The following is a 144,179-nucleotide window of genomic DNA, read 5'->3' on the forward strand; positions in this document are numbered from 1 at the left end:
CACTGTAAATTCAATGATAATCTATGATTAATCTAGGACAAAGGTTCGGCACAACATCGTGGGCCGAAGGGCCTGTTCTGTGCTGTATTTTCTATGTTCTATGTTCTAGTCCTTGATTACCCAGAAAGCTAAACTGTTGCTGCGCTGTCTGCTGTGGTATGCGAGAGTTGTGAAACTGTTAAGTTGTGGTTTTTATACAGATAAATCCTGTTTGTTTGTCTCAATTGAGTGATGGTTCCTCTCTATAGTTTCGCCCCTATCAAATTTCAGTTAACCAATTTGCTGTTGCAAATTTAGATACTCGTGAAAGTGGCAGTGGCAATTATACAATCTAATTTGTCTGAAGAATATACATAGATCTCCATATCTTTATGAAATGCCTGGAAGAGGACGTCTTACTCTGCTTCAGCCAATGTGTAGTCAAAATTACTTTGCACTTGCTGCGACGTGACAAGAGGGTGAGAGATGACATGGTCAGGGATGGAGAAAGGGGCCATCTGGGATGGGCTAGGTATAGGGTGGAATTAAGGGGGCGGGAGTTAAGGAGGGAGGATGACGGACAGAAGAGGGAATTGGAGGCGTAAGCTTCCGGTAAGGCTGGTAGCATGGAACGTCCGGAGATCGAAGGGCCGGTTAAAAGGTCACGGGTGTTCACGCACCTCAGGAGCCTGTCTTCCTGCAGGAGATGCGCCTCCGTGTGAAGGACCAGGTTAGGTTCTATGGTGACGGCAGCATTGCCAATGGCTCCGAGTAGATATTCAGGGAGCCCAGTGGTGCAGTCCACTGAATCAGCTGAGGAGGCATTTTAGAATGGAAGGGATGTCGGTGCTAATGCCGCTGTACGAGAATCATGGGTTTTTAGCCTTGTGGGGGATGGATAGTGTATACAGGAGATGGAGGAAAGTGGGGCTGGTCAAGGTGAGGGATTTGTATTTGGAGGAAGGGTTCGCCAGTCTGGAGGAGCTAAGGGCGAGGGTAGAGCTGCCATGGGGTAGTGAGTTCAGGTATCTGCAGGTTAGGGACTTTGTGCAAAAGGTCTGGAAGGGGTTCCCTAGATTGCCGGGATACACCCTGCTGGAGTGACTGCTGCTTCCGGATGTGGAAGGGGAGGGGAGAATTGGGGATATATACAAGTGGCTGGGGGAGTGAACGGGTGGTGAAGATCAAGGAGAAATGGGAAGCGGAGTTGGGAATGGAGATCAATTGGGGAGTATGGAGTGAGGCACTGCGTAGGGTAAACAGGACCTCTTGTGCAAGGATGAGCCTGATACAGTTTAAAGTGGTGCACAGGGTGCATATGATTCGGGCGAGAATGAGTGGGTTCTTTCAGATCGTGTGAGAGGTAGCAGATGAGTGTGAGAGGTGTGGGCGGGGGCCAGCGAATCATGCGCACATGCTTTGAGGTTGCAAAAAAATTGGGAGGATTCTGGGCGGGAGTGTTCACGGTCTCAGCCAGGGTAGTGGAGGAGGAGGTGAACCCAGACCCTTTGGTGGCGATATTTGGGGTTTCAGAGAAGCCGGAGCTCATGGAGAGGCGGAAGGCCGATGCCGTGGCCTTCGCCTCTCTCATTGCACGGCGGTGAATTTTGCTGGTGTGGCGGTCGGCATTGCCACCGGGGGTAGCAGCATGGTTGGGTGACCTGTGTGCCTTCCTGTGGTTGGAGAAGATAAAGTATGAGTTGAGGGGCTCAGCAGGGGAGTTTGAGAAAAGGTGGGGGATGTTTGTAACCGTGTTTGAGGAGCTGTTCGTCGCAGGGGATGGGTTGGGGGTTGTGAAAAAGGGGAAACATTTGTACAGACTGTAGTTGATTGTTGGGAAGTATGTTCCCAGGTGTTTATTGGCTTTAACCTGCTTTGATACATGTTTGTAATAAAATACATTTTTTTAAAAAATTACTTTGCATTGGCACTAAATTTGTATAAATGTTCTCAGAAACATTGGGGAGATCTCTATCCTTCTTAGAACAGAGAACATTACAGCGCAGTACAGGTCCTTCGGCCCTCGATGTTGCGCCGACCTGTGAAACCACTCTAAAGCCCATCTACACTATTCCCTTATCGTCCATATGTCAGTTTGTCAGTATATGTTAATTTATCCTTTAAAAGTAATTCCTCACGGCTTAACCATTGAAATGTTTCCTTTTTATAGTTTTATTCACAATTCTGAAAATTTTAGTCAAGTAACAAATTTCAAAGAACCATAACAAAATTAACAAAATTGATTCCTGGTATTCAAGGGCCAGTGGCTGGGTAGATGTAAAATTGGCTGAGACAGAAAGCGGAATGAAGTAGCCTGCGCTTGTTTTTCAGGCTGGTGGGAACTACATAGTAATGTCCACCAGGGATTGGTAATAATGACTGCTGCTTTGTTTGAAGTATGTGAATCATAGAATTTACTGTGCAGAAGGAGGTCATTTGGCCCGTCGAGTCTGCACCAGCCCGTGGGAACAACACCCTACTTAAGCCCGTGCCTCCACCCCATTCTTATAACCCAGTAAACCCACCTAATCTTTTGGACACTAAGGGGCAATTTAGCATAGCTAACCAACCAAACCTGCACATCTTTGGACTGTGGGAGGAAACCGGAGCACCCGGAGGAAACCCACGCAGACACGGGGAGAAAGTGCAAACTCCACACAGTCACCTGAGGCTGGAATTGAACCTGGGACCCTGAGGCTGTGAGGCAGCAGTCCTACCCACTGTGCCACCCTGAGTGCTAATGCCATTGGATTGGTAATCCAGAGGGCCAGGCTAATGCTCCCCAAGAGGCCCCTCTCCAATTTGCCGGAAAAAAAATAATGCAGCCAGTCTCGTGTCCACCCCACGATATGCTCTTCAATCCCTCAACACTTTCAGCCTTTAATGTGAGGCCTTTGGAAAGGTTTTTGAAAATCCCTGTCCACAAACGGGGCTACCTTTGTTCACCAGTCTAGGGACCTCCTTTAAAAATAAACGAGTTTGGTGTAATTTGACCTATTCTTCCAGAAGTTACGCTGAGGGTCTTTTTTTTCACCCTGGTGGTCATCAAGAGCATTTCAGGCTATCAAGCAGCTTTTCCTCTTGTGCTAGATAGGTTTATTGACTTATAAATTCCCAGTTCTGACTTGTTGACATTTTTGATCATTGCTGCATTCACATCTTATCAGTCGATGGAAACCAGCCCTGACTCCACTGAACTGTTAAATATTGAAGCAAGGAGCTCGCTTAGTGAGCTCACTTGACAAACCTATCTAATGTGGAACTGCCTTATTCTTTTGGCGATTAGATCCGTATCCACTTCGACATTGGGAAATATAGGGTCTACTCTCTTTTGACATCTAAGGAGAGTATCGGGGACGACTGGTGTAAAGTAGCTATTTAAAACCTGAAGGCAGCGTGGTTCTTATTGAGAGAGATGGGAAATAATAGTCACAAGATTAACTTCCTCATTGATGTGAAAAATGGAGGAAGTAGTTTGCCGTTGAGACCCACAGCACAGGGTTAGAGCAATAGCCTGGAGTAGTGAAAGATTCAATATATCAAATAACAGCATTTATTTTTGTTTAGCAGTACATTTTTCAGTTTAATAAAAATTCCAGTGGTTGAGTTGATACTGATGAGTAAGAACTACTGCTATTTATTTCTATGCCATGCAAACAGAAATCATGTTGGCACCAATCGTCTGTTCAAGATTAAGCCTTCTGAAAAATAATGCATTTGGCTCAGTATTGTGCTCACCATTGTGTATTATTGTTCGGAAAATAGAACATCTTTCTACTTCCGACATCCGATCTCCAAATTGAGCATTCCTCAATAGGTGTCCTTGGCGAGATGCAAAGCATAGCTTCCTTTGGTCTGCATTCATTACAGTGCTACTGTGAAGTTTCTTTGTTTTCCATACTGGCCTTTTATCAACCTTATTTAAATTTGAACAGGCTTGCTCTGGGGATGTATCTAGTAAGCCCTGCATTTAGACATTTCCATCAGGTTTTATGTAAAATTGTTATGATCGTAGAAGGTGTTTTGTGCCATTAATCTGGACTGGATTTAAAAGGACTGCCGCATTTTGCTAACATGCTGTGATTCAGCCACTTGTCTAAAAATTAAATGCCTTTCACTATCAAACTTTTGACAATGTTGATATTTGGCTCTAACTAGATAGTAACATATTCTCTGAAGGAGATACATCAAATATTTTCACAGTTTAGCAGTCTGACTCAAAAGCATTGTTGAAATAGTTACAATTTTTAAATTTGGTGCAGAAAGCTGCTTTTATAATCTTTGATTATTGTGTTGCCATAGTTGTTAATTGTGTACTTTTTTAGCATTGTTTTTAATCCTTTTAGGGCGGCACGGTGGGACAGTGGTTAGCACGACTGCCTCATGGCGCCGAGGATCCGGGTTCGATCCCGGCTCCGGGTCACTGTCCGTGTGGAGTTTGCACATTCTCTCCGTGTCTGCGTGGGTTCATAAGAACATAAGAACTAGGAGCAGGAGTAGGCCATCTGGCCCCTCGAACCTGCTCCACCATTCAGTGAGATCATGGCTGATCTTTTGTGGACTCCGCTCCACTTTCCGGCCCGAACACCATAACCCTTAATCCCTTTATTCTTCAAAAAGCTATCTAACTTTATCTTAAAAACATTTGATGAAGGAGCCTCTACTGCTTCACTGGGCAAGGAATTCCATAGATTCACAACCCTTTGGGTGAAGAAGTTCCTCCTAAACTCAGTCCTAAATCTACTTCCCCTTATTTTGAGGCTATGCCCCCTAGTTCTGCTTTCACCCGCCAGTGGAAACAACCTGCCCGCATCTATCCTATCTATTCCCTTCATAATTTTATATGTTTCTATAAGATCCCCCCCTCATCCTTCTAAATTCCAACGAGTACAGTCCCAGTCTGCTCAACCTCTCCTCGTAATCCAACCCCTTCAGCTCTGGGATTAGCCTAGTGAATCTCCTCTGCACACCCTCCAGTGCCAGTACGTCCTTTCTCAAGTAAGGAGACCAAAACTGAACACAATACTCCAGGTGTGGCCTCACTAACACCTTATACAATTGCAGCATAACCTCCCTAGTCTTAAACTCCATCCCTCTAGCAATGAAGGACAAAATTCCATTTGCCTTCTTAATCATCTGTTGCACCTGTAAACCATCTTTTTGCGACTCATGCACTAACACACCCAGGTCTCCCTGCACAGCAGCATGTTTTAATATACCACCCCCACAAACCAAAAAGATGTGCAGGGTAGGTGGATTGGCCACACAAAATTACCCCTTAATTGGAAAAAATAATTGGATACTCTAAATTTATATTTTAAAAAAGTTTTTGATCTTTTTTCACACCTGAGATTTTGCTTTCTGTTTCAAAATGTTGATTTTTCTTTTTAGGTACATACAGCAACCCGCCTAAGATACAGGAGGATAGAATTTGCACAGACTTCGTGACCCCTGCTGGACAGTGTGTCGATAATTGTGAAGTTGTGAACTTTCAAAACTGTGAAGTAAAGGCAATGTGGTCCTTATCTGTACCAAAATACAAGCACAATTTGCACTGCTCTAGGTATGAAGACAGTAATAGCCTTAATTCTGAAGACTCGGGCATTCCCACATTAGAAATTGGAAATCCAGAACCCATCCATTGTGGTGTGTTAAATGTCAGAACAAACAATGCTGATTCATCCCAAACAACTGGCTTGGCACAAGATAAACTTGGACAAGGTTCAGGTAGTCTCCCACCTGGCATGTGCTCACCAGCTATCCGCATTGAGACTGACAATGCATTGCGAAAATCTTCAACATTTCCTCGATCTGGTTATGATAATGTGAAGCTTTACAGTCCATCAAGCAGAGGAGTAAACAAGGCTGATGATATATCTGTTAGCAGTATTTCAAGCCTCAGCACAGAACTGTCCACAACCTTGTCTGTTAGCAATGAGGATATTCTGGATAGTTTGGTTACCAGTAACTCGAGTGCAATTGTAAATCTGGAGACGGATGAGGCACAGTTCACTGACATCAGTCTAAATTCTTCGAGAGACAGCTACAATCAAGCTGCGAGCCCCTCAGAACAGGAGACCAAATACAAAAAACTGGGCACACTTGCGAGCTTTTTTACCAGGTATGGTCCACTCCAATTAATTTTTTTTTTTTAAACCGTTACTGCTTTTCTGGAAGCAGAGAAGGAGGGGTGGGGCTGGTATGTTTGCTGTGGATATTAATGTGTGTTAACTTAGTTGACCTAAAGGTACTGACTGTTACAGTCTGCGTTGTGAGGGTGTGTCCACAAAGCTGTTTTTTATTCTTCAATAATATACGTAATATACTGACCCGCTTTTGTATTCGTGTTTTATTCTTTCATGGGAGATATGAGTGTCGCTGGCGAGGCCAGCATTTATTTCTCATCCCAAATTCCTCTTGAGAAAGTGCTGGTTAGCTACTACCTGAGCTTCTGCAGTCCGTGTGGGTTAGTCACACCCACAGTGCTGCTAGGAAGGGAGTTTTCAAAAATCTTTTTTATTCATTTACGTAATGTGGGCGTCGCTGGTTAGGCCAGCATTTATTGCCCATCCCTAGTTGACCTTCAGTAGGTGGTAGTGAGTTGCCTTCTTGAACCACTGCAGTCCCTGAGGTGTAGGTACACCCACTGTGCTGTCAGGGAGGGAGTTATCAGAATGTTACCCCAGTGACAGTGAAGGACTGGCGATATATTTCCAAGTCAGGGTGGTGAGTGACTTGGAGGAGAACCTTCAGGTGGTGGGGTTCCCAGGTATCCGCTGCTCGTGTCCTTCTATATGGTAATGGTCGAGGGTTTGGAAGGTGTTGTCAAAGGAACCTTGGCGGGTTACTGTGGTGCATCTTGTAGATGGTGCACACGGCTGCCACTGTTCGGAGGTGGTGGAGGGTTTGAATGTTTGTGAAAGGGGGAGCAATCAAGCGGGCTGCTTTGTCCTGGATGGCGTTGAGCTTCTTGAGTGTTGTTGGAGCTGCACTCATCCAGGCATGTGATGAGTATTCCATTACACTCATGCCTTGTACCTTGTAAATGGTGGACAGGCTTTGGGGGGCCAGGTGGTGAGTTACTCGCCGTAAGATTCCTAGCCTTTGTTCCAGGTTTTTGACCCAGTGACAGTGCAAGAATTGCCACATAGTTCCAAGTGAAGATGATGTGCGGTTTGGAAGGGGGCTCGCAGGTGATGGTGTTCCCATGCATCTGTTGTTCTTGTCCTTCTCTGTGGTAGAGGTTATAGGTTTGGAAGGTGCTGTCCGAGGAGGCTTGGCGAGGTATTGCGCTGCATCTTGAATATGATAGCCGGGGATGCCAGTCAAGTGGGGTTGCTTTGACCAGATGCTGTCAAGCTCCTTGAGTGCTGTTGGAGCTGCACTCATCCATGCAATGGAACATTTTCCAGCACACTCCTGACTTATGCCTGGTAGATGATGGTAAGGCTTTGGGTAATCAGTCACTTGCGGCCGTATTCCCAGCCTCTGGCCTGCTGGTCCAATTAAGTTTCTGGTCAATTGTAACCCATCAGGATTTTTTTTTTTAATGTATTTTTATTCCACAAATGTGAACAGTTTTTTACAAATCAAACCCCCCCCCCCCCCCCCCCCCCAACAGTCAACGGCACCCAACTCCCTGAAATGGATGATAAACAAACCCCAACAATTGTAGAACCCATCATTGTCTGCCCCCCCCCCCCAGGACAAATTTCACCTTTTCCAGAGTCTCAAACTCCACGTCCCCGCATCACGCCGAGGCACAGGGTGGCGATGCTGACCTCCACCCTCCCCAACTCTTCCTCCCACTTCGCTTTAACCCCCTCCATGGACATCCCAACCTCCTCCAAAATCCTCCCCGAAATTGCCGAGATGACCCCCCCCCCCCCTCCAACCCACCGCCTCCAACAACAAGGAGACGGGCACTATTGGGAAGGTCGGAAAGACCTTCCTCAAAGTCCCACACCTGCAGAAACCTGAAACTCCCGTCCTGCGCAAGCCCAGACTTCTCACCCAACTCCTCCAAACTTGCAAATTGTCCTCCCAGAAACCGATCCTTCATTTCCCTCTCTTCCCATCCCCAGAACCTGGTGTCCATCCTCCCCAGCTCAAACCCTCTGATCGGCATACCCCATGACCCAACTCCCAACCTAAAGTGCTGCTTAAACTGCCTTCAGATCTTCAATGTGGCCACCACCACTGGACTGACCGAATATTTCCCTGGGGCCATCAATAGCGGCCCCATTGCCAGCGTCCGGAAGAACCCAGATCCCCTGCAAACACTCGTCTCCATCCTCACCCACAAAGTCCCCTTCCCTCCTTGCACTATTCCTGAATTTTCTCAGCATTTGCCCCCCAGCAATAATATATCAAGTGTGGGAAGCCTAACTCTTCTCTCTCTCTCTCTCTCTCTCTCTCCCCCCCCCCCACCCACCCCGCCTGCAGTTCTCTCTGCAGTATCACCTTCCTAAACCTAGCCACCTTCCCCACCCAAACAAATGTGGAGATCAGCCTGTTCGCACACCTAATAAATGTCTTGGGCCGAAAGACCAGCAGGCATTGAAACAAGAATAAGAATCACGGCAAAACATTCATCTTTACTGCCTGTACCCGGCCCACCAACAACAGAGGGTGATTGTCCCACCTCAGATAATCAGCCTTCACCCTCCCCATCACGCCAGTGAAACTAAACTTCTGAAGCCCTGCACAATCCTGGGCCACCTGCACCCCCAAATTCCTAAAATGAGATGCCGCCAGACGAAATAGCAGCCCCCCACTCCTGAAATATACAGCAACAAGTATTCTGCCTAGAAGAACACACTATGTTCCACCAACGCCGCTCCCCCTCAGTATCCCCTTCCACAACCCCGAGCTCCTCAGCGCAGTGGCCAAGGGCTCTACAGCCAATGCAAACAGAAGAGGGGACATGGGGCATTCCTGCCTCGTAACCCGGTGCAATGCGAAAAACCCCAAGTTCATACTATTTGTGTGCCTGCTCGCCATCGGCTCCTTGTATAGTAGCTGCACCCATGCCACAAATTTAGGCCCAATCCCAAATTTCTTCAACACCGCCATCAAATAACTCCACCCGATCAAATGCCTCCTCTGCACCCAATGCCACCACCATCTCCGTCTCCCTTCCCTCTGCCAGTGAAACCACCATATTCAACAGCCTCCTCACATTCGAGGACAACTGTCTTCCCTTCCCCAATCACCTTTGGAAGGCACCCCTGCAACCATAATGCCAACACCTTTGCCAATATCTTGGTGTCTACATTCAGCAGAGATTTGGGCCTATACGACCCACACTTCCCCGGATCCTTGTCCTTCTTAAGCGACAATGAGATGGAGGCCTGCCCTATCATTTGCAGCAAGACACCACTGTCCATCTTGGCCTCAAACATTCCCACAATCAACAGCGTCATCCTATCCTTAAATCTTGTATAAAATATGACCGGGAGCCTGTCGGGGCCCCACCGCCTTGTCTGCCCGCATCCTCCCAATTGCCTCCTTCACCTCCTCCACCCCCACCGGCTGCTCCAACCCTGCCCTCGCCCCTAACCTTGGCTGCACTAGCCCACCCAAAAACTCCCGCTCCTCTGGCACAAGTCCCTATAGAACTCCTCGAACACCTTATTATTCTGTTCCGGAGCCCCTACCAATTCCCCTGTCTTGTCCCGCACCTGAAGTATCTACCTCGCCGCAGCCTCTCTACGGAACTGACCTGCCAACGTAAGCCCTGTCCTCTTCCCATACTCATAAACAGCTCCCTCGCCCTTCTCAACTGGCGCACCGCTGTCCCCATGGACAATAGGTTAAACCTCCCAGCAACTCCTTCCTCTTTGCCACAAGACTGGGGTCTGGGGCCCCCGCGTACCTCCCATCCACCTACAAAATCTCCTCTATCAGTCATTGGCGTTTCTCCCTCTCCTCCTTATCCACTTAGCCTTAAACAAGGTCGCTTCCCCCCTCAAACATCACCTTCAGAGCCTCCCTGACTACCGACCTTCTGACCTCCCCTGGACAACTAAACCTACACAGTCCCCAATCACCTTCCATATATTGTCACAGAAGCTCCGATCCGCTGATAGCCCCACATCCATTCTCCTGCCCGGCCTCTGGGCTTCCCTCTTCTCCAATACCATATCTATCCAATGTGGTGCGTGATCTGAGATCACAATTGGCGTGTACTCCGACCTCTTAACTCTGGCTAACAATGCCTTTCCCACCACAAAAAGTCGATCCAAGAAAACACCTTGTGCACCGGGGAGAAAAGCGAATACTCCCGATCCCTTGGGTGTAAATATCGCCACAGGTCTGCACCCCCCATCTCCCTCATAAGCCCTGCCATTCCCCCCCCCCTCCCTCCCTCCCTCGACTGGGTCAGCGAGCGTGGCCGGGACATGTCCACCCTCAGTTCCAGCACGATGTTCAAATCTCTACTATCAGCACATGGGTATCCAGATCTGGGATGGCACCCAACGCTCCCTTCACGAACCCCGCATCATCCCAATTGGGGCCAGATACACTTAACCAGCGCCACCGACCTCTCCTCCAATGCATCCGTCGCTATCACGTACCTGAACCCCCAGTCAGCCACCGCCTTCTCCACCTGAAACCTCACCCTCTTGCCTACCAAGATCGCAACTGCCCCGAGCCCTACTATCAAACCCCAAATGAAACACCTGACTCACCCACCTCTTCCTCAGCCTCACCTGGTTCCTCACCCTCAAAGGGGTCTCCTGCAAAATCACCACATCAGCTTTTAAACTCTTCAAGTGCACAAAAACTCTTGCTTTCTTCACCTGACGTTCCACGTCACCATTGTGACAGGGGGAGGGTGGGGTCTCACCCCCGCCCCACTCCAACTCCTCCTATCCGCATCACTATTACCCCAGGGCCTGCCCATCCGACCAGCCTGCCCCATCCTTTTGTTACCGTTGAACCCTTCTTTTCCCCCCATCCACACCTTCCCCCACCATTCACAACTCTCAGATCCATCGCAACCTGCTTGACCAGACTCCAATGACCGCTGCCCCTCCCCCATCACACTCCCATTCGCTAGCCAACCTACGTTTGCGAGTGCACTGACCTCCTCCTCAGTAACCTTGCCCCACGTGCCCAGAACCCATCTCCCTTAAACCAAGAAACCATACAGAACACCACCCATAAGGAAAGAAACCCAAAACCCAGAACACATAAGACCATAAGACATAGGAGTGGAAGTAAGGCCATTCGGCCCATCGAGTCCACTCCACCATTCAATCATGGCTGATTTCAACACCATTTACCCGCTCTCTCTCCATAGCCCTTAATTCCTCGAGAAATCAAGAATTTATCAACTTCTGTCTTAAAGACACTCAACGTCCCGGCCTCCACCCTCTGTGGCAATGAATTCCACAGACCCACCACTCTCTGGCTGAAGAAATTTCTCCTCATCTCTGTTCTAAAGTGACTCCCTTTTATTCTAAGGCTGTGCCCCCGGGTCCTAGTCTCCCCTGCTAATGGAAACAACTTCCCTACGTCCACCCTATCTAAGCCATTCATTATCTTGTAAGTTTCTATTAGATCTCCCCTCAACCTCCTAAACTCCAATGAATATAATCCCAGGATCCTCAGACGTTCATCGTATGTTAGGCCTACCATTCCTGAGATCATCCATGTGAATCTCCGCTGGACCCGCTCCAGTGCCAGTATGTCCTTCCTGAGGTGTGGGGCCCAAAATTGCTCACAGTATTCTAAATGGGGCCTAACTAATGCTTTATAAAGCTTCAGAAGTATATCCCTGCTTTTATATACCAAGCCTCTTGAGATAAATGACAACATTGCATTTGCTTTCTTAATTACGGACTCAACCTGCAAGTTTACCTTTAGAGAATCCTGGACTAGGACTCCCAAGTCCCTTTGCACATCAGCATTATGAATTTTGTCACCGTTTAGAAAATAGTCCATGCCTCTATTCTTTTTTCCAAAGTGCAAGACCTCGCACTTGCCCACGTTGAATTTCATCAGCCATTTCTTGGACCACTCTCCTAAACTGTCTAAATCTTTCTGCAGCCTCCCCACCTCCTCCATACTACCTGCCCCTCCACCTATCTTTGGATCATCGGCAAACTTAGCCAGAATGCCCCCAGTCCCGTCATCTAGATCGTTAATATATAAAGAGAACAGCTGTGGCCCCAACACTGAACCCTGCGGGACACCACTCGTCACCGGTTGCCATTCCGAAAAAGAACCTTTTATCCCAACTCTCTGCCTTCTGCCTGACAGCCAATCGTCAATCCATGTTAGTACCTTGCCTCGAATACCATGGGCCCTTATTTTACTCAGCAGTCTCCCGTGAGGCACCTTATCAAAAGCCTTTTGGAAGTCAAGATAGCTAACATCCATTGGCTCTCCTTGGTCTAACCTATTTGTTATCTCTTCAAAGAACACTAACAGGTTTGTCAGGCATGACCTCCCCTTACTAAATCCATGCTGACTTGTCCTAATCCGACCCTGCACTTCCAAGAATTTAGAAATCTCATCCTTAACAATGGATTCTAGAATCTTGCCAACAACCGAGGTTAGGCTAATTGGCCTATAATTTTCCATCTTTTTCCTTGTTCCCTTCTTGAACAGGGGGGTTACAACAGCAATTTTCCAATCCTCTGGGACTTTCCCTGACTTCAGTGACCTTTGAAAGATCATAACTAACGCCTCCACTATTTCTTCAGCTATCCCCTTTAGAACTCTAGGATGTAGCCCATCTGGGCCTGGAGATTTATCAATTTTTAGACCTCTTAGTTTCTCTAGCACTTTCTCCTTTGTGATGACTACCATATTCAACTCTGCCCCTTGACTCTCCTGAATTGTTGGGATATTACTCATGTCTTCTACTGTGAAGACTGACGCAAAGTACTTATTTAGTTCCTCAGCTATTTCCTTGTCTCCCATCACTAGATTACCAGCATCATTTTGGAGCGGCCCAATGTCTACTTTTGCCTCCCGTTTGTTTTTAATGTATTTAAAGAAACTTTTACTATCATTCCTAATGTTACTGGCTCGCCTACCTTCATATTTGATCCTCTCTTTCCTTATTTCTCTCTTTGTTATCCTCTGTTTGTTTTTGTAGCCTTCCCAATCTTCTGACTTCCCACTACTCTTTGCCACATTATAGGCTTTCTCTTTTGCTTTGATGCATTCCCTAATTTCCTTTGTCAGCCATGGCTGCCTAATCCCCCCTCTGATGACCTTTCTTTTATTTGTGATGAACCTCTGTACTGTGTCCTCAATTACTCCCAGAAACTCTTGCCATTGCTGTTCTACTGTCTTTCCCACTAGGCTCTGCACCCAGACGATTTTTGTCAGTTCCTCCCTCATGCCCCTGTAGTTACCTTTATTTAACTGTAACACCTATACATCTGATTCTACCTTCTTTCTTTCGAATTGGAGATTGAATTCTACCATATTATGATCACTGCCTCCTAAGTGTTCCCTTACTTTAAGATCTTTAATCAAGTCTGGCTCATTACATAACACTAAGTCCAGAATGGCCTGTTCCCTCGTGGGCTCCATCACAAGCTGTTCCAAAAAGCCCTCCTGTAAACATTCAATGAATTCCTTTTCCTTGGGTCCACTGGCAGCATTATTTACCCAGTCCACCTGCATATTGAAGTCCCCCATGATCACTGTGACCTTGCCTTTCTGACATGCACTTTCTATTTCGTGGTGCATTTTGTGCCCCCGGTCCTGACCACTGTTAGGAGGCCTGTACATAACTCCCATTATGGTTTTTTTGCCTTTGTGGTTCCTCAACTCTACCCACACAGACTCCACATCATCTGACCCTATGTCGTTTAGTGCTATTGATTTAATTTAATTCCTAATTAACAAGGCAATCCCGCCCCCTCTGCCCACCTCTCTGTCTTTTTGATAGGTTGTGAATCCCTGGATGTTTAAATGCCAGTCCTGAACCCCCTGCAACCACGTATCTGTGATGCCTACCACATCATACCTGCCAGTCACAATCTGGGCCACAAGCTCATCTACCTTGTTCCGTACACTGCGCGCATTTAAATATAGCACCTTTAATTCTCTATTAACCGTCCCTTTTTGTTTTCTTAGTGTGGTGGACCTTGGTTTACTGAGCCTTTCCATACACTGTGTCATATTTTGTGGGATTGGGACTATCGTAACCTCTCCTGAGTTTTGTCTTTTCGTGCTTTTTTGTATTCCTAAGCTGATTACTTCACCTCTTGGTTCCCTGACTTCCCCCCCCCCCCCCAATCTCTAGTTTAAAGTCCTATTGACCACCCTATTTACTCTTTTCGCCAGAACACTGATCCCAGCTCGGTTCAGGTGGAGACCATCCCAACGGTATAGGTCCCCCCTGTCCCAAAACTGATGCCAGTGTCCCATGAAAAGGAACCCCTCTTTCCCACACCACTCTTTCAGCCACGTGTTAACTTCCCTTATTCTTGCCTTCCTATGCCAATTTGCACGTGGCTCGGGCAGTAATCCGGAGATTATGACCCTTGAGGACCTGATTTTTAATTTGAATCCTAGCTCTTTATAATCTCTAAACAGGTCCTCTTTTCTAGACTTGCCTATGTTGTTGGTACCGACATGGACCACAACAACTGGATCCTCCCCCTCCCTCCAGTATCCTTTCAAGCCAGTCAGAGATGTCCCGCACCCTAGCACTGGGCAGGCAACATACCATGCGGGACTCTTTATCCTGCTCACAAAGGATACTATCTATCCCCCTGATAATAGAATCCCCTACAACTACAACTTGCCTATTTACTCCCTCCCCTTGAATGGCCTGCTGAACCATCATCCTTCCTGCAGCCCTGTTCGCCATCCACACAGGGAGCAAGTGCCTCATACCTGTTGGACAGGGTCAAGGGCTGAGGCTCCTGAGTTCCTGACTGCTGGTTCCCTTTACCTGCCTGACTTGCAGTCTCACCCTGCTGTTCCTGGCCACGGACAGGATTTAAACTACTTACTCTGACAGGTGTGACTGCCTCCTGAAACACAGTGTCCAGGTAAGTCTCCCCCTCCCGGGTGTGCCTCAGTGTTTGAAGCTCAGACTCCAGCTCATCAACTCTGAGCTGGAGCTCTTCGAGCAGCCAACACTTACTGCAGATGTGGTCGCTGCAGCTTGCAATGGGATCTGCCAGCTCCCACATCAAGCAGCTCAAGCACATCACCTGACCAGCCATCACTAATTAATTAATTAGTTTAATTTAAGTTTACGAGTTTAGCTGCGTTTTTTTAAAATTTGGGGCAGATTTGCTATCAACCAATCAGATCACAGCTTCCCTCTGACGTCATTTTTGGGGGGGAAAACTGGAAAACTAAGTTACCGTTAGGTTTTTATACTCACAGAGACTGCTCCTCCTCCTCCGAACGGCTCCCAAAATTAGGCCCGGAGAAAGAGAGAGAACAAAACAGTCGGGGAAAAAGCACCTTCTCCCACTCTTCACCGAATTACCTCACTGCACCAAATTACCAAATTCTCACTCTGTCTGTGTCTCACTCACTCAGGCTGTGTCTCCTTGACCAGCGCAATGCTTACATGTAAACAAGCTGCCCCCATTTAAGAAACAGAAAACAAAACCCCAATCAAGTAGAAAATCCTCCATAAGAAAAACACAATCCTGGTCCCCACAAACCAAGTCTAAATTCCAACTCACATCTCAGTACCAGTCCTTCAGCCTTAACAACACCCCTCCCGTCTCAAAAAGTCCCTCTAATTGTGGGTCACCCTCAACTTCGCAAGGTAGACCACTACAAATCTCTGAGGCCTTGACAGAAATCTTTGGATCCTCGCTGTCTTCAGGGGATGTCCCGGAGTACTGGAGAATAGCCAATGTTGTTCCTCTGTTTAAGAAGGGTAGCAAGGATAATCCCGGGAACTACAGGCCGGTGAGCCTTACGTCAGTGGTAGGGAAATTACTGGAGAGAATTCTTAGAGACAGGATCTACTCCCATTTGGAAGCAAATGGACGTATTAGTGAGAGGCAGCACGGTTTTGTGAAGGGGAGGTCGTGTCTCACTAACTTGATAGAGTTTTTCGAGGAGGTCACTAAGATGATTGATGCAGGTAGGGCAGTAGATGTTGTCTATATGGACTTCAGTAAGGCCTTTGACAAGGTCCCTCATGGTAGACTAGTACAAAAGGTGAAGTCACACGGGATCAGGGGTGAACTGGCAAGGTGGATACAGAACTAGCTAGGCCATAGAAGGCAGAGGGTAGCAATGGAGGGATGCTTTTCTAATTGGAGGGCTGTGACCAGTGGTGTTCCACAGGGATCAGTGCTGGGACCTTTGCTCTTTGTAGTATATATAAATGATTTGGAGGAAAATGTAACTGGTCTGATTAGTAAGTTTGCAGACGACACAAAGGTTGGTGGAATTGCGGATAGCGATGAGGACTGTCTGAGGATACAGCAGGATTTAGATTGTCTGGAGACTTGGGTGGAGAGATGGCAGATGGAGTTTAATCTGGACAAATGTGAGGTAATGCATTTTGGAAGGTCTAATGCAGGTAGGGAATATACAGTGAATGGTAAAACCCTCAAGAGCATTGAAAGTCAAAGAGATCTAGGAGTACAGGTCCACAGGTCATTGAAAGGGGCAACACAGGTGGAGAAGGTAGTCAAGAAGGCATACGGCATGCTTGCCTTCATTGGCCGGGGCATTGAGTATAAGAATTGGCAAGTCATGTTGCAGCTGTATAGAACCTTAGTTAGGCCACACTTGGAGTATAGTGTTCAATTCTGGTCGCCACACTACCAGAAGGATGTGGAGGCTTTAGAGAGGGTGCAGAAGAGATTTACCAGAATGTTGCCTGGTATGGAGGGCATAAGCTATGAGGAGCGGTTGAATAAACTCGGTTTGTTCTCACTGGAACGAAGGAGGTTGAGGGGCGACCTGATAGAGGTATACAAAATTATGAGGGGCATAGACAGAGTGGATAGTCAGAGGCTTTTCCCCGGGGTAGAGGGGTCAATTACTAGGGGGCATAGGTTTAAGGTGAGAGGGGCAAGGTTTAGAGTAGATGTACGAGGCAAGTTTTTTATGCAGAGGGTAGTGGGTACCTGGAACTCGCTACCGGAGGAGGTAGTGGAAGCAGGGACGATAGGGACATTTAAGGGGCATCTTGACAAATATATGAATAGGATGGGAATAGAAGGATACGGACCCAGGAAGTGTAGAAGATTGTAGTTTAGTCGGGCAGTATGGTCGGCACGGGCTTGGAGGGCCGAAGGGCCTGTTCCTGTGCTGTACATTTCTTTGTTCTTTGTTCTTTGCTGTCATACAATGCCACCTGCCGTGTCGCCAGCTCTGCCGTCAGGTCTTGGTATATTCGTATACCAATTCCTTCTCACTTCACATCTCGTCTCTGCTTCGCCCAGCTCAAAACCTTCTCCTTCACGGGGCAGCTGTGGAAGCAGACTATATCCACCCTTGGCGGCTCATTCGCTTTAGGCTTCGGCCTGAGTGACCGATGTGCCCTGCCCAACTCGTATCAAAAGGGTTCTTCCCCCTCCCCCGCCAACACCGCAGACATCTTCGCAAAGTACTCAGTCGGCCGCAGGCCCTCCACCTCCTTGGGCAGGTCCACGACTCTCGGGTTTTGCCTCCTCGAACTGTTCTCCAGGTCCTCCGACTTAGATCTGATCTCTTTGTTGACCTCTGACACCCACCGCAGCTCCTCACCCATAGAGGTAAACTGGTCGCTGTGTTGCATACATGTCACCACCAGATGTCCCAACCCCGGATGTTGAAGGTGGGATATTTGAATGATGGCAATGTTTTTCAATGTCAAAGAGAAATTCTCTCATTGGAGATGGCCATTGCCTGGCAATTGTGTGGCACAAATGTTATTGAGATAATGTGTTCCAATGTTTTGCCCCAGCAGTGATGAAGTGGCGATATATGTCCAAGTCAGTATGGATGGAGCTGGTAGTGTTTCTGTGCACCTGCGACACCTAGATGGGAGAAAGAGGTTTTGGAGCTACTGCTAAAGAAGCCTTGTTGAGTTTCTGTTGTGCACACTGCACTCACAATAAGATTAGTGGATGAGGTGCTGATCACAGACTATTATGATGTTGACCGTCAGTATTGTTGCAGTGTTAAGATCCCAGTTAATGTTATAACTGGGCGAGAAGATCTCAATGGAATCCTGGCTCAAAAGACGTTTTACGTTATTTTTAAAAAATAAAACATGGAGGAATGTTTACCAATAAAAATCTAACAAGAAAAATATATTTATTAAACATGTAAAGTTGATTATTATACAGTATTCTTTTACTCTCCCCTTATCTCAACAAATACACATAGATTTAAAGATTAATAGGGATTACCAAGTACATATTAAACTGCAATGGTTTTATTAACACAAAAAAATCCCTTTTAAGCACACAAGATGACTGTGGTCAGATACAGTTAGGGGCTGTGGATTTCTCCTCCGAATCTGCCCAGAAGAATGTCACATGAGATTTTCCAAACTCCACTCCCAAAAACATGCTTTAAATTCTTCTCTCGTAATGTTTACCCTTGGTTTGCATTCCAAAATCCAGTCCAGGTTTTACAAATGACACTTTCAAACAAAGCTTCTGCTCCACTTTTAACAGGGAATCCAGTCCAGGAATGTGCACTGACTGCTGTGCAAACTGTACAGCTTCTTTAACTCTTAACTCTTAACTCTCAAACTGTATTCAAATGACACCAAACATTTCATCTACCTTTGAAGTCTGCTGTTCCACTTTAAATCCAGTTACTGCGATTGTCTCTTTAACTCAGACGCATTGTTTACTCTTCCTAGAATTCTTCTGAATAATACATTGGTCTCTGTTCTCTTAACTTTAGTCATCTTCAGACATTCGTTCTGTCCCAGTTCCCTGGTAACCTGGACTGTTACTTGTACCGTCTGCCTCTTTGCAGTTCCCATCCTGTCCAGTGTTCCTGCTTCTGGAGTTGAGAGCTGTTCACTACCAAGATCCTGTCTCCAATTGCTCTCCGATTACCTGGTCTAAAATGTAAACATTTTTTTAAAAAAAAAACTTTTTTTTACCTTTTACCTACAAGCCTCTCCAGTTGCTTGGGCGCACCCAAGTGCTTATGCCTTTATTTAGTTTTCACGCCATAACCCTCTCTTAAGCACAATACAAACACAGTTGGAACTTAACCAACCCCCGCACATGCAAACATCTTTGTCCAGCCTGAATTTAACTATAGGTTTTATCCTTCCAGGCACAGAAACATTAAATTAAACACACTTAACTATACCTTTATTTCTAATGTTTACCAATACAAACCTAATTCACTTAAAGCTACCTTTGCTTTCCTAACAGCAGCTACTCCTTTCCAAGAGGAGAATATTCTGCTGCACTCCTGACTTATCGTCCATGTTCCCTCTACTTTTTCTTCATTGTGTGCAGCCCCTTTATGATGCTGTGCGGCCACGTTTGTGCACAGGTTAAAGAGAGTGTTGCTTCTGCATGGCCCTTTGGTTTCATTGTGGGGTACAATGTGAATTGCTGGATAAAAGCAAATTGCTGCGGATGCTGGAATCTGAAACGAAAGAGAAAATGCTGGAAAATCTCAGCAAGTCTGGCAGCATCTGTAGGGAGAGAAGAGCTAACGTTTCGAGTCCGGTGACTCTTTGACAAAGATGCTGCCAGACTTGCTGAGATTTTCCAGCATTTTCTCTTTCGATTGTGAATTGCTGAATGGTTGACCAGTTTAGAGAGAGCATTTCTTCTCTTTCGATTGTGAATTGCTGAATGGTTGACCAGTTTAGAGAGAGCATTTCATATGCCTTATAGAATACCCACATTCTAGCGCAGCTTTAACTTCTATAGCATTACTGTGGATAGTCCGGTAGAGTTTCTGGTTGGTGTTGCCCCCTCGCCCTGGTTGTTGGTGGTGGGAATAACTGTATCATTAAATATGAAGGCAAATGCTTGGGTTGCTTGTTGTTGAAGATTGCCATTGCCTTCCACTTGTGTGGTTCAAATGTGACTTGCCATTTGTCAGCCCAGGCCTGGATGTTGGCCAAGTCTTGCTGCATACAGGCATGGACGGTTTCAATATCTGAGGAATTATGATGTGTACAATGCGCAGCTCTAATCAGCAAATAGCTTCACTTCTGACCTTGAAGGGAATGTTATTGGTGAAGCAGTGGAAAATGGTTGGGCCCAGGGCACTGCTCTGATGAACTCCTGTGGCAGTGTCCTGGGTCTGAAATGAATGGCCTCCGACAATCAAAATCTATGCTGGGTATCGCTCCAAAATGCCAGAAGTTCACAGCTCTTTAAATTAATTTTTTTCTTGTCGCGGTCTTAAATGGCTGCCCCCTTATTCCGACAGCTCTAGTTCTAGACTCTGCTGTGACGGAAATCATCCTCCCATTATCTACTCCGTCACGTTCCTTAAGAATTTTCACTCTTCTGAATTCCAGAGAATATCAACCAAGAACATGCTGCTTTTGTTCTTTATCATGCATGTAATCCTTTGTTGCTTTCTTAGAGTTGGATTAGGTATGATGTTGTTTCAGTGTTAGGAGTTCGTAGCAACACCAGTATGCAGAGGAATAACGTAACCCAACGTGCTTCTTAGCAGTAGCTTTCAAGTTCCTAAATGTCTGTAAGGTTCAGTTTGCAACCATCTCGCCTCCTGATTCATGAGATCATGGGTTAAAATTTCACTTTACCATGTTGTTGCATTTTCAGAGGTTTTATATTTCAGTAACGCATTATACCGAAGCATAATTTGGATATTGTGGTTAAGATGGACGTTAACAGGTTTTTTTGTTGTTGTTTTTTCGTTTTTTGGGGTTTTTTCCTCTTCTATATATGTATATATATATTATTCTGTGTATATAACTGTAAATATACTTTGTTCAAAAACCCAATAAAAAAACATTTAAAAAAAGAAAAGATGGACATTAAAGATTGCACAGTAATATTTGAAGAAGATGTAGAAATGTTCCTGGTATCCTGGTCAGCATTGTCCCCTCAATGGAGTGCTGCTACTCCATTTGGGCCTTTGCACAAAATGGCTGCATGTCCCATCTCAAAGCAGTGATTGCTTGAGATACTTTGCAACACTAAAGGTAGTATAAAACTCTCTGATGGCAGATGTAATTGATGATTCCCTCTCTTCCCCACCCAATCGGGGTCAGGTCTGGCTGAAGTAATTTTTCATAAATGTGAAGTTTATACATTTTTCTCTCTACAGATTGGAGGATATTTTATTTATAATGCACCCAAATTCTCATGATATAACTAGTTACCTAAAAGCTGCTACATATTAAATGGTATATTAACCAGTGTATACATTATGTGAAGTAATATGCCAGCTGTGAACTTCGCTCTTGGGAGCAAAGATCTTGAGTGCAGCCACAGGACCTGTTCCAAAAAAAGTTGCATTGGAACTGCCATGTTTTGAGGCTATCCCAATTGGCAGCAGTGTGAGAGCAAACTGAAGCTTACAAGGAATCCTCTTGGACTACCATGGTGTTGCATTTGGGCTGCAAACTAGATTTATTTCAGGCTGAAATTCAAATGGTTCCATAAAGCAGCAACACTTTTAAGTGCATATATGGGACAACACGGTAACACAGTGGTTAGCACTGTGGTTTCACAGTGCCAGGGTCCCAGGTTCGATTCCCGGCTGGCTCACTGTCTGTGCGGAGTCTTCACGTTCTCCCCGTGTCTGCGTGGTGTCCCTCCGAGTGCTCCGTTTTCCTCCCACTATCCCGAAAGACGTGCTGTTAGGTCATTTGGACATTCTGAATGCTCCCTCTGTGCACCCGAACAGGCGCCGGAATGAGGCGACCAGTGGCTTTTCACTGTAACTTCAATGTAAGTCTACTTGTGACAATAAAGATTATTATTATATTCATACAACTGCTGTTTAAACTATATTGTCACATATCTATGCACTGCAAAATTTGGCATATTTGTTTAACTGCCTTGAACGTGTTATCTTTGTGCCACAGTTTCCTCTTTCAGAGCATGCGGCCAGCACATGTGCTTTATTTTGCAATGACATTCTCTATAGTGTTTGATTTACTGTCAAACATAATTGGATTTGCGCATTGACATCTGAGATTGTTGAGTTTGTTAGCAGACTGGGCTGTTTGTGGTAATTATTCCTGCGCGCAACCTCTCCTCCTGCCCCCTTTGTTTTTCTTCCTTTCCCATTGGTATCCTCCAAACACAACTAATATCGACAAACGTTTATTTTAATTTAAATTTGGCAGAATCTGTGTGTATGATTTTAGAAAGCTGCAGTCTTGGCACTAAATCTCCCTCTGCAAATAAACTCAGACTTTTGCCACCTCTTATTGAGATGTCAACTCAACTTTTCAGCTGGACAATTTTCTGCATTAATTTTTTAACGTCCCCTGTGAGGATGAGCTGAGTTCTTCGCATCGATCGTCATTCTTGATGCTGTCAGAATTCGATGATGTTGCTAATAAACTTTATTAACAAAGATAATTTTTTTTTGGTACAATTATTAACTTTATAATCAACAGAGTAGCTGCTCCAAATGATATCTACCTGAGGGATCTTTGAGATAGGAAATGTTGCTCTGTGCGCCCCTCGCCTTTGTCTTTAGCTCGCTGATTTCTTGGACGTTTCCCTTAACCTGGAAGGAGACAATGTACACTCTATCTTGGGGGGAGGGGGGGGGTGACTGATTTTTTAAAGCAAAAACATCGAAACCAGCCAGAAGAGGGAGCAGAGAAGGGCAGCACGGCGGTGCAGTGGTTAGCACTACTGCCTCACGGCGCCGAGGACCCAACCCGGCCCCGGGTCACACTCCATGTGGAGTTTGCACATCCTCCCCGTGTCTGTGTGTGGGTCTTACCCCATAACCCAAAAAGATAGGCAAGGTAGGTGAATTGGCCACGCTAAATTGTCCCTTAATTGGAAAAAAAGAATTGGGTACTCTAAATTTATTTATTTTTTAAAAAGAGGGAGCTGATGTACCTCGAGGAGAGCTTGCTGACTGTTTATACCCTCTTCACTAACTACAAGGTCTCTTTTTCAGCACTTTCCATTGACTGCACAAGCGTGTTCAGAAACTTGCGAAATAAATTATGGGTAATATCTACGCTTTACGTTTGAAAATTGAGCTGCACCAGCAATTTTCTTTGTTTTTGTTTGTTTTGTTTAAAGATCACTTTTGTTGTGTCCTCAATTTTCCACCTTCTCTGCGCCAAGTGGTTAAAATGGTGTCAGTAAAACCACTTTGAGGTTTGCAAAACCAATTTGTGCAAGGTTTGCAAAGCCTGTTCTAACAGTCTGCATACTGAAATGCTATTACATCAACTGTTGCTATAACTTTATTAGAATTTTTAAAATATATTCATGCAGTTTAATTTTATGAACTAACCAGACTTGCCAGCTTTGAATATGAAATATTAGAACATATAATAGGAGCAAGAGCAGATCATACAGCCCCTTGGCTGAATTTCTGCCCCAACTGTACTTTCCTGCCTGTTCCCATATCTCTGGATTCCCTGAGAGACCAAAATCTTTCTCTCACCACTTCAAATATACTCGACGGTGAAGTGTCCATAATCCTCAGTGAAGAAATTTCTCCACATCTTGGTCCAGAATGATCACCCTCTTATCCTGAAACTGTGCCCCGTGTTCTCGATTCTTCAGCCAGGGGAAACTGTCCTCTGGAGTCTTATCCTATCAAGGAATATCAGAATCTCATTTTGTTGTACTCCAGTCCCCATCCAATAAATGTTAACATTTCATTTATCTTCCTAATTGCTGTACCTGCACGCATTCTCTGCATGAGCACATCCAAGTCTCTTTGATCATCATCAAAATTTCTAAGTTTTGCGTCTTTTAGAAAATAATCTGCTTTTCTATTCCTTCTCCCAGAGTGAATAACATCTCACTTCCCCCACATTATGCTCCATCTGCCACATTGTTACCTGCTCACTTAACCTGTCTATATCTTTGTGCAGCCTTTGTGTCTTCCTCACAGCTTTTATTACTACCTACTATTGAATATCTGAATGTCATGCTTGATATTTTTAGGCACCAAAACAGTTGGTGGTTTGGTTTGTTCCAATATTAAGGCATAATTTAATGTTATAAAACAAGATGGAAGATGATACTGCATCTACAAATAGATATTTATTACGAGCTTTTGGGCAGCACGGTAGCACAAGTGGATAGCACTGTAGCTTCACAGCGCCAGGGTCCCAGGTTCGATTCCCCGCTGGGTCACTGACTGTGCGGAGTCTGCACGTTCTCCCCGTGTCTGCGTGGGTTTCCTCCGGGTGCTCCGAAATCCTCCCATGGTCCAAAGACGTGCTGGTTAGGTGGATTGGCCAAGCTAAATTGCCCCTAGTGTCCAAAAAAGGTTAGATGGCATTATTGGGTTATGGGGATAGGGTGGCAGTGAGGGCTTAAGTGGGTCGGTGCAGACACGATGGGCCGAATGGCCTCCTTCTGCACTGTATGTTCAATGTTCTTTAGTATTTCCTGCAAATCGTGGAACTGTTCTACTTGGTTTAGGATTAACAATGTAAAGGATGTTCATTAGCCTTGGAACATTGTGAGCACTGCTCCATTTAAATGGTTGAAGGGCAAAAAAAATTATTTTGGTCATGGCAATCTCACTTGCATTAGCCTGGGATAAAGGTCAATTTACATTCTTTATTAAGGTGAAAATACTTGATTATGACTTCCTTGCAATTAGACTGTAACTGAGTGGTTAAAAGTACCCATTTCCCTGTCTTAACCTACATTTGAAATTCTATAGCACCTGATCTTCTTTCCAGTGACTGCCAGAACGCATTCTCTGCGAGTCTTTTGAGTAGCCACCAAATCCATTGAATGTGCAGAGCCAGTTTGACACGAGAGATAATATCAGTATCAGGGTGACAAATGGATAAAGCTGAGATTAAAAGGGGTCATAATGTCATCACACTCAATCTGTATTCCTAAACTGGAATTTAGAGAGTTGAGAAAAGGAGTAACACTCAGATTTGTTTTGTATTGCACTACACTCCAAAACTAGATTTTATTAGCAACTCCAAATATAAGCCTTGCATTTCCATTACTTTTTTTCTCCAAACCGATGAGGAATCCATAGCCAATTGATTTCAGGATCAATGACAGTTGTCTGAACAATAGCCTGATCCCTGGTTGGATCATAAAATTCTTCGAGGAAACTGTCCCTAACATACTGAATTCTTCCTCTTGGCTATCTTTGCCAATTTGATTTTCTCAATCTACATGAGGATTAAAGTCACCCATGATTAAAGTACTGCTTTTTTTACATGCCTTTATTACCTCCTGATTTATTCTCCATCCTACAGTATACCTACTGTTTGGAGGCTATAAACTACTCCCACCCGTGTCGTCTTCCCCTTATTATTTCTTACCTCCACCCATTTGGATTCTACATCTTCCGATCCAAGATTACTTCTTGCTATCGTGCTTATTCCATCTCGTACTAACAAAGCTACCCCACCACCCTTTTCTTCCTGCCTGTCCTTAAAGTCACGTACCCCTGAATATTTAGTTCCCAGTTTTGATCTCCTTGTAACCACATCTCAGTAATGGCTATAAAATCATACCCATTCACCGCAATTTGTGCTGTTGATTAATTTATTTTGTGCTGAATGCTATGTGCAATTAAGTAAAGAGCCATTAATTTTGCCTTGTTACCATTTCTTACCTTTTTGACCCAATTGTTGCTGTCACATCCTGGGTATCATTACCTAAATAGCTGCCTTGTAATGCTGTCATATCCTTCTGGTTTGTAAGCCTACATAAATCCTCAGCAGAACCACTGCCACCACCACCCCTATTTAGCTTAAAGCCTTTTTACCTCCCTAGTTATGTGGTTTGCAAGAACCCTGGTCCCAGCATGGTTCAGATGTAGGGCGTGCCAATAGTACACTTTCCCCAGAACTGACTTGAGTGCACCACAAATGGAAACTCACTTCTCCCACAGTAGTGTTTGAGCTATGTATCCAGCTCTCCAATTTTATATACCCTATGCCAATTTGCACGTGTCTCAGATAACCAGAAATTATAACCTTGGAGGTTCTGTTGTTTAATGCCCAGCTCCTCAAACTCTCTATCCAGAACTGCTTTCCTCTTTCTACCTATGTCGTTGCTGTCTACATGGAGCACGACAACGTGATTCTCCACTGCAAGTTCCTCTCCAGCGCAGAGCAGATGTGTCGAACCTTGGCATTGGGCAGGCAACACAGCCTTTTGGGCTCTCTATTCTGGTGACAGAGAACAGTGTCTGTTCCCATAACTATACTATCGCAGACAAAGACTCCACTTCTCTTTGCTCCCCCACTTAAATGGCCCTCTCACCACGGTGTTATGGCTATTTTGCTCATCCTCCCTACAGTCCCCACTCTCTACACAGGGAGCAAAACATCCTGTTGTACAAGGTCAGCGGGCGAGCCTTCTGCATTGCTCTCTCTTGGATTGGATCCCTCTACCTACCTCACTTGTAGTCACGCTTTCCTGTCCCTGACCACTGACCAAATTCAAGGTAGTTAATCTAAGGGATGTGACTGCCTCCTGAAACAGTATCCAGGTAGCTCTTCCCCTCCCTGGTGATTTGTGAGGTCTGAAGCTTGGAGTCATTAACTCTGAGCCAAAGTTGAACAACCAACGTTTACTTCAGATGTGGTCACTATGAACCACAATGGGGGTCCACCAGCTCCCACATGCTGCAGCTACAACACATCGCCTGGCGCTGCTCTCTCTTTTTTTATTATTCCTTTATCAATTTGTTTTTATTTTGACTTCTGATCTGTAGCGTGCACGCTAACTTTTTTCAACCTAGCCTTCGATCTCAAAGCAAGTCCAAAAATGTAGGAGAAAGAAATACTCACCTACCAAAGACATGCCTGTGATATTACACCGCTGTGTTCACTCGCTGCTGTAGAATTGCTACAATTTATCTACCAGCTCTCCGACCTTGGTCTGCTCCTGCCCCCTTAGACTTGAGAATGTGGTACGGGAAACAAGACAACCCCCTTCACTAAACTCCCACACTTATCTTAACTCCAGAGCTTCGCCCTCTGCAGCTAGCATTGAACAGATTGGTAATTGGGTTACAAATTTACACTGTGCTCTACACTGTGCCTGGGTTAGAGGTATGCAAATGTATTTCATTTTTCGCTTTGATCACTTTGTGCCATGATATTCCCTCAATAGATGACCGCACCACAAACAATACCCACTTGAAACTTGTCCGCATTATAAACTCAATTAAAATGAAGCGGTTTGGCACCAGAATTAATTAAAAACGCACAGTAGGTCACTGACCATATATTCTTCTGACAGCGAGGAGTTTGCCCTCGCGCCTGACTTCAATTTCTGGAGTGCCTTTGTCCCGTATCAAATGGGAAGAGTTATTTACTGAGCTCAAGCTCCTGTATTCCCAGCTGTCCTGCCGCAAACCAGGGTCCAATGAAGATGCTGAGCCCTTTAAAATGCACCTAGCTGATCTAGCACGCATGTTGATGGACACCCAACGACTTTGCCAATTTTTGCATGCAGTGAAGAAGTCTGGTAACCCAGACATATGTATCTGTAAAACCCAACAGAGGAACTAAATTGTCATCATTAGTAAGTGTGATTACATCAACAAAATGCATGTGACTCCCACTGACGGGTCCAAATTCGTTCCATTGGACTTTCTGCTAAGCATGACCACAGTCCAGCTCGAAATAAAGTTACAAAAATGCTTGTTGCAATTGTGTTAGATTAATGAGCTGCCTGATGGGCTATAATGATTGGATTTGTCCTCCTGTCTCACTGTGTCTGCATGTATGGGGCTGCCTAGAACACGCACATAAGTGATGTCCCTTTATGTCCTATCCTATATATCATAGAATCATAGAATTTACAGTGCAGAAGAAGGCCATTCGGCCCATCGAGTCTGCACCAGCTCTTGGAATAGCACCCTACCCAAGGTCAACACCTCCACCCTATCCCCATAACCCAGTAACCCACCCAACACTAAGGGCAATTTTGGACACTAAAGGTAATTTATCATGGCCAATCCACCTAACCTGCACATCTTTGGACTGTGGGAGGAAACCGGAGCACCCGGAGGAAACCCAAGCGCACACTGTGAGGACGTGCAGACTCCGCACAGACAGTGACCCAAGCCGGAATCGAACCTGGGACCCTGGAGCTGTGAAGCAATTGTGCTATCCACAATGCTACCATGCTGCCGTGCATACGATTGGTTCTGCACAATATGAATTGTTCAAATGGTTGAGCAAGTTGCTACAACCAGTTATGAGAAAGTTTTCCACGTGCATGGTAAAGGTTTCCTTCAACTTTGCTAAGATGAAGGGCAGCACGGTGGCGCAGTCATTAGCACTGCTGCCTACGGTGCTGAGGACCCGGGTTCGCTCCCGGCCCCGGGTCATTGTTTGTGTGGAGTTTGGACATTCTCCCCATGTGTGGATCTCGCCGCCACAACCCAAAGATATGCAGGTTAGGTGGATTGGCCGCACTAAATTGTCCCTTGGAAGAAAAATAATTGGGAACTCTAAATTTAAAAACAAATCTTTGCTAAGGTCACCAATGCCGTGTTTATGGGGTCATGCAATATTGTTAGGCTATTCACTAATGTACTGCTTCAGGGGGCCACAGACATTTGCACCACATCACTGTATCATGACGATCTAAACGTGCCGCCATTGTCTGAACCTGCATTCATTGAACATATGAACTCAGCAACTTGCGCAGTTGTGTTCAGTTTTAATGACAATGTCCCCAAATAGATTGTGTTACTGTGGGACCCCGTAGGTCCAGTTCTTGCCGACATCTTTGTCGGTATCCAAGAGGAATGCATCTTCGACCTCCTATCGCTTGCTTATTTCCCATACATAAATGATATTTTTGCTGTATTTAAATCTACAGCTGGTAAGAATATCCTTGCACTCAATGGGCTCTGCCCTGCGCCTCAGTTCACTTTTCAATTGGAGCAGTTGAAAAAACTTCCTTTCCTTGATGCTCGTTGTGAAATCTATCAGTGGGTTCTCTACTACTGACTCCTGCAAGCCCACTTTCACTGGTCAATATACATCTTGAAAATCCTACAGTTCCACATGCTATAAGATTGACTTTATCGCTAATCTCGTAAATACGGAATGAGCCATTTGTTTGTCATGCAAGCTTGATGCTGAAACGGTGCATCAAAGACATCCTATGGGATAATGTTTACCCTGATCATATCATTGCTCGCTGCATATTGTGCAATTTTCTGAATGGTTCTAAAGGCCACCACTTTCAGTGCACAAAAATGCCACTGCTACCTCAGGTTACCTTGGAAGGGTAAGTTGTCTCAAAAATGTGAGAAACAGGTGAAGTTGACCGTTTACGCTGCGACTATACAGTAGCAACACCAGTGTTCTCCATTAGCAGGATGCTGCTGTCAAGCCAAAAAGACATTCTTCCCACTATATAAATGAGTAATGTTACATATGAATTTCAGTGCCATGTGATGTCATATATGTAGACCGTATGTCCCAATGGCTGGCTGATTGTATCAAACGGCGTGCCCCTTCACCTGTTCCCAATAGACAAAAGTACTGACCATGCTTCACCAACTCATGCTTGCAAAGCTCAGAACATAGTGCCCAACATTAAAGGTGATTTTGCAATTTGACAACACTGATTAAACAATCATGATTATGCTAAGAATTAGACTGACGGCCAATTTAAGATTCAGTCGGGATCGCAGTGTGGCCCATTCACACATGCAGTGAGTTACATATATTCACATGCTGGACCCTGCCCGTTGCAAACAGAGAATGTCCACGTTTTGCACCTTTTTCAACTAAACAAAAGCTTAAGTGATGGCCAATCCCTGGTTCATTCCCCTTGGCAGGGCCTTGGCCAAATAGAATTGACCTGCCTCGTTTGTATTTCAACAAACACTTGGCAGTTAACTGTTCCCTGGTATATTCTCCTAGGCAATATTTCTACCAATCCGAATCCACTTGCCAACCAATCAGTACCCTCTACTCGTACAGTAGAAATTGTTCTTCCCTTTGAGATTTGGCCCTGAGTGCAAGATGAAAAGCTTCAAGGGCATGTTTTATTTCCCTGAAATACACAAGTTGTGTACTACCAAGCGAGTTTAAATACATTGCAAGATTTTTTTCAAGCCTTCGCTGATGAACAAGTTGTGATAGGAAACTTATGTAGCAGAGCATTTGCATAAGTTCCTCCCAGAAAACTGCTGCCTCTTTCTGTTTCTACCCTCAATGTTCAGCTCAATGTTGCTTATGGTTACAGATTTCAAACTTTCATGATCCCAAGCTACTGCTGCTGATGAGCACAAGCAATTACAAAGCACAAAATATTAACTATAAAGTTAATTTATCTGCTGCAGCAATGATTTTTGAGAGCTTGCGGCTATGCCTGAAATGATCTGAGAGCAAAATCACTTTTTCCTTCCGTCATTAAAAGCCAGTAAAAACAAATGGCTGGACTGTCCGTCCTTGGCGACACAAATGATTTAATCACCCTAGAGGGGCAGGGAGTATTTCTGCTGTCCTAACCAACATACTTCATGCAACATAAGGATAAATGGACCGACTCCTTTGCTCCCTCCAGGTTCTTGCTGTGTAAAATTGTGAGTGGACGTCAGAAGTTATTCAGCCATGTGCAGCACCCTGAGAGCATGTATTACGTTGCTGTGTTCTTCATTCTGTTTTCAGTCAAGCTCTTTGGGGGAAGAAAGGTGTTCCCAGGCAAAGGCTTAGGGTCACTGAAGTCTTTTTGTGGTTGAAGATTATTACATTTGTTTTATACATAGAAATTACAATATGGAAGCAGGACATTCAGTTTGGTCAGCATTTTACCATCTACCTGAGCAAATTGTCTTATCTTATTTGCCTACTCCTGTTCCCATATCCTTTTACTTGCTTTCCTTCATCCATCTAGCCGATTTAACCATGACTCTTGGTGTAGTTTTTCTCCAGCAACTACCCTTGTAAATTAATTTCAAAACTTCGCCATTGGAATCCATTGCATTTAATGGTGTAGCCATGGCGTCTCATTCCTGATCCTGGAAGGAGTCCACCTAGCTACCTGTCACATCCTTTAATAATTTTAAATACTTCTGTCCTATTACCCGTTAAACTTGTGCATTGCTGGAAAAAGAGATATGCTGTTGAAGCTTTTCAACTTGCACTCATCAGGGTAAATGCAGGAATGCTAGATTTCAAAGGGGACAACAATTTATATTACATGAGAAAAAGGGTGCTGATTTGTTGACAAGTCAGCTCTGATTGGTCGAGACTTTGCCATGGCAAGTGCAACAGAGCGTTATTGATTCCCACACTTTTGTATTTCTATTTCCTCATGGTAGATAGTGTGAGATAGAAGCTGCCTTTTCAAAGCAGGGGAGAATGTACAAAAGGAGTTGAAAGTTTTAAAAAAAAAGAAACATTGCGAATGCTGGGATCTGAAACCAAAACAAAAAAGCTAGAATCATAATAGCTACATAGTGAACTCTGTTTTACAGCATGTTTTTTCAGAGCTGCTATCGAGAACTTGAAAACCTAGTGTTCGTAAATGGAACATTGTGCATGCGAGACGTTAAAAATGCTTTCTGCCTTGTTTCAATTAGCTGGTCTTTTCGGGACTTTTCACTCTTGCCACCTGTATGACTGCAGTGTTATGATTCAGAATTATCAGGAAGATAATTTACGACTAAACTTCCTCATTTGGCAGGCAGGCAGGATTTGTTTTGACAAATATGAGCTTGCCTCGCTTTCATAATCCATGTTTTTGGGAGCATTTAGTTTTTGGCCGACAGTGTATCTAAAACTTCCCTATATTCACACACAATGCCTTCCATTCTTACTGCAATTGAGGTCAGTGGGAAAGATTTTTAGATAGGATCACTGTGAACAGCTTTTATTTAAAAATGAGTTTGAGGGCAGACTTGCTATTGTAGTTGGTCCCTCCCTAGAGTATAGTGTAAAGTTTCAGGTCTGCCTCTTATGTTAATATTTTTCTGGACTGCTGTCGAGGCACTGCCCTGGATTTTCACAAAACTTAATATGTTTGTTTTGAAACTACATTTCATAAATTCATGTCTACCAAAATAACAATGGCCCAAGATTCTGTGACCTTCTACTCTAAAGCATTCAGTAGAATGACTGAAATATGTTCAGGGCCCAGTGCTTGAGGAATTATTGGCTTTGGTGATTGCTCAAAAGGGACACTGACTACCCTTTTTATAAAGATGACTGGGCCTGATAGACGGGTATGGAGCTTCTGTGGATGCATAATGCAATGCAAATGGTGGTGTCGGAGAGTGTGTGTGTTAATGCATAGCACAGGACAGGAGGTATGGTGTCAGTAAAGAATGTATAATTAGACTACAGTTTGCATATTCTGGAGTTCAGTTTCTCCAAACTAACTTTCTTGTATTTGAGGTGGCATCAGTGCGACGAACAGCTATAAGTATTTAGGTCAAGGTTGGTTTACTAGAAATTAAGATTACATAAAAACTTTTAAGTGCTATTGAATGGCATGAAAAGTTTGAAAAATTAAATTCTTGTCAGAAGGACAATTGCTATTGAAAGTTATCAATTCCACAGTGTACTGTACACCCTGACCAAATTTGATCTGATGTGTGTAATTGTAAAATCGTTTCTATTTTAAAGAGCAGAAATTTCTTATTTTTACATGACGGGTTGAGTATCCCTTTGTTCGAAATTCGAAAAGCTCTGAAATCTGCACTTTTCAGTGTTGGCTGTTCCTAGCACTGTGCCCCGTTCCTGGGGGCGAACACGCATGCATGTGTGTATCCTTCCAATCGACCGGCGACTCCGAGCAGTGTCCAAGGATCTTTACAGCTTGGTAGTCCAAAATTCCAGATTCTGAGACACTCGACCCCAAGCATTTCGAATCAGGCTTACGCGACCTGTAATGTGACATAACTGTGCAATCACAACCTTGAGCTGTAAATTGTTTCTGCATATAAGCTGTGGCTCAGCTGGATTGAGTAGCGGATGCATATAGGCTCGGAAGGTGTTTGATTCTCTTTCTGGTAAGTGCCGAGTTAATTGACCGATCAGTGATGCTTCTGCTCAGTATCCCATGATTATTAAGAGATGAAATTGCCAATAATTTGAACTTCCGATTGTTCTTGAACAATGCTAAGTGGAAGCATGTGTCTGTTGATCATGGGCGAGGGTAGGATTGGTTTGAATGAGATGCCAATGTAGCCACATAGTGAAGTTTGCTATTTAGCTTTGTAGACTAATAATGGTTATTTGTTCAAGTATAACATAGTATAACAAGGTGGTAACATCTGAAGAGGGGAGGTGAATACTGGGAAATTGAAGGATTTCTCTGCAGCCTTTTTCTCTTGCCTTGTTAAAATATTGAGGGGGATTTCCACCAGTTTAGCATCCAAACTTTTAAGGGCATATTTGCTCCTCACACTTGCAGTACCGGTTTTTAATCAAAGGGGATTTTTTTGGTTTTGGCAATTTGAATAAATAATCCAGCGTAATAGTCACAGCACTTGTGTCACGGATATGAAGAGAAACTATTTAAGGGCAAGTCGTCTTCTACCTACGTCCCATGTGCACGCAAAGTTCACATGTTTATCAGCATGTTGGGTTTGAAATCCTTTGTGATTATAAATGCAATTTATTGTAATTAACTAATGCACAGCTAGGAATTTTTTCGGGTTTAGGAACAAGTCATTGAACCCTTTGCGTCTGCTTTGCCATTCAATGAGATCATGGATGGTCTGGCTGTGGTCTCGGCTCTGCTCCCCTGTCTTCCCTCCATAACCCTTGACTCCCTTGTCTATCAAACATCTACCTTGAATAAATTCAATGACCCAGCCGCCACTTGTCTCTGGGAAAGTGAATTCCACATAATGCCCCTCTGAGTTAAAATTTTTCTCCTCATTTCAGTCTTAAAAGGAAGACCACTTATTCTTCAACATCCTAGTGGATGTTTTACCAGGAGTAAAACATCCACCAGGTATCTACCCCATTAATTCCCCTCAGGATCTTGTAGGTTTCCATAAGATCACCTTTCATTTTTCTAAACTCCAGTGGGCACAGGCCCAACCTGTTCAACCGTGCTTCTTCTTGGGAATGCGTTGAGTAAACCCCTGAATTGCTTCTAATGCAGTTATACCTTTTTTAAAGTAAGGAGACTTTGCACTTCTCCATACGCTCGATGGATGTTGTGAAAAAATTAATTTTAAGATTAAAATATTAAGATTAAAAGAATTCTCGAGCAGTGAATAAGTTTTTTAAAATAAATTTAGAGTGCCCAATTAATTTTTTCCAATTAAGGGGCAATTTAGCGTGTCCAATCCACCTACCTTGCACATCTTTGTGTTGTGGAGGCGAAACCCACGCAAACACAGGGAGAATGTGCAAATTCCACATGGACAGTGACCCAGAGCCGGGATCAAACCGGTGCTAATCACTGCGCCACCATGCTGCCCTGGGAACTTGAAGGTGGTGGTGTTCCCATGTATCTACTATCTTTGTCATTCTGGCTGGCAGAATGATGTGATCAACTGTGTCATTAATATTTGTAACGTGCAGCATAGTTAAATAAGTGGTCAGGAAGGGCATGGAAAAAAGAGAGGCAGACGAAATGGACAGTTGGCAGAAAAGAGAGGGAAGGAAAAACATGAGGCTTCCAATCCCAGTCAACGTTATTTGTCTGAGCCAGCTGTGGAAGGGACTGTCATACGTCGGCCTCAACAGATGATGTTTGTTACAGAAGTGCTGTACACCCTGGGTGCAGTCCATAGTCGTCTTCACGGACAGATGCCATCATGGTTTAAAAATATCATTATTTTCATGTGCAAAAATTGAAGTGTTTTGCTGTGATAAAATCGGAAGCATGAGAAGGGCAGCCATAAAATTACTCAAATCTTTTAAAGTTGCCATTTGATTTGTCTGAAACTAAGATGAAATGCTGAAAATGAATTTCTAAATTGCGAGTTATTGACAAAATAATTAAACTGCCACCTTCTGATTACATTGGGAAAGGAAGTGTTTATAAAGTTGTGATGGACTCTAGGAATAATTAATATTACTGTCATAGCGTTACCAATAACTCTTAGAAAAATACCCCAAGTCTTTGGCCCTCAGCTGTCCAATAGTTACAGTCATCAGATTTGTAAATGTAAACACAATTACTGTTTATTTATAACCAGAACTATAATGAAACATGCAGCAAATACAATTGGTTAACTATTATCTAATTCCTAATTCCCACTTTAATTTGCCCCTACCCTAATATACACACTCACAAGGGCAAGTTCAGAAATACAGCACTTCTAGCTTTTCAGGAGAGAGAGTAGCAGGACCTTGTCTCTGGACAGCCATGATCAAAACTGAAACTCCTTGGGACTCTGAAAATCATTCCACTGGGATATCCAATCACTACCTGTTACCAGGCAGAATACAGCTGCTTGGGCTAATTCATTGGTCACCAGCCAATCAATCAAACTGCGTCACATCCCATCTTCCACTCTAATGTTGACAAGGCTGCAGCTCGTGTTCAAACTAGCAGAGTGTTCCCATTGTAACTTCTGAATTCTGCTGCTTGCCTTAAAGACACATGTCCATTAATCATCCATGAATCAAAAATAACCGGCAAAATAAAAGAAAGGGGAAATAAGGGGATAAACAAGAAGGACCCTTCAGCTAATAAAGTACTGAATAAGGTAATTTCTTTAACTACTCCGTTATGAGGCTGCTTTAGAATACTTAGGGGAAAGCTAATAAATCTTTCTGTCAAAGTCAAATGATTTTAATAAAATTCTGTGTTAATTGTACTATTGTCTGTGATCCACTCCCTCCTAGCAATGGGAACATGCAACATGTTACTGCAATGTTCCACACTTCAGATTATTTGTTAACAATGCCACGTGAGACTTGTTTGTTATTTAAATTGCATATTTATTTTCCCTACTGTTGAAGGCATTCAACATGCAAAGTGTGTACCTTTTCTGATAGCCAAATTGTGCAGACTTGAAATATATGTCCTTATGATTCACTTCTGATGCTACCAAGAGTTGGAATCATTTCACTATGTGTATATTCTATCGGCTTAAAATCCTCTGATGCTTCATTGAAGTAACCATTCTCCTTGTGTAAACTGTGTTGTGGCAAGGTTAAGATTATTATGGGTTGGCAACGGGCAGCATTGGTGCCGCACAACGCTGAGGACCCAGGTTCAATCCCGGCCCCGGGTCACTGTCCATGTGTAGTTTGCACATTCTCCCTGTGTCTGCATGGATCTCACCACTCCCCCACCCTCCCTTCCTTCACCCAAAAAGATTTGCAGGGCAAGTGGATTGGCCACGCTAAATTTCCCCTTAAATGGAAAAAAAAAAGAATTGGGTAGGGTGGCACAGTGGTGCAGTGGATAGCACTACTGCCTCAGGGTGCTGAGGTCCCTTGTTCGATCCCGCCCCTGGGTCACTGTCCGTGTGGAATTTGCACATTCTCCCCGTGTTTGCATGGGTTTTGCCCCCACAACCCAAAAGATGTGCAGGCTAGGTGGATTGGCCACACTAAATTGCCCCTTAATTGGAAAAAATGAATTGGGTACTCTTAAATTTAAAAAATAATTCTGGCGTGGCGAGGGATATTGTCGATTTGCAAAGTCAATAGATAGTGAAATGAATTAGCCACTGCTATAGAAGCCACCACTTGTCTACTGCTTTCATTGGGCCTAAACCGTATAACTTAATTTAGTGTAGCATTGACAATTTTTATTAAGTACAGTTTTTTTCATTATCAATATTAAGCAGCTATGATCAAAAATATTTCTGAATGGCAAAAGGTAAAAAATTGTTGCCATCCTTTCAGCGATTAATTGAATTTTTTTTTATGGCAATCTGCACCTTGCCATTTAAGTATCTTTGTATTCACTAATAGTCATCAAATAGAGTTCACAAAGCTTTTCAATAAAAGACATGAAATTGCACTGAGCTGTGGAAAAATGGCTCTCCTCCCTGTTCTGTATTCAAATGTGAATTAAAGCTGGTGTAGGATGTGTCAACTTGTGTAAAGAGTGCATACATCCTCATCATGAAGCAGAAGGAGTTCTGCAATAAAAAAAAAACCCTGTTTTCAAATCCACTCCATTTAATTTGTGCTGAGGCCACTAGCAGTAGACAATTATGCCTGCGCGAGTTTATTTGTGGATTTTTATTTGACCATTGTGAACTCGCCTGTCACTTTTGACTCTTAACTTTATTGATGTCTGGATAAGGTCGATCAATTCTGGTCAAAAAAAATCCATGTTGCTGGTACAGGCAAACTGGACTGCTCTGCGTAGCCATAACCAGAACAAGTACTGTTAAACCACAGTCAAACAGCACATAGAATTTAAGCACATTCGCTTTTTTCTTGTGCTGTTTGATTCACTGCCATTTCTTTTCCATAAATGCCAAGTTTGGAGTTCTGTTTCTCTCTGCATTGTGATTTTAATCTGTCTCTTTTCCTGATGCTCAAGAATCCGTTATGCATTGCTGCATGTTCTGATTGTTGTTTTCAGATTTTCATTGTTTGCGATTTCTCTTTTTATTCATTTATATTTGCCAACAGACGAGGCATGGGCAACTGTGTTTTGAAGTGGTTTTCAACAACTCCAAAGGCAGCAGCACCATCTCATTTAACTTGCAACACTGCTGTTGAAGTTAACTGTAATGCAAAGTGCCATTTTTGTTTACCGTACAAAAGAAACACCAATGTTGGTCTTCATATGCTAGCCATCTAATTAGGTAGTTGAAAAATTCTAGCCAATTGATGTTTGCTCTCATCTTGCAGGAGTTTATTTGCTAAGAAGCTCAAAGATTCCGTACCATTAGAGCAGAATACTCAAGGATGGAAATTGTTTGGGAGGATACCTGCCAAGGAAAGCCCTCTTAAAGAGTTCAAGAACGCTCATCAGGTACATGGTGGCAATGTGCAGAACCAAGCAGCATGCCTTTTAAGATATTGTATGTCAATGTTCTCATAGTCACGGTTTAAAAATGGTCAGTTTCATGTTTCTCTATCTTTTAGAAAAACAGTTATGATCCAAGCAAATGCTGACCTTCGTTGCCTGTGATAATTGCACACATTGGCTTGCAAGGACAATGAGTAGTACTCTGCAATGTGCTCAGGTGAAAAGATTATCGTTTTATTCTGGAGGGAGGAATCCCTAAATCTAAACAAATCAATGGCAAAGTTTGCGTGCCTCCCAGAACTCAATTTTGTGTTGTGTAAATGTCAAAAAATTTCAAAGGTGGTTTGATATTATTATAACTGATTGCCACATGGGATTTCTCCTGTAGTATGAAACCCTAGTGAAGGATACCCAATAATTATTTTGCTGTGCTTTGTAAAGTTTCAAAAAAAATGTTAAGACACTTAAGTTCTTATACTTTGGGAGTAGAAACCACTTGTTTCAAAGTTATTTGCATTTACAATTTTTAAATTTCAAAACCGCCATTTTCAACCTTTTGTGTGTGGCTTAAAATAAGTGAAACTGTAACCTGCTATATAATATAGATTTGTGTATTGGATAAATCAACAACGCGGAAACTCTGCCAACTTGTACAGGATGTTTCCTGAAAGCTGCACCAGTGCAACTGCTGTGGATTTTTGAATCTGTTTTGTAAATCCAGAATGGGATTTGTAATCTGACACTTAAGATTGAATGAAGGGGAAAGCCCAGACTCTGAAGCTAAGACTTCGTGTTCTGCATTCGTAGTTGTTTGACACCTGAGGGTGAAGGAGGTTGCAAGTCTGTTGCTAAAGTGCATTAATGGAGAAAGCCTGCTGTAACTGATTCAAGCTTTGGAGATTTGGATGCAGGCATTATTACCCAGCTTGATGTCATTACAGTTCCATGACCATATCTTGTGTCTAATATTTGCTTTGTGGTCTCTTCCCAGATCTTGAGAAGCTAACCAACACCTCGGTAAATTATATGGCTATTAAAACATTACAATAAAGTCTGGTGACTTGAGAGTTTTGTTGCATACGGTCAATGGGCGGGATTTTCCACGCAAACTCCCAGGGAGGCGACCCACCATTGGCCAGTGGCAGGATCTTCTGGTCCCGCCACTGTCAATGGGGTTTCCCATTAAACGCACCCCTTGCCGCTGGGGTGCCCGTGCGTGGGGTAGTGGGGGGGGGGGGTGGTTGTCATCGGCGGGACCGATCCCGGTTTGCTCTTCCTTTAAGATTAAAAAGGAGGAACCCCAGCACGTAAATCCTAATCCTAGCTACTTTCTCAATGGGGGTTATTAAAATTCATTGGTACTTGTGTTCAAATAAAAAGACCAATTGTTTTGAGCCTCAAATATGTTCCACAAATGCTTGTTCTGCGGTGCATATTTTGGAAAAATGTGTATAATTTTTTAATGGGATTATATTTGCAAATATACTGGGACGCTGAGAAGGTCATTTGGATCTTTTTAATCAGTGAAAACAGCGTCTATGTTGAGCTCAGAAATTTTGTCTAATAGTAATAATTAATAATAATAATCGCTGTTGTGTTATGTAATTTGGAATAACACAAGCTGCAACTTGATGCAGTTTTGAGTAAAAGATGCTCCGGACTTTGAAGTGCGTTCAATGTGTTTTATTGAACTGTTAGCGCAATTCTCAATGAGTTCGACTCTCTGCTAATCTAAATGTAGTAACTCATTCTAACTGAACCAGCCTTGTTCTAAGCCACGTGCTGGGGTGTGATGCTGAGGATACACCCTGTCTCACTCTGTAGATGTTGGTCTGTGGAAAGAGGCGGGGTGTGAGTGTCCTGACCGCTCATTGGTCGTGTCTTATTCTATGTCTTCATTAGCTGCATGTTTGCATGTCATGACAATCGCTTATTGTCACAATTAGGCTTCAGTGAAGTTATTGTGAAAAGCCCTTACTGCCACATTCCGGCGCCTGTTCAGGGAGGCCGGTACGGTAATTGAACCCGTGCTCCTGGCCTTGTTCTGCATTAGAAGCCAGCTGTTTAGCCCACAGTGCTGAACCAGCTCCGCTTCACTGTGTCCAAGATATACAGGAATGAGGAAGAGAGGGTGGCATGTGGCGCAGTGGTTAGCACTGGGACTGCGGCGCTGAGGACCCGGGTTCGAATCCCGGCCCTGGGTCACTGTCCGTATGGAGTTTGCACATTCTCCCCATGTCTGCGTGGGTTTCACCCCCACAACCCAAAGATGTGCAGGTTAGGTGGATTGACCACGCTAAATTGCCCCTTAATTGGAGAAAAAATAATTGGGTATTCTTAAAAAAAAAAAAATTCAAAAGAAATGAGGACAAGGGCAAAGCAAGGCTGTGTTTTGTGTAACTGATGGTAGAGTTGATAGTTTATCATTGAGAACAAAATGACCTTTAAACATTGCAGTGTAATGTAGTGCTGCTTGGGGAAGCAAGAGATCAGACTTCTGATGCAAATTATTGCATTGTTTCAATAGAATTTTCTCTGGTGTTGTCAGCAGGTGTCCCTTGGTGAAATGTTTTGGGATTGATTTTTGGGATGGGTTACTCAGTAAATTACTGGTCAAAGACCAGCAGAAATTGAGGTTACCACCTACTAACCTGCCAGCTTTTGATTTTCGTGGAATGTTATTTCACTAGCAAAATGTAAATGACTGCACCCTGTGTGCAAAGACAAGTTAAATAATAATATTTGAGATGTGTGTGTGTGTGTGTAACTCTTTATGACAAAGCAAAGTAAATGGTGCGGTGATAGCGATCAAACTTCCATTCTCCAGCTCCACGGTACAGTACTGAAACTGTATACGTATATGTTGTAAAGCAGCATAGCTTTCATCCCATAATGGCGTCCCGATATCTCAAATCCCTGATATGATTCCCGAAACCCCAGCTCGCCTGTAAGGGGATCCGCCAGGGTGCCACCCTGCCCAGCGAGCATACCTGGGGTCTCCGATCCCCTGGGAGACCCCCACGACTGCTGTTCCGTCTGGTCCCCATTTCTGGAGACCAGCTCTGAACGATGCTTGCCCGATGTCTCCAAGGCGAAGGGGTTAGATCCCATGCCTTGGTTAGATCTTGGGAATGCATATTAGAGTGACACTAGCTGTCTCACTCTAATATGCAGATTTGCCTGTGGGCGGGATTCACATCACACCATCTTGTGTGCAATCCCGTTGGATCTCGGGAGGCATGGCAAGCAGGGTGTATCTGAAACGGGAATTCCCGGATCCACCGGCTGCACTGCTTTTCGGGCGCAATGTGGCCACTAGACCTCGCCCAATATTTAAGTGAGCAGTCTACCTATGGAATAAACTTGGGGAGATAATGAAAGCAGTTGGTATCAATCCATTTAAATACAAATTAAATAGAATTATTTCAGAAATATATTTTAATTTCAGACATGACATCTGGCAAGTGTAGCAACCTGAGGAGAAACATCACTTTGATTGATCCCATTGTGTCTGGATCCAGTGTAGATTAGGTGATATTGATTGCCAATATTAGTTAACACTCCGTTTTCATTGTATCATTTACTAGAAGGCGAACAGGACGGAACTTGGGCTTTTTCTCTGCTAATTTCTATGTTTGTACATACACCAACCATCCTCATGGATAGACAACTTGTGCTGAATTGCAGCATATTTTGAATGGACTTAAAATGATCCAAATGCTTAACAAGTGACCTTTATAGGTCAAAGAAGACAGCGCGTGCACACTTTCAGGAGTGACTCTATTTGAATGTGGCGTTTTAGAGGTGAAAATAAAATCCCACCATGCTAATATATTCTGCAACTGGTTGTCTCTTTAAAGGATTTTGACTGTGCACGATAACGTTATCAAAGAACCAAATGAGAATGTAGAGCAAAAACCATATATTTGTCCTGGAGTACGGTCTCGCTTTGCATTCTCAAATAATGGGAAATAAAGTGACTACTGGAAAATGTGGAAATGATGTGCCTTACAAAGCAAAAATGAAATTGCATAGCAGAGAACAGGATGAAATTGTCATCAGTGGATGCAATCGTTATTCTTCCTTTATTCTTCCTGTATTCTAACACAGCATCATTCCTTGATAAAATGCCAGCCTATAAGCCATAGTTGTAGGATCCATATCCGGCTGCATGGCATGACAGATTTTTCCTCCACTTATTTGGGACTGCACCTCACCTTTGCATCTAATCATGTGGAAGATTGTGAACTACAAACCTGCAGCCAAACTTGTAGAAATGGGTTTAAATGATTCTTCTAATACTCTGTTATTTTGTTGCATTTAGCGGGCTTCGATTTTAATCGTGTTTACAAACTTGCATGGGAATTGGGACTATGAAGTGGGAACATGCAGGTTTTTGTTGTTCTCTGCTATGTTCTCACCTTTCTCCGCTAAAGAGAAAAGGAAAATAGGCAGCATAATGCAGCCTTGATAACTTGTTGATCCTTGCATCCTGCTGGAGAGGAATTTGGGAAAGGCAATCCATCCATTCTCTTGACACAAGTTTAAAAACTCAACCAACCTGAACAACAAGGCTAGTTAAAGTAAAATCGAATGCTGCCATAACTCCTTAAAAGTCCGTAAAACTTTTCCTTCATGCAAAATAAATTAAGTGCTCCCATTTCTGAAAATGTACCAGTGAGCTCGTATGATGAGTGCCTGTTGACTTTCTCTTCATTTCCTGTAGTGGGGCTTGTATTTTTACGTGTTTTTTTTTAAAAAACAAAGTCTCTCAAAACGTTTGAAAGAACCTCCAGTTAAAATACTAGGATTTAATTTACACATGCAGCACCGCCAGATTATTTCAGCATACTCAAAGTTTTGCTGGCAGAAGAATTCCGCCTCTGCACCATTTTCCAATCATCTTGCAAACATCTGATCCTGCTGCTGTTTTGCCTCGAGGAATACATCTTTCAAAGGTTGTATCTGAGGCAGAGACACTAATGGAGGTTGCTTGGCCTCTCATTTGGAAGTAGCATTCTGCAGTTTGAATCCTTTGGTAGCGGATTCCAATTCCTCTGCAACAATCATGCCAAATGCTATCTCCCCTCCCTTTTCATACAATAAGGTGAAACTGGCTTTTCGGAGTACCCAAGTAGGATGTGGAAACATCACCAATGGCAAAATGCTAAGAAGTAATAAGCAGAGAGGGTATCCATCTCAGAATATTGAAGAAAATAGATGAGGCACTAGTCGTGATTTTCTGAAAGTCTTTAGAAGTTAGAACTGTACAAAGAACCAGAGGGTGCTGTTGTGATTCAGGTGTTTTGGTATGTAATTTTTAATTTAGAAATTAAAGTCTAACTGTACAATCATGGAGGTTGACAGCACAGAAAAGATCCTATGGCCCATCGCGTCTGCACCAGTCAAAGCAACCACCTAACTATTCTAATCCCATTTTCCAACACTTGGCCCATAGCCTTGTATGCTTTGGCATTGCAAGTGTACACTTAAATACTTAAATGTTTTGAGGGTCTCTGCCTCCATCACCCTCTCAGGCAGTGAGTTCCAGACTCCCACCACCCTGAAAACGATTTTCCTCACAGCCCCTCTAAACCTCCTGCCCCTTATCTTAAATCTATGCCCCCCTGGTCATTGATCCCTCCACCAAGGGGAAACATTTCTTCCTGTTTACTCTATAAATGCCCCTTATTTCTATGCATCATAATCATGTCTCCTCCCCCCCCCCCCCCCCCCCCCAGTCTCTTCTGTTCCAAGGAAAACTGCCCCATTCTATCCAATCTCTCTTCATAAATAAAACTCTCCATCCCAGACAACATCCTGGTAAATCTCCTTTGCACCCTTTCCAGTGTTTTCACATCCCTCCTATAGTGTTGTTTCCAGAACTGCACACTATGTTTTATACAGTTCCAGCATAACCTCCATGCTCTTAAACTCTATGCCTCGGCTAATGAAGGCACATTAACCATATCCCTTCTTATATGAAGTGAATAAAAAGGGATATGGTTAATGTGCTTTAAGGGACTGGTGAATATGGACACTATAATGTACCTTAAGGGACTGGTGTATATGGACACGAAGGTCTGTCTAATCCTCGGAGCTTCCCAGGGTCGTGCCATTCATGATGTATTCTCTTGCCTTGTTTGTCCTGCCAAAGTACATCACCTCACACTTATCCAGACTGAATTCCATTTGCTATTGACCAGCCCGTCTATACCCTCCTGTAATCAAAGGCTATCCCCCTCACTACCACCCCACCAATTTACGTATCATCTGCAAATTTACTGATCAACCCTCCTACACGAAAGTCTAAATCATTTATATTGACCGCAAACAGCAAGGGCTGAGTATTTGGGATAGACCATTTTGGACAGAGATGTGGAGACATTTCTTCACCCAAAGAGTGGTGAGCCTGTGGAATTCATTACCACAGGAAATAATTGAGGCTAAGACATTGAATACATTCAAGAGGCGGCTAGATTAGGCTATTGATTTGGACGATCAGCCATGATCGTGACGAATGGCAGAGCAGGCTCGAAGGGCCGAATGGCCTCCTCCTCCTTCTATGTTTCTGTTATCTTAAAAGTCTGATACCTTTGGTTAACCTATTATAACTTAATATTACTGTTTTCAAAAAGTAAATTCAAAGATAACCAAGTGTGTTCAGGAATGTGATGTGGGAAAATTCTTTTTTAATTTGTCCAATGGTTGTTATTGCCATTTACTGAATGGCATCAGTGGTAGAATGACATTTGGCAGGTCTATACCTGCACCCTATTATGTGCCCACTTTGACTAATACTTTCATAGAAATTCTATGACCCAGTCACAGACTATAAACTACCTTCATAACTTTATCTACATTCTCCAAACGTCTCGATCTGCTGTAAATATATTGTAAGATTTTGAGACAATTACTTGTTCCTGCCATCTATTCCCTACCCTAAAAAGACAAATCTTATGATCTTCTGGAAATATCAAAACACTTAAGAAAATAAATAAAAAACAGAGTAGACTATTTGGCCCTTTTGAGCCTTCTCCACCATTCCATGACATCATAGCTAATCTTCTACATCAACTCCACATTCCTGTGCCATCCACAGATCCCTTGATACTTCAAAATCTATTGATCTCTATGGTATGCCCAGTGAAGGCAGGTCCTACTCAACTGCTAACATGGATTTTGTTTGTGTGCAAGCTTCTCTGACTTTTTTCTAAATGAACACTAACAAGCTGGCTAAGATGGCTGCCAGGTGTACGGTGAATTCTGAAATTCACCAACGCTGCCCAAGCTTTCAGTAGGAAGATCCTAATTGAATCATCCTAGGTGAGGGCCTCCCCCTTCAATGGATATACCAGACAGAACACCTCTGTGGAATTCATGGTTCAAGGTTTACTCCATACTCAAAATCAATGGACTTCCAGACTTCATGTTTCCAAGTTTGCAATTTAACAAGGAGAATGCCAAAAACAAGTTAAAACACAAGTGTCTGTGAAGAGCCGTCCTTTATCTCCATTGAGTTGGTGCTTCAGTGCAGAGGGATCTGGGTGTCCTTGTGCGTGAGTCGCAGAAAACTAGCATGCAGATACAGCAGGTAATAAAGCAAATGGAATGTTGGCATTTATAGCTAAAGGAATAGAGTATAAAGGCAAGGAAGTGTTGTTACAATTATGCAAGGCATCGGTGAGACCACACCAGGAGTACTGTGCACAGTTTTGGTCCCTTTATTTGAGAAAGGATGGTGTGGCATTGGAGGCAGTTCAGAGAAGGTTCACTCGATTGATTCCAGAGATGAGGGGTTTGTCGTATGAAGAGAGATTGAGCAGTTTAGGCCTCTAATCTCTAGGGTTTAGAAGAATGAGGAAAGATCAAATGGAGGTATATAAGATGATTGACGGTATAGATAAAGTAGACATGGAACGGATGCTTCCTCTTGTGGGTCTCTAGAATGAGAGGTCATAGTCTCAGGATTAGGGGTAGCAAATTTAAAACCGAGATGAGGAGAAACTACTTCTCCCAAAGATTTGTGAATCTGTGGAATTCGCTACCAGAGAGTGTGGTGGATGCTGGGACAGTGTGTAAATTTAAGGGGGCGTTAGACAGATTTTTAACTGGTAAGACCGATTTCTAACTGGTATTGGGTTTAAGGGTTATGGAGAATGGGCAGGTCGGTGGCAATGAGGCCATGATGAAATCATCCATGATCGTATTGAACAGTGGAGCAGACTCCAGAGGCTAAATTGCCTACTCTTAGTTCTGATGTGCTAAGAAGGAACAACTCTGTCAGATTTCACCATTCGGCTCTTTGTCTGTAGCCCACAAATATGGTGTTCTTGATTAAAAATGGGGTTTCTTGATTAATATGGAGATCAGGGGTTATGGGAGAAGGCAGGGGAATGGGGATGAGGAACATATCAGCCGTGACCGAATGGCGGAGCAGACTTGATGGGTCAAATGGCCTAATTCTGCTCCTATATCTTATGGTCTTATGGCAATGGCTTTTGACTTTTAAGTCATTCCAGATGGATATTATCTGTTGATCATGTGACCAAAACTGGCTTCTGATATCAAAATGCCTTATTAACCAAAGACCCAGAGAGACCTAGGAGTCTGCGAAGAGCACCACTGTAGAATATCAGATGCAGATCAAGACAGTAATACTGAAATGTTTTTAAAATTGGAGGATGCAACGTCTTTAAAAATGTTTCCTCCCCCTGCAAAGCTTGATTGCTAATCCAACTCCACCTGTAAAGTAGTTTGACCTTCTGGTGTATAAAAAAAATGCAAGTGCCTAACTTTGTGAACCTGCTGAACATTTATCTCTTCAGGGAATGCTGCAATGATCCTAATAGTTGGCTCAGGACCCATTTCTTTAACACGCCCACAATGATTGTGACCTTCAAAGATTAACCTAGCATGCAAACTATTAACTACTCATGTTTACAACTTGCATAAATGCACTGTTCTCTTCAACTATAATTTCTCTTGAACATGTATTTGTGTACGTGTGAATTAATAACTCTTTATTTAAAAACCACAAAAGCTTGCTACTGCTATTCAAATTAACTGCACACTCAAGGGGGCTAATGGACACCCACCCATCTTTGTTTCCAAAACCACACTAACTATGCCCACGAGGGGAAAGGGAAGAAGGGTTTCAGTTCTCTTCTGACCCTGTCCCAACATTTGTCTTCAGTGAGCATTCCCAGCTCTGAGATGGAGAACTCCAAACGTTCACAAACCTTGAGTGAAGAAATTTATTTTCGGTTCAGTTCAGTTTGAGATGGCTGACACTATGTTCCGAAACTGTGAATCCCGGTTGTATGCACAGATGCATCCTTTTGCAATTATCCTGCCAAGACCCTTAAGAATGTTATGTTCCAATTAGATCACTTCTCAATCTCCAATATCCTATGAAACATAGACAGTATCTGCCCAATCTCTCTGCACAGCAGTCCTCTGATCCCAAGAAAAAGTCTAGTGATCCTTTATTGCATCCCAAGTAAGGCAGGTATATCCTTCCTTGGGATTGGAGACCAAAACTGTACACCGTGCTCCTGATGTCTCAGCGTGGCCCTACCTAATTGTAATAAGACTCCTTTATTCTTATACTCTAATTCCTTTGTATTAAAGCTAACCTGCCATTTGTCTTCCTGAGCTCTTGTTGTGTGTTAACTTTGATATCTGTTTACAAGGGCACTTTTGTGGCCTTGTGCAGCATTTCTCAGTCTCTCGCCATGGAAAAAATATTCTGCTGTTCTTTTTTTCCTTCCAAAATGGTGCTTCACATTTCTCCACATTATAACCCATTTGCCATGTTCCTGTCCACTTACACAACCTATCACTAACCCTTTGCGGCCTTTTTCCGCATTCGCTGCAGTTTCCTTTCCTACCTAATTCTCTTCGCTTGGGAAGATTGGATAAATTACTCTTGACCCCAAAATCTGAGTCACCGAAGCAGATTGTAAAATAGGTAAAACCTAGTATCCAGCTAATAGCGGCCTACCAACCCTAAAATGACATGTTTACTGTCTGTTAACCAATCCTTAATTTATGCTAATCTACTGTCCTCATCTCCTGCCCCATGGACCCTAGTTGCCCAGTGCCTCATCAATTATTGAACAAGAAATGTAATCTTATTTTCTGTCATTAATTAACTGCATGCCCCTTCAGGGGGCTTAATATTGAAGGAACATTTGTTTTCTTCTGTTTCTCTTTCACATTACACCTTTTTTTGTCAAAAGCAAATCCTGGTATAATATAAAGAGCAAGAAATTGCAAATGCTGGAAAACCAATCTTAATTTTATTGCTTGCTTTCTTGTTGAGGAGTATGTATGATAAATTAAAGAAATTCTTGGTCTGCCTGATGCACATTAGGATAGAGACAAAATTTTGGTATAGTTCAGGCAATCCTCAATGTAAAAATGTTCATTTGTCAATGAGGGAATGCCTCTCAGTTCAGTGAAAAGGTTTGAAATCCAGGGTTCAAATACAAGCATCTATTTGAATTACAGGTACATTTAAAAATTTTCTTCATTGCAGTTTATTTTCGACGTATGTCTCTTCAGAGATTCAAAGTAGTCACAACGGCAAAGGGACTTTGTAGATGGTGAACGGTAAAATCGTATGCAGATTTATAGCCAAGATCCTGTTCGGGGACCAGTTTGAATTTTAATGCAGAAGATTAACTACCCTTTTCCTACATATCTGGAGTATATATTTGTGCTCTGCCTGAAAACTGGTCCGTGGCTCATTGTCTGAGGTTTCATCGTGAACCATTTTTCTTGGGTAGTTTCAGCAAGTGGGGGTTTGCCTTCCACTCTCAGGGACAGGCCCAAGTCTATTTCAGCCAGAATGGGAAATATATTTGTATGTTGTTGTAAATTAGCTGTTCAACATTGGTGTTAACTTTTCTATTATTTTTTTCAGTTTTGTGCTCAGGCTTGTTACAGTCTAGGTGTAGTAGAGGGTGTGTAGAGGCAAGACGACAGTCCCTCCCCACCCCCTAACTTTGCCTTGTGCCTGTCTCTAAACAGTGGGATGAGATTTGGTCCTCAGCTGATGGTGTTCACTTATCTGCCTTTATCCTTTAATCAAGGGCAGCACAGTAGCATTGTGGATAGCACAATTGCTTCACAGCTCCAGGGTCCCAGGTTCGATTCCGGCTTGGGTCACTGTCTGTGCGGAGTCTGCACATCCTCCCCGTGTGTGCGTGGGTTTCCTCCGGGTGCTCCGGTTTCCTCCCACAGCCCAAAGATGTGCAGGTTAGGTGGATTGGCCATGATAAATTGCCCTTGGTGTCCAAAATTGCCCTTAGTGTTGGGTGGGGTTACTGGGTTATGGGGATAGGGTGGAGGTGTTGACCTTGGGTAGTGTGCTCTTTCCAACAGCCGGTGCAGACTCGATGGGCCGAATGGCATCCTCTGTAAATTCTATGATATCCTCATCATGCTAACATTCAGGAAGTCCAACCAGCTTTCTGTGATTTATGAAAAACAATACTCTACAAATTCTCTGTTAAATGCTTAAAATTGATCAGAAACTATACAGGCAATTGTTTCAAAGTTTTGCTTGATGCAGAGGTAGCTGGGAGTCCAAATTTTCTTTTGTTTTATCAACTATAAAAGTGCCACAAATTTTTCGAAGAGACACTTAAATCTGATTGCTTGATTAAATACTTTCTTTCTATAATAGGCTAATAATGCCTCTGCAACAGGGATTTCAGTTTAGTCCTCTGCTGTACTACCATGGTACACCAATAATTGTATACAAACCTAGGAGGCAGTGTTGAATTCATTTGAACCTGAATGCTTTCCTAGCCGTGATACGAGGCTAAGGCATTACAGGGGAAATCTGAGAGAACTGATTGGATGTTTCCTCTCTGCAGATGATTAATATGGCTGCAGGTTTTTTCCTCACTGTCGGCGGTTAACTGCAGACCTCCGTGATTTTATGCTTGCAGTGGTATGAACTTGGAGAGAAGGTCACAAGAGATGAGTTAGCTAGCCTTAAATGCTGTAGTGTGTTTTGCAGAAAAAGCAGTTTGAGCTTCTAAGGCACATAATGAAGGCATTTCCTTGTTGCTGTCCCCTGGATTGTTGTGAGGTCAGCTTTCATGGTAAGTACACACCTTAAAGCTGTGATGTTAGAGTGCTTGTTTATACAAGATGCCGGCCTTTAATTAAAGGTGTTAAAAAGATTAGAAATAAGTTTTTTTTGATACAGCTTTTCTTCCTGTTTTGCTCAGCACACACCAGTAACAATGGTGATGAATCATTTTGTAGATGACACTGCTTTCAGCTTCATTTCATAAAGATTTAATTCCAACTTCCATGGGGAATGTGTCCTTCTGAAGCTGATACAATGATATTGCTAGAATGTATAGGAAAAGTCATGAGCTCAAGATATACTTTATCTAATTTTGTTTTTATTGATCAAATTCATTTTCTGCAGAGTGCTGTTTTTTTGTGTTGAACTTGGTCACCAACAATCAAGTGTGTGTGCTAACGTTGCCATGTTGAATACTTATTTTATTCAAATTAAATTCATATTTTCCTTCTCCGTGTTTGTATGCTATGCGTATAGCCAACCTGCAAAATGGCAATCATTCAACAATTTAAGTTTGTATTTCCATGCTTCAGTAGGTGAAAGAAGGTTGCCATCTGTTTAAAGGGCAAGCCTAGTAAATCTAATAGTAGTGTTGACGTATTATTTACTTCAGCGGGGTGCAGTCATGCAAATATTTGGAAGGGTAAAGGGATACAATGGGATGCAGGCAATATGTGGAAATTAATACGCTGTAAATGCAGTTCAGATTCATGTTTGTAGATTAGATTAATTTACTACATGTCATTATAATTAGTGAAACACTTTTCTATCTGAAGTGTGGGAATGAATTTATTTTAATTGCATTTGCAGGTTTGATTGTATCGCAATAATACATCTTGTCTTGAGAAAAGTATTGAACATGATACATCTATTAAGAAAGTACAATAAACTCAACATTTGTGGAGAGAAAACCTTTTGGGAGTAAAGCAGAAAGCTAAGATTGTGTTGGAAGCCCAATGTATGACAGCATTGATCAATCCTGATTAAAATGCATTATTGTTTGATTAGTACAGACTTTCATTCCACTGTGGGGTATTTTAATTATGCCGAGTCAGTACCTTGGGGTTGATTTATTATTTTGCAACCTGTCGAGGATGATTTTGGCTGTGATCATTAGATTTTGTCCAAGTTACTTGGTCAGTCTCTTGGGAATAATTTTCTAAATGAAATGTGGGCTGTGCCCAAGCTGATGAGCCACGATGGATTAGGACAGGCAAATAAAAGTCGGCTATATCCACCGGTTTCTGGAAAAACTGTTTGGGTGGCATTGGTGAAATGTGCAATGCTGAAGGTTTCGAGGGAAATGTAGTCGCTGCAGGCATTTTTCATCAGGAGAGTGTCGAATGGAAGGTTGTCTCCCTGCTCTGTGCTCCATTCAATGAATTATGTTGGTTTCTGCTTGCTGGATTGCTGAAGTGATAGAGGCACAACTAATTCAGCCATTTAAGTTACACAGCCCAGTTTCCGAAATGGCTCAGTTATAAGCACCACTAGGTGCTGAGACATAAGGTGCAGAAGGTTCCAGATTCCTGTGATCACCTAACTCTGCTTGACCAGACAACAACGGCAGCATAATTGTCTTCACTATCTCTTGAGGTGAAGAAAATAACAATTCAGTTTAGGTTTCTTCTCCTGATTGATATTGTATGATCTGTACTGGAAAGTATGTTTGTGGATAGTTGAAGAATCTCACTGGATCTTGCTTTTCTGATTCTTAGTTGGAAGTCAGAAGCTGTATTCCCAAACCAAATATTTTCTTTGGACGATCTTTTGGGTTTTAGCATTACTCTCTCAATCAATATATGGAAATAATTGCCCGACATTCGGACCAGTTAGTACTGTTCTAGAAATCTGTGTAATTTGTAGTAATGTAAACCGCTTTGGTTGTTGCATCCATTTTTTCTTTTATAATTAACCATTTTCCATAGCCAGGTGGAATTATTATGTATAGCATGCAATGCCATTCCTTGCTGAAGTTTCCTGTTGCTGTTTCAGCTATTTAAACATTTATATGTAAGTTGTGGGCCATATATAATTTATTTATATATATATATATATATATATCTAAGTATTTAAATAGTCATTCTCATCTAAAATAATTGGCTCCGTCTTCTGATTGCAGTTTATCATGTATTTTGTGGGTGATCAGCATCTTTTGCTGTTTAGTTCTGACTTAAACATCACACATCTGTTATAGTTGTGTTCCAGACAGACTCCAAACACGTCTTGGTGTTCATCTCGAGCAATGTTATTTTGGTTTGTGCAGGTTACAATGAATTGTATCCTTTCTCAATTAATTAACCTCTGAAATAAATGAATGGACTTAATTGTGATGCCAGATCTGTGGGGACATGAATGGAATGGTCAATGAATGGTAGAGTTATTTGATACATTGGATTGGTCTTTACTGAAAGAAAAGAAATCAGATGGAAGACCCCTGCAGTAGTCTTTGATGAGAAAAGTGATATTGTGATAGATAAAGGAAACATTTTAGATACTTTAGTCTGTCTAAGCGATAGCAAGACACCAGGAGCTGATGGCATTGGATCCTGAAAAAATTGGAGAAAATTCAAGATATTAGAAATTGTATTTAAAGGGAAATAGAACTAATCTGGGAAATTACAAGCCAGTTTGTCTTACTATCAATGATTGTGAGAGATGTTTTTCTTTTTTAGAGACTTTAACAATGGAATTACCACATATATCAAAATAATTAGAAGCAACCACCACACACTTCAACATGGGCAATCTTGCTTGATGAATCTCTCATAGAATGTCATGGGGCAGTTAGACAATTGCACTGGATGTGGTGGAGATGGACCTGTAACCCAGTAAGAAATCTTGCAACACCAGGTTAAAAGTCCAGCAGGTTTGTTTTGAATCACTAGCTTTCGGAGCACAGCTCCTTCATCAGGTGAATGAAGAGGTGGTCTCGACAACCATATATATTTATATATATATATATATATATATATATAGACAAAGTCAATGATGCAAGATGATACTCGCATTCAAAGTATCATCTTGCATCATTGACTTTGTCTATCATATATATATGATTGTGAACCCACCTCTGCACTCATCTGATGAAGGAGTTGAGCTCCGAAAGCTCGTGATTCGAAGCAAACGTGTTGGACTTTAACCTGGTGTTGTAAGACTTCTTTCTGTCTCCATAAAGACAGTCATCCGAGACCAGGACCGTGAAGCTGTGAGGCAGCAGTGCTAACCATTGTGCCCACCAAATAAATCCTTGGGCAGGTATCATCATCAGTTACTTCTGCATTCCACTTCCTCATACGTGTGATCGTTTGCAATACCCAGACTGACCATGCAACATTTCTACTTCCCCTTTGCTGACACTGGTGAAGAGTAAGCGTCACTAATTTGCTCTAGAGAACCATATAAGTCAAGAATCTTGGCATTCTCAATCAATTTCTCACTTAACCCCCTGCACATCAAGGTAAACTTGCCAGATCATTTAAGATAATGTCTCCCAGAGGGTACTTAAAACAAATCAGGCTGGCACTGACAATTGCTGGTCTACTGGTGGGGGGGGGGGGCTACTCAATATGGGTGGAGTCATTGGGCGCATTGATTCTGGCACATATTGCATCCGGAAGAGTGTCATGTTTTTCCTCGTGTCGTCATGTTCGGGTCTGTTGTAGACAGTTGATAGTATTTACTTGAAGATGATATCTGGCTTATGGGCGATCTTCTTTATCATAGGAGATTCAAGTAAATTATTTATTTTATGCAGGAATATGAAGAAAGATCTAGGAGAGTCCAGAAACCCCTCTCTCCTAATCAGAGTGTGAGGAAAAACCTTGACTTTGAGCCCCTCTCCACAACAGCACTTATCCTTGAAGACAGGCCAGCGTAAGTACCTAACCTCTTTAATTTTAAAGTTCAGCTCAAAGAAGATTGTATGCCCTAAAGTACTTGTTGTTCTCCTGCGATGTATGAGAAAAAAACGGGTAGCCTTCAGACCAGTTTGAGTTTGTATTTTTCTAACTACATTGCTAAATTAGCTTGTGGTAGTAAGTTCCTTTTTGTAAACTTCCAATCTATCTTTTTATTGTGTGCAAAATGTTGGATCGTTTTTCTAAACCTCTTTTTTTCAAGGGGAGGGATGGTAAGTTTTTAAGTTTTAAGGTAAATTATTTGTCCATTATACTTGTAAGGATCCTCCTGTCAATCCCTGTCTGTCCCTTATTTTTTTCATTTAATTTCTGTTTTGCTATTTCAATTGTTCTAATTGGACAATTAATGGGGCCTATGCCTTTAAGATGAACTTCACCTTTCATTCAAGTGGCTGGTAAACTCAGGATTGACTTATGACCTCAAACAAGACAGGTTGCAAAGAACTTTATATTTTGGATCAGCAGATTCATGGGAGATCAGGGCTGACATTGTGATGGTCTTGGCTGTCAGCTAATGGACTGTTTTGAATTGCTGGACATTATCAAAGGCTTCTGCCAATTGGTCGGGTTTCTCTGCAGTGTTCCTTCCTCTGTGATTGTTTTTGCTTTTACTTACTTTTTGCTCGAAAGCTGATTTTATACAAATTTTATACAAATTATTGGTTAATTCACTTGTGTTGAAACTCCAGTATCTGTGGAGCTGCAATCGATCATACACTAGCCAGGGTGTTGTAACATACTATAGGGAATATTGAAGACCGATAAATACTAAACTTGGGCACTCACTATGTATTCTACATAGTGATTATTGAGAATTATTATCATAGAATTCACAGTGCAGAAGGAGGCCATTCGGCCCATCGAGTCTGCACCGGCTCTTGGAAAGAGCACCCTACCCCCAAGGTCAACACCTCCACCCTATCCCCATAACCCAGTAACCCCACCCAACACTAAGGGCAATTTTGGACACTAAGGGCAATTTATCATGGCCAATCCACCTAACCTGCACATCTTTGGACTGTGGGAGGAAACCCACGCACAGACGGGGAGAACGTGCAGACTCCGCACAGACAGTGACCCAAGCCGGGAATGGAACCTGGGACCCTGGAGCTGTGAAGCAGTTATGCTAACCACTATGCTACCGTGCTGCCAATTAATTGAAGATCCACTTTGCATAAAGCAAGTGATTATAATAGCCCAAAGCTTTTAGATTTTAATTACTCAGGGCGGGATTTAACGAAGTGGGAACAAGTCCCATAGCGAGCTCGTTTAGCCACATGTTTCCCGGTGCTTGTAGCAGGGAGAAACACAGCGCGATAAAACGGCATCCAGGTTCGATAGGATGCCTCAGCAGGGAACCCGCGATCGAGACTTGACACAGCCCCGTTTTGTGCACTGAGGATCTCCGCTCGCCAGAATCCTCAGTGTAGCAAGAGATCGGGATGCGTTCCGATCTCTGGAGCCCCTGAAGCGACCCCAGACCCCACCCCCCAAGTCTCACCGCAATATGGGAGGTCGCCCCCCCCCCCCCCAACCTGTGCAGAATACCCTTGGCCCGATCTCCACCACATAATAAAATGCCAGCTTGCCACTTTGGCAGTGCAAACCTGGCATGCTACACTGCCCCTGACAGCGCCTCCTGGGCAGTGCCAGGCTGGCACACAGGTGACACTGCCAGGGTGCCTTGTGGCACCAGCAGTACCAGGGTACCACCCTGCCTAAAGGGCATGCACCTGGGGGTGTCTGATCCTCTGAGACCCCCACAATGCCTTCCATCTGGTCCCCATTTGTGGCGACCAGCACTGAACGGCGCTCGCCCGAGGTCTCCCCCAGGGGGTAGATCCCAACGCATCGGGTATCTTGAGAAACTGCATATTAAAGTGAGACTAGCTGTCTCGCTTTAATATGCTGATGTGGATGGGGTTTACATCGCAAAGTTATATCTTGAGGTGTTGTGAACCAGGTAGATCCTGGGAGCAGGGTTTCCTGGCTTCTGTTGGCCACGGTGGGCCGTGGTGAGCTGTTTTTCGGGTGCAGTGTGGCCGTTTGATCGCACCCCCAGTGTGTGGATAGAGGGGTTAGACGTTTTAGTTGCTGTGATATGAAGAGTCTAAAGTTCTGTTCCTTTTTCACAAGCACACATTTATTTCATTCCAACAGCCTTTGTACAAAACTCTAACTATACATTACCTCCCAGAGGCCATCTGAAGCCCCTTTACATATCAGTGTCAATTAATAGATACTTAATATAAATGAGACAACTAATTGCAATGTCTCTTAACCCATTACTTAAGTCTCCCCTTCCTTGGAGAAAAAAAAAAATTAGGTGAAAACAAAATTTCAAGAAACTCAAAAACACACACATGATTCCCCCCCCCCCCCCCCCATTTTTTGTTTAGACGAGAAAGAGAAAAAAAAAGCCTACAGAAACAAGCGCCCTTCATGAACAATATCCAAAAGTTTCTGTGAACTCGCCCCTCTTTTCGTAAAACAGTCAGACAGTTGATAGCTCCTGTCGACCCATTTAATTTTTGTTATTTCCCCTCTGCCCAACATCTGCTTCAAACTTGCGATGTCTATCTGTAACCTCTTTTCATTGACACTTTTTGTAGAGTGCACATTTTTCCACAGGAATTTATTGTCAATGTGACAGTCAATAGGTATATTAACCAAATCCCCTAATCCCAAAATTTCTGTCAATATCTGACTTATATAAAAGGCCATATCCACCGCCTCTACAAGGCTTAACGTCTCAGCAGCCAAAGTGCTTTTTACCACTCTCCTTATTTTCTTTGTTTCCCACACAAGCGGGCAACATTTACCATTGTTCCCCAAAAGGAAAATTATAAAACCTCCTGCGCTTGAAACCCCATCACATAAATTTGCGTAGGACGCATTACTATAAACTATGAGTTTCAAGTGCCTAAGGTCACCTAAAACCGGGAACTTCAAAACACTCTCCTGCATTTTTTGTTTGGCCAACGCTTTATTTGCTCTTATTATGTCTTCCACTTTGGGATCATTCATTTTTGTACTCAACTCTAAGACATCAAAACTCACGTCCGGTCTCGTCTGTCTACCTAACCAGTTCAGTTGCCCAATTAAACTTTGCAGTTGCTCTTTTTCTATCTTTGAAACCATTGCGTCTTTTTGTGAAACTTGGCCACGACTAATTGCTATTGGGCTGATGCTTTCCACTAAGATTGCTGACGTAAAGTTGCCCCTAACTTAGTCTGTCCAATTTCCAGTCCAATATATTTAAGTGCACCGGAAGCCTGACTTCCAACCCTGAATTCTTTCCTCAAACCAGAGATTACAATAGCTTCAAAATCACTAGTCCCACCCCACAAAAAAAATCAAAAAATCATCGACATGCATCATAAAAATGCCAGAAAGATTTCCTTTATAGTGCCAGTAAAACATTGCAGGATCTGCTTTCAACTGGCAACAGCCTAACTTTAACAAAACTGACCGTACCGAAAAATACTAGACTCTAGATGCATCATTTAATCCATATACACATTTGTTCAACTTCGAGTACCCCTTCTGTGTTAGCTGCTTCTTTAGGAGGACGGAGAAAAATGTCTCTCTGGAGCTGATGCCCCTGCAAAAAGGCAGCTTTTATATCTGTAGATTTGCATTCCCATGCCTTTGTGGCTAATAGAGCCAAGAAGATCTTTAAAATAACCTTTCCTGCTGTAGGTGAATCTACCCTTAAATCCTGATCTTCTAAGTTTTCTTCAAATCCCCTTGCCACAAGCCTGGCCTTTGCCTTATAAGTTCCATCCGGAAGAACCTTTTCCATGCAAATCCATCTGTGGGATAGAGCTCTTTGTCCCCTATCCGGTACTTCCGTGTATACCCCAAATTCACTCCAACTATGCAATCCTTGCTGTTTAGCTTCTTTGATAACTTTTTCATCTAATTTATTTGAAGCCACCAAAATCTCACTTGCATGTGGGCTTCTACTCCTATTAGTATTCGTAGTCTTACTCGTGTTCCGAGATCGTGACAAACTACGTCCCCTCTCCCGCCTGGTATCTCGTTCTGTACTGCTACTGCTTGATCTTTCCCTTCTGCTGTGGGATGTCCTTTCAATAGTTCTCGACCTTTTCCTGCGGACTTGTTCACTATCCGATGTACTATCTGAACTGGCACTGCGTTTCTGTGCCCTCCATTTTTGAACTTCGTTTTCCCAGTCCATTGTCTTGACTCCTTCCCCTGAATGCTGTACATTCAACCAATGTTTATACTTTCCAGTGGCCTTCCCTGCTCTACTAATAACAGTTGCATCCTTCCATTGACTAGACCCTTCAGGCAAGTATGTCACTTTTGCACCAACTTTTGGCAGTTGCCCTTTCGGAAAAATGGCCTGTTCTAATTCATCAGAAGTGCTGTGTTCCTCCACAGAAACCCTGTCGATATCAGTTAATTGGTCCTCATAGTTCTGTAACACATGCGTACTAGATGACTCTGGTTCCTCGTCATGTCTGTCTGCTCTGTCTAAATTTGAAAATTTGTAATCTGTACCCATTATCCTTGATGAATTTCATAGAATTTACAGTGCAGAAGGAGGCCATTCGGCCCATCGAGTCTGCACCGGCTCTTGGAAAGAGCACCCTACCCAAGGTCCACACCGCCACCCTATCCCCATAACCCAGTAACCCCACCCAACACTAAGGGCAATTTTGGACACGAAGGGCAATTTATCATGGCCAATCCACCTAACCTGCACATCTTTGGACTGTGGGAGGAAACCGGAGCACCCGGAGGAAACCCACGCACACACTGGGAGGATGTGCAGACTCCGCACAGACAGTGACCCAAGCCGGAATCGAACCTGGGACCCTGGAGCTGTGAAGCAATTGTGCTATCCACAATGCTACCGTGCTGCCCGGTATGTACCCTAACAGTTTGATTACCATGTTGCAAAATAATTGTTTTGCCATCTATGCCTATGATCTTCCCTGGGCCTTTCCATTCATTAGAATGGTCTCTCTTATAGTATACCATGCCTCCTTGCTGAAAAACGGCATACGTTATGTCCTAAAGCTCTGCGAATTCTTTCAGAGACTTCTGCTTCCAAAAAAGCTTTTCTACTGCTATGTAATGCATTTAAATGTTCAGCAAAACCAGAGCTAATTGTAGTCCCCTCCCAAGCTGGAGGCTGGTCATCCAAAATGGACGGAATTTTAGGATTTCTACCAAACACTAATTGATAAGGACTATAGCCCCCAACCATCTGCAATGAATTCTTTGCATGTACTGCCCATGCTAAAGCTGAATTTAGCCTGCAATTTGGTCGATCTGCCAAAATTTTCCGAAGCATGTCATCGATGACAGCATGACTTCTTTCACAGACACCATTACTAAATGGGCTTTCTGCAGCCGTATTCATAACTCTGACATTCATGTTTTCACACATATCCCTAAACTCATCATTAGCAAATTCTCCCCCATTGTCCGTAAGGAATTTTGCTGGTGGACCCATTCCTGTCCCTATCCATTTTTCCACGATTTGATCCAGAATTACTCTCTTTTCTTTGCTTCGTACAATCGTTGATTGACTAAATCTGGTTGCTAAATCTACAAAATGCAAAATAAATATGTTATTTGCTTTATCCCAGACCTTAAGGTCCATGGCCACAATGTCGTTAAAATCCCTGGCCAAAGGTAGGGTTACTATCAGGCGTGCTGGTGTCCTTCTGTACTTCCTACAAACTTCACAGTGGTCACTAACCTGTTCTAGTATAGTCGTCATCCCTTACCCCTGCATCCTTTAATAAATTTTTCAGCCTCCGAGGAGACGGATGTGCAAATTGCCTATGCAGTTTTAATACCACAAGCTTTTTAATCGGCTAAAGTCTCATTTTCAACTGCCATTAACACATCCTTAACCACTCTACTTGAAATATTATTTGTCAGTAATGGAATACAATAGTGTCCCGACTGTGTAAATTTTAAGTCCACCGTCTTTCCAAAAACTGTTGCCTTATCCTGTTCCATATCCAGTTTCATGTGTGCTTTCTTCATCGACGGTCTGCTCAGAAGCAAAGGTATCTCACTTGATACAACATCCGTGCAAATGAAATGATTCACTCCGGCAATATTGCAAGGGATCACCACTCTTTTCAGCGACTTCAGACTATTATCATCACCAAACCTGAAAATTGTGGAACTTTCAAATTCCTTAATCTTGTTACGATTTTCAGTATTCAAAGAGTCCAGGTAACATTTTAACCAGCCAATTCCACACAGTAGATGTGCAGCCACTGTCCAATACAGCACAGTTGAAGGATTCTACAACCAACACCCTCATTACCGGCGTAAAACTGCTTGTCAATAGGATAATGCCTTCTTTCTGGTCACTATCTTTTTCCTCTTCTGACTCTTCCGTGTCATGTGTCGCTTCAAACACCCTATCATAACGAGTTGGACAGTTGAAAGCATAATGGTATTGAGAGTCACATCGAAAATATCGATTTATCATGCCCCGTGCATTTCTGGGGTTCATCTTCCTATTGTAGGTTCTAACTGGGTTTCTGTCTTCATAATTTCCTTGTCTCAGTCTTCATCTATAGTCTTGAGCCCTGTTCGTAGCCATACAATTTCTCCATCCTATTAGTAGTGTATCTTCCATATTCTGCCTTATTGCAGGCTGACCTATTTGGGTCATCAGAGCCATCGGAATCGAATGTTTCCCCAGAAACTTTTGTCATCTGTTCGAATAAGGTATCCTTATCAGTAAACTGAACTCCTGTCAAAACCAGGAGCCTATCCATGTTGCTCACTCAAACACAGTCAAGTAATTTAAAGGCCAGCACAGACTGTGGAAATTCCAGATTGTGTTTCTGCAGCCTTTTATATAGTCTGCAAAATTCCATTATATAGTCTTCCATGGAGATATGGAGATATCCTCCATTTTCCGGAACTTATCAAAATCCGACCATGCTTCATATGCACTTAACAAGTCATCTTTCTTATAAATCTTATCCATATAATGTAATAAAGTCTCCAGACCTCCTGAGTCTAACTCTTCCAATTCCAGCTCGGAAAGCACTTTGTTTCGGATTTTACTGCCATATGGTAGAGAAAGAGCCAATGCCATACCTTGTTTTCTCTTTCCCAAAGCAGTTACTTTAGTCCACATAACTACTGAACTTCTCCATTGGTCGTACGATTCCCTTTCAGAAAATAAGGGAGGATAGTCATATCCAGCCATCTTTATCCTCGGTTCAGCCATATATCCCTTTTATTTTTTATTTTCTCACTCACTCCTTGGTTTGATCTGGAAAAGTTGTATTTTTCAACCCTTCATATTTACACAGCAACCATCCTCTGCTACCAATTGTTAGACATTTTAGTTGCTGTGATATGAAGAATCTAAAGTTCTGTTCCTTTTTCACAAGCACACATTTATTTCATTCCAACAGCCTTTGCACTAAACTCTAACTATAATCACCTCCCAGAGGCCACCTGAAGCCCCTTTACATATCAGTGTCAATTAATGAATACTTAACATAAATGAGACAACTAATTGCAATGTCTCTTAACCCATTACTTAACAGAGGGGTGCACAAAAATAGGTGATGGCTGTGATGCCCCCATGATTAAATTATCTGAATGACTCATCTAACCTAAAAGATAATGGTTAAGCAATCTGTTTGAGCCCTACCAGCTTCCAATGAAGCTGTACCCCAGGAGGTGCCATCTGTTAGTGGTAAGAAGAAATGTATTTAAAAACTATGACAACCATTGCCTTGTGTCATTCTAAGCAGATCAGTCAGTAAATCATTACTCCGTGTGGTAACGCAATGGAATTTCACTCTGACATGTGCAAAGTTAGCTAACCTTTGGTGGCTCATTGTTGGGACACTGTTTAACTTCAACATATTTGTTTTAGGTGAGGGGCAATAAACCTCCACCTCCAAACCTCTCACGCTTTTTGTATCGACAATGGTTGATGTTGAGATTGAACTTGGCTGTGATGCCGTAATAGTCAAATAGCCTGCTGATGCATGTAGAAATTGTACAGCAGTTATCATGGGGGATTTTAATCTACATGTCGATTGGTTTAACCAGGTCGGTCAAGGCAGCCTTGAGGAGGAGTTTATAGAATGTATCCGCGATAGTTTCCTAGAACAGTATGTAATGGAACCTATGAGGGAACAAGCAGTCCTAGATCTGGGGTTCTGTGTAATGAGACAGGATTGATTAATGATCTCCTAGTTAGGGATCTTCTCGGAAGGAGCGATCACAATATGGTGGAATTTAAAATACAGATGGAGGGTGAGACGGTAAAATCAAATACTAGTGTTTTGTGCTTAAACAAAGGAGTTTACAATGGGATGAGAGGAGCTAGCTAAGGTAGAGTGGGAGCAAAGACTTTATGGTGAAACAGTTGAGGAACAATGGAGAACCTTCCAAGCGATTTTTCACAGTGCTCAGCAAAGGTTTATACCAAAAAGAAGGAAGAACGGTAGAAAGAGGGAAAATCGACCGTGGATATCTAAGGAAATAAGGGAGAGTATCAAATTGTAGGAAAAAGCATACAAAGTGGCAAAGATTAATGGGAGACTAGAGGAAAATCTTTAGGGGGTAACAGAAGGCTACTAAAAAAGCTATAAAGAGCAAGATAGATTATGAGAGTAAACATGCTCAGATAGTAAAAGTTTCTATAAATACATAAAACAGAAAAGAGTGGCTAAGGTAAATATTGGTCCTTTAGAGAATGAGAAGGGAGATTTAATAATGGGAGATAAGGAAATGGCTGAGGATCTGAACAGGTTTTTTGGGTCGGTCTTCACAGTGGAAGACACAAATAACATGCCAGTGACTGATGGAAATGAGGCTATGACAGGTGAGGACCTTGAGATGATTGTTATCACTGAGGAGGTAGTGATGGGCAAGCTAATGGGGCTAAAGGTAGACCAGTTTCCTGGCCCTGATGGAATGCATCCCAGAGTGCTGAAAGAAATTGCTAGGGAAATTGCAAATGCACTAGTGATAATTTACCAAAATTCACTAGACTCTGGGGTGGCCCCGGCAGATTGGAAATTAGCAAACGAGACACCACTGTTTAAAAAAGGAGGTAGGCAGAAAGCGGGTAATTATAGGCCAGTTAGCTTAACTTCGGTAGTAGGGAAGATGCTGGAATCTATCATCAAGGAAGAAATAGCGAGGCATCTGGATGGAAATTGTCCCATTGGGCAGACATAGCATGGGTTCATAAAGGGCATGTTGTGCCTAACTAAGTTAGTGGAATTTTTTGAGGGCATTACTAGTGCGGTAGATAACGGGGAGCTAATGGATGTGGTATATCTGGATTTCCAGAAAGCCTTTGACAAGGTGTCACACAAAAGGTTGCTGCATAAGATAAAGATGCATGGCATTAAGGGTAAAGTAGTAGCATGGATAGAGGATTGGTTAATTAATAGAAAGCAAAGAGTGGGGATTAATGGATGTTTCTCTGGTTGGCAATCTGGTTAGCTAGTGGTGTCCCTCGGGGATCAGTGTTGGGCCCACAATTATTCACAGTTCACTTAGATGATTTGGAGTTGGGGACCAAGTGCAATGTGTCCAAGTTTGCAGATGACACTGAGATGAGTGGTAAAGCAAAAAGTGCAGAGGATGCTGGAAGTCTGCAGAGGGATTTGGATAGGCTAAGTGAATGGGCTAGGGTCTGGCAGATGGAATACAATGTTGACAAATGTGAGGTTATCCATTTTGGTAGGAATAACAGCAAAAGGGATTATTATTTAAATGATAAAATATTAAAACATGCTGCTGTGCAGAGAGACCTGGGTGTACTAGTGCACGAGTCACAAAAAGTTGGTTTACAGGTGCAACAGGTGATTAAGAAGGCAAATGGAGTTTTGTCCTTCATTGCTAGAGGGATGGAGTTTAAGACTAGGGAGGTTATGCTGCAATTGTATAAGGTGTTAGTGAGGTCACACCTGGAGTATTGTGTTCAGTTTTGGTCTCCTTACCTGAGAAAGGACATACTGGTGCTGGAGGGTGTGCAGAGGAGATTCGCTAGGTTAATCCCAGAGCTGAAGGGGTTGGATTACGAGGAGAGGTTGAGCAGACCGGGACTGTACTCGTTGGAATTTAGAAGGATGAGGGGGGATCTTATAGAAACATATAAAATTATGAAGGGAATAGATAGGATAGATGCAGGCAGGTTATTTCCACTGGCGGGTGAAAGCAGAACTAGGGGGCATAGCCTCAAAATAAGGGGAAGTAGATTTAGGACTGAGTTTAGGAGGAACTTCTTCACCCAAAGGGTTGTGAATCTATGGAATTCCTTGCCCAGTGAAGCAGTTGAGGTTCCTTCATTAAATGACTTCAAGATAAAGATAGTTTTTTGAAGAATAAAGGGATTAAGGGTTATGGTGTTCGGGCCGGAAAGTGGAGCTGAGTTCCTAAAAGATCAGCAATGATCTCATTGAATGGCTGAGCAGGCTTGAGGGACCTCCTGCTCCTAGCTCTTATGTTCTTATGACACACACTGCATAAGCTTGTATGTAAATGATGCTACGTAGTGGTACTAGTGTTGCTTCTCTCTATGGCAACATGCCCCAATGAGAATTGCCTTGGGGAGAAAGCAGGGAGGAAACTGAAGGTAAATAATGTAGCTTTAAATCATTCTTTTCTTGTATCCAATCTTATTAGGACAATGTTGACACTTGTGTAACGCTATTGAGTCAGAATTGTTTTGAATCGGGCAGCACGGTGGTGCAGTGGTTAGCATTGCTGCCTTACTGCGCCGAGGTCCTAGGTTCGATCCCGGCTCTGGGTCACTGTCCGTGTGGAGTTTGCACATTCTCTCTGTGTCTGCGAGGGTTTTGTCCCCACAACCCAAAGATGTGCAGGGTCGGTGGATTTGCCACTCTAAATTGCCCCTTAATTGGAAAATAAAAATGAATTGGATACTCTAAATTTATGGGAAAAAAAGAATTGTTTTGAATCATTTGATAAGTTATTGGATTTTCTCAGGTGCTGTAGAAAATATTTGCAGCTCAAATGTTTCGAACTGAGAAACACGTACGACATGTTTCTTTGAATTCCCTCGTCAAAGGCCATACTCAAATTAAGGCTCAAGATTCTTCGACTTATTTTTCTAATTGTTAAATTATGCAGAACCATTGGATAATAATCCAAAACATCAGTCAAATTACTTGTGCGGAATCAAATCTTGAGGGGATGAGATGAAAATGGCTGACAAGAAACTTGGAGGATGGCCTGCTGACTCTCCTGCAATGTTATAGCTGGAAGGGCTTCAGCTTCATTGTACAATGGCTTCAATTTCAATTTTGGAAGGGTGTGGCAGTTTAGTAGGTGGGAAAGTGAGTTGCAGGGTGACATATTGGGAAAAAACCTATTGGGATCCTTTGCCACGTGTGGGATAGATGGGATGAAGCCCCTTTCCAAAAATTGTGCAAATCATCCAGGTTGATAATTCAACCTATTACTAAGGGAGTGGTGCATTGCCGGGATGATTTTGAATGAAATGTTAAAACGAAACCCTATTCACCATCTTGGTTGGATTTTAAAATCCCATGACACTACTGGAAGAACAGTGGACTTGTTGAGCTATCCTGCTCGATCAACAAAGCCGCCTTCTGACACTGATAAAGATTATTATTATCAATTGGTTATTGGTCTTTCATGGATCTTATGAGCAACCTTCCCCTGCTTAAAGACTGCACTTCAAAAGTATGTCACTGGTTGCAAAATATTTTGGAGCCTCCCAGGAAGATAATCTTTATTATTGTCACAAGTAGGCTTATATTAACACTGCAATGAAGTTACTGTGAAATGTCCCCAGTCGTCACACTCTGGCGCCTGTTTGGGTACACTGAGGGAGAATTCAAAATGTCCGATTCACCTAACACGCACGTCTTTCAGGACTTGTGGGAGGAAACCGGATCGCCCGGAGGAAACCCACGCAGACAAGGTGAAAACGTGCAGACCCAAGCCGGGAATTGAACCTGGGACCCTGGTGCTGTGAAGCAACAGTGCTAACCACTGTGCTACAGAGATGCAGTGGGCTGTTCAGTAGAGTAGTGAAAGGAGGGGTTGTGAGTGAGAACAATAAGGAGGTAATGAGCATTTGATTTCCTCCCTCCTTGGTTCCCTCTTCTGCTTTATGGGTACATCTCTTGCTTAATATTTGATTGATTATAGCACACTCTAGCATCCATGCCAAATTATTGAACTTTCTAAGCTAAAAATGTTCTTGCCACTCAGTTACATTTGATTCACTGTTACATTTTCTATATTACATACATAGAATTTACAGTGCAGAAGGAGGCCATTCGGCCCATCGAGTCTGCTCCGGCTCTTGGAAAGAGCACCCTACCCAAGGTCAACACCTCCACCCTATCCCCACAACCCAGTAACCTCACCCAACCCCACCCAACACTAAGGGCAATTTTGTACACTAAGGGCAATTTATCATGGCCAATCCACCTAACCTGCACATCTTTGGACTGTGGGAGGAAACCGGAGCACCCGGAGAAAACCCACGCAGACACGGGGAGGATGTGCAGACTCCGCACAGACAGTGTCCCAAGCCGGAATCAAACCTGGGACCCTGGAGCTGTGAAGCAATTGTGCGATCCACAATGCTACCGTGCTGCCCCAATATATGCAAGCTCAATATAGAAATGTCATTTAAAAAGCATCATATTCAAGTGCATGGCAGGTGTTGAAATAGTTGCATCTTTGCTGGCGATTGATTATATGGACCCATCTTGGTTCATTGTGCATCTTTTCTATTTTGAACTGTTACAATAATTGGCAAGTTAACAAGCACTGAGTAACGACTCTTGTTTCTCCTTAGGAATCTCCCTGCAAAGCCTGCAGAAGAGGCTCAGAAACACAGACAACAGTACGAGGAGATGGTGGCTCAAGTGAAAAAACGAGGTTAAATGCTAGTTTTCTTCATTTATTGTTGTTGTGGGTATATTTTAGTGGCAGCTTTCAGGGAGGTATCGTTATGCTTAAGGATTGTGACTAGGTGATGTGAAGCAGCACTCTTGGTTATTTCAGGTTTCTTTTCAAAATTGGTTTAATTTTTAAACCTCCTCCTACCCTTGCATTTTCAAAAGCTAGCTTAACCTGAACTGCCTGGTGGGAAATGCTGTACACCTTGCTTCATTTTACTTTCCATTTGACCATTAGAAAAAAAAAATCCAATGGGAGCAAAAGGGACATCTGGTCTGATCCCATCCGTTTTGATGCAGACAGGTTAGCTTAATGTTAGTCCTCAGACCGTTGCATGTTCATTTTCTGTAGTTAAAGATAAATTCATAGTTGGTAATGTTTGTGAATGAAAAATAGATGGAGGCTTTGGACATCTTGTTGCTCAGAAGTTTGTGCAGACCATCTATTAGATGGTATGTTTTTCTGAATTGTTTTGAACCAAAGACTTGAATTTGAGTTTTGTTTTATAAAATGTCACTTTTCTAAAGGTGTTTATATGGAAAATTGTTTTAAAATTACGCAAGTTTACATTAAGTTTTTGTTGTTTCATGCAGAGCAAAAAGATGCTCAAAGGCGAAGGAAACTGCTGGAAGACAGGTGTAAACTGGAAGAAACTATCGGTAATGCTGTGGTTACCTGGAACAATGAAATCCTACCTAATTGGGAGGCTATGTGAGTGAGGAACAAAGAAAACTTATAATGTAATCTTAAGTTGGCTTGTGTGAATGCTGACTAGATTCTTAGCACTGTTGTGTGGACTGATCGAATACATACTGGAAATAGAATTTTCTTCCAAGTATTTGTTTATCTTGCAATTATTATGACAGGGGCGGATTGAAGTTCTGAAACCGTAGAACACACGTAGACCTATCAGTTTCCCTGTGTGGTTCAATTGTCATTTCAGCAGTACATGAATCATATTAATTTTTCTCCTGAATTTTTACCACTCCTTTTCTAAAAAAGCCAAGGTAGAATTTCACTGCCATGTTTGGCCATTCCGCAAGTGTGAGCCTTCAGAATGAGTGGAGTTTGGCGATCTTGGCAAGAGGGAGGGCGTCAACGTGAGCCTCATCTTACCCCAGCGAAACGGACACAGAATGCACTTTCCAGAAAGAACTCCTTAAAGAAGTTCAGCATTCTAATGATTTTCCCCAGTTCTGCCACAATAAGGCCTGAGTCAGTTCTCTAGTTTGTTTTGTTCCTTTAATTTGATGTGGAGCCATTTGGAAGAAAAGGGGAAATGGTGGAAGGCTTGTTGAGTTTCAACGTGCAGATGTAAACCTTGCTCTCGTCCAACCCTTTATTTCTTCCTCCTAATTTAGCCTGGAGCTATTTTATCTCTGTGTAGCTGTCTCTGCTTTTGCTATTATTTGGTCTCAATGCTGCCTGCCTGGGCAAGGAGCTGAGGGTGCAAAAGAAAACAATCGCATGAGGTGCAAATTTCAGTATAAGAGAAATGTCCCTGAATGGAATAGTTTGACTGTTGAGGTTGAAATTCTATTGCAGAATGTTTGCCATAGGTAATCTGTACATGGGTGACCCTAGCATTTTTTATTTTTGGGGGGGATTAATGACATGGATTTGGATTTATTAAAAATGTAACTTTATCCTAGAGTACACTTGAAAAACATAGTGACTTTGTATTTTGTATGCATATTTATAGTTGCACAGAGTTATTATCCATAGTTGAAATATTTTTTTTTAATTTAACAACCCCTGAAGGTGTCATTCTCGTAAAGTTCGTGATCTCTGGTGGCAAGGTATTCCTCCAAGCGTAAGAGGAAAGGTGTGGAGCTTGGCAATAGGCAATGACTTAAACATTACTCATGGTAAGTGTTACACAGCTACCTAGCTGTAAATGTAATGATAAATGTAAAATCTACCTGCACTCTTTTTTTTGGGGGGAGAAATAAGTTCATGAGTCTCTGCTTTGACTTCAAAGAAACCAGGCATTTGCTGTAGTTTATTGTTGCTGGTAGGACATGTTTAGAAAGAAGTACTGGGATGCTGGTTGGGGTGAAGAAAGAGACGATGTATCAGATCTGTTAGGCAAATTATCGTTGAATCAAAGAGAGTCGCTGTCCATTTTTTCATATCTTTGGACCTTCCTGTACTCGCAAGCTCTGCAACAATCCGGTTTCCTGTCTATGGTATGCCTTCCATCGTCCTTGTTGCTTACCTGTCTCAATCACTGAGTTACACGTTAGTCTCCTGACTTGGGTTAAAAGTTAAAGATCTGCTGTTGAGAAATATCACAATGCAACTATGGACCAGATTAAAACCATAAAAGGCATTTACAGTACAACTTAGCAGCTAAGAGTTAGTTCTGGCTATTTTACCACAGTGATCTAATGTTCATCCTATTTTTATCCGACTAATGGTGATATGTTTCTCACTCATCTTCCCTCCCTGTTCAAATTTTCTATTTTCTGGCAAATGCACTGGTTTCACAGAATATGGAAACATAGAAAAATTACAGTGCATGAGGAGGCCTGTGCTGTCTGAAAAAAGTGCCATCCCCCATAATCCCACTTTCCATCTCTTGGTCTTGTAGCCATGTAGGTTACAGAACTTGAAATGAAATGAGTGCATGCTCATGTAATTTTTAAATGTGATGCCTTTACCACCCTTTAAGGTTGTGACTTTATTACCCTGACCGCTCACGGAGTGAATCAACTCCTCGCTTGTCCCTTTGCCAATTACTTTAAATCCATGCCCTGGTTATTAACCTCCTCTGCTAATGGAAACATATCCTTCCTATCCACTCTACCCAAGCCCTCAATTTTATACAGGTCAATTAAATCTCCTTTCAGTCTCTTCTGTTGCAAAGAAAGCAGTCTGTCTACATAATCTTTTCTCATAGTTAAAATTCTCCATTCCTGGCAACATTCTTGTCAATCTCCTCTGTACCCTCTCCAGTGTGATTACACCCTTTCTGCAATGTGGTGACCAGGATTGCCTGCAATATTTTAACTGTGGCCTAAGTAGTGATTTATGCAGTTCTAGTATAACTTCCCTGCTCTTAAATTCTGTGTCTCAGCTAATAAAGGAAATGATCCAATTTGCTGCCTTTTCTGCCTGTCCTTTCCCTTCAGGGATATGTGGACATTCACTTCAAGTTTCCCCTTTCCCTTTACGCTTCAGTATTCTACCATTTATTGTTTGTTGTCATGTGGGACCTTGTTAAAACCTTGCTAAAATTCATATACACTGCCTCAAATGTACAAGCATCATCAACCCTCTTTGTTACCTCCTCAAAGAATTCAAACAAGTTAGTCAGACATGGCCTTTCCTGAACACACTGACTGCTCTCGACTAATGCATTTCTTTATAAAGGACAAATTACATTGCCTCTCCAGTTTCATCCTGATATTTTGCCCACTATCGAGATTACTCGGGCTATCCCTTTCTTCCTTTTTAAACAATGACGCAATGTTAGCAGTTCTCCAGCACTACATCTGTAACTAGAGAGATTTGGGGCAATGGTGATCTCAGCTTCTGCTATGTTCTCTATTGTTTCCCTGAGCCTGGGGTGCATTTCATTCAGACCAGACAATTTCTCTACTTTATTTTAATATTACTTTAATTTTATTTTATTTTTGTCAAATATCTTTTGGTTTTCCTTAATGAAGGCGACACAGTGGCGGCCTGGGTTCAATTCCGGCCTTGGGTGACTGTCTGTGTGGAGTTGCACTTTTTCCCCTTGACTGCGTGAGTTTCTTCCGGGTTCTCCGATTTCCTCCCACAGTCCAAAGATGTGCAGGTTAGGTGGATTGGGCATAATTAAGTGCCCCTTAGTGTCCAAAGATTAGGTGGGGTTATGGGGATAGGGTGGGGGATTGGGCCTAGGTAAGGTGCTCTTTTGAAGAGTTGGTGCAGACTCAATGGGCCGAACGGCCTCCTTCTGCACTGTAAGGATTATGTACAACCTGCACAGTCCAGATTGGTTTCTCCTTTTTCAGGACTTTAGAGTATTTGCTACGCAAATAATTTATGTTTCTCCTATTTGTTGAGAGCCACCCTTCGTGGTAGCAAACGTCTCCGTGGTACTTGGTTATGCAGCAACTAAAATGTGATCAGTTTAATTCTAAAGCACTTTATGATAAATTTTTCTTTCTCTCCGCTGAGCCTGAATTTGGCACGCTAATTTAATCTAATATGACAACTTTTTAAAACTGCTTCACTTAAAAAAAAAAGTTTTAAATTTAAATGCAATTAATTTTCATGTCTGAATTTCTTCAGAAATTACACTCACTTTTCAACTAATTTTGTCTTTTCAGAGCTGTATGATATTTGCTTAACGCGGGCTAAAGATAAATGTAGATCTCTCAGTACAGCACACTCTGATGTCGACAGTGAAGGTACATAGTTTTGAGTACTTAATGGTGTTCCTGGAGGGGCTTGAATAGAAGTAACATGTTCATTTTGCATTTGTTAGTGTCAGCAGTAATGTATTCCTGCAAGCAGCTAATGTTGAAATCTATTAAACATCTGCCATTCAGTGTTCACATAAAAAACAAAGTGTCAATTCTTAGGCTTGTTTGGAGATCTTCATAATGGGTGAGGGGATGGGGGAACAGCAAGATGTGAAAGAGGGAACATAATAGATTTAAATGATTAGTTTGACCATCAGCAGGAGACTGCAACGTTCTACCTGCCCTTGATAATGCATCTGATGCTCAATCTTTACTTGCTATTAGTTAACCATCTTATATTGACATTCTTATTGAACAGTTTCCCAGCACACATTATCTTCTTGATATGGGAATGGGATAATCAAAGCTGTTAACTGATCTCCAATGCCCAACTTCATTGTGTGATTCCATTTAGCAACCTGCATAACAACTACTGTAACTCGCCCACGAGTAGGGTGACCCAAGGGAATGAATTTGTGACTTGCTGGTTTGATTGGATTTGATGCCCAGCCATTTTCGTTACTCAACAGTATTTTAAACTTGGCCCCATCTTCAATCTCTACTGGAAATGCACCTACTCAATTCCTTTTTTAAAATAGATTTAGTGTATCCAATTCATTTTTTCCAATTAAGTGGCAATTTAGCATGGCCAATCCACCTACACTGCACATCTTTGGGTGGTGGGAACGAAACCCATGCAAACTCCACACGGACAGTGACCCAGAGACGGGATTGAACCTGGGACCTCGGCGCCATGAGGCAGCAATGCTAACTATTGCGCCACCGTGCTGCCCCCCTCAATTCATTAATGGTCAACAAAAATAAATGAAATTGGCTTTTTAAAATTGAAATGCTCCTTTTTGTTCTTAATAGGGAAATATAATAGAAATTATACTTGATTCTTTTAAATATAATCTACTATGTTAACAGTGAATGAATTGTTAAAAATTAAGTCCTTTCTGGTATCTCGATACTTAGATATTTGGTTGTTCATTGAATATTCTAATTTTTGCAGCATCATAAACTAAGCTACCAAGCATGTGTTACGTGGTCTAGAATAAGTGTATATGTTGCTACTTTCCAGATCTAGGATTGTCTGTAGCAGACAGGGAAGCCAGTCTGGAGCTCATAAAGTTGGACATTTCTCGCACCTTTCCTAACCTTTGTATATTTCAGCAGGTAAATGTTTTCGAACTTTTGATCTGTGGAACTAGGGTGTGTTTTGAACACAATTGGCTAGAAGTCCAGTGGAAAGTATGTGCACACACACACACCTATATATGGATAGAAAAACAACACGTGACAACATAGTAGATTGGTTCTGGAAATATCTATACTGAGGTCTGAACTAAACTAATATACTGAAAACTGAGCACCCTTACGCTGGGTGCTTTCTAAAGATGGATTATGGAGGTTGAATAAAAAATTAAAATATAAATTTAAAGTACCCAATTCATTTTTATTCCAATTAAGGGACAATTCAGCGTGGCCAATCCTGCACATTATGGGTTTCATAGAATTTTCATAGAATTTACAGTGCAGAAGGAAGGAGGCCATTCGGCCCATTGAGTCTGCACCGGCCCTTGGAAACAGCATCCCATGCCTACACCCTATTCCCATAACTCAGTAACCCCACGTAACGTTTTTGAACACTACACTAAGGACAATTTATCATGGCCTGGGGGGGGGGGGGGGGGGGGAGAGCGCGGGGAGACCCACGCAGACACTTGGAGGATGTGCAAACTCCACGTGGATAGTTGCCGGGATCGAACCCGGGACCTCAGCGCTGTGAGGCAGCAGTGCTAACCACTGCGCTACCATGTCCTCTTTCCCCCCCCCCCCCCCCCCCCCGAGTTTGTACAAAAATATCCCCAATTTTCAGTCAACATAATTCGCTACATATGTCTTTTCGTATAATGAAAGCCAGTTTGCTATCATCATAGAATTGCATAAAATGTATAAGCCTGTCAGCAGTTTTTGTTATTTTGGTTCTATAGAAATATATTTGATCTTCAAGGTAGGCTTTCTAATTCTATTGTAATAAACTAAAACGTTTTAACAATTGCAGCACCGTTATCAAATTCTTTGCTGGATCATTGAAAAATGATTGCCATCTATTAGATCTCCGTGAGGGAACTGTAAACCAAAACAACCCCCAAAGAAGTAATTACCAACAAAATTTCACTTTCTGCAACTTTTACTTTAACGCAAATCAAAATTAACTTAAATTATACATAAATTAACAAGCAAATGATGCTTCAAATGAAAAGGTAAATTTTACTTTAAGTAGTCAATACACACACACAACCACAAACATTCCACTTCAGCATTACATAGCTACGCAGTTCCACAACATGCAATTCTATATTCATAGATAAGAGAATTTACAGTGCAGAAGGAGGCTATTCGGCCCATCGAGTCTGCATCTTTCTTAAAGGAGCACCCTACTTAAGCCCACACCTCCACCCGATCCCAGTAACCCACCTAACCTGTTTGGACGCTGAGGGAAATTTATCATGGCCAGTCCACCTAATCTGCACATCTTTGGGCTGTGGGGGGAAACTGGAGTGCCTGGAGGGAACCCATGCAGACACTGGGAGAACATGCAGACTCCGCACAGACTGTGTCCCAAACCGGGAATTGAACCTGGGACCCTGGAGCTGTGAAGCAACAGTACTAACCACTGCTACCGTGCTGCCCGTCGTGCAGGAGAGGTCAGGTATTCTTTCCGACAACCGCTTTCACCCCTCAGTTTCGCAGTTACAATTATCATCTGCAAGGCACACTTCTCTCCCTTGGCTTAAGACAGTGGTGCAGCTTTCAGAATTCCTTTCCACCCAACCAACTGATAACACCCATTTCACAGTTTGGCCACCTCTGGGAAAATATTCAACTCCTTAATATCTGAGGTATTCATATTGCTTTCTTGGTTTTAGATCTTTTTGGTCAGCTTTTACAGAACTCCCAAGAGATCCTTTCTGCCAGACAGAAAAACTGACATCTTCCTGCGAGTGATTTGCTGCGACTCTTAGCAGGAATTTGCTGTGTTGCTCTTTCTGAGCAAGAATCTCCGACCTCCCCGCAGCATGTTTCTCACCGATGGGAGGCAACTGGCCTTTGGCCAGCGGTGAGATCTTCTGGTCCCACCGCTGTCAAAGGGATTTCCTGTTGAATCCTTCCCACAACACTGGAAACCCACGGTGAGGGTGCATCTTTGACAGTGGCGGAAAATCCTACTTCTAGCTGTAACTGCTTTCTCTTTATGCCTATTTGGGCTTTCATCCTCTACCTCTTCTTGTAGCTCTCCTCTGTATCTGCAGCTCTCCTTTGTGTCTGGTGACATGGCAGCTGTATCTTTTTTAAATTTAGAATATCCAATTCTTTTTTCCAATTTTTCCCCGTAAAACAGGGGGAAAATCTTTCCCCGTAAAACAGCCTCCCTGAACAGGCGCCGGAATGTGGCGACTAGGGGCTTTTCACAGTAACTTCATTTGAAGCCTACTTGTGACGATAAGCGATTTTCATTTCATTTTTCATTCAATTAAGGGGCAATTTAGCGTGTCCAATTCACCTACCCTGCACACCTTTTAGGGTTGTGGGGGTGAGACCCACACAGACACGGGGAGAATATTCAAACGCCACACGGACAGTGACCCGGGGCCGGATGGCAGCTGTATCTTAACTTCCCGTTGGTACTTTTTCTGGGTCAAGGGTAACCAGGTTACATGGACCAGTATTTATTATACATGAACATTACAATTACTCCTTTTGTAATTGATGCAAATTCGTGCAAGTCTTTTTTGAACATTCTAAAAAACAGTTACAGATTCCTTAGACATTTTAAGGGAATTACAAACTTTCTTTACTGTACTTTCAGATCCAAGATTGTCGCACATCATTGATATAAGAATGGCTTTCAAATACATTTGTGTAGAATTGTGCTATTTTTAAGTTGGCTCCATTTCTAAAATGGTGCACTTAAACTTCACATACTGTGTCCATTTCAAGTTATTCCTATTATAGCAGCCTTGAATTAAAATTGTGTCTGAAGTATCTATTTGTGTTACATTGGAATAAAACCAATATCTACTTATTTTCACAGGGAGGTCCTTATTATGATGAACTACACAGCATTCTAGGTGCATACACTTGCTACAGACCTGATGTAGGATATGTAAGTCTCTTGCACATTTGCCATGCTTTCAGCTCTCTACTGCTCTCTCCTCCTCTAAGACTTTCCTTAAAAACTATCTTTTTGACCAAACTTTTTTGGTTGCTTCGGTCTTTGATAGCATTCCTATAAACTGCTTTAGGATATTTATGCTAACAGCAATGTATAAATGAAGGTTGTTTTAAAATTAAATCAACTACAATGGTGAATGGATTTCTTTGTGGTTTAATGTCTATAATGAACTTGGTAATATTCACACTACCTCAAGAGGAGGGATGAGCATGCTTCCTCATAATAACAGTCTAATTCCAAGGCAGTCAAAGATGAAGCAAATTGAGCAGAGACCCAGTGAATCAGTACATGCTTGTGACATTCACAGAGCTCTGAGCACAGGTTTTTGTTTAGGAAGGATCATGGTGAAGGAGTAAGCACTTGGGAAAATGCAAAGAGGAGGATAACTATAATGTTGTCAATTTTCTTTTTCACAAAGCTGCAAATATTGAAAATCTCAAATTAAAGAAAAATGCTGAAAATTCATGAGGCTTGTTGATGAGACAAATGATAGATTACTATTTTAGGTGTAGATCTTTTGTCCGTAATGATGAAAGGCCCACATGAGAACTCCTATCCTCCCTCTTTACAAATACTGCAGTAAAAACTTTAGATTGACATCAGAAATTGTTCTGTACAGGAGGCATTAAGGTATTCAGCCAAAGTTAGTTATCTGCATGGGGTTAGGATGCAATTAGTAACTTAATGTTCAATTGAAAAAAATGTGTAATTTTGGGGGGAGGAGAAGATGAAATATTCGGCTATGACCGAAGTGTTTGACAAATACTTCAAGATACATCAGTTCGATCTGAAAAATTTACTGCATTTTGATTCGGTGTAAAACTGCAATTTGCTTGGTGCAAATGTTAAGTAACAATATACAATATGAATGACATTGATATAGCTGGTATTGTGTTTTGTTCAATCGTTAAATTATACAGGCAACATCCAGTGAGGAATTTTGAGGTGCAGGAGCTTTAAGAAAATGTGTTGGCCACACCATTTCTAAATCTATTATTATGTTGTTTTCTACATATTAATCATTGGAGTTCCCAAAACTCAGTAAACTATGCTTTTTAAGTGAAAAATAATAGTACTAGTCGGAATTTTATTTTGAATCGTGTGGTGTTTTAAATCATTAGTCTTTAAGCATAGCTAGAATTTCATGATGCAACATTTTACATGCTGAATATACGTTATTCACAATCGTGAGAGTTGATCATGTTTTGGATTTCAGATAACTTCAGTTTTCAGTTACCACATATAGGACTAGACCAGCTTACATTACAGTAGCCTAAGCTTAGTCTAACTGTAGCTTAAAGTTAAAGATGTAATAAGATGTATCACTGAATAATAAATGCAGGGTACCTGTAATAGGTTCTCACCCGTGGCACCATCTTCAATCCTGCTTGCAGAAGACGGTTCAGTGTGTCGATGTACTCAGCTGGGAGACATCCTTGAATAGTTCTTCCAGCTCCATTTGCCTCATTAACATTGATTTTTGTTTCATAAATTTGTCTTTTATTTTATAGATCAGCATTATTTCTTCCTCCCTTATGAATGCACGTTGCTCAAGTGCATCTATCAACTGTTGCAAATCTTGCTAATATTGTTGACGGCCACTTTCTCTACTGGATTCACGCTGTCATCCTCATCATCACTGTTTTTAGCATTTTATGTTTTTTTTTTAAAAATATTTTTATTCTCCATTTTGACATTTTCTCCCAGATTTACACCCACCAACAAAATATGTCACCCCCATATCAATAACAACAATCCCAACCTCCCACCAAACCCTAAATATTAGCCCGCATGTTCACACAAACAAATGACAAAAAGGAATTAGGGATCACCCATAGTCACCATTAACACCCCCCCCCCCCCCCAAACTAATGTTCGATGTTATCCAGTTCTTGAAAGTGCATAATGAATAATGCCCATGAATGCTCCATCCTTCCCCTCAGTTCAAACTTACCTTCTCAAGAGTCAAAAATTGCAACAGGTCCCCCCACCACGCCAGGGCACAGGGTGGAGAGGTTGCTCTCCATCCCAACAGGATCCGCCTTCGGGCGATCAACGAGGCGAAGGCTACAACATCTGCCTCCGCACCCGTTTCCAACCCTGGCTGGTCCCACTCCCCAAATATGGCCTCCCGGGGGTCCAGTTTCCCTTGCACCATTTTAAAAATTACCCTAAAAACCTCCTTCCAGTAAGCCTCCAGCTTTGGACAGGACCAAGACATATGAACGTGATTAGCGCCCCCCTGCAACGTTCACACACACCTTCTACTCCTTCAAAGAATCGGCTCATCCTCGCCCTCGTGAGGCGTGCTCTGTATACCACCTTCAACTGTATCAACCCCAACCTCACGCATGAGGATGAGGCGTTCACTCTCCGGAGCCCCTCTCAACTCTTCTTCCCACTTCGCTTTGATCTCTTCCAGTGATGCCGTCTCCTCTTCCAAAATAGCTCTGTAAACCGTTGATACTGCCCCCTTCTCCACTCCCCCTGTCATCAGCACCTCCTCCAGCAATGTGGAAGCTCTGTATCTCCTTTCTGGCAAAATCTCGAACCTGCATGTATCTAAACATTTCCCCCTGCTCCAGCCCATACTTCGCTTCCAGCTCCTTCAATCCTGCAAACCGACCCCTAAGAAACAAATCTTTGTGTCTTAATCCCTTTCTCCTCCCATTTCCGAAAATTTCCATCCCACTTCCCTGGCTCAAATCTGTGGTTCCCCCGAATCGGCATTTCCCTTGACCCTGCCCCCAGCCAGAAGTGTTGGCGAAATTGCCTCCCAATTCCCAATGAAGTTATCATTACCGGACTCCCTGAGTATTTCCCCGGGGCCATCGGGAGCGGCGCTGTTGCTTGTGCTTTCAATCCCGACCCCCTGCACAAACTGTCCTCCATTCTGACCTACTGGGAATCAACCCCTCTGACCCAGATCCGCACCTTCTCCACATTCGCCGCCCAGTAGTAATACATCCGGTTCGGAAGACCCAAACCCTCTGCCTGCCTTCCCCTCTGTAGCAGCACCTTTTCTAACTCTGGCCGCCTTCCATCCCCATATGAACGAAGTAATCCTTCCCTCAATCTTTCTGGAAAAAAGCCTTTGGCAGGAAAATCGGCAGGCATTGGAAAATAAACCGAAATCACGGCAACACGTTCATTTTAACCGCCTGTACCCGACCCGCCAGTGACAGAGGGAGACCATCCCACCTTGCCAGACCAGCTTTCACTCTCCCCACCAAACTAGAAATATTGTTTATCATTTATGTTTAATGATCCGAAAATTGCCTTGGTCCATTGGCTGAATTAATGACGTTTCGTTGGGCTTGGAGATTTTAGAAATTGTCCTGTTTCCTGTGGGCAGCTGTTAGCCATTCTGACTGAGGCCTTTTTCCCTTCAGGCTGGCAGTGATTACTGAGTAGGCTCGTAGATTTTAGGCTCTTTAATACTGCGAGGCCTGGATAGAGTGGACGTCTCCACTAGTAGGAAAAACTAGAACCAGAGGGCACAATCTCAGACTAAAGGGACGATCCTTTAAAACAGAGATGAGGAGAAATTTCTTCAGCCAGAGGGTGGTGAATCTGTGGAACTCTTTGCCGCAGAAAGCTGTGGAGGCCAAATCACTGAGTGTCTTTAAGACAGAGATAGATAGGTTCATGATCAATAAGGGGATCAGGGATTATGGGGAGAAGGCAGGAGAATGGGGATGAGAAAAATATCAGCCATGATTGAATGGTGGAGCAGACTAGATGTCCCGAGTGGCCTAATTCTGCTCCTATGTTTTATGGCCTATAAGCAGTAAACCTGACATTTCGAGACAACAAGAACCAGGCATCAGGAAGAAAGACCAAATAACAGGACACGCAATGCGGTATCGCCAAAAACGGAATGTCGTTTTGGTCATCGTCAGGGTTTCAACCTCGCCGTCTGTAATTACTCTGGGTTTCCACATACACTCAAATTTCAACTTTGAAGCGCACTTTCAGATTTTTGGCCATGTCCGGCAGAACACCACTGCTCCAAAGGCTCGCAGTAAGGAGGCACCAAACTTTGGCTTCTTTCAAGCCCACTTTGCTTTTCCCCTTGTAGCTCTTTCTTTAACTTGGAACTTTCTTTTTCTCTACTTTTACTTTTGGAAGTTCTTTGCCTTTCTCCTGTCTCCCTTGCTGTGTCCTGCTCCGTGCGCTGCCATTTCTGTAATGGCGCTCCTGCTCAAGTCACCTGACCTGTACTTCTGTGGCATTCGGGCCCATTAAGCCCTTTTCATGCATGTAAGGCCATTACCCATGCCCAAGGAACAACAGAAGACAACCTGCGCATGTGCTAGCCTATTCTCAGCCTGACGCTCATCTAGCAGGATCGAAGATGGTGCCACGCGTGAAAACCTATTACTGGTACACTGCATCTATTGTTCAGTGATATTTTTGTATCGATTCTATTGACTTTAAACTATAGTTAGCCTTGGGTTAGGCATGAAAGACCTGCGAGCCGCAGCCTGCTGGGACATGAAGTTCCATGACAGCGGCAGGAAGTTCCCCATATGTTCTTCCACTTCGGAGGGAGAAGGGCAATACACCACACCTCTGGCAACATCTTCACTGTTACTTGAATAAACTGAAGGCGGTATTACAATTTTTAAGATTTTCACGTTAATATTTGAACTATTTTCTCTTGTTCTGCGATCAATCTTCTGCTTTAGTTACTTTGAATTTTCTCTCTCAATAGGTGCAGGGAATGTCATTCATTGCTGCTGTGTTAATTCTAAACCTGGATACTGCAGATGCCTTCATTGCCTTTGCTAACTTATTGAACAAACCATGTCAAATGGCATTTTTCCGTGTGGACCATGGCCTTGTGAGTACATAAATGCCTTTGTTCTGTCATTTTGAAAGTTCCTTGGTTCACGCCAGTTGTCTGGGGAAAGCTGAAAAGCTAATATAATTTTAAATTGTGTAATTAAATTGCAGAACCAGAATTTCAGTAATATAGTGCCCAAAGAGGGCTGGCCATCGCTACTTTCTCACGAGAAATCCGAGATGGGCAACAAATGCCGGCCTTGCCAGCAATGCAGGCATCCCTTGAAATCAATTTTTAAAAGGGCGAGTTTTTCTCATTCTCTGCTAGAATTCTTTAAGAGTGGAATGTTAGAGTAAAGAAGAGAACTAGATACAGAACAAATGATCAAGATTTTGTGTGAAATGCTGGAACAGAAGGCATGCATATGAGATGCGTTCAGATTGCTTTTGTTTGCAACTTTGTAATGTTACTTTGTGACATGGTGGAGAAACTAATTGACCATGTGCAGAAACTTTTCAATAGTAAGGTTTAATATCAAATGGTGATATTGTATGCAGACACATTAATATCTTTTTAAAAAATACTGAATAACAATGCAGAGTATTAAAACATGAAAGTTGATTACAGCATAACCAAGTCTCTACTTAATGTACTGAATTGCTGCTTTTTGACCTTGCTGCAAGTCCCCAATTAAGATTGCCAGTAGGTTCATGCATTTCTGAAGCCAATCTCTAGATGGTGATTTTTTTAAAAACAGTCCTCATTGCATGTGTATTGAGAGGGATGGATGGGGAAGAGTCAGAAGAGTAGAGAATATCTCCCTGTACACAATTACCTCTAGTTTCAACCAAGATGTGCAACCAAATCTAGCATAGCAATCTTGGATCATTTTCCCTTCCAAATCCATGGGTGTTCAGGCTAGTTAGTAACAGCACCCCAGATATACCCTAGATCAGCTAATTTAGCATGTTTTGAAGATTGGACCCAAGATCCTTCTAGTGTGCAAGGCTCTTCAATTAATTGGGTAAACTCACCGACATTAGGATAATTGTAACAATTGCTTTTAAACTAAAGATATGCAAGTAGTTATGCATTTTTCATGCAAAATTTAATAGAATTTTGATATATAGCAGGGTTTTTCAAAGTGTGGGTCGCAACTCACGGGCGGCTGTCGGAAGGGTTGCAGAGCGATCGGTCGCGGTGTTCCTGCTGTGGTCCCGATCATGGGAGATGCGGTCAACGGCTGCTACCGGCTTTTAAATTGAAAGTGCTAGCCGCGACTGGCTTTTAAATGTGAACGGTGCAGTCTTCCGGCCACAAGTGGCAGCAGAGAGCAGGTCACGCGCCCGGCACATACACTTGACGTCAAGCGCCCTGCACTTTTGGCGTGAATTCACGCCAAAAGAGATTCCTCCATTTTCTAGCTGCAAGCGAGAAAGACAACAGGATTGTGAAGAAGGATCGTTTTGTTATTAGGAAACGAGAGCCAGAGAGACAAACAGGCAGTGCACTTCCTGGCCAGGATCTCACAACTGAATCTGCTGGCTCAGGAAAGGCCACGACAGGACAAAGCAGTGCTAGTGTTAGCTCTGTACAGAGCTCCAAGGCCTCTGGTGATTAGCCAACAAAGAAAAAACTGAAATCGGGAAAAAAAGCAATATAAGGATAATTTCTTGAGATATTGCTTTGTTAATTGTGCCAATGCAAATCAGGATGCAAAGCCCATGTGTGTTATAAGCAAGGAAGTACTGGCAAATGAGAGTTCAAAACGTTCAAAATTTCAACGGCGAGTTCGAGGGCAAACCTCTTGATTTTTTTCAAAGGATGCAGCAAAAACTTGAAATGTAACATTGAATGACAAAGCACACTTAGTCTCTTGCATGGTAGCTTACCACGCAGCTAAAGAGAAAATGACCTACATTAGCAGGGAGATTAATTCTCCCTACAGCATTAGACTTGCCTCTTACGGTAATAGGTGAGAGATTAGCTGAAAAACTGAAATACATCCCACTTAGTGATAACACAGTGGCTCGCCGAATTGCTGATAGTTTAGAAGCCCAGCTTATTTCTCGTTTAATGTCAGCACAGGGATTCTCAATACAATTGGATGAAAGTACAGATGTTTCAGATTGTGCAGCCTTGCTAGTTTAGGTTGGGTATGGAGTCATAGAATTCCTACGGTGCAGAAGGAGACCATTCAACCCATCGAGTCTGCACTGACTCTCTGAACGAGCACCTCACCTAGACCCATTCCTCCACTCTATCCCGGGAACCTCATTTAACCGCGACACTAAGGGGCAATTTAGCATGGCCAATCCACCTAACCTGCGCATTTTGGGGCTGTGTGAGGAAACCGGAGCACCCGAAGGAAACCCACGCAGACACTGGGAGGAAGTGCAAACTCCACACTGAATCACCCAAGGCCGGAGTTGAACCCGGGTCACTGGCGCTGTGAGGCAACAGTGCTAACCACTGACGCAGTGGATTTGTTGATGTTTTGCTGTGCTGCCTGACATTACCAACCAGCACGACTGGCACACATTTACGAAACATTGAATAGATACGTAGTTGGAAAGTGCGGCTTGACTGGGTTCATCGCAGAGGAATCACAAGCGATGAGGTGGCCAACATGACTGGGACAAACAGCGGAGTCATAATAAGGATTAAGGAGGCAGCTGGTCAGGACATTGTTTGGAATCATTGTTTTATTCACCGTGAGGCATCGTCATCGAAAGGAACTCTATCTGAACTTGAAGTGTGTTGAAAAGAATTGTGAAAGTTGTGAATTTCATTAAATGCAACATACTCAATACCAGGCTTTTTGTGGCTCTGTGTTCTGATATGAAGGCCGAGCGCACACATTTATTGTTCCACACAGAGGTACTTTGACTGTCAAAGGGTAGGGTGCTTGGCAGAGTTTTCAAACTGAAGTATGAAATCCACACTTTCCTTCTTGAAAAATCGCCCCCTCTGGCTGGTGATGAAACGGCTATGTCTTGCCTTGCAGACGTCTTTTCAATTCTAAACAAACTGAACCTCAAATTGCAAGGGAAGGATGTTGATTACTTTCGGCACTGTGACAAAATAGATGCTACCCAAAAATCATTGAAAGTTTGGCAAGTGTGAGTACAAAGCCAAAACTACTACATAATTCCCCACACTGCTAGGAAACATCGAAAAAAAACCAGTGTTAGTGAGGGAACTGTCAACAGACTGACAAGCCTTACCCAGTTGCATCTGGCTGTTGTGATCATCAATTTTTGCCGCTACTTTCCAGAGACGTTTCAGATTTCGAAAGAGAAGGGGTGAATGAAAAATCCTTTTGAGTTTGAGACCCGTTCGAGACCCCAGAAGCAATTATTAACTTGCAGCCGAAGGGACTGAACTTATGTGCCTCACCCACAAATCCTTGAGGCTGTCAGCATTTTGGAGTGGAATATCCAGTGCTGAGCAAAACAAGCATGGGGCGCGATGCATGGCCGGTTGGTAAAAGTGAGTCCTGGGGATAAAAGTTTGAAAAAGATTGATATAAAGTGCAGCTTGATATAAGTTATAAATTACTCTTCATTCATTCTATAAACAAAAATGGCTTACCTGCTTGCTGAGTTTACATAATACTGTTACCACAGTTTAAAGCATCCTTATTTAAATTGGGAGGTTGCTTTTATTTGCCAAAAACCTTTAACCTTTACAATTTGCATTAAAGTACATCTCAAAGTTGCTGATAACAGCATATTAAGTTTCATTTGAGGAGGAAAGAAATATAGCTATGCTTAATCATTTGTACCTTGAGGGAAAGGTAGATGATAGGGTGAAAATATTATTATAATCTGGTAGATACAAAGGTTGGCCTGGGCACTAAATATATGTTGTCGAAATTGGTTTATCAAGCTAAAAAAACACTAACTTATGGAAGAGTTGGCTTGAAGGCACAGATAAATATTTATAGATGAAAGCAGAATATATTCATTGAATGCAAACAGGAATTACCAAAAGTATTAATGGGTAGAATGTCTGCATTTCGTTTACACTGGCAATTGTGTGTGGCAGACAAATCCTGTTCATCCCAACATTCTTGCCTTAAGATGTATAGTGGTGCTACATGAAGAATGTTATTGTAAATTACATTTTAAAAGGTTGAAGGCCTTTGGAGAAACTTTCAATGACCACTTGGTGATCTGAAATTGTGATTTCAAATCTTGGTTGGCTAAGTATTTTTACTGGTTATTGCCTATTCTAATTAATAGGACGATTGTTTAGTTTTTATTATAACAATAGTTTTCAAACATTTTTTCTTCTCCCATATAGATGTTGAAATATTTTGCAGCCTTTGAGGTATTCTTTGAGGAAAACCTACCTAGGTTATTTGCACATTTCAAGAGAAACAACCTTACCCCAGATATTTATTTAATTGACTGGTAAGCAGTGTTCCCTTAACTTTCTGAAGCTTTTAAAGCTATATTAATGCAAGTTTCTGTTGGCGCCTCTTCTGGTCTCAACAGTAGTTGATCACTGGCAGAGTGGGTGTTAACTACTAAAGTTAAAACTATTTTTAGATGTGCTCTTTCATTTTCTGAGATTTAAAAAAAAGAAACAGCTCCTTGAAATATTGAATGATTCCTGGAACTAAAGCATTCATTAATCCAATTCTCATACACACATACATATGTATGCACGGTGCCAAAAAGCTTTTGGCTTTTATGTAGTTTACAAAAGGATAATCTTCAAGACCATTATCGCTAGCATGCTGTGTTGGATGGTGAGGTATAATTGAACTCCTTCCCACAGTGGTGGGGGAAACTAATTGGAGAAGCTCTTTTTTTTTAAGGCAGAAAGGAGTGATTAGAAATTCATTTATTTAAATTGCTGGTGCTTCTAGTTCATTATTTATAACGCCTGGAATTATTAATTTTTTTGCCATGAGGCTGTGAATGCTTGGCAAATACACTAGACTTCTATGATATTGTATATAGTCAGTAAAGTATAATTTTCAGGTGAAGTGACATTAGAGAGTGGCGGTTAACTAGACTGCTGCTTACAGATATAATTGAGTTCCCCGTTTAAATGTATTCATTCTGTCTTTAGCTTTAGATTTTGCTATTAAATTCTAATGTCCATATTCATATGGAAACTACCTATATCACCCCCACCACTTATACTGTTCTTGCTTTCCACATTAAGCTGCCAATATAAGACAAATAATGCCAACCATTTTCCAGGGCCATAAGACTCGATTACAAAGATGCTGCTTACAACCCACGTTTCAAACAGTTTAATAAATGGACTGAATTTAAAAGGTTATGTTGATATCAATCATAAATTTGGCCTTACAGTTTTCATGAGCTGTTCGTACTTTGTTGAAGTACGATCACTTTCCAACGATAAGATTCTAACAATTGCCCAGTGAAATTAATTACTGATTAAAAATAAAATTCTGGTTACTTCCCTTTTTGCCTTCACGGTCCACGATGTACAACATGCATCATGCATACCACATTACCACTAATGCATGCGTTGTAAATGATGGAGGCTGTTTAAGTTCCTTAAACTTAATTATAGTGGCACTGCAGCACCTCCACTGATGGGAGGATGTAATTACAGTATGATAAATTTTCAGTCGATAATTTCTGTTCTAAACACGACCATTTACAGTTATTATGGGAAATGTTGATGGGTGATGCACAAATATGACATTTTTAGTACATTGTTCCTATTGTTTCACAACTATGCATTTGTGCTGTTAATGAACATTTACAGTAGGTTTATTTTTAGTGTAACAAGGATTTGCAAAGATTGTAGGGAGTGGGGAAAAAAGTGATGAGGCCAAAAACCTGCCTTTTCTTTGAGCCCTGGTACTATGAAGGGCACATGTTCATATTTCAGTTTTAAAGAAATGATCTCCTATCAGTTCCTATAAATGATACAATTGGTTCTACTGGACAAATGAATAAGTTGAATTCTACCACATTCGTGTACGGTTCTTATGTAGGACAAGGGCATCCTTCAGATGTTAAATTGGCATTTGAATTCACAAGAAATGTTTTCAAACTGGCGTGAATTTGGGAAACATAAGGAAGGCCCCATCTGGATTGACTTGAACAGCACTTTTTCATTGGCAAAACAATTTTCTAAAAAACTTGGTTGCCAGATGTCCACTATTCTTTAGGCATTTCTGAAATAAATATTTGACTGCTACAAGTAATACTTAAAAAATGGTAACTGAAGGCGTAATGATTGTGTTTAATTCCCGTCAGGATCTTCACTCTGTACAGTAAATCTTTCCCTCTGGACCTTGCATGTCGTGTCTGGGATGTATTCTGCCGGGATGGAGAGGAATTTCTCTTCAGAACTGCTCTGGGGATCTTAAAGCTATATGAGGATATTTTGACCCAATTGGATTTTATCCACATGGCACAGTTCCTGACCAAACTCCCTGAAGATATGTCATCTGAGGATTTGTTTGGAGCCATTGCAGCCATTCAGTTACAGAGCAGAAATAAAAAGTGGTCTCAGGTAAGAGCGAAGTAAAGCTCTTATTACTATTAGAGGGAAAAACAATGTAATTTATTGATGCTGAAGTATTTTTTTCTTCTGTCGATCCCTTAAATTGAATTATTGCAAAAATAGGAACTAATCTTCAACTTTTGTTATCAGAATATTTAGCATTTGAAATAAATGGGCTGAAATTTACCCCAGACCTCGGGACCCTGATATTTAATTGAAATATGGGCACCTAGCCCGCACTTAGATGTTGTGGGATTGGCTCGGCAATTTTACCGCTGATGGCCTCCTGACGGCCATCTATGAGCCCCAAATCCTGCCAAGGATAGTAGTGATGCTGCCAACACTATTAGAGTACCGAAAACTCTGAAGCCTCGACAGCGCCACCAGGGACGGTGGTTGCTGCTGATGCTGATTGGAGACCTTGAAGATGGATGCACCTTTGTCAGAGGCAAGTACAAATTAAATTCAAGATGGCCCAGTAGGAAGGACTGTCCCCCCCCCCCTGCTGATCGCAGGGTAAATCCTTGGTTAGGACCCCAACGTTAACCTTCATAGAATTTACAGTGCAGAAGGAGGCGATTCGGCCATTTGAGTGCACCGGCCCTTGGAAAGAGCACCCTACCTAAGCCCACACCTCCACCCTATCCCCACACCTTCACCTTATTCCCGTAATCCCACCTAACCTTTTTTGGACACTAAGGGCAATTTAGCGTGGCCAATCCACCTAACCTGCACATCTTTGGACTGTGGGACGAAACCGAAGCACCCGGAGGAAACCCACGGAAACACGGGGAGAACGTGCAGACTCCCCACAGACAGTGATCCAAGCCGGGAATCGAACCTGGGACCCTGGAGCTGTGAAGCAACTGTGCTACCTTCCTGCCCAAAGGTGTCTCTGTTGGCCATGATGGCTCAATCTCTAATGGCCTCCTGAATTATTGCTTGTCCATTCTATAGTGAACCTCATGTGAACCCTTCATCTCTCTCTCTCTCTATTTATGTTAATCCCCTCTCTAGAGTCCAAGTTATATGACGCTGGTCCCAACACCTATCGGGTGGAGGCCATCCCAAAAGTGCAGCTCCCTCTTTTCCCCAGTATTGGTACCAATGATGAATTGAAATCCATTTCTCCCACACCAACCTTTGAGCCATGTATTCAACACTCTTATCTTATTTTACTTTGTGCCAATTGGCACAGGGCTCTGTCCGTGATCCAGAAATAATTATTTTCATGGGTCTGCTTTTTAATTTAATTTAATATTTAATAATCTTTATTGTCACAAGTAGGTTTGCATTAACACTGCAATGAAGTTACTGTGATAAGCCCCAAGTCACCACATTCCGGCACCTGTTTGGGTACACGGAGGGAGAATTCAGAATGTCCAATTCACCTAACAGCACGTCTTTCGGAACTTGTGGGAGGAAACCGGAGCACCCGGAGGAAATCCACGCAGACACAAGGAGAACGTGCAGAGACCGCACAAACAGTGACCCAAGCCGGGAATCGAACGTGGGACCTTGGCGCTGTGAAGCAACAGTGCTAACCATTGTGCTACCGCACCGCCCAGATAGCTTTGAGATACTCATAGTCCCTCACCAAAACACCTCTCTTAGTCCTACCTATCTCGTTACCCACATGCAGAACGATAACTGGATCCTTCCTTTCAATTCCAAGATGGGCCCATAACTTCCTCAGAGTGGATGTCATTTGTGTTGGGGAGGGGCACAAGTTCCAAAAGACGTGCTTGTTAGGTGAATTGGACATTCTGAATTCTCCCTCCGTGTACCCGAACAGGTGCCGGAGAATGGCGACTAGGGGCTTTTCACAGTAACTTCATTGCAGTGTTAATGTAAGCCTACTTGTGACAATAAAGATTATTAAATATTAAATTAAATTAAAAAGCAGACCCATGAAAATAATTGTTTCTGGATCACGGACTGAGCCATGTGCCAATTGGCACAAAGTAAAATAAGATAAGAGAATTGAATACATGGCTCAAAGATTGGTGTGGGAGAAATGGATTTCAATTCATAGGAAATAGCTGGAGGGATTCCCCAGCACATCACTGGGCTACCCCCCAAATTAGACACTGGTGAATCAGGAAGTTGTGGGCCATTGTCGCCATCCTGGGAGAGATGTCCGTAACTTTGGCACCAGGCAGACAACACAACCTTCAGGACTCTCACTGTCGGCTGCAGAGAACCATATCCACTTAGCTATACTGCTCCCTGTTCACATCTCCGCCTCCCACTTGAGTGGCTCCCTGCGCCACAGTGTTGAATCTCTGATGCAACCCTATTTTTAAAAACTTAACTCTGATAGATAGTCTGAAATTCTGCATTGGCTTCATCAGTCTTAATTTTTCTTTTTAATTTTTCACTTTCAGGTATTGTCAGCACTGCAGAAAGATACGAGAGAGGTGGACAAAGGAAGCCCAGCTCTGAAACGATGACCTGCATATTTGAACGTTTGAAGCCAGATTGCAGTAGTTATGGCCACCATATTCATAAATGCATATCAGACTTTGTAAATTGCAGTGAAGGGGTTTTTACTGTGATTTACAACAATCATCGAGTTATCTGATACACTGGAAATTAGCCTTAAAGGAATATATTTTACGTAATTGAAATCATGGATGCAGCCTTAAGAATCTTGAACAGTTTCATCTCCTATCAATCACACAAGGTTACTTTAGTTGAACAATTTTAAACCTCATTAATGCAGTACGACAGAAGTATTTTTTCAGTTGTTTTTGACCAACTTTACGTGAAGCATTTTAAGTAGGTGGGTGGCACACAACATACTGCCAGCAGGGTCACAAATTTGATTAACATGTGATTTGCAAAGCACGCATATCCACTCTCAAAGAACATGTAATAGAATGGGTCCATAAATTTGCCAGCTTAGTTTTCCTTTCAACTCAGCTGCCCTCATTTCATCTCGCTGGAGATTTGGGGTCATATTGAACTTCAACCATAACCCCATAAATCAATGTTTCCAACCATTTTATATCTTTGAAGCATCTAACTTCAGCTCAGTTTCAAATAAACTTTGTACTTCAGCTCCCCCTGTTTATGTAGCAGTTTTTCTTTATTAATAACTGTGCACCCCTAGTAATTTAACATGCATCTCATCTCACCTTAAAGGAGAAGACAGAACTGTGGCTGCATCCATCCATCCATCATGAACTGTTTAGTACCATACCACCTAATCTTTCCATGAGCTTTACATTGAAATACAGGTCATTTTGCTGCTTATGCAAACAAATTCCAGAGTACCGTTATTGAATAATGTACAAAAATATGATTTTCGGTAGCAAAGCAAGTATTTCCTTTTGCAGGCCATAATGCAGTTTCTACGTCAGCATTATTGTTATAAAACTTTCGTATTTTGATTGTGGCCTCTGCGACAGTCAATCTATCCATTGCAAAATGTAGAAGAAACGTTAGCATCTGCATGGCCATACATTTAATCTTATCAGTAAAATAAGGAGCCATTGGTGTGAAGGGGCAGACTACAGTGCTCAAAACTAGTGCACTCAATAAAATGTGTGGGGTGCTCCTTGCCACTCTCCAACACCGGGTAGTTTTCTGTGATCAAACAATTAATAAGTGGCCTGCTGTACACCAGAGGTTTACAAGGGAAGCTAATAAACAGCCTTTCTTTAAGCTCTTGCTGAAACTGCTGGAGATGGGCTCACTTGTATTTTTACTGAGCTGTGTTAGCAGCTTCATATTACCGTTTTGGCTTTGACATACTGAAAATATCAATGTGGCATAAAGCATGCGAGTTTTGAGAATCCTGGTTACCATCATAAATCATTCACTTGGCTCAATGGCTCAGTTAGATTTATCTAACCCATAATGACCAGTAGTACTTGGGTCAGATTTTTGGACTACTTGTTTTGCAGCTCTTAACTAGAATAGAAGAGCCCTTGGGCTAAAGAGGATTTAGAAAATCTCAGCCAGATTCCCAGCTCCTGATCGCTACAAATGATCTTTATCGGAAAGTCCACATGTATGAACATCAGGTGAGCAAAACACATTTTGCTCATCTGAAAGGCCGCAGCAGTATCAGTGACACTGTGATGCCATATTAGTTCACACCTCCAAAGAAATAAAAGCTTTCGGAAAACACTGACGGCAGTTTGGAGTTTTGAGCATATTCTTAAATTAGCTAATCGTTCAATACAACTACCTAGCTAAATTGTTATTGAAATGATCCATCCGTTCCAAATATATTTTAACCTAAAGTAAAGCAGAACATGGTTAAATCTGTTTTCACAGCTGAATGCACATTAATATTTCTGATCTTTGCTCTCCACTTCTTTCCCAGACATGGTTTTTCTCTGTTCTCCTGAAGTTAATAACTAGTATGGATAGACTTGCATCGTAGCACACCCAAGTGGCCCCAGTTCATGTTGAGTCTAAATTCTGACAGTTGTAAACATTTCTAACATAGGGGCATAACTGATGTTCGGCACTGCCCCCCTTTGCCTCCAACATGCCTGTTCCAGCAGGAGTCATTCAATATTGAGTACGAGTGCTGGCCAGTCTTCTTCCTCAACCATTGACAGATTACTTCTGTATCTAACTGTAACAGTCCACCACTTGTGTGCAGAGATCAGACTTGGACAAACCAGTGAAACTGTAAAGGCTGTTTAGCATAAACAAACACTAAGGTACCTCTGATAATAAGATATTTTGACATGCAAAGTCATGCATAGCCCAGTTCTGAATTGAATCCTAATTCTATTAAACGTTGTTGTTTGGGTATTGGAATTTGTTAGTACTGATGCATGTTGGGATGGGTTACTGAATGAGTGCCGATGTGCAATATGATGATCAGGACAAGTCTGTAATTAACACTATGTCCAGTTACATCCTGAGTAGCTCGCACCAAAAGTTTAAACTGGCAGTATCTAATTGCATCGCTGGGCTTTGTGTTCCATGCTGTCAGGTTTACATGTTCACGAGGGTTAAGAGGTCAACTTCTGCTAAAATGCTTCCATAATATTGCATTCCCAATTAAACTCAAACACTGCTCGTTTTTCACCCTCATTATGCTTTATGATCAACATGCGATCAAAGGGTTTGCGTGTTTTAAATTTGCCGTCCTGTTTTTTTTTTGTACCTCTGAAGACATGAGAGCTCTGGGTTTGTGAACAAAAAGATGTGATGACCCGTGAGTCTTGATGTCAGCTTGGCTTTTTTGTACTTGTGACCTGAAATTTCCTTTTGAGGAACATGGGTGATCTTGCTGTCAACTGTATTGTAAGCTATCGTTACGCAAACACCTCAGTGAATTGATGTGTAATAGGACTTCCATCAGCAGGGATTCAGCCATACAGAATCATCCCAAATTAAGAGTGGGAGGAACTCTCAGAGCTGCTGGCATATTTGGAAACCTTGTTTGTAACCAAATGCAACAAGAGAATTCTCTATTTTCCAGGTTTAAAATCTGAAATAAATGAAAAAGAAGTTACATAAAGTTCAGGAATATGTTTGATTTTGGGTCATATGCATAATTAACAGGTCGAGTTAAGGATTATTTATCTGGATTATGCAAAACTTTGTTGTGAGGAGGTACAGTACAGAGGTACAGTACCATGCACAGGACCACTATCCCATGGAGGGAATAAAATGAGCTATAAATAAACTTAGCTTCTCCTTCCCTACTGACTGCTGTAGGAGATGTGAATAGTTGGACATCGAAGGCCTGTTAGCAGAAAGTGACTTATTTGCACTTGTGTAATACAATACCGTATAAATGTCTGTGTAACTTGTACTGGTGAAGCTACTTTTTTTTTTCCAGTTGTTTGTGTGTAGTACTTCCACCATTTAGTGCTTTGTATAGATGTGTCATCATACCATGAAGATTTAGTGTGGTAGTGTGAAGAGTTAAATGCTGCAATAATTAAATATTTGCACAGTTTCTTTTAAGAGAATTTATCATGAAATATCCCTCGTGGGGTGTAGTTGAGAACGTTTTCTTTGATTTCGATTTGAGGTACAAACAATGCAATTATGATGTGTATATAAGTCTCAATCAAATTAGATAATTTCAAATTGTACAGATGGAAATGTTTAAGGACTATGTTTATATCTATTTTGGAGGACCATGACCCTTTCATTTTAACTGCAGTGTGATTTATTTCCCACATTTGATGTTTTTTGGGACAGGAAGCACTCCTTATTTTCCCCAGATTTTGCAAAGTTTCTGCTGTTTTGGCACTGGAAGTGGTTTTCACACATTTTAAATGTGCCTCATTAATTGTACAATCATTGGAATGTAATTGACCCAGTTTCAACATTATGAACCAACATTTTAAAAAGCACGCCTGTAGTTTTAATGATGGAACATACTCTATTAATTCTTGCAATATGTTTGGCTATAAATGCTTTAAGCTGAGCAGACTGAGAATCAGCCGATTGTGGAAAAAGCTATACTAAGTTACAAAATATAAGATTTTCCTTCAAATGTAAATACGATGTTTTCCTAAAAGAAATAACTGAATAAAGACAGACTGATAGTGAAATGTTTGGCCTTTGTATGTTTTTGTTAGGATCTTGCAGCTTCACAGCCATGACCCTGTTTATAAATTTGCGTGCCATTCTGGAAACCGATTTAAACCAAAGCAGTTCACTGACGCGCTTAAAGATGTTGTCAATATGGTAGATCAATCCAGAGCATAACTTTCAAAAAATGGATCAGATATGGCAGTGGCTTCAGGACGATTTTGGCAACTTTGGCTTCAGAGCACCAAGCACCAAAACCTGTGAGATACATGCACAATGCTTCTTCTCGAACTCATGATAAATCTTGGGCCTTAAGTTGAATTTTCATGGCACATTTTTGTTCAAAACATATTGCTGCACAAAAATATCCATTGAACCTCTTGCTTCATTTTTGAATGTAAAAATCTGAAACTTGGAGCCTATCAAATGCGTACCCTGGTGGTGATAAGCTTGCTAGTTAAATTCTATATTGCCGTTCGGTTTTCTTCATCTGATGACATTAAACATTATGTAGAGCAATCAAGTGGAGGTCAATCTCAGCCCGCCAACTTGTATCTTTTCTGTCTCCCTGCAATGCATAACCATCAATGTAGATTCTCTTGTGATATTTCTTTCCCTTTTGAAAGTTACTGTTGAATTCTTTCAGCTGCATACATTTTATCTTTGTGATAATGAAAACCTCAGGCAACCACCAGTGGGTAAAGGCAAAAACTATTTATTTGCAAGCAGGAACACTACTTACAAGACATAGCAACCCACAGCTCCCAAGATCTCCTAGTCCAGGCCTTGAGTGCGTGCATTAAAGCCCGTGCTCTGCTTTAATCCACAAGCACTCCCATTCCATCAGATGGGGTGTCATGTGGCCTTCCAAGATTTGCCAAAACCTTAGCCAAGAAAGTCAGGTGGTCTCAGAGGTTCGGCGTGACATTCTTCCCCCTTTTGGTCCCCTAGTACCTGAAAATCTCTGTCAATATCCCAGTCTATCAGGGGACTTCCATTTCCATTGAGAGCAACAAAGTATCACTGGTTGGAGTTTCTCCTTTGGGTTTCTCGCTCAGGCCAGCCTCCATTTACTTCTGGCCCAAGTACCACCTCGGCCGCAGCCTCTCTGATCCCCACGGCAACAGAACCTGGGTTTACAATGGTCTATTCAGTCCTTTCAGTGTTTTGATCAGTGCTAATGGCGGGCATGCCTGGGGCTGGTGACGCTATTGGCTCTTGTGGAGGCTCTGTTTTTTCCGTATCATCCTGGTTTACCTCATACGATACTGGCCCAGTCTTCCACAACAATCCCTGAGACCCAGCTGGGACCACTTCCAACGTTCCTTATAAAAACTAGGTCGTTCATCTCAAATGTTCACTCTGGCTTAGAGTCATGGTGTTTTAATATCCTGCTTAGACGCCACCTTTCCTGCTAAATTTGGGAATATGAGGCTCAGTCTGGTATGCAACCGACGTCACATTAGGAGTTCTGCCGGGGCTATGCCTGTTGTTGAATGTGGGGTTGTTCTATATGCTAATAAAGATTGCGTGATCTTGGTGTCCATTATCTGAAACCAGTACTTCGGGTACTCCATGAATGCAAAAAACATTGACAGAATTTTTCGACTGTTGCATAAGAGGCAGTGGACTTCGCCTGCTACACGTCATCCGGTTTGAGTGTGCACCCAGTAATTAAGGGAAAATTGAGCCCATGAAGGGACCTACAAAGTCGATGTGCATTCTCACCCAAGGCCCACCAGGCCATCCCCATGGGTGCAGAGGGGTAACAGCAGGCAAGTTCCATTGTTCTTGATATTGGTCATATTGTATAATCATGTTTGTTATATTGGCATCGATGCCAGGCCACCATATGTAGCTTCTTACCAAAAGTTTCATTTCAGATTTGCTCTGTTGGATGTTATGCAATTCTTCCAATAATAATCGTTTTCTGGGATTGGGAACAACCACTCGTGATCCCCAAAGGAGTACTCTACAGTCTTCGCAGCTTAGTTCACCTTTACAAGTCAATGTAAGGCCTCATTGCCTCTGATGCTTGACCATAGAAATCCCTGCTTCATACCATATTCTTGATTTTTCGACAGAACAAGGTTTCTTTGCATCCAAGTTCTGGTTTGTTTTGAGGATACAGGCAATATTTTTACGAAGTTTGATTTTAATAATGGGAGACAGCTTAAAGCATCCGCGTTGGCTATCTCGGTTCCAGGTCATTGCTCCAAGGTGCATTTGAGTACCGAGAGCATTAATACCCAGCGCTGTATCCGAGCAGAGGCAATGGAAGGGATCTTCTTTGAATGACCCTAATAATGGTTTATGGTTTGTTACTATTGTGAAATGCCTTCCTTCCATGTATCGGTGGATTTTTTTTTACTCTGAACACAACCGCTAACTTTTTTGATTTGGGGGAACCCCTTCTCCACCTCGGGGAGGGTTTTGGACACCTAAGTAATTGACTTTTCTGGCCCATCATTCAATCCATGAGAAAATACAGCTCTAATTCCATATGGAGACATGTTGCAGGTAAGGACAAGCTCCTTTTTTGGGTCAAAATGGAGCAATAAACTAGTGAACAGAAGTTGTTGCTTCACCTGATTGAAAGCCTCATCCTGAGGAGCCCTCCAAAACCACTTTTGGTGTTTCTTCAGGAAGGTATGCTAGGGTGTTAACAAGGTGGCCAAATTTGGGATGAATCTACTGTAATAGTTTGCCATATCCAAGAAGGACTTCAGTTTGTTAGTACCTTTTGGGGTAGATGCTTCCTTTTGTGGCTTTTACTTTCTCGTCCAAGGATGCAGCCCTTTTGCATCTTAATCTGTAACCCAAATAGGTCACCTCGATGGCCTGAAAAGTACCTTTCTCAAGTGCACACCCCAGTGTTCATGAACCCCTTTAATACCTCCTCCAACTTGGCTAAGTGCTCCTCTCTCCGGGAACCGGTAATTAGCATGTCATTGACATAAACTGCAACTCTGGGTAACCCCTGTAATATGTTTGTCATTCTGCTTTGAAATATCCTGCAAGCTGACGCTACTCTAAATGGGTATATTCATCCAAACCCTTGTGTGTGTTGATGGTCACATACTCAGGATGGTTCATCTCATTCAAGTAGCAAGCAAGCGTGACTCATATCTACTTTAGGAAATATCATGCCGCCAGCTAGTTTGGCATAAAGATTCTTGAATTTGGGTTGAGATATCGATCTAATTTGGCCAATCGTTGACTGTTTGTAATCCCCACAAATGCGGAGTGTCTTGTCCAGTTTGACGACAGGAGCAATAGGTGTGGCCCATTCTGTCAACTGCACTAGTATTATGATGCCGAAGTCTTCAAGGCATTCACGTTCTGCTTCCATCTTTTGCAACATGGAATAAGGGGCCAGCCTTGCCCTGGAACATCTCGGTGTGGCTTCAGGGTCCACGTATATCCTAGCTTGGAGGCCCTTTATCTTTTCTACTTCTTGGAAAACCTCAGGATATTTCTGGATGACTTTGTATTGGTCCCCCCTTACCAAGTTTGAAACATTCTATCTGTTTAATATGTTGAAGTCAGTCATGCTCCATTAAACGTGGTCCTTGTCCCAACACAACAATAAGCGAGAGTTGAGCTGACTGCTGTCCGTAAGCTATTGGGGTCATCGTGGTCCCCTTGATTTTCAGCACCTCTCCCATGTAAGTGGTTAGCCTGGCTATGATGTTCTCCAGCCTCGACTGTTGGACCCTGCTCTGTAAGTGATGGTAAATTTGTTCTGGGTGGCACAGTGGTTAGCACTGCTGTCCCATAGCACAAGGGACCCAGGTTCACTTTCAGCCTTGGGTGACTGTGGAATTTGCATGATCTCCCCATGTCTGCATGGGTTTCCTCCCACAATCCAAAGATTTGCAGGTTAGGTGGGTTGGCCATGATCAATGTGCGGGGTTACGGAGATATGTAATCTAGGCAGAGTGCTTTTTTGAAGGATAGGTGTAGACTCAAAGGGCCAAATGGCCTCCTTTTGCACTGTAGGGATTCTGTGATTCTATGACAGTCACCGAAGCCCGGTGTCAACTTCCATATTTAAAGGACATCAATTTCCGAGCAATGCTATGGTTATGGGGCCACTTTGGTAGTCCCCCATTCTGTGGATCAACACTGGCTTTTGCCCCCTTCCTAGGCTAGGTAAGCTAGACTTGTCCTTACATCTATGCCTTAAAGGATCTCTTCTACAGCACCTTAGACTGCATCCTGGAACCTGCACTTCTCCCGGACGTGATTTCCCCACATCTGAAATACTCGTTGAAATTCATTGTTTGATCGAAGTGGTGGGCATTACCCCAATTTCCGATGTCAGTCATCCTTCCTTTGTTTGAACGGGCACCCTCGTCACCTGCTTTGCTGCTTCTGCTTGCGGAATCTCCCCAACTGGTGGATCTCGCCTCTAGGAATGCTTTGCAATTCTTGAGTGCCTTTTTCTTCCATGGACAAGGCTATTTCCATAGCCTTTTTAAGTCTCGCTCTGATTCTGCATCGCAATTTCTTTTGGATAGGCGTATTATTTATCCTGCACACCAGTCTATCCCTTAACATATAATTCAGGAATGTTCCAAACTACAATATTCTGCCAGTTTCCTTAATCATGCCACGAAGAAGTAACAGATGCCCCTGAGGCCCTCCCCATCAAATTCAATTTGTACCTCTGAAGAATGACAGAGGGTTTTGGATGATAACGATTACTAACCAACCCCACGAGTTCAGCCCCAGGGTAGGTCAAACGTCTCATTGCACCACATGGCTGGGTGCTGCAAGCTGTGAGTAAAATGATTCTCTGTTTCTCTTCCCCCCCCCCCCTCTATATTATTTGCTCTAACAAAAGTAATGTATACGTTCTATATATTGTACCCACATATCGTTCACATCAAAAAGTTGAAGCTTCCCTAAAAGTGGCATGATGGCATTTCTTTTACAGTGTAGAGAAATTGCTTTGAATCAGACTAAAAAGGCCCTCTTGTCTTGCCTTGCAATTGGAGTGCCAATTTCTTTTCTCCTTGTTGCCAATGTTGTAACGAACACTCCGTGTGACCACCAATAGATAATGGCAACAACCACTTATTTACAAGCAGAAAAACTACTTGCATGCAATTATTTCTAAGACACAGCAACAGTAAACTACAACTCTTGCAACCTCCGAGTCCCAGCCTTGACTACGGGTTTTAAAGGGTCTGGTTTAGCACAGTGGGCTAAACAGCTGGCTTGTCATGCAGAACACGACCAGCAGCGTGGATTCAATTCCTGTACCGACCTCCCCGAACAGGTGCCGGAATGTGGCGACTAGGGGCCTTTCACAGTAACTTCATTGAAGCCTACTTGTGACAAGCGATTATTATTATTAAAGCCCGTGCTCAGCTTTGATCCGTGTGCGCGCTCCCATTCCACTGGACGGGGAGTCACATGACCTTGGACATTTGCTGAAACCTCGAACAGGAAAGTCACATGTCGCTAAGGTTCACCACGACAATGTTTTAATCAGATCATAATATATTGTAAGGACTGAGATAGTTGGGAAAAAAAGGCTTGTGCAACGGCTCTAAATTTCCCTGTGAAATTTTTAACATTTGCCAGGCTATGGGTTGATTGTATGCTCATGAATCAATCAGCTGGTTACACTATGGCAATGTAAGTGCAATAGCTTCTGATGCATTCAATCTAACGTTCAGTGGTTAATACCACATTACCAAATAACCTTGAATTTAACTTTACACCATGGAGTCTCACACCACAGGTCCAAGCAGTGTAAGATGAGGATCTGACAGTATGATGAACCAGATTGACACCTGATTCTCCTGTTTTGCTATCGCTTTCAAGTCAAGGTGCAAATTAAATAATTTAGCACCGGTAGCCCCTTGTATTCCTGCAACCGTATAAGCTTTTTGTGAACCAGAAATCTACACACCTGTCCAATTTGTTCAGTATTTAATGATTGTAGATATCAAATATATTTTAAATGCAAGGATGCCTTTAGACCATTGTGGTAGCTTTTCATTTTCAATCATCCGTTAATACTGAAAGTTACCAGATTCCATCAAATGTTAACCATCAGTTGCACTGTGTCATGCATATCAGTTTTCAAAGCACTGTCTTATGAGGTGATAGCCATTACCTGTGACTGGCCTGAGAGTCCAGGAGAGGCACAGCAGGGGCATGCTGGGGCCTGTCAGCTCTGGAAGCGTGTGACTCAAATTATATTCTAACCACATGAGTGGCCTCTATAATATATGATGAATGTGGGAATTGTTATATATTTTATTTCATATATGTGGCAGTAATGTTATTAAAAACCCTGATTTAAAATACATAGATGCAGCGTGTCCACTAAAGCTGTAAATAAAGAGTCATAAAAGGTGAGGTCATCATTCATTCCAACTATTTGGTTGCAGAAAAGAGGCTAATGGAACATTGTTTATATTTTGGATGGTTCCCTGGAGTGTAGATCATTTATGAGGGATTGTATTTATTCCTAGCTAAGTAGACCATGGAACTTCGTGGGACACAGATGATGCAATTAATGGGAGGAGCCAGATCTGGCTGTAGTTTTGCAGTCTGTTATAAGATTTTAAATTGAACAGCAGATTCCCATAGGATTTTAGTCTGACAAGACAGAAGTGCACTGGATCTGCTCTTGAAAGGGCTGCTGTCTAAGACTATCTACATAGATAAACGAGTAACCAGCTTTGACAAAGGGTCATCTGGACTCTAAACGCAAGCTCTTTTCTCTCCCTTCAAATGCTGCCAGACCTGCTGAGATTTTCCAGCATTTTCTCTTTGGTAAGCAAGTAACCTGTTTTGTTAACTTTATTTATAAGTGGCATTTGAACTGTATCGGGTTGCATAGTTGGAATTAGTGGCAGGTATTGATGAACAGTTTACGAACTGTTTAACTGATAATAGTATAGCTATTTCTTTGACGTTAATGTGGTTAATTCTGTCTTTAAATTAAAGCTTGTTTTAACATAGAATCGTAGAATTTACAGTGGAGAAGGAGGCCATCCGGACCATCGAGTCTGTATCGGCTCTTTGAAAGAGCACCCCACCTAAGTCCATAGCTCCGCCCTGTCCCCGTAACCCCACCTAACCTAAGGGCAATTTAGCATGGCCAATCCACCTAACCTGCACATCTTTGGACTTTGGGAGGAAACCGGAGCACCCGGAGGAAACCCACGCAGACACGGGGAGAACCTGCAGACTCCGCACAGACAGTGATCCAAGCTGGGAATCGAACCTGGGACCTTGGAGCTGTGAAGCAACATTGCTAACCACTGTGCTATCGTGCCGCCATAAAATATACCTATTGGTCAGTCATTACTCAAGGGTAAATTATACTTTCCTCACAGTTTTACAAATAGAAGATTGTTTGGGGTTATTGTCCTGTATCCTAACAAATGTTGAAGTCTGGTCCGGTATCCTAACATATATCAGCCTTGATGCAGGTAAATAATCCCTTTCTTGCCAGACCAAGAGGTTGGTTTTTAAAAAAAATTTAGAGTATCCAATTCATTTTTTTTTTCCAGTTAAGGGGCAATTTAGCGTGGCCAATCCACCTATCCAGCACATCTTTGGGTTGTGGGGGCAAAACCCACGCAAGCACGAGGAGAATGTGCAAACTCCACACTGACAGTGACCCAGAGCCGGGATCGAAGCTGGGACCTCGGCGCCGTGAGGCAGCAGGGCTAACCCACTGCGCCACCGTGCTACCCTTTCAGACCAAGAGTTGGTTTAGCTCAGTGGGCTAGACCGCTGGTTTGTAATGCAGAACAAGACCAGCAGCGCGGGTTCAATTCCCATACCAGCTTAACTGAACAAGCACCAGAATGTGGCGAATAGGGGTTTTTCACAGTAACTGCATACTTGTGACAATTAAAGATTATTATTATTTTATTATTGTTACATTATTACTACCAAGTAAGCCCACCACTTTTTCCATGGGCAATTCTCAACGGTTTCAGAGCAAACTGCACTTTTCAGATAGGGTTATGTACGTTTTGTTCCATGAATGAGTAGCTTCTCAGTTACTGTAAGTGCTGCTGTATGTGATGAATACCTGGTTCCAAGGTGTTGATATTGATGCAGTTAGAAGACAGTCTACCAACGTACCTTCTTCAGCCCTGGCATCATGGCCGCAGTTTGCACCGATTTGTCAGAGTCTTCATAGGCCACACAAGGCACATGATAAAGAATGTCAAATCAGGCGTTATGCCATGCAAAAAAAATTCCCAAAGGGAATGCTAGCATGAGTATCACAACGCATTTTGATAATGAGAAGGTACATGTACTGAAGTCAGGAGACACAAATTCCAGAAATACTTTTGGAGATTAAAGAAAATAAAACTTACACAAGATTTACATTTCCACAGGTGAAATTAGTCTTACAGAACACTCCCCCCTAAAGATTTCCTCCTTGGTTCGATTCACAGATAAACACCCCTTTAGGCAACAATCTCTTGTCTTTAACTCTAAAAATGGCAGTAATATTGCCACAAGGCAAACCCCCAGTTTCTGTAGGGAAGGTATGCCATAGAGCTTCTCACTCCCACTCTCCTGTGGAAATTCAAGAAATTTTACAAACAAAACCCTACTTTCTGAAGGTTGGCTGGGAAACTGCCTCACTTTGCTTTTTCACAGTTCTTTTCCCAGCACAGGGCAGCACTCTGGGAGGTTTAACATGGCCATTCTCCAGAACAACTGTCAACATATCTCTTTAAGTAGCTTTTTCTTCTTTCTTTTCTTTATTCCATTGACCTTATCTTTCTTTGAAACTCGCCTTTCTCTGAATATAAAGACCTTTTATGTTCTCCTCATTGCCCTCACGTTTGGGGTAAATAAAATGTAGTAACCTTACCTTGTTTATTCATGACCTTTTCCAAGTTGTAAACCCTTTTTTAATTCCCTTTGAAATTTAACATGGTGGCACAGTGGTTAGCACTGTTCCCTCACAGCTCCAGGGTCCCGGGTTCAATTCCTGCCTTGGGTGATAGTGCAAACTCCACAGACTTTCTCCCCGGGTCTGCGTGGGTGTCCTCCGGGTGCTCCGGTTTCCTCCCACAGCCAAAGATGTGCAGGTTAGGTGGACTGGCCGTGATAAATTGCCCCTTAGTGTCCAAACGGTTAGGTGGGGTTATTGGCGATAGGGTGGAGGCGTCGGATTAAGTAGGATGATCTTTCCAATGGCCAGTGCAGACTCGATGGGCCGAATGGCCTCCTTCTGTACTGTAGATTCTATGAACTGAACATAACAAATCTTTATCTCCTAAAGCAAATTTATTTACTTGTAGAAAATTCAACTTGGCTATATTTGTTTCAAATGTCTGCTTGACCCACCTAGACTTTTTGATGTCCTCAGCCTTGTAGACACGCAGCCCCCAGCGTAACTAAATTACGTTCACACACTTGCGCACACAGCCACAGGATAACACAAAAAATCCAAAATGTTAAATTTTTGAACGTCTTTCTTCACACAGGGCACATACCAGTAGAGTTTTCAGAAACCTTTTCCATCTTGTCTGGTATATTCTTCCCAATTTGGCCACCCGGCAGGACTAATCTGTGGGATACCTGGAGAACTAGTGCAATTGGGGATGGCAAAGACAACCTAGGTGAACAGAAGGAAACCAAAGACTTACGTGTCACTTGGTAGTGCAAATTTATACTTAATCCAAAAACTGTGCTGATTGATTGGTAAATTAACTATGATTGATTGAGGCATTGTACTTTATTGCACCCTTTGAAATTTGGCATTCTTGCTGTTAGGATTTGGGGAAATTACTGAACTTAACAGTGAAATTGAGATGGAAACAAAATAACAGACAAGTAACAAGACTAGCAGGCGTCTAGAGGAATAGTGAGGTGTGCCTCCCCGAACAGGCGCCGGAATATGGCGACTAGGGGCTTTTCACAGTAACTTCATTGAAGCCTACTTGTGACAATAAGCAATTATTATTATTATTATTTACCCAGTAACGGGATTGACAGGCATCTAGAGATATTGAGGTGTGAATGGCCATATCAGGAACATTGTTTACCGGGCAGCACGGTGGCACAGTGTTAATTGGAACCATTAAAAAAAAAAGAAACATTGTTTATCAGAGATGAGCGGGGGACTTCCAGTGGAGGCATGTAATAGGAAGTCGCACGTTGGGTGGTTCCTGCTCGAGTCTTGATTTTTTAGAATTTAACGCCCAGTTCCAGGGGCAATTTTTCAACAAATAAGTGCAGGAAGACATAAGGAAGGAGGAGAATGTCCGAAAACCAAAAGAAAGCTGCCGTAAAGAAGGGGCGAGTGAAGGTTCACCGTCGAGCGAAAGGGTCGGCTCAGCAACTGGGTTGCTGGGAGGGGCCGCACTGCTTAAGGCCGAAAAGATGACCGAGGTGACGGCTTTGGAATTCAAGAAACAGTTTGCAAAGCACATGGAGGTGATGAGGAAAGAGATGATGACAGCACTGAAGGTGCTGGTGGATGAGGTGATTGCCCCGGTGAAGGCGGCTGTGTTGAAGACACTGGCTGAGGTGCGGGAGTAGGGTGGGTAACTGAAGGGAGTGGAGGAGATCTTGTCACAACACAGCAATCAACTCACCTCGATGGGTGAGGAGCTGTAGAGGGTGGTCGAGGCCAACAAAGGGGTGCGAGCCAAGGCGGAGGATCTGGAAAACAGAGTTAGGCGGCAAAATCTGAAGATTGTAGGCCTGCCTGAAGGCTTGGAGGGTCCGAGGCTGACTGAGTACTTTGCTAAGATGTTGGCGGAGCTGTTGGGGGATGATCCCTCCCGGTACGAACTGGATCGGGCTCATCGGTCGTTGAGGCCAAAGCCAAAGGCAAATGAGCCGCCAAGAGCAGTGATTATTTATTTCCACAGGTACCACGTGAAGGAGAAGGTCCTGAGTTGGGCAAAGCAGAAGCGGGAGGTGCAGAGGGCTGGAGTTGGTATACGTATTTACCAGGACTTAACCGTGGAGGAGGCAGGCGGCGGCCAAGGGAAGACGGCACTGTGTAACAGCGGTGTGTGGTTCGGCTCAGTGGGCCCAGCTGAGTTGAGGGTGACCGACAACTCCAAAGACTTTTATTTTGAGACATTTATTTCGAGACCGTGGAAGTGGCGGAGGTGTTTGTGAAGGCAGAAGGACTGGGGCAGAAGTGAGAATGGAAATGAGGATTGGTCTTGGACCGAGGGTAGGGGGTGGAAGATTGTATATCGATCTATTTTTTATTTCATGTTGTTATATGTGCTAACTTCCCCCCATTTATCTCTTTGGATAAGGTAGGAGTTTGGATTTTTTTGTAATGACAGTTTTCTGGGGTTTGTGTGTTTGCAATGGATTTGATCGTTTGAAGGGGATTTCTTTGTTTTCCTGGGACCGGGTGGGGGGTTGGGGATTGGTGGGGCCTGGGCAGGGGCCTCCGTGCTAGCAGGTTGGCTCATGAATGGAGGTGTGGTGGGGGGAGGGGCTGCGGCCATTGGAGCCTGGACGAACAGGTTTCGATGGGCTTGGAGGGATGAAAAGAGGGGGGAGGGGGACAATACTGGTTGAGAGGAAGTGGATGGGGAGATTCTGAGAGGGGGGGAGGAGTTTAATGGAATCAATGGGACAGGACGGGCCAAGACCAGAGGACGGCACCCAGAGTTATGATGATGGCGGATAGGAGGGGCGGGGGGGGGAGACCCCCGGTCAGGATAGTTATGTGAAACATGAGGGGTTGGGGAGGGGGGGGGGCACTGAAGAGGTCAAGGGTGTTTGCGCACCTACAAAGCTTAAAGGCCGATGTTCTTATGCTACTGCAGGCTCATCTGACGGTGAAATATCAGGTGAGGTTCAGGAAGGGCTGGGTGAACCAATTATTTAATTTGGGGGGCTAGCGGTTTTGGCCGGTAAGATAGTGAGGTTTCAGATGGAGAAGGTGGTGGCGGACCAGGGGGGTAGATATGTGATAGTAACAGGGACATTGGAATGGAGGTCGGTGGCGTTGACAAGTGTGTCTGGCCCTAACTGAGATGATGCCGGGTTTGTGAGGAAGGTACTTGGACCATTCCGGACTTGGATCCGCACGGGCTAATAGTGCGAGGGGATTGGAACTTGGTGCAAGAGCCAAGGTTGAATAGGTCACTGCCGCGCTTGCTTGCCCAGCCCGGCGGGGGGAGGGGGGGGGGAGGGCGATGGCGCTCACTGGGCTTATGAAGGAAATGGGAGGGGTGGACCCGTGGAGGTTCTTGCACCCTCACTACCGCCTTCAGGGCCTCCTACACCACTGCCTGCAATACTTCCCCAGTACACTTTCCCGATCTTCTCACAAAAACTTCGGTCCCCCAGCAACCCCACGTCCATTCTCCATCCCGGTCTCTGCGCTATCCCCTTCTCCAAGACCATGTCCACCCAATGCGCCACGTGATCTGAAATTGTTATCGCCGAATACTCTGACCCTCTAACCCCAGCCAACAGACCTACTACAAAAAACTTTCACCAAGGTTTATTCGAGGAAAGACTTTTTTGTAGTAGGGCTGTTGGCTGCGATAGTGAGGGGGGAGGTAACATCGTTTAAGGCCAAGGTGGATAAACAGGAGAGGGAAGAGCGTCAAAGGCTGATATTGGATGTTGGAGGTGGACAGGAGGTACATGGGGGATGCAGATCCAGCACTTTTGGACAGGAGGGAGCTACAGGCTGGCTTTGATCGATTGCCCATGAGGAAGGCGGTGCGCCAACTGAGGTGGGCGAGGAGGACGCTTTATGAGTATGGGAGAAGGCATGTTGCCAGGCCAACTTCAGAACGAGGCGGCGGCGAGGGAAATTGTCCAGGTGCGGGATTGGGCGGGGAAATTGGTGGTGGCCCTGATTTAATTTGATTTGCTTTATTATTGTCACATGTATTAGTATACAGTGAAAAGTATTGTTTTTTGCATGCTATACAAACAATGCATACCGTACATAGGGAAGGAAGGAGAGACTGCAGAATATAATGTTACAGTTATAGTAAGGTGTAGAGAAAAGATCAACTTAATACAAAGTTAATAGGGTGTTTAAGAAGTTTTATGAAAATTTGTATAGGTCGGAACCATCGGGGGAGGATCAGGGGATGTGGGAGTTCCTGGACAGATTGGAGAATTCGAGGCTGGAAGAGGACAAGAGGGGCACACACTGGCGAGGTTGGTGGGGAAACAGGAGGTAAAGGAGGCAATTGGGAGGATGCAATCGGGGAAGGTGGCAGGGCCAGGTGGGTTCCCAGTGGAATATTACAAGAAATTTAAGGATAAATTGCCGCTGCTGATGGTGGGGATGTTTGAGGAGGCGACAGGGAAGGGGGTGCTACATAAACATTGGGGCAGGCCTTAATCTCCTTGTTGTTAAAGAAAGAGAAGGACCCGATGGACTGTGGGTCATACAGGCCTCTATCGCCACTGAGTGTTGATGCAAAGATATTGGCGAAGGTACTAGCTGCTCGATTGGAGGGGTGCCTCCCGAAGGTGATAGGGGAGGACCAACTGTGGTTCGTGAAAGGGAGGCAGCTATTCTCAATTATTAGGAGGTTATTAAATGTAATCATAATGGCGGCTAAGGGAAAAGAGACGGAGGTGGTGGTTGCGCTTGGCGCGGAAAAGGCTTTTGATCAAGTAGAATGGGGGTATTTGATAGCGGTTCTTGAGAGGTTTGGGATCGCCCGAGATTCACGCAGTGGGTACGGCTCTTATATAAGGAACCGAGGGCAAGTGTCAGCAAAAACAATACGAGTTTGGGGTACTTTGCTCTTCACCGGGGGACCAGGCAGAGGTATCCTATGTCCCCTCTGTTATTTGCATTAGCGATAGAGCGTTTGGCCATCGCTTTAAACTGCTCGGGACTGTGGAAGGGAATAATACGGCGGGGGTGGGTGGGTGGTTTGAGGGGGGGGGGGGGTGGTGGTGGAACATAGGGTGTCTCTGTACACAGCCGATCTTCCTGTCCAGTGTGTGGCCCCTATTCCACAGGGCGGTAACCCACTTCAAGTATTTGGGGGTGCAGGTGGTGCGTGACTAGGGGGTGGGGGGCCACCATAGGAAAAATTTTACTGGCTTGGTGGGGAGGGTGAAAACGGATTTGGCAAGGTGGGATAGCCTCCCTCTGTCACTGGCTGGTCGGGTACAGGTGATTAAAACAAATGTGCTGCTGCGGTTTTTGTTCCTGTTTCAGTGCCTGCCGGTCATTTTGCCAAAGGTTTTTTCAAGGAAGTGGACAAGCTGATCACCTTGTTTATTTGGGTGGTGAAAGATAGCCAGGGTTTGGAAATGGTCCTGCGGAGAGGGCGGCAGGCACGGGGGCTGGGCCTCCCAAATTTATTATCCTACTTTTGGGCGGCGAATGCCGAAAAGGTGAGGAGTTGGGTTAGGGAGGGCGGGGGAGAGTCTCAGTGGGTTAGAATGGAGAAGAGTCTGTGCAGGGGGTCGGGGCTGAGGGCATTGGTAACAGCGCCTCTCCCGATGGCCCCAGGTAAATACCCTGGGAGTCCGGTGATGGTGGCAACACTGAAGATTTGGAGGCAGTTGAGGCAGCACTTTAAGCTGGGGACTGGGTCAGGGAAGATGCTGATTAGGGGGAACCATAGGTTTGAGCCAGGGAAGCTGGACGGGATGTTTCGGAGATGGGGCGGGGGTGGGGGTTGGGTATTAAAAGACCTGTTCCTTGGGGGATGTTTTGCGAAGTTGGAAGAGTTGGTGGAGAAGTATGGATTAGAACATAGAACATAGAACATAGAACAATACAGCGCAGTACAGGCCCTTCGGCCCACGATGTTGCACCGAAACAAAAGCCATCTAACCTACACTATGCCATTATCATCCATATGTTTATCCAATAAACTTTTAAATGCCCTCAATGTTGGCGAGTTCACTACTGTAGCAGGTAGGGCATTCCACGGCCTCACTACTCTTTGCGTAAAGAACCTACCTCTGACCTCTGTCCTATATCTATTACCCCTCAGTTTAAAGTTATGTCCCCTCGTGCCAGCCATATCCATCCGCGGGAGAAGACTCTCACTGTCCACCCTATCCAACCCCCTGATCATTTTGTATGCCTCTATTAAGTCTCCTCTTAACCTTCTTCTCTCCAACGAAAACAACCTCAAGTCCGTCAGCCTTTCCTCATAAGATTTTCCCTCCATACCAGGCAACATCCTGGTAAATCTCCTCTGCACCCGCTCCAAAGCCTCCACGTCCTTCCTATAATGCGGTGACCAGAACTGTACGCAATACTCCAAATGCGGCCGGACCAGAGTTCTGTACAGCTGCAACATGACCTCCCGACTCCGGAACTCAATCCCTCTACCAATAAAGGCCAACACTCCATAGGCCTTCTTCACAACCCTATCAACCTGGGTGGCAACTTTCAGGGATCTATGTACATGGACACCTAGATCCCTCTGCTCAGCCACACTTTCAAGAACTTTACCATTAGCCAAATATTCCGCATTCCTGTTATTCCTTCCAAAGTGAATCACCTCACACTTCTCTACATTAAACTCCATTTGCCACCTCTCAGCCCAGCTCTGCAGCTTATCTATATCCCTCTGTAACCTGCTACATCCTTCCACACTATCGACAACACCACCGACTTTAGTATCATCTGCAAATTTACTCACCCACCCTTCTGTGCCTTCCTCTAGGTCATTGATAAAAATGACAAACAGCAACGGCCCCAGAACAGATCCTTGTGGTACTCCACTTGTGACTGTACTCCATTCTGAACATTTCCCATCAACCACCACCCTCTGTCTTCTTTCAGCTAGCCAATTTCTGATCCACATCTCTAAATCACCCTTAATCCCCAGCCTCCGTATTTTTTGCAATAGCCTACCGTGGGGAACCTTATCAAACGCTTTGCTGAAATCCATATACACCACATCAACTGCTCTACCCTCGTCTACCTGTTCAGTCACCTTCTCAAAGAACTCAATAAGGTTTGTGAGGCATGACCTACCCTTCACAAAGCCATGCTGACTATCCCTGATCATATCATTCCTATCTAGATGATTATAAATCTTGTCCCTTATAATCCCCTCCAAGACTTTACCCACTACAGACGTGAGGCTCACCGGTCTATAGTTGCCGGGGTTGTCTCTGCTCCCCTTTTTGAACAAAGGGACCACATTTGCTGTCCTCCAGTCCTCTGGCACTATTCCTGTAGCCAATGATGACATAAAAATCAAAGCCAAAGGTCCAGCAATCTCTTCCCTGGCCTCCCAGAGAATCCTAGGATAAATCCCATCAGGTCCCGGGGACTTATCTATTTTCAGCCTGTCCAGAATTGCCAACACCTCTTCCCTACGTACCTCAATGCCATCTATTCTATTAGCATGGGGCTCAGCATTCTCATCCACAACATTATCTTTTTCCTGAGTGAATACTGACGAAAAATATTCATTTAGTATCTCGCCTATCTCTTCAGACTCCACACACAATTTCCCATCCCTGTCCTTGACTGGTCCTACTCTTTCCCTCGTCATTCGCTTATTCCTGACATACCTATAGAAAGCTTTTGGGTTTTCCTTGATCCTTCCTGCCAAATACTTCTCATGTCCCCTCCTTGCTCGTCTTAGCTCTCTCTTTAGATCCTTCCTCGCTACCTTGTAACTATCCATCGCCCCAACCGAAACTTCACACTTCATCTTCACATAGGCCTCCTTCTTCCTCTTAACAAGAGATTCCACTTCCCTGGTAAACCACGGTTCCCTCGCTCGACGCCTTCCTCCCTGTCTGACCGGTACATACTTATCAAGAACACGCAGTAGCTGATCCTTGAACAAGCCCCACTTATCCAGTGTGCCCAACACTTGCAGCCTACTTCTCCACCTTATCCCCCCCAAGTCACGTCTAATGGCATCATAATTGCCCTTCCCCCAGCTATAACTCTTGCCCTGCGGTGTATACTTATCCCTTTCCATCATTAACGTAAACGTCACCGAATTGTGGTCACTGTCCCCAAAGTGCTCTCCTACCTCCAAATCCAACACCTGGCCTGGTTCATTACCCAAAACCAAATCCAACGTGGCCTCGCCTCTTGTTGGCCTGTCAACATATTGTTTCAGGAAACCCTCCTGCACACACTGTACAAAAAACGACCCATCTATTGTACTCGAACTATATCTTTTCCAGTCAATATTTGGAAAGTTAAAGTCTCCCATAATAACTACCCTGTTATTTTCGCTCATATCCAGAATCATCTTCGCCATCCTTTCCTCTACATCCCTAGAACTATTAGGAGGCCTATAAAAAACTCCCAACAGGGTGACCTCTCCTTTCCTGTTTCTAACTTCAGCCAATACTACCTCGGAAGAAGAGTCCCCATCTAGCATCCTCTCCGCCACCGTAATACTGCTCTTGACTAGCAGCGCCACACCTCCCCCTCTTTTGCCTCCTTCTCTGAGCTTACTAAAACACCTAAACCCCGGAACCTGCAACATCCATTCCTGTCCCTGCTCTATCCATGTCTCCGAAATGGCCACAACATCGAAGTCCCAGGTACCAACCCACGCTGCCAGTTCCCCTACCTTGTTTCGTATACTCCTGGCATTGAAGTAGACACACTTCAAACCACCTACCTGAACGCTGGCCCCCTCCTGCGACGTCAAATCTGTGCTCCTGACCTCTATACTCTCATTCTCCCTTACCCTAAAACTACAATCCAGGTTCCCATGCCCCTGCTGCATTAGTTTAAACCCCCCCAAAGAGCACTAACAAATCTCCCCCCCAGGATATTTGTGCCCCTCAGGTTCAGATGTAGACCATCCTGTCTGTAGAGGTCCCACCTTCCCCAGAAAGAGCCCCAGTTATCCAAAAATCTGAAACCCTCCCGCCTGCACCATCCCTGTAGCCACGTGTTTAAATGCTCTCTCTCCCTATTCCTCATCTCACTATCACGTGGCACGGGCAACAACCCAGAGATAACAACTCTGTTTGTTCTAGTTCTGAGCTTCCATCCTAGCTCCCTGAAAGCCTGCCTGACATCCTTGTCCCCTTTCCTACCTATGTCGTTGGTGCCAATGTGGACCACGACTTGGGGCTGCTCCCCCTCCCCCCTAAGGACCCGGAAAACACGATCCGAGACATCACGTACCCTTGCACCTGGGAGGCAACATACCAAACGTGAGTCTCTCACGCTCCCACAAAATCTCCTATCTGTGCCCCTGACTATAGAGTCCCCAATTACTAATGCTCTGCTCCTCTCCCCCCTTCCCTTCTGAGCAACAGGGACAGACTCCGTGCCAGAGGCCCGTACCCCATGGCTTACCCCTGGTAAGTCGTCCCCCCCACAAGTATCCAAAGCGGTATACTTGTTTCTCAGGGGAACGACCGCAGGGGATCCCTGCACTGACTGTTTTTTCCCAGTCCCTCTTACAGTTACCCACCTATCTCCAATCTTTGGTGTAACTAATTCCCTGAAGCTGCTATCTATGACCCCTTCTGCCTCCCGAATGATCCGAAGTTCTTCCAACTCCAGCTCCAGTTCCCTAACTCGGTCTTGGAGGAGCTGGAGATGGCAGCACTTCCTGCAGGTAAAATCAGCAGGGACACTAACTGCATCCCTCACCTCAAACATCCTGCAGGAGGAACATTGTACTCCCTTCCCTGCCATTCCTCTAACTTTCTACCAAGATCTGGCTAACAACTAAATTAAATTTTTATAAAAAATAATAATAATATAATAAAAATATGGTACTTACCTCAGACCAATGGGTTTTATTATTAGGTTAGAGGAGGAGGGCGGGTGGGAGACACTACACGTGTAGTGTCTCGGGTTTCCTCTCCACCAGAATTTATTGGTGAGGGTCTTCCCAGACGTCCGCGGGTCGACTTCCTGATCCCGCCTAAAAAACTAATTTAAAGAAAAGAGAAAAAGTCTCAGCTCCTGCTGAAACTGACTCACCACTCACCAGCTGCTCTCACGCCGCCGAAATCGACTGGCCTGCCCCTGCAAAGAGAAGTGCTTTTAAAGGTTGACTTACCTCCCAGCACCCTCCTTCCGCAATGCTCCCGCTGAAACTGACTAACCAGCTGCTCTCACGCCGCCGAAATCGACTGGCCTGCCCCTGCAAAGAGAAGTGCTTTTAAAGGTTGACTTACCTCCCAGCACCCTCCTTCCGCAATGCTCCCGCTGAAACTGACTAACCAGCTGCTCTCACGCCGCCGAAATCGACTGGCCTGCCCCTGCAAAGAGAAGTGCTTTTAAAGGTTGACTTACCTCCCAGCACCCTCCTTCCGCAATGCTCCCGCTGAAACTGACTAACCAGCTGCTCTCACGCCGCCGAAATCGACTGGCCTGCCCCTGCAAAGAGAAGTGCTTTTAAAGGTTGACTTACCTCCCAGCACCCTCCTTCCGCAATGCTCCCGCTGAAACTGACTAACCAGCTGCTCTCACGCCGCCGAAATCGACTGGCCTGCCCCTGCAAAGAGAAGTGCTTTTAAAGGTTGACTTACCTCCCTTGGGGCAGGGGGAAGGGTTTAGGTACCTGCAGCTCCGAGACTTTGCTAGGAAGGAGGTTCAGAGCTTCCTGATGGCGCCGGCACCCTTATTGTTAGATCATAGAAGTCATAGAATTTACAGTGCAGAAGGAGGCCATTCGGCCCATCGAGTCTGCACCGACTCTTGGAAAGAGCACCCTACCGAAGCCCACACCTACACCCCATCCCCGTAACCCAGTAACGCCGCCCAACACTAAGGGCAATTTTGGACACCAAGGGCAATTTAGCATGGCCAATCCACCTAACCTGCACATCATTGGACTGTGGGAGGAAACCGGAGCACCCGGAGGAAACCCACGCACACACGGGGAGAACGTGCAGACTCCGCACAGGCAGTGACCCAAGCCGGGAATCGAACCTGGGACCCTGGAGCTGTGAAGCAATTGTGCTAACCACTATGCTACCGTGCTGCCCACGGTTGGAAGAGGTATTGACGGCAGGGGGAATGGGGGAAGGGGGTGGTGTCAGTGATCTACAGGAGGAATTTGGGGGCGGGCGAGGTGTCCATGGAGGGGATCAAAGCCAAGTGGGAGGAAGAGTTGGGGGAGGTTATGGAAGATGGTTTGTGGTGTGAGGTGCTCCAGAGGGTGAACACCAACCTCATGCGAGGTTGGGGCTGAGACAGCTGAAGGTTGTGTATAGGGCGCCCTTCACGAGGGGCGAGGATGAGCCGACTCTTTGAGGGAGTGGAGGACATATGTGAGCGATGTAGTTGGAGCCCCGCAAACCATGTACAAATGTTTTGCGCCTGTCTGAAGCTGGAGAAGTATTGGAGGGAGGTTTTCAGTGTCATCTCCGGGTAGTGCACGTGAACATGAAACCAGGGCTCCTAGAAGCCATTTTCGGGGTGCCGGACCGGTCCAGGCTGCAGGCGGGTGTGGGAGCAGATGTTTTAGCCTTCGCCTCGCTGATTGCCCAGAGGCAGGCCCTGTTGGGGTGGAGGTCAGCTTCTTCGCCCTGTGCCTCGGCTTGGCGGGTGGGCCCACTGGAATTTCTGACTCTCGAGCAGGTGAAGTTTGAGCTGAGGGGGATGAAGGAAGAATTCTACAATTCATGGCGACTATTTATTATGCAATTTTGAGAATTGGTTGCCATCGAACATGAGGGGGAGAAGGACGGGTTGGGGTTATTGTTGGTCTTGATTATACTGTTTACTGATTGACTGTTAATTTTCATTATTACTTGCAATGTACGGGTGATGTTTTGCTCTGTTTACTGAACTGTTTGGGGGATTGGTATTGTAGTAGTTTTTGTTTGTTGTTTATTTCATGAAAATGTTGAAAATGAGGAGAATTTAAAAAATCAGAGATCAGCGGGGCTCTACAAATGATAACTTGTAAAGGCAAGAAATTTGAGAGATGTAGACAGGCAAATCCACAGGGAGGGTACCAAAGAGACTGAACAGTCTCTGTTCAGGGGAACAAAGCTAGTTCTCCATCCAACAGTCAGACAGGCCAGTTCCACCTATAATCTGAGCCATGGTGGCCAGTTCCATCGGACACTTTGAAGCCACAGCAGATTGCAGATATTCTCCTCTGATTGATGCAGTATTGTACCTTCGCTGAATCAGCAAGAGGCGTTTCCCAGACTTTGCCACCTAAGTGGTATTGTGTGATAAGTATGTGTTAGTATGTACTACGTACGACACGGTAAGACGCTGTTCCTTGACCACCTATCCCAGCGCACAAAAGATTCGCCTAGCTGCAGGATCCCACTCCGTACAGATCCAGGGATTCTGCATAGTTACCCTTACGGTGCAGGGGAGGGAGTTCAAAAACTACAAACTTAACGTCCTTCCCCAACTCTGTGCCCCCACCTTGCTGGGATTAGATTTCCAATGTAATCTACAGAGCCTTACGTTCAAATTCGGCGGACCCATACCCCCACTCACTATCTGCGGCCTCGCAACCCTCAAAGTGCAACCCCCGTCCTTGTTTGCGAACCTCACCCCGGATTGCAAACCCGTCGCCACTAGGAGCAGACGGGAACGTGGCCCGCAACCCATGTTGATCAACCAGACGCGTACCCTCTCCCCCACATATCCGACATGGTCAATCGGATTGCCTAATATAAAGTCTTCTCCACCGTGGACCTCAAGTCCGCCTACCATCAGCTCCCCATCCGCCCAAGTGACCGCAAGTACACAGCCTTCGAGGCAGACGGGCGATTATACCATTTCCTACGGGTCCCTATTGGCGTCACAAACGGGGTCTCGGTCTTCCAACGGGAGATGGACCGAATGGTTGATCAACATGGGTTGCGGGCCACGTTCCCGTATCTCGACAATGTAACCATCTGCGGCCACGATCAGCAGGACCACGACGCCAACCTCCAGAAATTCCTCCAGACCGCCAAAGCCTTGAACCTCACGTACAACGAGGACAAGTGCGTTTTTAGCACCGACCGGCTAGCCATTCTGGGCTACATAGTACGCAATGGGATAATAGGCCCCGACCCCGAACGTATGCGCGCACTCATGGAATTTCCCCTCCCGCACTGCCCAAAAGCCCTGAAACGCTGCTTGGGGTTCTTTTCGTACTACGCCCAGTGGGTCCCCCAGTACGCAGACAAGGCCCGCCCCCTAATACAGACCACGACCTTCCCTCTGTCGACAGAGGCTTGCCAGGCCTTCAGCCGCATCAAAGCGGATATCGCAAAGGCCACGATGCGCGCCATCGACGAGTCCCTCCCCTTCCAGGTCAAGAGCGACGCCTCCGACGTAGCTCTAGCGGCCACCCTTAACCAAGCGGGCAGACCCGTGGTCTTTTTCTCCCGGACCCTCCACGCCTCAGAAATCCGCCACTCTTCAGTAGAAAAGGAAGCCCAAGCCACAGTGGAAGCTGTGCGACATTGGAGGCATTACCTGGCCGGCAGGAGATTCACTCTCCTCACGGACCAACGGTCGGTAGCTTTCATGTTCGATAATGCACAGCGGGGCAAAATTAAAAATGACAAGATCTTAAGGTGGAGGATCGAGCTCTCCACCTTCAACTATGAGATCTTGTACCGTCCCGGAAAGCTGAACGAGCCGTCCGATGCCCTATCCCGCGGCACATGTGCCAACGCACAAATTAACCGCCTCCAAACCCTCCACGAGGACCTCTGCCACCCGGGGGTCACTCGGTTTTACCACTTCATCAAGTCCCGCAATCTCCCATACTCTTTAGAGGAGGTCCGTACAGTCACAAGGGACTGCCACATCTGCGCGGAATGCAAGCCGCATTTTTTCAGGCCAGATGGAGCGCACCTGATTAAGGCTTCCCGCCCCTTTGAACGCCTCAGTCTCGATTTCAAAGGGCCCCTCCCCTCCACCGACCGCAACGCATATTTTCTTAATGTAGTGGACGAATACTCTCGCTTCCCTTTCGCCATTCCCTGCTCTGACATGACCGCGGCCACAGTCATTAAAGCCCTGAACAGCATCTTCACACTGTTCGGTTACCCCGCATACGTCCACAGCGACAGGGGGTCCCCTTTCATGAGTGATGAGCTGCGCCAGTTCCTGCTCAGCAAGGGCATAGCCTCAAGCAGGACGATCAGCTACAACCCCCGGGGGAACGGGCAAGTAGAAAGGGAGAACGGCACGGTCTGGAAGGCCGTCCTACTGGCCCTACGGTCCAGGGATCTCCCAGTTTCACGGTGGCAGGAGGTCCTCCCGGACGCTCTCCATTCCATCCGGTCGTTATTATGTACGAGCACTAATCAAACGCCCCACGAGCGTCTCCTTGTCTTCCCTAGGAGGTCCTCCTCTGGAACGTCGCTGCCGACCTGGCTGGCGGCCCCAGGACCCATCCTGCTCCGAAAGCATGTGCGGGCACATAAGGCGGACCCGTTGGTCGAAAGGGTTCACCTCCTCCACGCAAACCCCCAGTACGCCTACGTGGAGTACCCCGACGGCCGACAGGACACGGTCTCCCTGCGGGATCTGGCGCCCGCCGGCAACATGCACACCCCCCCCGACACCATCAACCCAACCCCCCCCCTTCCTGCCACCGCCGCACCCCGCAACCGCCCCCTTCCCAGGAGGATCGGTCCACCTCCCTTTTGCACCGACAGCTGAAACCGTACGGCTCCTGGAGGCGACAACACTGGTACAATGCACCACCACCACCGCCGGGGCCGAGGCGATCGACACGGACGACCAGACCGCCCGACCGACTCGTGGCGTCGATGTAACACAAATATGGACTGTTCACAAGAACATTTTGCTTTTCTTCCTATACCCTCTGTAAATAGTTGCAACAGGACGAAATTGTCCAATACTGTATTGCCATGTGAATGTTTTATCCTCCCAGGACCAGCCCTGTAAACCCTTACCACCATACGAAGCATCACCCCGCCGGGTTCATTTTTGACAAGGGGTGAATGTGGTAGTATGTATTGGGGGTCATGTGGGACTGGAAGCCCTAATGTCATTGGCTGACAGATCCCGGGTCCTGGTTGGCCGTTGACCTCAAGCTCCGCCCTGAAGGCGGAGTATAAGAAGCCGGAGTCTTCCCCCGCAGGCCAGTTTACTATCGAGCTGCTGGGGAACAGACACGCTTAATAAAGCCTCATCGACTTCACTCTATTCGTCTCATGGAGTCTTTGTGCGCTACAAAGTATTAGCTAGATTCAACCTATATAGAGTTACTAAAATTGGAGGTTGCTTAGGAAGGGCAGCACGGTAGCATGGTGGTTAGCACAATTGCTTCACTCTTGCAGGTAACAACAGCGGGGTTCTTAACACTTCCATCTGACCTGATGAGTGCAAGATGAAAAGCTTCAGTGACCTGTTTCTCTCGTCAGCAGTACTAAAGGTGCAAGTGTTGAGGTACTTTTGCCGGATACTGGACTCATTTCTCCGATCTTATAAATATCTCATCAACCAAAGAAGATTGTAGTTTAGTCGGGCAGTATGGTCGGCGCGGGCTTGGAGGGCCGAAGGGCCTGTTCCTGTGCTGTACATTTCTTTGTTCTTTGTTCTTTGTTCTTTGTACTGTGTGAATAGTCCTTTCTACATCTTCACTATAACCGCGCTGCTGGCCTCGCTCTACATCACTAACTAGCTGTCCAGCCAACTGAGCTAAACCGGCCCCCCCCCGAAGATGAGTACGAGGATGAACCGAATAGAGATGGGAGAGAATTAAGGATGAATTGCAGGGCAAGGGAGAAATGAATGGCAACGTGGTTTTGTTGATGGTAATGCCCCCATGCTGCTGGGTTGGCATGGATACTGCCATTGCTGACCTTGTTTCTTCATTGTGAAACTTCACCCAGTATTGCCAAGTGAGAATCCTTAGTATTGCGGTTATACTAGGAATTCCCCTGTGGAACTGAGCTCAACCCAGGAGTGAAGCAGCAACTCCAGGCAGCTGCTGCCTCTCACTGTTCCCGTTTCCTTTTTTAGATTAAAGGTCAACAGTTGAATTAAAAGGTCTTCAAAAATGCAGCATGTGTGACGTTAAAAGCAAATGTAAAATTTCCAGAGATGCATAACCCGAGACTGTGAGTGTGTGTGTGTGTGTGTGTGTGTGTGTGTGTGGTGGTGGTGGCCGGGATTTGGAGAAGTTTGAAATGACTTCTGATGGCAATGGAGGACCACCTCTTTTGCACTGGACAGAATTTAGAGTCTTTTAGACGTGTTCCAGATCGTAAATCTCGCCTGAAGGCAATATTGCTGATCTCTTTTATTTTTCTCAGCAGTAACTCACCCCAAGCTCCCAGAGCACCAGCTGCATTGTTATGATAAACAGAATATGGGCACCTGACTCGGGAAAACAAGGAGATTATGCAGACGTGTCGGGGAGTAGGAACGGTGAGAGCTGATTTACCTGTCACGAGATCCCTAAATGCAGCAGCTGAAAGTTTGTGTCTTTTTATCATCTATTTCTATTCCAGGTAATAATATTTTACTCCATTAGGAACAAAGGAGATGAAATAGGCCACCTGGCCCATTGATCACGGCTGACCATCTACCGCCACACAATGTTCCCCCACTTTCTCCATATTCCTTGATGACATTTAGTATTCAACAATCTATCGATTTCTGTCTTGAACATGCTCAGTGATTGAGCTTCCACAACCCTCTGGGGTAGAGAATTTCACAGATCCATCGCCCTCTGAGTGACGGAATTCCTCCTTATCTCAGACTTAAGTGGCCTGCCCCCTATTCTGAGTCCCCAAATTGCATGGGTCCTTTTTCTTTCGAACTTTTAGCCACTTCACATTTTGCTCCCTTATTCATTGTTCTCTGTTGCTTTCAGTTACCCCTTTTAACTTTCACATCCTAGCTGCTTGCTAACCCCTAACTCAATTTTTTTTCTCAGACTTGCATCGGTTTTGGGATCAGCACCTCGCGTTCTCTGGGATAAGCACCTTCACATTTCTAATCAGACTTTGGTAGTCCTCTCTTTGAACTGTTAAAAGTATTGGGCCTGAAATTCCTGTCGTATTTTCTAGTGGGAAATCAGCAGATTCACGGAGAAATGGTCGAAATAGGCACAGTGGATCGCTGAGTACAGGTTCACCCCATTTTTCAGCAACGCAATGCATGCTTATGGCTATTCTCGCATTAAGAGTTGGCCTCAATTTTTCAGCTCAGAGATATATGTTTAAGGTTATACTCTCCTTGTAACTTGGCTCATGGAGACCAAGCGGGTGATATGGGTCACGTTGCCCAGACGATGTGCGGGAATTTAAGACATGTCCGCACAGAGCACATCACGCATGGTGATTGACGAACAGAAATGGCTCTCTTCAAACACCAGCCATTCACATTTTATACTGTGCGTACAAGTCGATCCATGTTTTTGAAAAGGTTTTCTGAAGCTTCAGGTGTCGACGTCTACCCCGCAATCTACGGAACAGGAAATGTTGCTGGGGTTGATAAAAGATAAACTTTTCTCTGGGGAGAACAGAAATGGTGAAGATGGAGCTGGGCCATTTGGGAGGAAAATCAGGAAATATTTTTCACGCAACTTACAGAAATCTAAAGTTCTCTCCTCAAAATGTCCGTGAATGCTGGTGGGCAATTGGATCTTTGAATCAGAGGTTGATTTTTGGTAAGTAAGGCTAGCAAGGTATATCTAGCCAAGGTGGGGAATCGAGGAGGTGCGTATCAGCTGTGATTTAACTGAATGGCAGAGCAAATTGCAGGATTAAATGGCCTAATCCTGCATCCACCTTCCTCCAAAACCTCTGACAAATGATAAGGGCATTACTGTGATGAAGTAAATGCCTAGAATATGTGCACAGCCTCTGCAGTGAGCATTGAACCTGGAAATTTTGATTTATTTTAAAGGTGAGAATCCTACAAATAAACCATGCAGATTATGCAATATTCTAATCATATATTGAAGTGCAAAACACTATATTATGCAAATCAGGTGGATTGGCCATGCTAAATTGTCCTTGGTGTCCAAGAAAGGTTGGGTGGGGTTACTGGAATAGGGTGGAGGTATGGGCTTGGGTTGGGGGCTCTTTCCAAGAGCCAGTGCAGAGATGATGGGCCGAATGGCCTCCTTCTGCACTGTAAATTCTATGATTCTATGATTATGTGTTGAAACTCAAAATGAATAAGAAATTTTGATTCCTCTGGAATATATTATCCTAAAGACCCCTCAATAAAAACCTTTAACTCTATGTTAAAATGTTGCAATATAAAAATAAACTTGCATTTACTCAGCATCTTCCTGTCATCAGGACATCCCCAAGGTGCTAATGAATTACTTTTGAAGTTCCATCACTGTTAAGTAGGTGACTGGGGCAATGAGGGGCATGGGCAGGGTGGATAGGGAGCAGCTGTTCCCGTCGTTGAAGGGTCAGTCACAAGGGGATACAATTTCGAGGGGGATTTGAGGAAAAACATTTTTACCCAGGGGGTGGTGATGGTCTGGAATGCGCCGCCTGGGAGGGTGGTAGAGGCGGTTACCTCACATCCTTTAAAAAGTACCTGGATGAGCAACGCATAACATTCAAGACTATGGGTCATGTGCTGGCAAAAGGGATTAGGTAGGTAGGTCCTGTATTTTTCACTTGTCGGTGCAGACTCGATGGGCCGAAGGGCCTCTTCTGCACTGTGATTCTGTGAACGGAAGCAGTCAGTTTGAACACAGCGAGGTCCCAACAAAGAAGATAAAGGACCAGTTTTGGTGGTATGGGTTAAGGGATAAATAATGTGCCAGGATATCAGGGGAACTCCGCTCTTCAAACAATGCTGTTGGATCTTTTGCATCTGCTCGGCAAGGCAAGCAGGGCCTTGGTTTAACGTTTCATCCAAATTACGGCCCCTATAACAGTGCTTCCTTGGTACTGTACTGAAGTGTGGCTTAAGCCCTGTAATGGAGCTTAAAACTATGACCTTCAAATTCAAAGACACAAGTGTGACTAACTGAGCCAAGACAAACACAAATAAGCTGCTTAAAACGCACTAATCTAATCAGACATGATTTGTCTTGTTTCCCTGGTATCCATTATATCCAAATAATTTCGGGGGTCCAATGGAAGACGAAATAAAGGTCTGTTCTGAACTGAATGTTGTCTTTTGTCCTGTTGCTCCTTGCTTATATTTTATAGTTTTAATTAGAAAACTACAATTATTTCTGAAGATTTTTGGACTAAATCAACTGATGTTTAAAGGAATTCTGAGGTTGAAGCAGACAAATTATGAAAAACCAAGATTGCTGATGGGATAAGCAATTACAATGACTTTTATCACAAGAGATGTAGGGCAGGAAACCCAAGCAATAAAATTCTTCATAGTCCCGGGTGGTCATAGACTGCTTTCCCCTTTGAGGGGGGAGAGCTGACTGACTGACTGACTGACTGAGGGTCACCACGCTTCAGGCGAGGGGCAAGGCTGAGAAGGTGGAGCCTTCATTAATAACCTCAGCCAGTACGGGAATTGAACTCACGCTGTTGGCCCTCACTCTGCATCGCGGACCAGCTCTCCGGCCAACTGAGCGAAACCAACCCTCACCCCAAGCGATTACTATTATAGCTGGTCAGAGCGCTCGTCAGACCTCACTTGAAATACTGTCGGAAATTATCAACTGATCGTTCACCACGTTAGTATCTGGGAGGAAGGGATGTAGTTATGCTGGAAGAGATGATACAGTCCTTGGCGATACGTTTAAGTCATTCTGACAGGCATTTAAAACATGATTATACTGATAGCAAATCGTTGTTCCTTCCAGAAGGGGAATCCAAAATAAATGAGCACAATCTTAGAATTTGGATTTACCTGATTCAATGGGAATCTAAAAAACAAAATCACCGTTTTCCGCCCACAGTCCAAAGATGTACAGATTAGGTTGATTGGCCATGCTAAATGTTCCCTTAGTGTAAGGGGTTATTGGGATAGGGTGGGGAAGTGGGCTTGGGTGGAGTGCTCTTTCAGAGGGTCGGTGCAGACTTGATGGGATGAATGGCCTCCTTCTTCACTGTAGCGATGCTATGATATAAATTTGTGGCGATCTGAAATGCATTGCCACAGAAGGCTCCCAATGCAGAATTAATTGATACGTTTAAAGCTGATGATACATTGCAGAGTTAAGCCTCTGCTTACCAGCCTTCCCTGAATCAGCACATTTATGCTGTTCTGATCCTTTCCTGAGTTATTGTGCCCTTACCTCTGCAGTTAGAAGGCTCTGGGATCAAGCCTCACTTCATATACTTGTGCACATATCGAGCCTGACACCTTTGTTTGACACTGATGGAGTGCTACATTGTTGGAGGTGGACGAGCTATTAAATATGGTGTGCATTACAGTTCATTAAGGGAGTCTGAATTACTGCGGCAATATTCGCAATGTAGTCTGGAGCTGTGGAGAGTGAGGGTAGAGGCTCCAACATTCTTTCCATCGCCTAGTTAAACAGGAATCTCTCCCACTTTTTTAAAAATTACTTCATCAGAGTTACAAAGCCAAAGCTCAGAGTGTGGACAGGCGCGAACCCCTAATCCAGCTCCTTGCCTGCTCCAGAAACTAATTCAAATTGAATCCAATTCATGGTCCCCACAAGAGAGACATGATCCAGGCATCACACCTGACCTCACGCTCATCTTAGCCAAAAGGCCGAGTTACCTCCCGATATCGGCATGCTGGAAGAATTTGTAGATTGATAATCAACCTACTTGACCAATTTATCAATGCACATTCCTTGGCCATTAAGTCCCCGGTAAGACTTGGCTCAGAGGCAGGTACATTAGCCATTGTATCACAACACCTCCTGCTATTAGACATAGGACCCATCAAACCTTTTAAATTTTTCAGTTGGATACAAGTGATCCTTTTAAAAAAAAAAAAAAATTTTATTGAAAATTTTTGGCCAACCATCACAGTACATTGTGTATTCTTTACACAGTAATATAACAATATAAATAACAATGGCCAGTTTTATAAACAAGAAATAAATAATATATAAACAAAAACAAAAACAAAACTAAATGGCAACTACCTTGTCCCAGATAAATATTCTCCAAAAATATGTTTTAACAGTCCAATATACAATTATCTATAACAACAACCTATACATATTATACTTATATATTAACATCCCTGAGAATCCCTCTGGTTCCTCCCCCCCCCTCCCCCCCCACCCCCTGGGCTGCTGCTGCTGTCTTCTTCTTTTCCATTCCCTCTATCTTTCTGTGAGGTATTCGACGAACGGTTGCCACCGCCTGGTGAACCCTTGAGCCGATCCCCTTAGGACGAACTTAATCCGTTCCAGCTTTATAAACCCTGCCATGTCATTTATCCAGGTCTCCACACCCGGGGGCTTGGCTTCCTTCCACATCAACAGTATCCTGCGCCGGGCTACTAGGGAGGCAAAGGCCAAAACATCAGCCTCTCTCGCCTCCTGCACTCCCGGCTCCTCTGCAACCCCAAATATAGCCAACCCCCAGCTTGGTTCGACCTGGACCCCCACTACCTTCGAAAGCACCTTTGTCACCCCCACCCAAAACCCCTGTAGTGCCGGACATGACCAGAACATGTGGGTGTGATTCGCTGGGCTTTTCGAGCATCTCGCACACCTATCCTCTACTCCAAAAAATTTGCTAAGCCGTGTTCCAGTCATGTGCGCCCTGTGTAACACCTTAAATTGTATCAGGCTTAGCCTGGCACACGAGGACGATGAGTTTACCCTACTTAGGGCATCAGCCCACAGCCCCTCCTCAATCTCCTCCCCCAGCTCTTCTTCCCATTTCCCTTTCAGCTCGTCTACCATAATCTCCCCCTCGTCTCTCATCTCCCTATATATGTCTGACACCTTACCGTCCCCCACCCATGTCTTTGAGATCACTCTGTCCTGTACCTCCTGCGTCGGGAGCTGCGGGAATTCCCTCACCTGTTGCCTCGTAAAAGCCCTCAGTTGCATATACTGGAATGCATTCCCTTGGGGCAACCCATATTTTTCGGTCAGCGCTCCCAGACTTGCAAACGTCCCATCTACAAACAGATCTCTCAATTGTGTTACTCCTGCTCTTTGCCATGTTCCAAATCCCCCATCCATTCTCCCCGGAGCAAACCTATGATTATTTCTTATCGGGGACCACACCGAGGCTCCCGTCTTTCCCCTATGCCGTCTCCATTGCCCCCAAATTTTCAGAGTAGCCACCACCACCGGGCTTGTGGTGTATTTCTTCGGTGAGTCCCCCTACAGGACGCCTTCTCCAATCTCTTCCACGCCGCTCCCTCCTCTTCTCCCATCCACTTACATACCATTGAGATGTTGGCGGCCCAGTAGTACTCACTCAGGCTCGGTAGCGCCAGCACCCCCCCTATCCCTACTACGCTGTAAAAATCCCTTCCTCACTCTCGGGGTCTTCCCGGCCCACACAAAACTCATGATACCCTTCTCAATCCTTTTGAAAAAAGCCTTCGTGATCACCACCGGGTGGCACTGAAACACAAAGAGGAATCTCGGGAGGACCATCATTTTAACCGCTTGTACCCTCCCTGCCAGTGACAGGGATACCATGTCCCATCTCTTGAAGTCCTCCTCCATCTGTTCCACCAACCGCGTTAAGTTTAACCTATGCAATGTACCCCAATTCTTGGCTATCTGGATCCCCAAGTAGCGAAAGTCCCTTGTTACCTTCCTCAGCGGTAAGTCCTCTCTTTCTCTGCTCTGCTCCCCTGGATGCACCACAAACAGCTCACTTTTCCCCATGTTCAGCTTATATCCTGAAAATTCTCCAAACTCCCCAAGTATCCGCATTATCTCTGGCATCCCCTCCGCCGGGTCCGCCACATACACCAATAAATCGTCCGCGTAAAGAGATACCCGGTGTTCCTCTCCTCCCCTGAGTACTCCCCTCCACTTCCTGGAACCCCTCAATGCTATTGCCAGGGGCTCAATCGCCAGTGCAAACAATAATGGGGACAGAGGACATCCCTGCCTCGTCCCTCTATGGAGCCGAAAATACGCAGATCCCCGTCCATTCGTGACCACGCTTGCCATCGGGGCCCTATACAGCAGCTGTACCCATCTAATATACTCATCTCCAAAGCCAAATCTCCTCAACACCTCCCACAAATAATCCCACTCCACTCTATCAAATGCTTTCTCGGCATCCATCGCCACCACTATCTCCGCTTCCCCCTCTGGTGGGGGCATCATCATTACTCCTAGCAGCCTCCGTATATTCGTATTCAGCTGTCTCCCCTTCACAAACCCAGTTTGGTCCTCATGAACCACCCCCGGGACACAATCCTCTACCCTCGTTGCCATTACCTTGGCCAGAATCTTAGCGTCCACATTCAGGAGGGAAATAGGTCTATAGGACCCGCATTGCAGCGGGTCTTTTTCCTTCTTTAGGAGAAGCGATATCGTTGCCTCCGACATAGTCGGGGGCAGCTGTCCCCTTTCCTTTGCCTCATTAAAGGTTCTCATCAGTATCGGGGCAAGCAAGTCCACATATTTCCTATAAAATTCGACTGGAAATCCATCCGGTCCCGGAGCCTTCCCCGCCTGCATACTCCTAATTCCTTTCACTACTTCCTCTATCGTGATCTGTGCTCCCAGTCCCACCCTCTCCTGCTCCTCCACCTTAGGAAATTCCAGCCGGTCCAGGAAGCACATCATTCTCTCCTTCCCATCCGGGGGCCGAGCTTCGTATAATCTTTTATAGAATGCCTTGAACACTCCATTCACTCTCTCCGCTCCCCGCTCTATCTCTCCTTCCTCATCCCTCACTCCCCCTATTTCCCTCGCTGCTCCCCTTTTCCTCAATTGATGGGCCAGCAACCTGCTCGCCTTCTCCCCATACTCATACTGTACACCCTTTGCCTTCCTCCACTGTGCTTCTGCAGTACCCGTTGTCAGCAAGTCAAATTCTACGTGTAACCTTTGCCTTTCCCTGTACAGTCCCTCCTCCGGTGCCTCCGCATATTGCCTGTCCACCCTCAGAAGTTCTTGCAGCAACCGCTCCCGTTCCCTACTCTCCTGCTTTCCTTTATGTGCCCTTATTGATATCAGCTCCCCTCTAACCACTGCCTTCAGCACCTCCCAGACCACTCCCACCTGGACCTCCCCGTTATCATTGAGTTCCAAGTATTTTTCAATGCACCCCCTCACCCTTAGACACACCCCTTCATCTGCCATTAGTCCCATGTCCATTCTCCAGGGTGGACGCCCTTCTGTTTCCTCCCCTATCTCCAAGTCTACCCAATGTGGAGCGTGATCCGAAATGGCTATAGCCGTATACTCCGTCCCCCTCACCTTTGGGATCAACGCCCTTCCCAAAACAAAAAAGTATTCGCGAATAAACTTTGTGGACATAGGAGAAAAACGAAAACTCCTTACTCCTAGGTCTGCTAAATCTCCACGGATCTACTCCTCCCATCTGCTCCATAAAATCTTTAAGCACCTTGGCTGCAGCCGGCCTCCTTCCAGTCCTGGGTCTCGACCTGTCCAGCCCTGGCTCCAGCACCGTATTAAAATCTTCCCCCATTACCAACTTTCCCACCTCTAGGTCCGGGATGCGTCCTGGCATACGCCTCATAAAATTGGCATCATCCCAGTTCGGGGCATATACGTTTACCAAGACCACCGCCTCCCCCTGTAATTTGCCACTCACCATCACGTATCTGCCCCCGCTATCTGCCACTATGGTCTTTGCCTCAAACACAACCCGCTTCCCCACTAGTATAGCCACCCCCCTGTTTTTCGCATCTAGCCCCGAATGAAACACCAGCCCCACCCATCCTTTGCGTAGTCTAACCTGGTCTATAAGTTTCAAGTGCGTCTCTTGTAACATAACCACGTCTGCCTTAAGTTTCTTAAGGTGTGCGAGTACTCGTGCCCTCTTTATTGGCCCGTTCAGCCCTCTCACATTCCACATGATCAACCGGGTTGGGGGGCTTTTTACCCCCCCCCCCCCCCTTGTCGATTAGCCATCCCCTTTTTCCAGCTCCTCACCCGGTTCCCACGCAGCTGTGTCCCCCCCAGGCGGTGCCCCCCCCGCCCACCCCACCCCATTCCGGCTCCCCCTCTCCCCAGCAGCAGCAACCCAGTAACTCCCCCCTCCCACCTCCCCCGCTAGATCCCCCACTAGCGTAGTTACACCCCCCCATGTTGCTCCCAGAAGTCAGCAAACTCTGGCCGACCTCGGCTTCCCCCCGTGACCTCGGCTCGCACCGTGTGACGTCCCCTCCTTCCTGCTTCCCTATTCCCGCCATGATTATCATAGCGCGGGAACAAAGCCCGCGCTTCCCTTTTGGCCCCGCCCCCCATGGCCAACGCCCCATCTCCTCCACCTCCCTTCCTCCCTCCACCACCACCTGTGGAAGAGAGAAAAGTTACCACATCGCACGATTAATAACATAAAACTCATCTTTCCCCCCCTTTTTCCCCCTCTTCGCCCCCCATATTCGCCCCACCACTTTGTTTCAAACGTTCTTTTTTAATAACCCGCTTATTCCAGTTTTTCTTCCACAATAAAAGTCCACGCCTCATCCGCCGTCTCAAAGTAGTGGTGCCTCCCTTGATATCTGACCCACAGTCTTGCCGGTTGCAGCATTCCAAATTTTATCTTCTTTTTGTGAAGCACCGCCTTGGCCCGATTAAAGCTCGCCCTCCTTCTCGCCACCTCTGCACTCCAGTCTTGATATACGCGGATCACCGCGTTCTCCCACCTACTGCTCCGAGTTTTCTTTGCCCATCTAAGGACCATCTCTTTGTCCTTAAAACGGAGGAATCTCACCACTATGGCTCTAGGAATTTCTCCTGCTCTCAGTCCTCGCGCCATCACTCGGTATGCTCCCTCCACCTCCAGCGGACCCGCCGGGGCCTCCGCTCCCATTAACGAGTGCAGCATCGTGCTCACATATGCCCCGACGTCTGCTCCTTCTGCACCTTCAGGAAGACCAAGAATCCTCAAATTATTCCTCCTCGCGTTATTCTCCAGCACATCCAGTCTTTCCACACATCGTTTATGGTGTGCCTCGTGCATCTCCGTCTTCACCACCAGGCCCTGTATGTCGTCCTCATTCTCGGCTGCCTTTGCCTTCACGACCCGAAGCTCCCGCTCCTGGGTCTTTTGTTCCTCCTTTAGCCCTTCGATCGCCTGTAGTATCGGGGCCAACAGCTCCTTCTTCATTTCCTTTTTAAGTTCTTCCACGCAACATTTCAAAAACTCTTGTTGTTCAGGGCCCCATGTTAAACTGCCACCTTCCGTCGCCATCTTGGTTCTTGCTTGCCTTCCTTGCCGCTGCTCCAAAGGATCCACTGCAATCTGGCCACTTCCCTCTCCTTTTTCCATCCGTTTCCAGGGGGGATACCCTTCTGGTTTACCGCACAGTGCTTCTAGCCGTTAAAATTGCCGTTGGGGCTCTTATTGAGAGTCCAAAAGTCCGTTCCACCGGGAGCTGCTGAAACGTGCGACTTAGCTGGTCATCGCCGCACCCAGAATATTGATACAAGTGATCCTTTCATACCAATCCAAGAGGAGCAGGGAAGATCTCTCAAAGACCAGGTTATTGACTATAGTCAAGTCGGCACGGTGGCACAGTGGTTGACATTGCTGCCTCACAGCACCAGGGACCTGGGTTCGATTCCGACCACGGGTGACTGTCTGTGTGGAGTTTGCACATTCTCTCCGTGTCTGTGTGGGTTTCGTCCGGGTGCTCCGGTTTCCTCCCACAGTTCAAAGATGTGCAGGTTAGGTGGATTGTCCATGCTAAATTGTCCATTAGTGTCCAAAGGTTGGGTGGGGTTCCGGGGACAGGGCGAGGATTGGGCCTGTGTAGGGAGGCCTTTTGAATGGTCGGTGCAGACATGATAGGCCAAATAGCCTCCTTCCTCACTGTAGGGATTCTATGATTCTAAGTCCAACTCAACCTTTGATCCCCAAACCTGTCAACCTCAACGTAACTGTACGAACTTCCCTAGCCAGTGCTGCTGGGTCAGAGGTCACACACAAGGTCAGTGTAGGTCAAACTGATACTTTGTCCAATGCACCAAAGTAAAATACACGTGACGCATTTGACGTAGCCTCTCACATCACCAGGAATGTACTGGATTGTCCCGAGAAACCACGCTAACTGTAAGCAGAGTTGACTGTGTTGCCAAACATGTTTCACTTTCCCTTCTTTCTTTTCAAATGTCTTGAAGTTATAGTTAATGGAAGGGATATCTGCCTGAATATTGGCCCAAGAATGAAACACTTCATTTTGATTAGAATAGCAATCTATCTGACAACAGAATGCAGATTTTCATAATGGCCGCTTATGCATTCCCAACTTTCACCATCATGGGTGTCTTTGGCTTCCACGGCCTAGGCCCCATTCTCTGGAATTACCTCCGTCCACCTCACTGTCTTTCTCCCTTGCTTAAGAGCTTCTTAAAGCACACCTCTTTAACCAAGATTTTGGTCATCTGACCTAATTTTTCTTTGTGCGGAGCCGTGTCATACTTTGTTTTCTAATGCTCCTGAAAAGCACCTTGGGACATTCATTACACTAAAGGGACTACATAGATATAAGTTATCATTGGAATTTTAAGAATGAATAATTTTTCTGGCTGACAAATTTTACTATTAGCAACGGAGGTTTCGTACCTCCTTTAAGAAGGACAAATTTACATTTGAGGTGGTGAATGGCCTTGTTTTTCTGTAACTTGAGACCAGTGATATTGGAACCAGGCATAAGACAAACAGGGGGGAAAAATTTAAATGCTGAGGCAATCCAGTTGAAACTCTACTCGGCATGTTTTGTTGGCGCTGTTACAGTTGATATGAGAAAGTTATACAAACGCTTCTCAAAAGCTGAAAGAAGGCCATTCAGAGAGTGTGGTAATGCTGGCTGGCACACAGGCTTTTGCATCTATTTTTGCTTGTGGTGAGCAGCAGTCATCAAAAAGATACAAACGAGGGGGAAAACATCAACTGTTACAAATACGCATATAACTGCAGTCCATAATTTCACAACAAACTGTAAGCAAAGGAGATCCTTTGAGGGCATTATAGTGTTGAACAGCTATTTACAAAGTCACATGTGGGTCTATTAATTTGAATAGAGCCCCTAAGAGTGTCTTTGAAATGTAAAATAAACGTTGCCTGCCTTCTTTTGGTTATTTTCTGCGTCTCCACCTATTCTGCAGGTGCAAGGGTGAGCCGGTAATCTGATCGCCACTCTATATTGTGTAAATCTATTTTGTTCATTCACAGGATGTGGGTGTCACTGAGAGGCTAACATTGAGTGCCCATCCCATAATCGCCCTTGAGATTGTGGCGGTGGGCCACTTTCTTTAAACCGTCGCAGCCCTGCGAATGATGGCTTTTGTGACGTGTGACACACATGAATGGCTTGCTGTGACGGCCATTTCAGAGAGCATTTAAGAGTCAACTACACTGCTTTGGGTCTGGAGTCCAAAATAGATCAGATCGGGCAAGGACAACAGATTTTCTTCCCTAAAGGACTCTAGTGAGTTGGTTGAGGTTTTACACCAACCTGGTTGTCACTTGGCCATTGTTATTAATGCTAGTCATTTATTGCAGATTTAATTACCTGAATTTAAATTTCTAACTTCCATGGTGGGATTGGTGTCGTGATTCCAGACTATTAATCCAGGACTCTGGATTACTACACTTAGTAATATATGCATCCATACCTTCCAATTGGCTTTTACGAGATTATAGTGTGAACATTTCGGAATGTTCCACTTGCTGATTTATTTACCTGTTTCAAAGAAGAAGTGACTCTCTGACTTTCAATGGCCCAGCTATGAGGAAAACGTTCCTCTGTCCACCACTTGTGTTATCATAAATGCAAATATAAGGAACTCAGTTATAATTTCTTCACCAAGGAGCGAGAATCCGTCTCGATAAGGAAGAAAAAAGACACAACTGCTTCCTGCGATGTGGTAATAATGTACCGATAAAGGAACCTATTGTACCAGTCGCCTGCAGGAAGTTGTTTTCAATACCTTCCCTTCTTGAAACTACTGAATCATGGTCTGAAGGCTAGTCATATTCAGCACAAAATGTTAACTCAGGTTTTCTCTCCAAAAATATTAGCGGACTTGCTGAGTATTTCCAGCGCTTTCTGTTTTGAATCGTTCGGTTCCTCCGAAATAAATCAACTTCTTGGGCTACTTCACCCAGGTTCTTCTGGGATTCCAGGTTTTGAGACACAAGGGGCTATTTGATAAGATGGGGTGTTACAGCCAATCCCCTTGCACTTCCTCTTTATCGTTGACACACACTTTCAGCAGAAGTCCCACAGGAATGCAGTCTCTGGCTGATTCTTGCTCTCCCAGTCCCTTGCCACAAAGTCCACTTGCAGTGGCCATTCTTTGAATTTTGAACTTAAACATTCACGCCTTCCACCACCAGGGCAATGTGGCTACTGTGTGTACCATCTACAACTTGAACTTCAGCAATTCGCCAAGGGTCCTTCTACAGCACCTTCCAAACCAGCGACCGTTGTCACCTAGAAGGATGAGGACATCAGATACAGGTAAGCAACAACACCTGGAAATCTCTTCATGGCCACCTTGAGACAAGAGGATTTCTTTTTAGTGTCTACTATCTGGACCTGTAGATCTTCTTTCTCCCCATTGCTCTGGACTCTCAGCTTAATTTGTCCTCTTGCACTCTGCGCTACCGTGGGGCAGCACGGTAGCATAGTGGTTAGCACAGTTGCTGCACAGCACCAGGGTCTTAGGTTCGATGCCCGGCTTGGGTCACTGTCTGTGCGGATTCTGCATGTTCTCCCCATGTGTGCGTGGGTTTCCTCCGGGTGCTCCGGTTTCCTCCCACAGCCCAAAGATGTGCAGTTAGGTGGATTGGCCATGATAAATTGCCCCTTAGTGTCCAAAAAGGATAGGTGTGGTTACTGGGTTATGGGGATAGGGTGGAGGTGTGGGCTTGGGTGCTCCTCCCAAGAGCCAGTGCAGACTCGATGGGCCGAATGGCCTCCTTCTGCACTGTAAATTCTATGATTCTTTGATCAGATAACCTCAACTCTACCTTTGGCAGTTTTATTCTCAGGTCACCATCACAAACAACTTCACACAGATCTGTGAAGCTCATGCTGTTGCACGTATCACCAGCATTTATCTGACATTTCACACTAAATTGATGCTCTGCTTCTGCAGCCATCATTCCAATAGTCACAAACCATTTTCCACCTGGAGACTTGACAGTGCCAACTTGTTCTAGGATACAGAGTGATCCATCAAATCATCATCCAACATCTCGCCAGCAACCATCATTGGAGACTTACTTTTCTTCATTCCAACAAAACACTTGTATGTAAAGTGATTCTGCTTCTTGCGGTTAAAGCCCTGATTTTCCCACACTATACATGCTTCCCTTTGTTTTATGTCGTGTCCTTTGCAATATTTACATCTGGTATCCTAGCCTTTATCTTTCTGCTGGCCCTTTTGCAAATATTCTTTTCTTTTTCTCCATTGTCTTGTGCTTGGAAGGTCTGAACTGCCTCTTAGCTTAGTGCAAACCCTCGGCGGTTCTCACGTGAATGCTCTTCAGCTGATGATTAACCACTTGGGATATTCTGCAGATGTCAATTGCTTTCTTGAGAGTAGTTTCTCTTAGCTCAGTAGACACACTCTCGCAGCGAGCTATCCTGTCCCGAAGACAATCCTATCTCTGATCAGATCATCCTTCAGTTGCCCAAACTCACAAGAGTCAGCGAGACGTCTAAATGGAGAGAAACCTCAGAGTGTTTCAGTGCAGAGGGACCTGCGTGACTTTGTGCATGAATCGCAGAAAATTAGCGTGCAGGTACAGCAGGCAAAAAGGAAGGCAAATGGAGCTTTGACCTTTATAGCTAAAGGGATAGAGTATAAAAGTACGGAAATGTTACTGCAACTGCACAAGGCATTGGCGAGAGCATCTGGAGTACTGTGCACAGTTTTGGTCCCCTTATTTAAGGAGGGGTGTAGTTACATCAGAGGCAGTTCAGAGGAGGTTCACTAGGTTGATTGCAGAGATGAGGGGTTTATCTTATGACGAGAGATTGAGCAGTTTAGGCCTGTGCCCTCTCGAGTTTAGAAGAATGAGAGGAGATCTAATTGAGGTATTTCAGATGATAAAAGGTATTGACAAAGTAGACGTAGAGCAGATGCTTCCTCTTGTGGGGCAATCACGAGAGGTCATAGTTTTAGGATAAGGGGTTGCAACTTGAAACAGAGATGAGGAGAATTATTTCTCTTAAAGGGTCGTGAATCTGTGGAATTCACTACCCCAGAGTGTGGTGGATGCCGGAACATTGAGTACATTTAAGGAGTAGAGAAACACATTTTTAATTAGTAATGGGTTTAAGGGTTAAGGAGAATGGGCAGGAAAGTGGAGTTGAGACCGAAAGGAGATCAGCCACGATCATTGTGAATGGTGGAGCGGGCTCAAGGGGCTGAATTTCCTAATCCTGCTTTTAGTTCTTATATTCTTATGGGTCACCTACTGATCAACATTCTCCCCGCTCTGCCTGACCTCTGGCATTGAGTATATAGCACTCATAAATAACATTACTAGAGGGTTCATAGTGGATCTTTAAGGCCTCCAAAATTTCACAAGACTAGTTTTCCTTCTCCTCAGTGAAGTTTAGTGCACAATAAAGAATGTATCACTCTTTCCCCAGCACTGATAATGCAGTTGTTATTCTTATTTATTCAGGTTTCTTGTCTAACTCTGTGGCAATTTCATAGTTCTGCCATTGAAACAGGAAGATTTTTCAAATCAGTCTCAAATCGGCCTTCATCTCCATAGGATCCACAACTGGAATATTCAAAACTATACTGATTCGCCAGCAGTCGATGCCCTGGATGTAGTGGATGACTGAAGTTTTAGTTATTCTCTACTGTTTCTCATAGCAGCTGGCTCTCTTACAGCTATCAAAATCCACTCAAATTCAGCTGCACACATCTGACACCATGTTCCAGCTGGTGGGCAAAATAGCTTTTACCCGAATCCTTTTCTCAAAAGGTGAATCACAGGGCGGCACGGTAGCACAGCGGTTAGCACTGTTAGTTCACAGCTCCAGGGTCCCAGGTTCAATTCCCGGCTTTGGTCGCTGTCTGTGCAGAGTCTGCATGTTCTCCCCGTGTCTGCATCGGTTTCCTCCGGGTGCTCCTGTTTCCTCCCACAGTTTAGAAATGTGCAGGTTAGGTGGATTGACCATGCTAAATTGCCCTTAGTGTCCAAAAAGGTTAGGTGGAGTTACTGGGTTATGGGGATAGGGTGGAGGTGTGGGCTTAAGTAGGCTGCTCTTTCCAAGGGCTGGTGCAGATTTGATGGGCTGAATGGCCTCCTTCTGCACTGTAAATTCTATGATCTATTGTAAGTCACATGACTCAGAGGTCACCTGACAATGGCAAGTCACAGTGCACCAGATGTACAGGGCTCATGGCAAAGGCATTTCTCCAAACACTTCTTTTAGAATTGCAACCTTTATTTTACAATAGGCTGGATTCCTCGCTCAGCGACGGCCGAATCGCAATCGGGCGGAGAATCAAGGCATCAGCTGAAAATCAAGTTTGATACCGGATGCCCAACGGACCGCCATGCCCTGCGCTGGTGTGGGCATGCAAAACCTGCATTAACATGCATCAACACACCATTAGTGGGTCTGATCCTGTACTCTCCCGCCTCCCACCATCCTCCGCCTCCGCCAGGCGGAAGTGATGCCAGTGTGGTTTACTTGTGGCATTTAAAAACCAGGAGAACAGAAGCTGCCGCTGCCTTCAGCTAGCACGAGTCTGATCTGATTTTTACAGGGATTTCGTGCATATATATTTGAAGTTCGTTCACAGTTACAGATAAGCATTGACGTCATCGATCAATTTCATACAATACAATCTGATCAGTAGGTATCGGTAGAGATGTTTCCTGAGCCCCTTAATGGGAAACTGAATTACTTATACAATGGGTTTTGCAAGTTACCAGATCATGTTCAGAATGTTCCCCTTAACCTGAAATAATGCCATTAGTCCTTGATGAGGCATTAATGGGTTTGTATTCCCTGCTCTGGGTAGAACAATGGATCTCCTGCAGACAAGCTGGGGCCATCGTCTTGTGATGTGGATTCCCCATTATTATTATAACGTCCTGTAAAATGATTAAATTATCCTGAGTGCAGATTTTCTTAAGGTTTCTGGCTGATCCAACAATTTAACCCTTTGCCTACCGGTTTTCCACTCCCCATGTGCTGCTTTTAACCTAGAACATCTTTAATTAATAAAAATATTATTTTCTCGCTAACACCCATCGTGACTGAGTCACATTCTGGAGCGCCGCAGCAATGTCCATGTGGCCCTGGTAGGGTCGCCCTCCGACTGTCCGTACCCTCGGGATTCCTACCTCCACATGATGTACCGTAACATGTGTGTCATGCGGACCATGGAGTGTCCCAAGAGCCTCTTTATTAAAATGACCCACCGAGGTGAGAATCTCTGGGATTGAGGAGGATGCTGGTGAAAGCAGTGATGAAAAGACGGTGATGTCCACGGAATGGTGCTCCAGTGTGTTGCTGCTGGGGGCGAGAGTCCCCGAACAGTTCCGCCTCGTTGGAAGGCGACCCTGCAAGACAAAAGACGAGGCGCATAGTGAGATCGCGGTAGGTGTGGTGTGGGGGGAGGGGTGACTCACGTGCCATAAGGACATCACAATGCATTGGGGTCTCACTTGGTTGTCCCATGCCGACCTCCGCCTCGGCGACTGCCGGCTCTTCCACCCCGCCGACCAGGTCCATCGCCCCCTGCTCCACGTCGGTTAGGATCCGCAGGTCCGCCAGGCCCCCGCTGGTCTTCTCCCGCTCCCAGCGTTTGTGGGCCATCTTCTCTTGGGGGGGGGACAGATAATTCACAACATGAGACACTCAGACGTGGCTAGTGGCCTGTGTGCGCAGGGCATCAGCCATGGCGGGAGGTACAGGTGTTGGCATGTGGTGAGGGTGGGTCGCGAGCGGGCTCCCAGACGGTGGGATTTGTTCACACTCGAGGAGGGGGGGTGCATGCAGGGTGCCGGATGGGGGTTTTGCCAGGGGCACGGGCTGCACTGAGGATGTCATGCAGCTGCTTCCGGCACTGCTGGCCTAAGCTCCCTTCCCGCCCCGGGGAAGAAGGTGTCCCGCCTCTCCTCCACGGCATCCAGCAGTATCTCCAGCTCCATGTTTACGAACCTCGGGGCCGCTCTCCGGGGTGCCATCTTCTTGGCTGAGAGTGTGTGGGGAGTGGAGTGCTTATATGCACCTCCAGCTTGTCAGGCTCGCCAGTGCCAATCCCGACCCCAGCGAATCCCACAACAGCGTCAGTTGGAATTGCACTTGTTTCATGCGGTGAGAGCGCTGCCCCATGAGCATGTCCTGAACGGCTCCCGCACTGGCGCTCCCATCGGGAACGGTGAACACCCCCAATTCAGTCCTGACATCAACACTGGATTCTCTGACTGAGAGACTCAGTCAGAGAATCCAGCCCTCTGCCTCTCCTCACTCTTCCTATGAAAATGTATCACTTCACAATTCATGTTTCCAGCCCATTCTAACAGTCTGCCTCTATCCTCTTGAAATCTATCACTATGCTTCTCGCTATTCACAATATTTACCAGTTTTGTGTCATCTGCAAATTGCGCTCTACGCCAAGGTCATTTGGTCATTAATATTAACATTAAGCTAACCTATTCAGTTAAAGTTTAGTAATGAATGCTCTGGCTTACATCTGTAGTCTAGAGTCCACATTTTTGCACTTACAGTAGGACATTGTTCTAGTAAACTAGACCGAGCTTCACTGAAGACAGTGATGTGGCTGGGGAACAATGGTACAATTCATGTCAGTGCAGAATGTCCTATCGTTGTCCAAATCATGACAATATTGGGAGAAAATAAAGCACCATGAAAGATAATATGGAGCTGTCTATGGACTAGTTTCACTGAAAGCAATCAAAACTGACCGTATGCACACGAGGCAAACAGTTAATTGAGTGAGAAGTAATACCCAAGGGATGAGAAAGGACTTGAAGTATTTTCTTCATTTATTTAACTTTGCTTTCAAAATCGTTCATTCCATCTTCTGCCTGGTCAGAGGTACCTTTGACAAAGTAATTTCTGACAGAGACAAACTCGCTCGTTTTGATTTCCGCTTGCACCTTAGGTAGCGAGCTGTCCTGCTGGGTGCCAGACGTAAGTTTTCAGAAACACATGTCTCTTTCAGAAATACTTCAAAACTAAAATATTCCCAGATCAATTTGAAGTTTAATTGCAGTTGTGATTCCACTGACTAATTTGTTAGAAATTGAATAAATATTCCTTCAGTGGGAGTTTGGGGCCCAGACATTGGCCCATAGGGGAACCCTCAGCCCAACTATGTTGGCAGCAGCCCCCTGGCACAAGCTTCCAGGAGGTGGCGCTCTACTGCCTGACTCTTCATTCATCTCCAATTAGGACAGCAAGGCAGTTCCTGAGGCTGGAGCTCCAATCAAAAGGGCCTGCACTGAGTCAGGCTGGTAGCCCAACTAGGCCAGGCAGGCAGGCAAGCAAGCACAAGAGGCCTCAAAATGGAGGCACCCTCAGCTTTCAGCATGTGAAGCATCAGATAATGAGGCCCAAAGCCAATAGAGCCATTCGGGTGAAGGAGTCACGAGGGATAGGCCTGGAGCCTATCTTTGCAGCATTTAGCCTCCAGCTCCGATGGTCACCTGGACTGTTGCCGTGATGCTGGCTCAACCGAGCTGGCAGCCTCCACACGTGGCGGGAAGCTGCTGCTCTGACGATGAGAAGGGCCTCGAAGCATTACCTTGTGGTGTGTTGGGTAAGCTGGGTCTGCGAGGACTGCGTTTACTGTAGCAGAGAGCGAGACAGGCTTCCAACACTTGAAGAAATGCAACTCTATTTTATTAAACTCTTAACTATTAAACATGCTTGAACTGTGGTTGACACTATGCTGAGTTGACTGGAGACCTGAGGCTAACCTGACCAGACTATCTTACTACCACATGGTGGATGTTCTAGTTGTTGCTCACAGGCTCTGACTGTCTCAGAGGCTGCATCCCAAGAGAGCGGGAAAACTAGTGCCCCCTGGTTATATAGTGGCCGTGTCCTGTCTGGTGATTGGCTGCTGTGTTCTGTATGTTCATTGGTCATCCTTTGTGTCACTCACTGTCTGTCTGTGCACCATCATATACTTGTGTGTATATTATGACATCTCCCCCCTTTCACAAAATGTGTGTATGTGTCAATAAATAGTGGGTGTGTGTATGAGCCTGACTATGTACAAAGTATGTGAGCGTATTTACATGAGTAGGAGCTGAATTATATACAAAATACGTGAACGTATTTACATGGGAAGGTGTCTAGTGCAGATCGAGTGCATCCAACAAATTAGGAAGAAACAATATGTACAGATGTGTAAACGAAGCACGAGGCAATGCAACATTCAGTCTATAAGTTCAGTCTCTGTGGCGGGTGACGAATTCTGGTTGACCGCTTCAAGGGTGGGTCAAGGGCCGCCTGTACTGGAATGGGCGGAGCTGCGTCCAACGTAGACGGTGGCAAAAGGAACGGCACCTCTTGGAAGGGTGTGTCCTGAGGAATCAGTAGGCGAGGCGGGACATCACGTTCAGGTGGCGAGCGTGGAAGCAGCCGTAGTGCCCGCCTATTAAGGCGAAGAAAAGAGCCATCATGCATGCGAACGAGAAATGATCTGGGGGCCACTTGCTTCACCACCACAGCTGTGGCAGACCAGTCACCGTCAGGGAGCTGAACACGAACTCGGTCAGCAGGGACCAGAGCAGGGAGATCTGTGGCGTGGGCATCATACGCCGACTTGCATTGGGCCCGAGACAGTTGCATTCTTTGCAGGACCGGAAAATTGTCAAGGTCCGGGACGTGGATAGCTGGCACCGTCGTCCGTAGTGTGCGGTTCATTAGCAGCTGTGCTGGGGACAGGCCAGCAGACAAAGGAGTCGCCCTGTATGCTAGCAGTGCCAGGTGAAAATCTGAACCCGAATCAGCAGCTTTACACAACAGTCGTTTTACAATGTGTACCCCCTTTTCTGCTTTCCCATTTGACTGGGGGTAGTGGGGGCTTGAAATGACATGCGTGAATTGTACCATCGGGCAAAATCCGTCCACTCCTGACTGAAGAAACACAGGCCATTATCTGTCATGTAAGTGGAATGCCATGATGGGCAAAGGTCTCTTTGCACGCCCTGATGACTGTTGCTGATGTGAGGTCATGCAGTCTGACCACCTCGGGGTAATTTGAAAAATAGTCCACGAGGAGGACGCCTTTTGCGTGGAAGAGATCAATGCCAACCTTGGTCCATGGGGACGACACCAGTTCATGCGGCTGCAAAGTCTCTTTTGGCTGAGCCGGCTGGAACTGTTGGCACGTTGGGCAATTTAGGACAGTGTTGGTGATGTCGTCATTGATGCCAGGCCAATATACTGCCTCTCGGGCTCGCCGGCAACATTTTTCCACCCCCAGGTGACCCTCGTGGAGTTGGCCGAGGACGAGCTTTCGCATATTCTGTGGTATTACTATCCTGTCCAGTTTCATTAGTATGCCATCGACCACTGCCAAGTCGTCTTTTATATTGTAGAACTGTGGGCACTGGCCCTTCTGCCAACCATCTGTGAGATGGCGCATAACCCGTTGGAGTAAAGGATCCCTGGCCGTCTCTTGACGAATCTGCACGACCCTTTCGTCAGTGGCCGGAAAGTTGGATGTGCAGAACTCAAAATGGGCGTCGATCTGGCGGACAAAGTCCGACTGCTCGCACGGCGTGGTGATGGAGTGAGAGAGTGCATCGGCCACAATGAGCTCCTTGCCCGGGGTGTAGACCAGGTCGAAGTCGTAGCGTCGGAGTTTGAGGAGGATATGCTGTAGGCGTGGCGTTATATCATTGAGGTCCTTCTGTATGATGTGAAGCAGTGGCCGGTGGTCCGTTTCGACCATAAACGTGGGGAGTCCACACACGTAATCATGGAATTTGTCAATCCCCGTGAGGAGGCCCAGGCACTCTTTCTCGATTTGAGCACATCGCTGCTCAGTAGGGGTCATGTCTCTAGATGCATATGCGACTGCGGCCCAGGAGGAGGATTCGTCGCACTGGAGGAGTACTATCCCAATGCCAACCTGGCTCGCGTCGGCGGAGATCTTAGTCTCCTTGGCAGGGTCGAAAAACGCCAGGACCGGGGCCTTGGTGAGTTTCGCCCTGAGCGCATGCCACTCTCGCTCATGAGCAGGGAGCCACTTGAAGTCGGTGTTTTTCTTTACAAGATTGCGGAGAGCTGTGGTGTGAGATGCGAGGTTGGGAATAAACTTCCCAAGGAAGTTGACAATCCCCAGGAAGCGGAGGACCGCCTTCTTGTCCTCCGGTGTCTTCATAGCATTGATCACCGACACCTTATCTGCGTCTGGCTGCACACCGAACTGCGAAATATGGTCGCCAAGGAACTTTATTTCTGCTTGACCGAACGAGCACATGACTCTGTTGAGTCGGCGGCCATGCTCCTGGATCCTATGGAACACTCGCTTGAGGCAATCGATGTGTTCCTGTGGACCAGACAATGATGTCATCAATGTACACTTGCACCCCCTCGATGCCCTCCATCATTTGCTCCATTATTCGGTGGAACACCTCCGAGGCGGAGATGATGCCAAAGGGCATCCAGTTAGAACATAGAACATAGAACATTACAGCGCAGTACAGGCCCTTCGGCCCTCGGTGTTGCGCCGACCTGTGAAACCACTCTAAAGCCCATCTACACTATTCCCTTATTGTCCATATGTCTATCCAATGACCATTTGAATGTCCTTAGTGTTGGCGAGTCCACTACTGTTGCAGGCAGGGCATTCCATGCCCTGTAACAGTAATAACCAAATGGAGTGTTAAAAGTGCAGAGCTTTTAACTGGATGCGTCTAGCTGTATCTGCCAAAACCCCTTGGAGGCATCCAGCTTCGTAAATAACTTGGCTTGAGCCATTTCGCTAGTGATCTCTTCTCGCTTAGGGATGGGGTAGTGTTCCCTCATGATGTTACGATTCAAATCTTTGGGGTCGATGCAAATGCGAAGTTCCCCTGACGGTTTTTTGACACAAACCATGGAGCTAACCCAGTCCGTGGTTTCCCTGACCTTAGAAATGATGCCCTGGTCCTGGAGGTCTTGCAGCTGCTGCTTGAGGTCGTCCTTCGGGGGTGCTGGCACCCGACGCGGTGCATGAACCACGGGTGTGGCATTCGGTTTCAGAAGTATCTTGTATGTGTAGGGGAGTGTGCCCATACCCTCGAAGACACTGTGGTATCATGCTATGATGTCATCTAATTGGGTTTGAAAGTTGGCATCTGGCGAGGCTGATGCCTCAACGAGCGACATGGACTGAACCCGCTGCACAAGATTCAGGATTTTGCAGGCCTGAGCACTGAGCAAGGAAGCTTTGTTGGACGCTACTATTTCGAAACGCAGGGTGGCTCTTGAGGAACGATGAGAAACCACAAGCTGGCATGAGCCACTGGCAGCAATGGCATTGCCATTGTAGTCAATGAGCTGGCAGGCCGATGGAAGAATGCTCGGCTTGACGTGGATGGTATCCAGGTCAGACTTCGAAATGAGGTTCGCTGAAGCGCCGGTGTCCAGCCTGAAGCGTATGCGAGATTTGTTGACCGTAAGGGTGGCACACCACTCATCGTCCGGATCAATGCTCATCACTGGGAGTGGATTAGCCTTTTTTTTGGAAAGCACTGTATGCTTGGTGATGATGCACACCTGGAATGGGGATGTGAGATCTTCGGTGTTGGGATCTGGAACCATGTCGGAGTCGGAGTCTGCAACGGGTTGCTGCACTGACCGGACGTTCCTGCGCTGCGACTGGTATCGCTGTGTGGTGGGCAGTTGAGCAGATCTGCACAGGGCTGCGTAGTGGCCAAGCTTGCCACATTGGAGACAGCGTCGAGATTTCGCGGGACATTGCCGCTTTAAGTGGGTGGAGCCACAGTTGTTGCACGTCATGACGCCGATGTCAGGACGTTCCGTGCGCCACCGTGCATGCGCGGTGTCGTCGAAAGATGTGCGCACCTGCGCAGTGCGATCCTCGGCTTCGCCGTCCCCTCGGTCGTTGTGCGCATGAGCAGGAGCCCAGGAAATGCACGCAAAATGGCTGCCCTCATCCAGACTCAGGCTCTGGAGCTGTTTTACGGCTTGCACCCGCTCCGCATCATTGCACCGCGCCGTCTCTGCCGCCTTGATATGGGAGTACCGGTCAAGAGCGTGCTCATGTAGGACGCAGGTTTCGATGGCGATGGTGAGGGTGAGCTGCTTAACTTTGAGGAGTTGCTGGCGAAGGGGATCGGAATGGACCCCAAAAACGATCTGGTTGCGGATCATGTCCACCCCAACAACCGCTGCCTCCAACACTGCTCCGAGGGACTGGGAAAATGTACCCAATGTTTCAGATCAGTGAGCGTTCATCAGAACCAATGATAAGCCATCGAAGCAAACCCTGTTTCCCTCTCGTATTTGCAGCTTTTTCTGTTTGTATTGTGTATCTTGTAATCACTCTCCATGGTGAATGGGCTGACAAATCTGACTTTTATCCACATTAAAAATGTATAGTTAATCTCCTCAGTGGATAGCGCCTTGTGGGATGTCACCAGGACGATAGATGCCTGGTGTGATCCAGGGTTCAAGCTGTGGGAGCTGACCCCTGGGATTGAGTTACTGATTTAAGAAGTGGAGGAAGAGAGGAAATCAGATGGGAAAACCTATTAGGTAGGATGGGCTTGATTTCTAAGTGCCATTTTGGGCAGGTATGGCAGGGTGTTTCCTGCTGGCTTTTTGGTTGAGATCCGGATCTGGATTTATCCACACTCAGTCATTATTTGGGGCATTGGGGAGTTTCTCCCTGGTCTGGCCCACACTTACAAATTGTTTTCTGCAGGGGGGAGCTTAACATGCCGGCGAACCGGCTCCTCAGAGATTGAAGTGCCATTTTGAAAGGGTGCTCTGATCTCTAAGTGAGCTTGAGGATCCCCGTACCACCTCCTCCGTGGGCAATGGCATCACCTGCAGACATGGGCATTAACCCACCCCCCAAGTAAGGACACTCCGCTATGGGGTCGCTGTGCCCCCTCCCCTTTTCAGGCCCCTCACCCCCCTTTCACTCCTCCCTTTCAGGACCCCTTCTTCACCCCTCCAACGTTTATGAGGTCCTTTCATATCCCCCTCAGCCCCCCCTTTCATGAGAATTGCCCACCTCAAGCCCCAACCTTAGGCAGTGCCAACAGGGCACCCCGGTACCGGGGAAGTGTCCAGTCCCCAACCATCCAGGTGGCGCCAGTGGCCTCCGGGATCCTAGAGTGGCCATCAAGGCTGGGTCCGCTTGTGGACACCAGTACTAATCGATGCCCGGTTGAGGCCTTGCTGGTGCGGCCTGTGATTCCCAGGAGCCGGGTGAATGTGGCGTTGGGGTATTTAATGGCTCATTTAAATTTTATTATCAGATCGCACCAGGCGCCATGGGTAAAGTTGGCTCGGAGCCCAGCACGAAGCCCGATTTGGGCCTCGCCTGTGAAGCACCCATTATGCCCACCTCCATGCCGGGCGCAACATGGTGGCTGAAACGCGTCCGATATTTGTTGATGGCGATAGGACACACATTGAGGAAGGATGATTTGCAGAGAATACGTTTTTAAAAATAAATTTTGTGGGACTTCCGGTGGCGGCGATGAGGGAGTGAGCCGCACATTTGGTGGCTCTCACTCCGGCCGGATTTGCGGAC

The 144,179-nt window shown here is 44.5% G+C and overlaps 1 protein-coding gene across 2 annotated transcripts; it reads left to right on the forward strand.

The window, feature by feature from the left end:
• The first annotated feature begins 5,374 nt into the window (after positions 1 to 5,374).
• On the forward strand, positions 5,375 to 93,476 carry LOC140408405 (TBC1 domain family member 14-like). 2 transcript variants are annotated; one of them, XM_072495558.1, is made up of 13 exons: positions 5,375 to 6,100; positions 37,847 to 37,970; positions 53,834 to 53,952; positions 66,844 to 66,926; positions 67,541 to 67,658; positions 68,709 to 68,815; positions 71,267 to 71,347; positions 72,486 to 72,580; positions 75,504 to 75,575; positions 80,362 to 80,490; positions 84,742 to 84,851; positions 86,688 to 86,946; positions 89,325 to 93,476. In XM_072495558.1, exons 1-13 carry the CDS (start codon positions 5,493 to 5,495, stop codon positions 89,388 to 89,390), a joined length of 1,971 nt encoding a protein of 656 aa, XP_072351659.1. In that variant the 5' UTR covers positions 5,375 to 5,492; the 3' UTR covers positions 89,391 to 93,476. The 2 variants fall into 2 exon arrangements, with proteins under 2 accessions (XP_072351659.1, XP_072351660.1); XM_072495559.1 differs by lacking the exons at positions 5,375 to 6,100; positions 37,847 to 37,970 and adding an exon at positions 49,867 to 50,086.
• Positions 93,477 to 144,179: the final 50,703 nt, after the last annotated feature.

Source organism: Scyliorhinus torazame, chromosome 3, assembly GCF_047496885.1.
Source record: "Scyliorhinus torazame isolate Kashiwa2021f chromosome 3, sScyTor2.1, whole genome shotgun sequence".
NCBI classification, from domain to species: Eukaryota; Metazoa; Chordata; class Chondrichthyes; order Carcharhiniformes; family Scyliorhinidae; genus Scyliorhinus; species Scyliorhinus torazame.

Coding starts and splice junctions, on each gene's coding strand:
- LOC140408405 (XM_072495558.1), top strand. CDS start 5,493: ATGTGGTCCTTATCTGTACCAAAATACAAGCACAATTTGCACTGCTCT. Junction 67,659..68,708: donor CTACCTAATTGGGAGGCTAT/GTGAGTGAGGAA, acceptor CAACCCCTGAAG/GTGTCATTCTCGTAAAGTTC. Junction 75,576..80,361: donor ACAGACCTGATGTAGGATAT/GTAAGTCTCTTG, acceptor CTCTCTCAATAG/GTGCAGGGAATGTCATTCAT.